Raw genomic sequence first — 142983 nt, 5'->3', positions numbered from 1 at the left:
ATCTTCTTCCTCATCTTCACTATTAGACCAAAAATCTCCGGTCTGGGTTCCAGAATTTGGATAACACATTAATTTATGAATCTGTTGGACCTGGGTCGAGGGCTGCATTTTATCTAAGAGCCCAGTCACCCTTTCTAATAACATTTTAAGTTGGTGATTTTCACTCCCAAGTTGAGCATTCCGGTTTCCTAAACATTCATTCTCACTCACAAGCTTATCAACTTGAGTTCTTAATTTTTCTCCTGTCTCCTTTTGAAAGGCTAGTGATGACTTCAACACCTCATTCTCCGATTTCAGGGTTGCATATTCTACAGCTGAAATCAGATTAGAAGCAGGGGTTTCCCTAGCTTCTTGTTGTGCACAAGATAAACAGGTGCCTAACACCGCACAAATCACACCTTTGCCTTTCCCCGCTCTGAGCTTCTGTGAAACCCGACACTCTTCAATACGTTTGTCCTGGTTCCGGTGGGGATAGGGTTAACTTTTCCTGGTATTCCATGCCATGTGAGCCACGCCCACCCTGAGCTGCCGGGGGAGGGGGCAGGAAGTTGCTGCTTAAAAGCGGGCTGGGGCGGCCCGGGTCCGGCCGGCGAGCGGCGAGCGGCGAGGGGAGCGGCGGTTCCGTAATCGCGTTTGTATATTCCCCTATCCGTGTTGTTGTTGTTGTTGTTTGCCTGTTCCCTTTGCTGTTCTATTAAACTGCCTTTGTCTCAACCCAAGAGTCTTGCCTTTTCTTACGATTCTTCCTGTGTTTGGAAGGCACGAGCGAGCGACACGTGGTTCTTTGTTGCCGTCTGAGGCTAAACCACGGCAGTCCTTTTTGGCGCCCAACGTGGGGCTCGAAGGGTTGAGATAACGACAGAATCCAACTAGAACGTGGAAAAAACGGTTTTGGTTTTTTTTTTGTATGCATTTATTTTATTAGGTAAGTAGTCACTGGTCATCATGTTGCTTGGTTTGTTCTCATGGCTGTGTTACATAAATTCCTATATGGCTTATGTACTCCCTGCGATGCTGTTTACCATGTCTGGAACAGGGATGAGGATTATCATTCTGCTATCCTGTGCGATATCTGTTTATGATATGATAACATCACTGTTCAGACGGCTATTTTGGGGTGTTTATGCGGTTTTGCTGTCCTGTCCGTACATTGGACACCGTCTCTCAGAATTTGTTAATAATTTCCCCAGCCCTTTTGCCTCCCTTTTCTCCTTCGGGTCAGGTATGACAGCTTTTGAGAATTTTGAATATCCTTGGGATACTCAAACTAGCGTGTTCGTAGTGCTATGTCTCCTGAATACGTTCCAGGTCTTGTTTAGGGTTAAGCGACTATTTAAGACTACCACCCGGAGATCTGCTCCGAGGCTGGATAGTCAGGGGTGGCATGGCATGTGGGAGAGCATGGGCAGGTACCTAGAGAACTACTCACCTCCAATGGTCTGGGACTTCACCCCTGAACAATTACAGGACCCTGATAAAGTGGTAGAATATTTGAAGGGAAAATGCTGTGGCTATTCTAGAGAGGCACAACTCACCGCGCTGTGCTGGGCCCTGGCCAGTATCTACCAGGCACTGCTCAGAATTATGCAGCACCCTCAAGGGGAAGAGATGGAAACCAGACCTGCGGCGGCCCCTGCGGCTGCTGCAGCCCCTGCTGCAGCCCCTGCGGCGGCCCCTGCGGCTGCTGCAATCCTTGCGACGGACACTGCGGCTACTGCAATCCTTGCGACGGACACTGCGGCTACTGCAATCCTTGCGACGGACACTGCGGCTACTGCAACCCCCGTGGTAGCCACTGCGGCTACTGCAACCCCCGTGGTAGCCACTGCCACTGAACCAGGGAACCAACCCCTGCCAGTATCAGTTGCCCCCATACAGAAGAAGAAGTACACAAAGAAATCAGTTCGCTTAGTAAGAGATGATGATGAACCAGGGCCATCACGAGAGCAGGAGGAAGAGGCAGAACCAGAGATAATTACTCGATCCCTATCCTTGAGTGAGCTGCGGGATATGCGAAAAGATTTTAGCCGACTTTCAGGCGAGCACATTGTCACCTGGCTGCTCCGGTGCTGGGATAATGGGGCCAGTAGCCTGGAATTAGAGGGTAGGGAGGCCAGGCAGCTGGGATCCCTGTCTAGGGAAGGCGGCATTGACAAGGCGATCGGGAAAAAGACCCAAGCCCTCAGCCTCTGGAAACGACTCCTGTTAGGCGTGAGGGAGAGGTACCCCTTCAGCGAGGATGTTGTATGTCAGCCAAGCAAGTGGACTACCATGGAAAGAGGTATCCAGTACCTGAGAGAATTAGCCGTGCGGGAGATGATTTATTATGACTTGGACAATGCAGACTTACCCATAGACCCTGATGAGGTGCGATGCACAAGGCCCATGTGGCGGAAGTTTGTACGGAGCGCACCATCGTCATATGCCAACTCCCTGGCAGTAATGGAATGGAAGGGTGAAGAGGGACCAACGGTGGATGAGGTAGCTGGCCGGCTCCGGCGATATGAAGAAAGTCTCTCTTCCCCCCTTGTCTCAGCTGTGGAGAAACTGTCGCGGAAGGTCCAGCAACTTGAAGAGAATATGTCCTACTCCCCACCTGCACGGGCCAGCATCTCAGCTATTAGAAGCAGGCATTTCCCCACTCAAGAGAGAGAGTACAGAGGGTACACACCACGAGGCACCCTGTGGTTCTACCTGCGGGACCACGGAGAGGACATGAGGAAGTGGGACGGACAACCTACTTCGATCCTGCGGACACGGGTACAGGAGTTGCAAGGAAGGACAACCACAAAAGGGGATCCCTCCAGGAAAAGTGCCGCCCCAGTTTCCAGTGGGCCATTCCCCAGACAAAGCAGAAGGCTTGATCTTGCTTCTGATCCTCTTGAAGGAACTTCCAAGTCATTTATGCAAGAAGTGAGTAATGGATACTATGACCAGTATTAGGGAGGCCCTGCCTCCGGCCAGGTGGAGGAAAGGGACAACCGGGTTTATTGGACGGTGTGGATTCGATGGCCTGGCACATCAGACCCACAGGAGTATAAGGCTCTAGTGGACACGGGTGCGCAGTGTACTTTAATACCATCAAGCTATAGAGGGGCAGAACCCATTTGTATTTCTGGGGTGACAGGGGGATCCCAAGAGTTGACTGTACTGGAGGCAGAAGTGAGCCTAACTGGGAATGAGTGGCAAAAGCATCCCATTGTGACTGGCCCAGAGGCTCCATGCATCCTTGGTATAGATTACCTCAGGAGAGGGTATTTTAAGGACCCAAAAGGGTACCGCTGGGCCTTTGGCATAGCTGCTTTGGAGACAGAGGAAGTTAAACAGTTGTCTGCCTTGCCTGGTCTCTCGGAGGATTCTTCTGTTGTGGGGTTGTTGAGGGTCAAAGAACAACAGGTGCCAATTGCTACCACAACGGTGCATCGGCGGCAGTATCGCACTAACCGAGACTCTCTGATTCCCATCCATGAGCTGATTCGTCAACTAGAGGTTCAAGGAGTGATCAGCAAGACTCGCTCACCCTTTAACAGTCCCATATGGCCGGTGCGAAAATCTAATGGAGAGTGGAGGCTAACTGTAGACTATCGTGGTCTGAATGAAGTCACGCCACCGCTGAGTGCTGCTGTGCCGGACATGCTAGAACTCCAGTACGAACTGGAGTCCAAGGCAGCCAAGTGGTATGCCACGATTGATATAGCGAATGCATTTTTCTCAATCCCTTTGGCAGCAGAGTGCAGGCCACAGTTTGCTTTCACTTGGAGGGGCATCCAATACACCTGGAATCGACTGCCCCAGGGGTGGAAACACAGCCCCACCATTTGCCATGGACTGATCCAGACTGCACTGGAACAGGGTGAAGCTCCAGAACATCTGCAGTACATTGATGACATCATTGTATGGGGAAACACAGCAGAAGAAGTTTTTGAGAAAGGGAGTAAAATAGTCCAAATCCTTCTGAACGCTGGTTTTGCTATAAAGCGAAGTAAGGTCAAGGGACCTGCGCAGGAGATCCAGTTTTTAGGAATAAAATGGCAAGATGGACGCCGTCAGATTCCAATGGATGTGATCAACAAAATAGCAGCTATGTCTCCACCAACTAGTAAAAAGGAAACACAGGCTTTCTTAGGTATTGTGGGTTTTTGGAGAATGCATATCCCAGATTACAGTCAAATTGTAAGCCCTCTGTATCAAGTAACCCGGAAGAAGAATGATTTTAAATGGGGTCCTGAGCAACGACAAGCTTTTGAACAAATCAAACAGGAAATAGTCCATGCAGTGGCCCTGGGGCCAGTCCGGGCAGGACAAGATGTTAAAAATGTGCTCTACACTGCAGCCGGGGAGAACGGCCCTACCTGGAGCCTCTGGCAGAAAGCACCAGGGGAGACTCGAGGTCGACCCCTAGGGTTTTGGAGTCGTGGATACAGAGGATCCGAAGCCCGCTACACTCCAACAGAAAAAGAGATATTGGCAGCATATGAAGGGGTTCGAGCTGCTTCAGAAGTGGTTGGTACAGAAGCACAGCTCCTCTTAGCACCTCGACTGCCGGTGCTGGGTTGGATGTTCAAAGAAAGGGTCCCCACCACACATCATGCAACCGATGCTACATGGAGTAAGTGGATTGCACTGATCACGCAGCGAACTCGAATGGGAAACCCCAGTCGCCCGGGAATTCTGGAAGTGATCATGGACTGGCCAGAAGGCAAGGATTTCGGAATGTCACCAGAGGAGGAGGTGACGCGTGCAGAAGAGGCCCCACCATATAATAAACTGCCAGAAAATGAGAAGAAATATGCCCTGTTCACTGATGGGTCCTGCCGTATTGTGGGAAAGCATCGAAAGTGGAAGGCTGCTGTGTGGAGTCCTACACGACGGGTTGCAGAAGCCAGTGAGGGACAGGGTGAATCGAGCCAGTTTGCAGAGGTGAAGGCTATTCAGCTGGCTTTGGACATTGCTGAGCGAGAAAAATGGCCAGTACTTTATCTCTACACTGATTCATGGATGGTGGCAAATGCTCTGTGGGGATGGTTACAGCAGTGGAAGCAGGGCAACTGGCAGCGCAGAGGCAAACCCATCTGGGCTGCTGACCTATGGCAAGATATTGCTGCCCGGATAGAGAATCTGGTTGTGAAAGTACGCCATGTAGATGCCCACGTACCAAAGAATCGGGCCACGGAGGAACATCAGAACAACCAGCAGGTGGATCGGGCCGCTAGGATTGAAGTGGCTCAGGTGGATCTGGACTGGCAACATAAGGGTGAACTATTCATAGCTCGGTGGGCCCATGACTCCTCAGGCCATCAAGGGAGAGATGCGACATATAGATGGGCTCGTGACCGAGGGGTGGACTTGACCATGGACACTATTGCACAGGTCATCCATGAATGTGAGACATGCGCTGCGATCAAACAAGCCAAGCGTTTGAAGCCTCTTTGGTATGGAGGGCGATGGCTGAAATACAAATATGGGGAGGCCTGGCAGATTGATTATATCACGCTGCCACAAACCCGTCAAGGCAAGCGCTATGTGCTCACAATGGTGGAAGCAACCACCGGGTGGCTGGAAACATACCCTGTGCCCCATGCCACTGCCCGGAACACTATCCTGGGCCTTGAAAAGCAAGTCCTGTGGCGACATGGTACCCCAGAGAGAATTGAGTCGGACAATGGGACTCATTTCCGAAACAGCCTCATAGACACCTGGGCCAAAGAGCATGGTATCGAGTGGGTGTATCACATCCCCTATCACGCCCCAGCCTCTGGGAAGATAGAATGATACAATGGACTGTTAAAAACTACACTGAGAGCAATGGGTGGTGGGACTTTCAAACACTGGGATACGCATTTAGCAAAAGCTACCTGGCTAGTTAACACCAGGGGATCTAACAATCGGGCTGGCCCTGCCCAATCAAAACTTCCACGTACTGTAGAAGGGGATAAAGTCCCCGTAGTGCACATGAAGAATATGCTAGGGAAGACAGTCTGGGTTAGTCCTGCCTCAGGCAAAGGCAAACCCACCCGTGGGATTGCTTTTGCCCAAGGACCTGGGTGCACTTGGTGGGTGATGCGGAAGGATGGGGAAGTCCGATGTGTACCTCATGGAGATCTGATTTTGGGCGAGAATAGCCAATGAATCAGATTGTGTGCTGTTAATTGCTAAGTAACACTGTCACTGTATGTCCTCATTGCTATCAGTTGTACTACAAGTAAGGCACAGGGGTGATGGGATAAGAACTGATCTCAGCAGCCGGCGCCCAGCAGTTTCCTCAAGATCTACATCTTCAGCCTACAGACTGCGTGCATGAGCCACACCAGGTGCACCAGTCACAAGCTCCGAAAAATACAGCATGCAACAGACCAGCACCACCCAGCATCTCACCTGCCCTGAGAGACTGTTCTAACAGATGGAGCCCAAAGCCGTGGATTAAAAGAACTCAACGGACACTTTGGAGGGATGACCCATAAACTAAGGGTATTATATGTGTGTATATATATATATATAACAGGGGAAAGTGGTGGCAATTCATTGGAACCTGCTGGGCATGGCATAGATGGTATGGAATAAGGGGTGGATAATGTCCTGGTTCCGGTGGGGATAGGGTTAACTTTTCCTGGTATTCCATGCCATGTGAGCCACGCCCACCCTGAGCTGCCGGGGGAGGGGGCAGGAAGTTGCTGCTTAAAAGCGGGCTGGGGCGGCCCGGGTCCGGCCGGCGAGCGGCGAGCGGAGCGGCGGTTCCGTAATCGCGTTTGTATATTCCCCTATCCGTGTTGTTGTTGTTGTTGTTGTTTGCCTGTTCCCTTTGCTGTTCTATTAAACTGCCTTTGTCTCAACCCAAGAGTCTTGCCTTTTCTTACGATTCTTCCTGTGTTTGGAAGGCACGAGCGAGCGACACGTGGTTCTTTGTTGCCGTCTGAGGCTAAACCACGGCAACGTTCCACCACTTTCTCTTCATCTAAGTCTTACCCAAAGGCGTCCCTATGGGGGGGAAGAGAGGCTCAGCCCGTCGACTGATCCCAGAAGTCAGTGATGTAATTCTTTATGATGGTGTCTTCCCTGGGTATCCCCCCTCTCTTGGGCTATTTTTATACTATTTGTTATCTTCAAGGTGGAGTTTGAGTGACTTTAGTCATACATACGTTTATCATGATTGGTGTAAATTTCTCTCGCTTCACAATTAAAGGTATAGTTTACGAGAAATTCAGGGCGCAGACTCAAGAAGGAGTGGTCGCACCTTGGAGGCGGGTAGCCTTCGGGATGGAGGTGTGTTTTGGTATTATAATGACATTATAATGAGCAAAGTTCGCACAAAGGACAGCATTTCATCAACATTTGACAATAAGTTGGCTCTGAGCATCTAGTGGGCAGCTAATTGGCAGCTTATCTGTTTCATGGTATCATCCCATTCCTGTATCCGCTATACATCATAAGGTAAAGCCACGGAAGAATTGCATCCCGTCCCGTACCTCATGTAGCTTATCAGGGAACCACAGATGTTGTGTCCTTCATGCCAGCTGCGGCTATTTTCTACCTCAGAAGCCTCTTGATTTTATACTTTTCCTTAATGTGTGAACAATGCTGTACTTTTGTATTTTTTAGCCAATTTAGTATTTATTCCACAGCACTCCTTCGGAGCAAAGATGGAAGGTGGTAGCTGAATGATAACACACTTTAAATGATGATGACAAAAGAACTTCTGTTGAAGGATAACAGTATCTGTATCAGGAAGATGGAACACGACCCATTCAGTACAGATTAGACAGTGATGGCCAATACCTGAGCTTGACTGAATCTCCTCAGGATAAGGCAGTTGGAACTTCAAAAAACAAATGAAGTCTCCCCAGTTCTGAGGCTTTGTGGGTACTTCCCTTACTCCTGATATAATGCAGAACAACCTCAAGAACACTCCAGTTAAAGATAAAGAACACCTATAGCACTCTGGGCAATTAAGTACATAGAGGAAAAAATACCTCTGCCAGGCCCTTTTTCCTCCTGCCTGTTATCTGTGATTCATTACGGAGAAGGGCTTAGGACGGCTTCTCAGAGCTGCCCACTGCTACACAGCTCCTTGGGAAAAGGAGAACTAACCCCCCCAACACGCTCAACAGGGTGAGGCAGCTGTAGCTAACAATCTGCCCACAACACTTTTAATATTGTCTATTGAAATGAGCGTAAGGTGGCAGTTACATACAGTTCTTGTACAAAGTACCAAGCTTGTAGGATGTACAATGTGCAGCCCCAGGAAATACAAAGCTCTTAAAGCAACGGCAATGTTCCTAATGTAACCCTACAAGTCAACCTCTGTGCAGTACGAAAATAAGAGACCTTGGAGAAAAAAACATGGAAAACAAGATGTTGCATTATTATTAAGATGTGTTCTGCTGCTTGGTCTGCACCGAACACACAAGCAACTGCCCTCAGTGTCATGTGAAACTCTGTTTTTAAAGATCTAATGAACCAAGAAAGACAGTAATTCCACTGGGCAAAAAGACAGCTTTGCAAAATCTGACCATGAAAACCCTACTACTGTTTCCATCTTCCAGCCATTCACTGACAAAAGACATGAGGCCTGCCACTCAGCCAAAACTTGCAAAGAATAGGCAAAAAAATGAAATAAAATACAGCGCATATAGAGAAAAGATATCTTAAAAAACTGCTGGAAAATTTACCTACCGATTTTAAAAGTGAATCATCTTCCAAAGTATTGTGATTGGATAAATTACGGTAAGAATTAGTATGATGCTCCAGTATGTCTATATTCTTAGTATAATTACACTAAGAATTCATGTAATGGTCCAGTAACATTATGTTACTATTTTGGGCTTAAAATAGTCAAACTGAAATATTTGACTTATAAAAAAGGTGGAATAAAATTGAAGTTCTTTCACTGTCCTCCACTCAAAGAAAACAGCTGCAGGTGAGTATACAGACCTGTATTCTGTTCCTTTTGGATCATGTAAACATGTCACACCTTCAACTCGCCTACTATGTTACGTACTGATTGCCACCAGGAAATGTGAGCAGGATTACTATAAACTTGTGTCTTACCAATAAAGGGGACATCAATTTCGAATCTATACATAGAGGAGTATGTGAACAACTACATGCAGAAAAGAACAGATTTAGTCTTTAATGGAAGAAAAACCTCCAACCCAACCAACCCCGAGAAAAAATATCTGCCTACTGAAGAAAACAGTCGCTATAATCAGTGACACGTCACCCTCCCAATCACGTAACATTTTTTACTACAACCACATTAAGTCCTATTGACTCAAGATTGGGTTAGGTGTATCACACCATCTTACCTGCAGTCCTTCTTGGTATGGAACAGCTGCCTGCAGAGCTTCAACAAGCTTATCTGCCCGTTCTTTCCTTGTTTTGCTTAAGGCATCCCAGGCAGAATTCAGCTGCAAGTAGGTGAAATTTACTCCAATGGAGAAAAGAATGTTACTGCTGCTGTATAATGTGCGTTCACTGATTATTCACTCATCAATAACACCAATAAACTAAGCATGAATAGTTCACACTAATTCCATGTTAAAACTCTTGTTCTCCTTATCACTGCATAGTTACTTTCCTTCAGAATGCACTCGATGTTCTCGATGACAAAAGCTATAAAATTCAATACTGATACTGAATAGTTTTCTTAACATACGGATTACAGTCAATATGGGAAATAGTATTAAATCATTTGGAACTGCATCCTTATCAAAAAGGTAGCTTAAAAGAAACATACACTGCTGAACACTGGAGAAATTGTCAGTACTCTGTAGCCATCCAAGCAGGATTGTCTCAGTCAAGATGTTGCACTTGGCATAAACGAGATACCTTTCAAATTTATTCCAGCATTCCTATTGCAAAAAGTAGCCATCTATTGCAGTAATCAGTGACTATTTCCACAAAAAACCTTTCTGTCTTTTACAGAACTTTTAACCCATAAATCAATACAATAAAATTGTCTATACGTTCTAAACTAATACGAGCCAAGATCCATTTACTTGAAAAGCAACCCTTATGTTATCATAAAAGCTTCAGGGGTATCTTGCATTTGCCGCAAAATGTCTATTTGCAAAATTTTTTGGGGGCAGGGAGGATATACCAATTTCAGCTGAACAAGCACCTGGCGTAGCAGATTCAAGCACCTGCATTTCCCATACCTCATCTATGCTCTTGTGGACAATAGGTTTGTCAGGCTCTCCACAAGCAGCTCCAAGGTCAGAGCCAAGGCTCAGAACTGTTGCTAGTTCCTCTTGTAGTCCATCAATTTCTTCTTTAGCAGCCTACAAAGAGAAAAAAAATCAATGCCGCTCACACTAACTTTAATAATCTATGTACAGCTTGTTTTCAAGATAGGACATGGCAGGATTCGGCCTGTGGTTTCTTTAAAGTCCCTTGGACTTACAATCTGACGCTTAAAACACAAGCATCCCTTTGCAGGGTCAGAGTGAAATCAACTGACACCAGTCTAAATTAGAACAATGGCTTATGATGTCACTTTACATGAGATGAAAAAAAATAAACAGGAAGTTTTCAATTAGATTTCTTTAATCAGAGTGTTTTCTTTTTCAGAGGTTGTCAGTCAACCCTCAAATCTTTAACTATCAGCATGAATAATTACAGGCTTAGAGCATAATACATAGAGCACGATACATGCGTACACCTTTCATTTAGATGTTACCTATTACTCAGGGAATCTCAAGTACGTATCACTTTCAGAAGTCTCAGTGACGTGCTTATTATATACGTGTTTATAAGCAGATATGCAAATATAAGGACAGGCACATGTTGCATGCTCATTGCAATTCAGAACTGGTACATGTTATTTACCACAGACTCTTGAGATATCACTATAGTAAATTCCTACACAATTATCCCTCTTGGTCTCTAAAAAAATAGCCTCCTGTGGTATTTCATAGTAATTCTGTCTTTTCTCCGCATACCGTAAATAAAATACTTTAAGTCAACAAAATACTTTCTACTGACCTCAGCATCTTCTTGCTGTTGCTTGACTACAGATGGGTCAACTCCAGGTCCCTCCAGTTCTCCAATGAGCTCCTGAGTATCTTTAATAGCAGCTGCAAGAGCCACGTGACTACACCACAACTTTGCGGCTAGTTTCATTACATCCAACAATTTGGCCTCCCTCTCCTCAGTCAAGGTCTGGATGTCTTCCCAAATGAGGACCATTTGGTCTAGTTTATCTTGAACAGCTAAACAACAGAGGAACTAGATTACTACCTTGGCAAACGATTCTTGGCCAAAAATCTCTCTACAGTTCTACAGCAGAAACATATGGGTATCTTTTAAAATTTAGACTGTAAAATTGTTTCTTTACAGGACGCTTCATAACCTTAAGTGGAAACAACCACCATAACCTTAAAAAATAAAACAAAGGTCATATCCACAATGAATTATTTTAAACAAATACTTTGCTTTTATACATCTTCTCCAGCTTCTCCAGGAGAACACAATCCCCAGATCAGTGGTCATCAGAAATGAAGATTTTTATATGCTGCAGCTTGCTGCATTTCCACTACGTGAAACTTTCCTCCATCTATTACCTTTAGCAGATATATCCTTATCGGCTCCTTCTGAGCGAGCAATCATTTCCTTCCCTCTCTGTTTAAGCGTCTCATACACCGGCTGAAGTTTTTCCAGATCCACTGACACGTTCTTATCTTCACTGATTTGCTCTTTAATCTTCTCAACCTCTGCTGAGATTGAAGGTGGCTGCCTCAGACGTTCAGCTGTGCCTTTCAGACTCTCAAGAGTCAAATCTGTCTTGTCATGAAACTGGTAGGGTGGTAAAGGACAGAAAGAAGTGGCAGAGAAATTAGGAAAAAAAAAACAACTGAAAAATGGCATTTGAAATTGTCTTGGAAAAATGTACTTTAAAATTAACATATTTAACATCTCTAGCCAACAGACGTATGTGCCACTTGCAATACTGCCCTTCGTGGTTCTTCCCCTCTCTCAATATCTACATTACAAAAATGACTTTGCAAAATGGTACTTCCTCTCAGATTGAAGAATTTTACTATGAAGTCCGGTTTCAGTCCTGAGACGTTCCATCTGAAGATACTATACATAGAGCAGAATCTACTTGCCTTTAGTCCTGTGTCATTCATACAGTAGGTTGTACCTTATTTTGGAGAGCCATGACTCGTTGGCTCTTTCATGAGCCATTTCATCATTTTAGCAAGCTGTTTACCTGAGTAGTAAATACATACTTCTTCATATCAGGACCAATACACTGGCATATAACCACTGGTTAAGATTCAATATGTATGGTCATTCAAAAAGACGTCTGTTAGTGCCCAGGTGATGCTTGTTACTGCAGTAAAGGAACGTTACTTTCTGCAACTAAAAGCACACAACAGCGTGTGTTATGTTGACCCACAGTTGACCGAGCCCAGGGAGGTGTCCAGAAACTCAATTACAGCTCTGTAACATGGTTCACCCTTTGGTATAGGTCCAAAGATAGCCTTTACTATATGCTTTTGGATCCCTAGAGACTCCTAAAAACATCTAACCACCGTGCCCCTTTCAATTTACAGAAATTAGTAAACCTTGGGTGCATTTAACGATCCCTCCGCGATCTACAAAAAGCACTCTTGACTACACTTGGGAAAGGTGCCAGAAAGAGCACAGCAAAACAAGATTGCCTGATGGGAACAAATAGCTACATCCTTTCTATGCAAAGGAATACAGGCAATGCGAATGTAATGACTTTTTCCCACCGCACAACCCACTTCAAATCAGACACTGTGACAAACGTTACGGACTCAGTGTTTTTGTTAGAAGTGCGAATATCATACGAGCCAGCAAAATGTGTTATGGAAGATAAGCAGCCTTCCCACCTTCCGGACTTCTGGAAAACTGATTGCAGCAACAAAACCTTACAAAAGTGGTAAAGACGGAAATTAAATTGGCACTATTCAGGTCTAATTTTAGGAGAGATATATATTAAATTTTAAAATTGTTGGTACATTCAGTGGGCTTCCTTGTACTCGTACTTCAATGAATGAGACGAGGTGTTTTAGAACTTAAAAGGAAGAAAATGCAAGTCATTACAACCTCTCATTCTGGCTCCATAGGTTGTGGGGTGCCTTTGATACGTAGTGCTGCCACATATTCCACTTGGATAGAAAAACCTTCCCCTGGGCTCAGCTCCAGCAACTGAGGCCCAGTTTTGTCCATCTTACCTACATGAGGCTTGTGCTCAGCCATCAGCCCACGCAGTTGCTATAACAAACAAAACGACTTATCAGTTTCTTATGCTTGCACCACCACATTACAGCTGTCCACACTTCCAACACATCCAGCTGGCGAGAAATGCCAAACACCCTTCATCCTAATGTCAAGCGCAAATACTATCAAACAAAGGTAGTTATTGCTCTGCCAGTGATGGCTCCCATTCCAACAGAGAGCTACCCAGGCTTTAAACACCACAATTAGAGACGCACTGGAAAGGTCCAGGCAATACCCTCGTAGGACGGATGATTGATTACAGGCAAAATACAAGATGCTAACTATGCATATGATCTTGGCAACAGACACTCCCCATATCTAGTACCTATAATGACAGAAATGGCAACAGTATTCCAGGCATGTGCATAACGCCACTGCATATATACTTTTCATGGTGGTATTTGTCACTTGCCTCAAACCCTTCCATTGAAGAACATCACAGAAAGAGGTACTGGCATTGCAAGAATATGAATTCAAATGATCCTTGCTTTAAGAAGAGGGAAGTAGCACAAGGAAGAGTCAGAGAAATCAGTGAAAAGGAGAAAAGGACAAGGAAGACCGATTAGGAGAGACTATCAACCTAGTTTAGCAGCCTCCTCTCTGGCCACAAGACCCCTCTGTCTTCACAACAGCGCTATTTCTTAATTGACACAAAGTTTAGCAAGTAATTAATAAGTAAATTAAATCTGATCTCAGCTGTCTACTCCCTCTCATCATCCACCCCCTAAGTAAGTCAAAACTGTGCATAAAACTTGTGGTAGTGAAAGGTCACAAGGTGCCTTCCAACTTGCCGAAGGATCTGGGTTTTGTTTACTTGCACCCGTAGATCTGACAAAAGGGAAAGGTTTCTTGTGGGAGTAGCCCGATCCTTCCCTCCACTTTTATTTATTTTCTCAGCTCATTCCTCCCTTTTCAGGAAAATCCCACTCTCTTGTCAGGCACTGTCCCTCCTGGTGCTGTGAACTCCACGCCTTTCTACCCTATAGCCCCTGTGCAGGAACATGAGAGGCACATGCTCTGTTCCGCTCAGCTCAGCTCAGACTTTGTTTAAGTTAATGAAGGCACAGAAAAGGGCCTGTGTCAGTCTCAGTGTAAATACATCCTCTTGTCTTCAACTAAGGTTCTTCCCTTAAAAAGACATCCTGTTACTGGCTCGCTTACTTGCTCCTCCCCAGAAGAGGAGAGGTTGAGAAGACTGAAAAGACGGTGACCATGACTCTCAGCAGCCCTCTGAGGGCAAAACAGCAATGAAAACACAAATCCCCCTGACTCTAGCTCTTGCCCAGAATGTAACTCCTTGTACACCTTGTAGCAAGAAAAATAATGTTGATTAGCGGAGAAGAGGCAAAGGTGAAACTAAGAGCAGCCTGAAATTTTTTAGAAAATGATTTTGTGTGGTTTATTTCTGTGCACAAATAGATGATTTGACACAAGGCCCACAGAGTGCACATTTCTGGGTCCAAACCTTACGCTAGTGCTCTGCCCACGGCTTAGTTCAAACCAAACTGACTGCGTGCTACTCACACAGAACCGACTCTATGAATTCCATGACTGGGAATAAAGACAGTCATCAGTAAATACATCAGAACAGAAAGGTAAGTGAATACAGGAAACGGTTTTCCATTCACATTCAGAACCTTTTTTTTTTTTTGAATAGAACAATAAATGATTTGATCTTGTCCACGATCTACCATTGGGTAAACAATTCCAGTAAACAAGTATTCCAGATCAGATTACGTGTTAAAATTGCCTGACATTAATCTTCCACTTAACAAACAAATCCCAGCTAATGGCATAGCTCAGAGAAAATGCAAAAATAGAAGCTCATCTGAAGGGCCTCTCACGCAAGCAGAATGACTGGGGGGACAATCCTGTAAGTAAAGCAAGCATGATTTGGCTCACAGGGACTAGTCAAGCTAGTTTGTAAAGCTCGTGTTATATAGCTAGTCTTAATAGAGCCTGTTTGTTCATTGTGGACATAATAGGAAGACAAATGAGTGAACCCACTGTTTACCAGTACATAATAGTGGCATATCTTCATTAACTGGTCACAGAGTAAAACTTTGAAGCCAGGGTTCATCCTATCTAACTGGAGTTGCTTAATTGAGGCAGCTAAAAACACCCCAAACCTAGTTACTCTGTGCTCAGCAGGGAGAGAGAGGTCTGTCCAGTAGCCACATGGGTTTGACCTCACTGCACAGTGCGAGCTGCACACTCAGCCTGGGGCCTCTGTGCAGAAGAGAGAGAGAGAAACCAAGAGGCCCAGGGAGCAGGAAGGAAGGGCGACGGGGAAAGTAGAGGGAGAGGAAGGATGACACAGAGAGAGAGGGACTTGGAGAGAAGAGAAAGGGCGGACAGGGAGCAGAGCACAGCAGGAGAGAGGAAGGGAGGTACAGGGAGGTGAAAAACAGGACCCAGAGGGAAAGGGGAAGGGCAGGGAGGAACAGGGAGGCAGAAGAGGGCTGACAGGAGCCCAAGGGCCCAGGACTCACCGCAGCTCCTGGCTCTGCAGATCTGTCCTGTCGGCCTGTGCCAGCCTCCCCTCAGCCGACACAAGATGGCCGCCGGGAGCCTCGTGCCGGGTCCACAACTCCCAGCGTGCCCCGGGGCGCCCCCTCCTGCCCTCTGACCCCGCGGGAACCCTGGCCGCCTCCCCGGGGCTGCCCTCGCCCAGGGCCAGGCCCTGGAGCACGGCTGGGGCCGGGAGGAGGAGGTCAGGGAGGGAGAGAAGGTTGGGAGAGGGTGGCGGGGTGCGGGGAGAGGGGTGGGAAGGGCCAGAGGGCCGGGGAGAGCAGGGGGGAGCTGGTCAGGGAGTGGGGGGAGGAGAAGTGCTGGTGAGGAGCGGGAAGAGATGGAGGGCAAGAGATGCTGGTTAAGCTGGCAGAGTAGCGCGGGGAGCCGCCTGACAGCAAAGGTGCCCGGTGGCCGCAGAGGAGCCCAGGGGAGCTGATTCTTTTGGAGGGCACCAGGGCAGCCTTCCTCCGCCCCTGGTTTTGGTGAGCGATGGAGCAGTGTAGAGCCGTCTCTCAGGCATGCAGGCCTCAGGAGGGCTTCCCAGTGCCCCAGTGAGAGATCCTGCTCCCAGGAAGCGCCTCCCATGGAGCAAAGGCCATATCCAGCCACCCAGTGCTGGGTTCGGCTGCCCCAAGGGGTGTCTCAAGGAGGACGGGGTCGTCCGTCTGATGGCTCTGACACACAAATGGTGAGCTGAAGCTCCGTGGCTGTGGCTGGCTGGGTCAAAGTCTCCGAGTTTAGTGACATTTGGTGAACTCCTGCACTAAGTATCGCATGACTCGAAACATCCCTGAAAAAATGGTGGAGGTTTGTCTGCGTGTTCTGAATGCTTCTGGATGCTAGACTGTGGCTAGGAGGGAAAGTGCTTAGTTATCTCTCAAAGGGAGACAAAAGAAGTGCCTAAGTAAGGGTCAGCGTAACTCTTCAGAGCTTTGGCTGTTTAAATGTTGAGCTGAACTTCCACAGAAACGGTAAAACGCTTGCACTTTTCTTCTCTTCTAGTTCCTGCGTGGGTACAGGGAAGAAGGCAGCAGACATACACATTAGCTAAACCCCCTTCTTATTGCCAGCCGTAAAGGCGCCTCTTGGCTGGGAGCCTGAGAAGGACCCCGTGTTACAATTCTTGCTCCTTTATGTGCCACCCTAAGGTGATTCACATATGCATTGTCACAGTCTAGGAAACCTATTGGCTTTGGCCATGAGGTCGCCTGTTACCGTTCACTTTGGAGGAGTTGTTGACGTGACCCGCTTTGCAAGCACGCTTCATTCATATTTAGTAGCTGAGTTTGCACTCTTTCGTTGCACCTTGGTGGCTTTCAGCTCGTTTCTGTCTGGTTTCTTGTAACAACAGACTCACTTGCATAGGTGAGCTCACTGCTGGTCAAGTTTTCTTGCACGTGTCTCAGAAGCCATCTTTACCGAGGAGCTTCTTCTTTGTAGCCCAATGTGCTGGTCAGCTTTTTCAGCAGGGCTAGTTCAGAGCCTACGCGGCAGGACACAGCTGCTGCCTGAAAAGTTTGCCTTCTATCCCACAGGAGCTTGATGGTGAAAGCGCCACTTCTAGCTTTGCGAGGGAGACAGGGAGGACCAAAGCTCCCTGAGCTTTGTTGGGCTGAGCTGGCCTTCGGGATAACTCGGCTCGTTCTTTTGCCACTTGCTTGGCTACTTTTTTCCAGCCAGTGATGGTTTACTGCCCACTGCTCCTCAACGGCCATCCGCTTGCAAAGGTAATTACGATTTGAGCTTTAGGACAGATGGTACAGTAGGTAGATACGGGATCAAAGTATAGGCTCAGTACAGGCAATGTCCAGCCTCCAACGCTGGGGCCAGTGGGGAGGCTGATACCCCTTCTCTGCACCCAGGAAGTTTCTGTGCTCCTCGGAGGGGCTGGGAGCATGATATGAATGCCCAGAGCTCTGCAGCACCATGTAGTGGGCACTGCTGTAGGGCCAGCTCAGACTGGGCTGTTCTTCTCATCTGCACCAGGGAGAAGGCAAAGGAGGTGTGGAGATCTGGGAGGGTTTGGACTGGGCTAGAAAGTTCCTGGGAGAGGAATACACCGGTGTTCAGCAATGCTGTGTGAATGTGCAGGGTGAGGACTCACGCCAGTGGGTTTGTTGTGCAGAGCCAGGTCTTGGGAAGGGAGCTGAGACACATGGGCACAGGAGAGAGCAGGCTGGTCCATGCCCTTGCTCACAGGGACAGACTGGGAAGGTGTCCCAGGGCATTTGTACCCCCCCAGCCTCCCACACCAACCATTTCCAGCTCTGGCTGCTATCCCCAGCTTATGGATGAGTTGTGCTCTGTAGCCATCTCCTTCCTCCTGCTGGGCCTGTCAGTTCTGGGCTCTCTCCCGATCCAGACCCCAGCAGACCCCAGAGCAGGGCTGTCTGAGAGCTCTGCGTGGAACGTGGTTGGGGCTGGGCAGGGGCTGGGTGCTTCAGGAGCCCTGCTAAAGCAGGAGGACTGTGGTGGGACAAGGGCCTGCTGTAGGGACCATGCTGGAGAGATGTTTCCCAGCCCTGGATGCACCCTGCCCTATGTGGTGTTGGCAGAGAGAGGCTGTGGGGCTGCATGTGGGGCAGCGGGGCAGGGCTGGCACAGGGGAAGTGGGGACTAATGGGATGCACCCAAGGGTGCTGGGTGAGCTGCCTGGTGTCATTGTAAAGCTGCTCTTATGGCCTTTGAAATGTCAGGGTGATGAGGGAAGGTTCTGACGACCAGGGAGGCAGACAGGGCAGCCGTTTTCAAGAAGGGCAGGAAGGGCAGCCTGGGAAAGTACAGCCTGGTGAGCCTCACCTCAGCCCCTGGGGAGGCGATGGAACAAATCTTCCTGCACGCCAGTCCCAAGCATACAAAGGGCAAGATTTGAAAGAGCCAGCATGCATTGAGCAAGCTGCCCAGCCAGCCTGATTGCCATACACAACAAGATAAATGGCCGCATCCACAAGTAGGAAGCAGGGAATTTTATGTACTTGTGCTTTAGCAAGGCCGTTGACACAGTCACCCCTCGTCTCCTTGCAGGCAAACCGGTGAGACCTGCACTGGAGAAATGGACCATAGCCGGGGTGGAAAGTTGGCTATGACAATCAGGCCAAAAATGCTGGTTCCTTGTGACGTCCCTCTGTTACCAACACCTGGCCTGCACAGTTTAACCACTTGATTCATAGTCTGGACAAGGGGACTCAGCACACTGATGGACAATGTCAAATTGAGGGGCCTGCCTGAGAAACCTCATGGAGTTGCCTCTGCACTGAGCACAGGGCTTGGACTAGATGACACCCACAGATCTCTCCTTCCCTAAGCAACTCAGCCAGCCAATGAATCATTCCGATGAGAGCGCTGGAAAGGCAGGAAAGGCAGACGGAGAAGAAGGGACAGAGACACAGGAGAAGAGAGATAAACTATGTGAATAAAAATAGAGCAGTTCCTCAGAATCCAAGTCAATAGTAAGAAATGTTTTTTGCTGAACAACCGTACCTGTCTCTCTCACACACAGACAGAACTTCCTGCAGACAATGGAAAGGAACTGTGGCTGGATGGTCTAAAAACTCCTTTGAGAAGTGCCTGTAACACAGGTGTGATGACATTTGGCTATTCGGAGCATTTCACTGAAGCTGGGCCCCTGCTTCCCTCCATCAGGCGAGAGCTCTTGAGCGTGCGACTCGCTCCTTGCAAACAGGAGTGACCTGGCCAGTCCTGGGCAGGGAGTGTTTTGGGATGCAGTGGGCTCCGTGTGGGACAGACGGGTGTCTTTTGTAACGGGCTGGGTCTGATTATAAGGGAAATGTTTAGAAAATGTCAACAAAATGAAACAAAAAAGAAAGTAAGAACAAGTTCTAAAGGAGAGAAAAGAGCTTACCCTTTTGGAATTACAATCCTTTTTGTTCTCATCCTCCTTCTTTGGTTTAGTTATGTTTTAATGTTGCAGACTTAGAGGGGCGATTTTGTGTGCTGTCTCCATTTGGAAGGGAAAGTGATTTTCAGATTTTCAGGTGGGATGCATTTAACGGGACACAAATGTCCTCAGCTGTAGGGACCCAGGTGCCTCTTGCCAGTGCAGAGGCCCTGAGACCCTCTGCCCAGCCTCCCTGTGCAGCTGCTGGGGGCTCTGGTGTCCCTCAGCTCTCATGTGCTGGCTGCCAGTCCCAGGCAAATGCATCAGGTAACTGGGGCATCGAGCAACTGAGGTCTGCCTGAGAAGCTGAGGAATTGTTTTCCACATTTAAAAAAATAAGAGCACATTTTCACCAGCCGAGATGATTGAATACGTTTCATAAAATGAAGATGTTTTCCCATGATGCCAAAAAGGGCATTTTCAGGAAGTGTATTAACCTCAGGACAAGAAATTAGCATTCTCTGGAGCACTGCGTTATACTTTTTATGAAACTGCATCACTTTGTACTTTTGTTTGCGTGTAATTAAGAAAAACCCTTCCGTGCCTGTGTGCAGCCAGTTCTCCAGGTGGGAAGTGGTGCCCAGGAGCTGTAACGTGCAACTACAGACTTCCGTGGGAAAAGGTTAGATTTTAACATTGTGATGTTAAAATCATGGCCAGGTGGCCATGGAGAGAAATGGCAGGGTTGGGGCGGTGAGGAGGAACTGTCTGTACGGTGTTTGCCATCAAGGAGACAGCTTTTCCTACATGTCCAGAGCTCCTTAGGAGGCACCCTGGATGAATATCAGCTGAAGAATGTTGGCAACACTTATTCTGTCAGCTGCCAAAAAAGAATGCAAAAACAAACCAAAAATCCCAAAAAGCCTTTTCCCTTTGGATACTCATTGAAATCTCCCTCTTTAAAGTCCTGAAACCTCTCCAACCAGCTGTACAAGACTTGAAGAATCTTATGGGGAAAGGCATGGTTCATCAGAGCTTTTTGCATTTTAACGACCATATGATGTATTTGGTGCTGACTCCCATGAACCTCAGTTACCGTGAGGAGAGTGAACAAACCACTTGAGAAGTTAAAGTCAGATGGCTCTGATGCTGAGTCAACCTCTGATGTGTTCCGTCAAGGAAAGGTCCATTTTAATGACATCAGAAGCACCCACACAAACCATACACCGGCTCCTTCCTAAAAGCTACACAGGCAGTGGGGAAATCACAGGCCATGTTCCTGCTCCTGCCCTACCAGGTACGCGGGCAGCAGTGACTTCACCAGCTCCTACACAACCCATGGGCCTCTTCCTGGCCTGTCAGCTGAGCGGTCACAGGTGACCTTGCAAGCACCTACACAAGATGGGGGCTTAGTCCTGGCCTACCAGCTTCTCAGGCACCTGGGACCTCAAAACACCCAACACAAGACATGTTTCTCCTGGGCTCCTCAGGCACCAGTGACATTGCAGAGACATCCGCAAGCCAGGTGACAGCTCCTGGCCTGTCGTCTGCGCAGGCACCAGTGACCTCACAGGCACCTACACGAGCTGTGCACCTGGGCCTGCCTTATCAGGCAAGAGTGACATCCCAAGGACAAGCCCGAGCCACGTGTCTCCTATCAGCTACACCAGCACCAGTGACCTCACCAGCCCCTACAGGAGCCCGGCCTTGCTCCTGGTCTATCAGCTACTCAGGCACCAGAGACCTGACCCCCACATCTCCCCCTGCTTGCTGTCTGCTCACCTCTGAGATACGACTCCTCACAAGCTCCTACACAGACCAGAAGCCTCCTCTTGGCCTGTTGGCTACTCAGGCAGCGGCTCCTCACAAGCACATACCAACCTATTTGCTGCGTGCTCGTCTTTTGGGGGGACCCAAGCCAGTACTGACCCCCCTCTCCGTCACTTGCTCAACCCTCCTAAAAGGGGGCCGTAGCCCCTGGGCATGTTCCAGCGTGTCCGTGCCCCACCACCTTTCGGGCACCCCTCCGCCCTCTTGAATTCCCCCCAGCCCACCCTGTCAGGGCTTGTTCTGCAGCCTGGTAAAGTGGCGGACCCCCACCGGGCCTTTTCCTTCTGCTTCCGTTCACATTTAAACTCTAATTCTTCACTACACTAAATCTTATTGAAGGGGGATTTACTCAATTCAAAATGACAATGCAAATTTTCAGTAATTCCAGATTTTCGATTCAAAATTATTAATTTAATTTCTATAGCTGTATGAATGTCGACCTATATCAAAACGTATATGCATATACAGAAATACATATATAAGTAGTGTATCTATTTATAAATGAATAAATAAATTCATTAATAGAATTATACACTTCCTTTCATAGATACATTCCTCTAGATGTATATATTGCCTACCAATCTTATAGTTTTATATCCAAGCACTTCCTGGGCCAAAGGAGGCAGGCAGCCAATCCCAGGGGCTGTGTTCGTCTAAAGAAGTTGTCATGGTCAGTGGCCCAGCTGAAGTGCCTCTGTACCAACGCACGCAGCCTGGGGAACAAAGAGGAGGAGCTGAGCACCCTTGTGCAGCTGGAATCCTCACGGCTGGGGTTTGCTACAGGCCACCCGAGCAAGAGGAGCCTTTTGACGAAGCGTTCTTACTTCACCTCCAGGAAGCACCACACTCAGAGGCTGAGATCTACTGGGGGACTCCAGTCACCCTGGCAGCTGCTGGAAGAGCATCCCATGAAGCTGTAAGCAGTGCAGGAGACTCATGGAGTGTGTTGACAAAGGGATTGAGAGCAGCCCTGCAGAGAAGGGCATGAGGATGCTGGGGCTGGAGTAACTGAACATGAGCTGGACACGTGCGCTGGCAGCCCAGAAAGCCAAGCGCATCCTGGGCTGCATGAGAAGAAGCGTGGCCAGCAGGTGGAGGGAGGGGATTCTCCTCCTCTGCGCTGCTGTGGTGAGACCCCAGCTGGGGAACAGCGTCCAGCTCAGGGGTGCCAAGCACAAGACAGATACAGATCTGTTAGCGTGCGTGTAGAGGAGGGCCACAAACATGCTGTGAAAGCTGGAACACCTCTCATGGAGAAAAGCTGAGAGAGTTGGGGTTGTTTAGCACAGAGAAGGGAAGGCTCCAAGGAGACTTTATTGCAGGAATCCAACATAAAAAGGAGGCTCATGGGACAGTCGAGGAGAGACTGTGTACCAAGGCCTGCAGTGACAGGACGAGGACCAGGGCTTTAAGGTGTGTCCCCAGGGTGTCCCCGTCCCACCCGACCTGCGCCTCCTCCCCCGGCAAGCCCAGCTCCGCCATGATGCCAGCGGGCACTGGGGCAACAACCACTCAAACTGGAAACCGGACCCACTTCCGGCGCAGGGGATGATGGGAGATGGAGTACGGGCCAGTGCGCACCAGCCATCCCAGTACGGGCCAGTGATCCCAGTATGGACCAGCATAGCCCGTACCCAGTGTGGTCCCAGTGCTCCCAGTGCGGTCCCAGTGCTCCCAGTATGATTCCCTGACTCCCCCCAGTACTCCCAGTGCGGTCCCAGTGCTCCCAGTATGACCCCCTGACTCCCCCCAGTGCTCCCAGTGCGGTCCCAGTGCTCCCAGTGTGACCCGCTGACTCCCCCCAGTGCGCCCAGTGCGGTCCCAGTGCTCCCAGTGTGACCCCCTGACTCCCCCCAGTGCTCCCAGTGCTGTACCAGTGCTCCCAGTATGACTCCCTGACTCCCCGCAGTGCTCCCACTGCACTCCCAGTGCTCCCAGTGTGACCCACTTACTCCCCCCAGTGCTCCCAGTGCACTCCCAGTGCTGCCAGTATGACCCCGTGACTCCTCCCAGTACTCCAAGTGCAGTCCCAGTGCTGCCAGTATGATTCCCTGACTCCTCCCAGTGCTCCCAGTGCGGTGCCAGTGCTCCCAGTATGACTTCCTTAATCACCCCAGTGCTCCCAGTGCGGTCCCAGTGCTCCCAGTATGACTCCCTGACTCCCCCCAGTGCTCCCAGTGTGACCCCCCTGACGCCCCCCAGTGCTCCCAGTGCACTCCCAGTGCTCCCAGTATGATTCCCTGACTCCCCCCAGTGCTCCCAGTGCAGTCCCACTGCTCCCAGTGTGACCCGCTGACTCCCCCCAGTGCGCCCAGTGCGGTCCCAGTGCTCCCAGTGTGACCCCCTGACTCCCCACAGTGCTCCCAGTGCTGTCCCAGTGCTCCCAGTATGACTCCCTGACTCCCCCCAGTGCTCCCAGTGCACTCCCAGTGCTCCCAGTATGATTCCCTGACTCCCCCCAGTGCTCCCAGTATGACTCCTGACGCACCCCAGTGCTCCCAGTGCACTCCCAGTGCTCCCAGTATGACTCCCCGACTCCCCCCAGTGCTCCAGTGGAGTCCCAGTGCTCCCAGTATGACTCCCTGACTCCCCCCAGTGCTCCCAGTGCTCACAGTATGACCCCTTGACTCCCCCCAGTGCTCCCAGTGTGGTCCCGGTGCTCCCAGTATGACTCCCTGAATCCCTGGTAACTCCCTGAGTTCTCAGGGCTCACTGAGAGGCTTTGACCTGGATTTGAAGGGGGGTGGGGATGGTCCTGGGCTTGCTGGGGAGCTGCCAGGGTGCAGTTGCTCAGCGCTCGTGGGCCAGTGTGCCAGTATTTCTGGGAGCCAGAAGGCACAGCACATCTCAAGGGTCACAACTACACACACGACTCCCTCTCTGAAATGCTGATACACCAGTGCACGCGGCGTGGGGAATAAGCAGGAAGAGCTGGGGATCTGTGCGCGATTGCAGGGCCATGATCTCATTGCAGTCACTGAGACGTGGTGGGACAGCTCGCGTGACTGGAATGCTGTCATGGGTGGCTACGTCCTTTTCCGGAAAGACAGGCCAGCGAGGCGTGGTGGTGGAGTTGCACTCCATGTGAGAGAGCATTTGGAATGCATCGGGCTCTCACTAGGGGCGGATGACGAGAGGGTTGAGAGCTTATGGGTGAGGATTAAGGGGCAGGCAAACATGAGGGACACTGTTGTGGGTGTTTATCACAGGCCACCTGATCAGGATGGGGAAGCTGATGAGGCTTTCTACAGACAGCTGAAGGTAGCCTCGCAATCGCAGGCCTTGGTTCTCATGGGGGACTTCGATCACCCCGATATCTGCTGGGCAGACCACGCAGCCAGGCACGCACAGTCCAGGAGGCTCCTCCAGTGCACTGATGATAACTTCTTGACACAGGTGGTGCAGGAACCAACAAGGAGAGGAGCACTCCTGGACCTGGTACTGACAAACACAGAGGGACTGGTGGGGGACATTAAGGTTGGGGGCACCCTAGGTTGTAGTGATCATGAAATGATGGAGTTCAGGATCATGGGTACTACGCACAAAACAACAAGAAGTAAAATTACAGCCTCGGATTTCAGGAGGGCTAACTTTGACCTCTTCAAGAAACTGCCTTTAGAGATCCCGTGGGCTAGGGCTCTGGAAGGCAAAGGGGCTCAAGAGAGCTGGTTGGTATTCAAAGACCACTTCCTCCAAGCTCAGGATCGGTGCATCCCTAAGAGAAAGAAATCAGCCAAGGGACACAGGAGACCCGCATGGTTGAGCAGGGAGCTTCTGAAAAAGCTCAAGCAGAAGAAGGAAGTCTACACTACGTGGAAGAAGGGACTGACCCCTTCGGAGGATTAGAGGAATGCTGCCAGAGCATGCAGGGATGAAACAAGGGAAGCCAAGGCCGCCTTGGAATTAAACCTGGCCAGGGATGTCAAGCTCAACAGGAAGGGCTTCTACAAGTATATTGGAAGCAAAAGGAAGAGCAGAGAAGTTGTGGGCCCACTGTTGAATGAGACAGGAGCCATGGGGACAGCGGATGCGGAGAAGGCGGAATTACTGAATGCCGCCTTTGCTTCGGTCTTTACTGCTCGGCCCAGCCCTCAGGAGTCCCAGGCGTTGCGGGAAGTAATGGGGAAAGAAGAACACTTCCCTTGGATTGAGGAGGATTGAGTGAGGGATCAATTAGATCAATCAGATATTCACAAGTCCATGGGCCCCGATGGGATGCCCCCGAGGGTGCTGAGGGAGCTGGTGGAAGTCATTGCTGGGCCGCTCTCCATTATCTTTGAAAGGTCCTGGAGAACAGGCGAGGTGCCTGAGGACTGGAGGAAAGCCAACGTCCCTCCAGTCTTCAAAAAAGGGCAAGAAGGAAAGCCGGGGAACTACAGGCTGATCAGCCTCACCTCCATCCCTGGAAAGATGATGGAACAGCTCGTTGTGGGCGTCATCTCAAGGCAGGTGGAGGAAAAGAAAGCTATCAGAAGTACTCAACATGGATTCACCAAGGGGAAATCATGTCTGACTAATCTGATAGCCTTCTATGATGGCGTGACTGGATGGATAGATGAGGGGAGGGCGGTAGATGTGGTCTACCTTGACTTAGGCAAGGCATTCGACATGGTCTCCCACAGCATCCTCATAGGGAAGCTTAGGAAGAGTGGGCTTGATGAATGGACAGTAAGGTGGATAGATAACTGGTTGAAAGACAGAGCTCAGAGGGTGGTGATTAGGGGCACAGAGTCTAGTTGGAGGTCAGTGAGGAGTGGTGTTCCCCAGGGGTTAGTGCTGGGTCCACTCCTCTTCAATATCTTCATCAATGACCTGGTCAAGGGGACAGAGTGCACCCTCAGCAAGTTTGCCGATGACACAAAGCTGGGGGGGGTGGCTGACACACCGGAAGGCTGTGCCGCCATCCAGAGAGACCTGGACAGGTTGGAGAGTTGGGCAGAGGGGAACCTTATGAAATTCAACCAGGGCAAGTGTAGGGTGCTGCACCTGGGGAGGACTAACCCCGTGCACCAGGACAGGTTGGGGCTGACCTGCTGGAGAGCAGCTCTGTGGAAAGAGACCTAGGAGTCCTGGTGGAAGCAGAAAGAGTCTTGCGGGAATGTCCAGAGTCTTTCTGCTGCAGAAACCCCGGTGACACTGAAACTAAATCCTTGTGGCGAGTATGCTTAACTGGTGGCGACCGAATCATGTTAAGCCACTGTGAAAAATAGTGAAGGTATTGTTGGCTTTCGCCATAATAACAGGGCTATAAATCTTTGACTTATAAGGATAACTAACCTTTAGTAAATTAGGAAACATGAGAAACCTCAAAGATAACAACTAACAGCAACTGTGAAGAAAAAAATCATGAAGAAAAATGTCCGAGAGAAACAAAAGAGAACTTCTCCAAAAGACTCCACAAGTGATTAACAGAAGGAAACAGATGCAGAGGAGAAGGGAGCTGATGATAATCGATCCTACCAGAAGGAAACACATGCATGGGAAAAGGGAGCTGATCCTACCAGAAGGAAACAGCTGCATGGGAAAGGGGAACTGAAGATCATCGATCCTCAGAAACAATTCAGAAGGAAACACACACATAGAAGAGAAAAAGGACTAATAATAATCAATCCTTATCAACAATTACTCTGTCTAAAAGAGGGAATACGTATGCAATATTGAATGTATATAAGACATGGTTGAAGTGTTAGCTGGTGTGCCTCTGACCTGAGTCATGCACCCAGCGCTGTGCTTTTGCTTTATTGGCTCTGTCCCTATAATAAAATAAGTGCCATTTCTGTTTAAGGGATCTGGCTATAGGGGGGTTAAGTGTGGGGTGCTTGGTGTGAGATGGCACTTGCTGACCTTTGCTTCCTCCCCTATAGCTGCCCCATCTTCCCCATGTGTTTGGGACCCTGGTTGCAGCCTCTCCAGCTCCATAGTCATAGAATCGGGTCATACGGAGGTTGGAAGCGTGTCCAGGGGAGCAAGGAGCTGTGAATCCTGTGTTGCGGCTGCCCGAGCTGGATGGCTTTCATGGGCGAGTACGGTGCTTGGATCGCCAGAGCTGTCACTTCAACATCCTTCAGCAGCACTAAAGCAGCTTTGAAGAAAACCACTAGCCAAGAACTCGCTGGGAAAGGCCAAGTCAGGAGAAAAGGAAAGGCTGATGGCAGGAAAGTGTGATATATATATACAGGGAGAAGTAAGTCAGAAAAAGTTGAGCTGCTTGAATGTCCAAGTTAAACAAGGGACAGGTATGAATGAAAATACCCTTTCAGCGGGGCTGTGGCACCTGGTGGGGGCCCATTCCTGCTGACCACCCCCGTGCTCCCTCCCCTCCCAGACAGGCACAGAGCAGGGCTGGAGAAACAACTTTTAATGGAAAAACACAAGAGAAAATACCCTAACAAAGCCACTCTAAGCCCCCCTCCCCTAAACGCATCCCTCCCCCCACCCTCCCCAAATAGACTCCCCCCCGCCCCCTCAAATACACACTGGTCCTCTAAACATATCCCTCCCCGTGCCCCCCAGGTACACTGCCCGCTACAACTTGTAATGGAAAAACAGGAGAGAAAAGGCCCTATCGAAGCTACTCTAAGCCCCCCACCCCTAAACACATCCCCCCATCTCTCAAAATGCATTACCCCACCTCCAAATGCACCACCCTCCCCCAAACACACCACCCCCCCAGATACAATCCCCTCCCTTAAATCTGCCCCTACCCCCCTCCCCTAAATACAACCCTCCCCCACCCCCCAAATGCACCCCCCCTGCCCCCCATCATCTCTGTCTCCTCACTGGGGGAGTCTCTTCCCCCCTGCCACCCCTGGGCAGCCTGGCAGAGCCCTGCGCTTGCTGGGTGATGGCGACGGGGGGCTCGGCCCCCGCTTTGTCCCCCGCTTCTCCGCCACGGTGGGCTGGGCCGGCGGTAGCTCCGTCCCCACGTCCCCCCACGGCTCCTGGGACTCCGTCCCATAGAGGGATTCTTCTAGGATGCGGATGGCCTCCAGGGTCTCCTCCACACTGTAGTACTCGAAAGGCACCTTCTGGGGCACTGCAAGGTGGCCGTCCTTGTCCCCGAGGGCTTGGCTGTGGGGGACAGCAGAGGCGCTGCTGGGGACATCTTTCTCCCAGGAGATGTCACTCTCGCAGGGGTTGTCTGTAGGTAGTTAGGGTCTGGCGGCCGGAAGATATCGCGCTGTACGGAAAGATAGAGCCCCTCCCACAATGGTGGTTAGTTGGTGATGTAAGCAGACGGAAGTGACGTTGTAAACTCGAGCTATATAAGGCTGTGTCACGTGCTAATAAACGCCATTTGCTGTCCACCACATTGGTGTCTGCGAGCTGATGGACCGAGCAGCCTGTGATTGGTCGCCGTGCCGTTCCTGAACCAGGTCGCCACGCCTACCCCAGGCAACAGCTTCCTCTACCAAAAGGGCTGCGGCTACTACCGCTTGAAGGCAGGTAGGCCAACCCCTACTTACGGGGTCCAGGAGTTTAGATAAGTATCCCACAGGTTTCTTTCTTCCTGCCCATTCTTGTGCTAATACCCCAAATGCGGTCCCTTCATCAACATTGATAAATAGATAAAATGGTTTCTTTACATCTGGCGGGCTCAAAACTGGGGCATTTACTAAATCAGTTTTTAGTGTTTCTAATTGTTTATCATCATCCTCTGACCATTTCAATAATCCATCCTTAGTTAATTTGGTATAGAGGAACTTCACCTTTTTGCTATAGTTCTCAATCCATTGCCTGCAATAGCCAAAGAGACCTAATAATTGCCTAACCTGTCTTTTAGTTCTAGGAGCCGGTAATGACAATATGCCATTCACCCTTTCGGGGTCTAATTTCTTAGTTCCCTTGCTTAATCTGTGTCCCAGATATTTTACTCCTTTCTCAACAAATTGTAGTTTTGATTTTGATACCTTCAATCCTTGTAAACTCAAAAAATTTAGTAACTTAATACTTTCCTGCCTCACTTTTTCTTCGCTATCACCAGCTAGGAGCAAATCATCCACATATTGGACCAGTGTGACTCCTTCACTTAACTCATACCCCTTCAGGATTTGTTCTAAGACTTGTCCGAACAAGTTCGGAGATTCGGTAAACCCTTGGGGCAATACCGTCCACCGTAATTTTTGTTTCCGATGGTTATCTGGGTCTTCCCATTCAAAAGCAAAGTAATCTCGGCAATCTTCTTTGAGAGGGCATGCCCAGAATGCATCCTTCAGATCTATTACACTATACCATTGATTATCGGGCCCTATTTGACTCAGGAGGGTGTGTGGACTCGCCACCACCGGGAATCTAGCTATTGTTCTCTGGTTAATTTCTCGTAAGTCATGTACTAACCTATATTTTCCATCCGGCTTTTTTTACAGGCAGGATGGGAGTATTAAAAGGAGACATACAGGGTTCTAGCAACCCCTTTTCAAGTAATCTTTGGATCTCAGGTTTCAAACCTAGCCTCCCTTCTCTAGGAAGGGGGTATTGTTTTATCCTGACTGGTATTTCTGGGTTCCTTATTGTTACTGAAAAGGGTTCAATATCTAACTTACCTACTGTTTCCGGGGTGTACCAGACTTCAGGATTTATTTTCTCTTCATCTATTACTCGTAAGGGACACAGTTTAATTTTTAGTGTTTCATTTTTCACTTCTAAGCCAATTCCTAATTCAATCATCAAATCTCGGCCCAATAAATTATAGTCTGCTTCAGGCATGAGTAGCAGGGACCCCACCCCTACCTTAGAACGGGTTTCAAAAAACACATCCTTTATTACGGGTACTCCAAAAGGTTCTCCTTTTGCTCCAATAACCTGTATAGTTGCCGAGGATATTTTACATCCTTGGGGCAATTTTTGAACGGTAGATCTTTCTGCTCCCGAGTCCACTAGGAACTCAATTTCTTGTTGCTGGGGACCCACTTTTAGTTTTGTCAAGGGCTCTGTTTTTTTTCTCGGGTTCCCAGCAAATAGAGCCCCTGACACCCCTAGTCTTCTTTGAACATTTTCTCATCCATCATTCTCTTTCTGCAGTCCTTTTTAACATGCCCTTTTCTTCCACAATAAAAACAAACCACAGTTCCCCATTCTCTCCCTCTTAAAGGTTTTCGGGTCTCCTGTCTTATCTGGCGAGCTTCAAACCCTTTTCCAGGGGTTGACGTCCTTTGCCCTTCTCTGACTGCAGCTACCAACATTCTGGCTTGTTTCTTATGTATTTCCTCCTCCCTGCGGACATACACTTTCTGGGCTTCCCTTAACAATTCATCCAAACCCCTATCCTGCCAATCCTCCATTTTCTCCAGCTTCTTTCTAATGTCCGTCCATGATTTAGCTACAAATTGGGTTTTTTCCTACCCCCCTGTTTCTTCTCTCTCAAGTGATATAGATTTACTGTAGTCTCTGACCTTATCCACAAGTGTGCATATTCACTCTCCTCCAGACTAAAGGGTTCCTTAGAATTAACATAAATATGTAAAGCCTGGCATATCCAATCTTCAAGGGACCCAAAAACGGGCCAATACAGGTGGTCACTTCTAATTTGTTTCCCACCCCAAACTTCCATACAATAATGTATCATTTTTGCTTTATCCTTACCCTGCCTAGAAGGGTAATCATCCCAATATTTAATCATTAATCCTAACGGACTGTCTGGCGGTATCTGGGGTAACCTAACCTTAGGCACCGACCCACCCATGGGATCAGAAGGCTTGCTTTTCTTCTGTCCCATCTTCCGGAGTGCCTTCACACACACACACAATCTTTTCCCCCTGTTCATGGCCCAGTCCCTCGCGGGAGATGGGAACCGCACTACTAAGGGGTCCGCACTTGCTTCGTCCTCAAGTGGACGTCTCACACAGGCACACTCCGGGATACCCAACCCCAACCGAACGGATCACCGGCCTATACTTACTCACTCCTGAGTCTTCGTTCGGGTCTTCGTGCACAAAGTTTATGGGGTTGCCGGCTTTTATTTGCTTGCTGCTGAATTTCGAGTTCATCGGTAGAGGTTTTGGGTGTAAAAACCCCCAACAGGGGCCGCTTACTCAGCGAGGCGCCCCCCCCGTGAGGTTTACAGCTGAATTGCCTCTATCCGAGTCACGGCACCAAATTTGTTATAGATTGTGGCCCAATAATTGGCAGGAACCAGTCCAATTAATCAAATTAGTTTATTAAGCAAGTGGCAGCAAGCAAAACAGCGCTGGGCGGCCGGGGAGTCTTTGCTCCGCCAACGGCGCACACCCACTTCCCGAAAGTAGCTGATTATATACTCTTCTGGTTCCCGTATATGTGTCAATCCTGGTATATTCTATGTCTGAGCGACGTGTTGCTAGGGGGTCGGTCTTGTCCTGCCTCCTGGTGGTTGTGAGGCTGAAGGCTCCTCATCTTTATCAGTGTCCTTGGGGAGACTCTTTTCAGTTTATCGCACAACTTAGCTCTTCCCTTTGAAGTGTTAAAGCACACCAGATGCCTGTGATTTAGGCCTTGAGGTGTCAAAGCGCACCAGATAGCACACTGGATGCCTGTGATTTGGGCCTTGAGGTATCAAAGTGCACCAGATAGCACACCGGATGCCTGTGATTTAAGTATGTGAAGAGTCAAAACATTGTAATTTTTCACCAGCCTTTAAGAAAGCCTGATTTGATTAACAAACATGATTTTATTTATTACACAGGGCACGGCAATATGAAGGCAGTCCCTCTTGTCCCCTTCCTCTGGCAGGTGTGGAAATAATGACTGAGGAAATCGAGGAAATGACTGAGAGAACAGCCAAGGAAAATGAGGAAATAGCTAAGAAAAATTATAAACTGTTAAATTTTCTGGGGTGGAGGAAGAATTCCACTCTTCCCCTGAACCGTCCCGTGTCTCGATCGTTAATTAAAAACGCCCTCCCACAAATCTGATCCAAGAGATGCAGGACCCGCTCTGAGATTTCCTGTGGCTTTGCCTCTGCAACTGTGGAGAGCACAGGAGTAAACAGGGTAGAAAATCTACCCCGGTACCACGAGCACGAGTGCTTGAGTTGCAAGGTAAAGCAGAGTGAAGTGAGAATGGAAGTGGAAGTCTGATGGAGATGGGAGATTTTCAGTAGACTACCGCGGCCTGAAGGAAGCCACACCACCACTGAGTGCTGCTGTGCCAGACCTGCTAGAAGTGCAACATGAACTGGAGTCAAAGGCAGCCAAATGGTATGCTCCAATTGACATCGCTAATGCATTTTTCTCTCTTCCTTTAGCAGCAGAGTGCAGGCCACAGTTTGCTTTCGCCTGGAGAGGCATCCAGTATGGACTGCCCCCGGGGTGGAAAGACAGCCCTGCTATTTGCCATGGGCTGATCCAGACTGCACTGGAGAAGGCTGGGGCTCCAGGACACCTGCAATACACAAGAAGGTTTCAAGAAAGGTCAGAAAATAACCAAGATCCTTCTGAAAGCGGGTTTTGCCATAAAAAGAGGTAAGGTCAAGGGACCTGCAGGACACATCCAGTTCTTGGGAATCAAGTGGCAAGATGGTCATCGCCAGACCCCAATGGATGTGATTAACAAAAGAACAGCTATGTCCCCACCTCCTAACAAAAAGGAAACACAAGCCATTTTAGGTGTTGTGGGTTTCTGGAGAATGCACATTCCAGCTTATAGTCAGATTGTGAAACCTCTCTATGAAGGGCCTGGAAAGAAAAGTGATTTTAGGCGGGGTCCTGAGCAACGACAGGCCTTTGAGCAAAGTAAAGAAGAGACCATGCATGCAGTAGCTCTTAGACCAGTCGGAACAGGACAGGACATTAAAAATGTTCTCTCCACTGCAGCAGGTGACAATGGACTTACCTGGAGCCTCTGGCAGAACGCACCAGGGGATACTTGAGGTGCATCCCTAGGATTCTGGAGTCGAGGCTATAAAGGCTCCAAGGCCAACTTCAACTGAGAAAGAAATCTTGGCAGCAATGTGAAGGAGTTGGAGCCGCTTCAGAGGTAATTGGTACCTGAGCACAGCTCCTCCTGGTGCCCCGATGGCTAGTGCTGGGCTGGATTTCCAAAGGCAAAGTTCCTTCTACTCATCACGCCCCCGATGCTACCTGGAGTAAGTGGGTTGCCTTAATCACACAGTGAGCTCGAATAGGAAACCCCAGTCATCCAGGAATTGTAGAAGTGATGATCACAAACTGGCATGGAGGCAAAGACTCCGAAATGCCACCTGAGGAGGTGGTAACCTGTGCTGAGGAAGCCCCGCCATATAACAAACTCTCACCTAATGAGAAACTCTATGCTCTGTTCACTGATGGATCTTGTCGTAGTGTAGGAAAACACTGAAGGTGGAAAGCTGCTGCATGGAGTCCTACACGACAGGTCGCAGAAGTGACTGAAGGACAAGGTGAATGGAGTCAATTTGCAGAGGTAAAAGCCATCCAGCTGGCCCTAGACGTTGCTGAATGGGAAAAGTGGCCAGTACTCTATCTCTATACTGACTCATGGATGGTGGCCATGGGGGTGGTTACAGCAGTGGAAGCAGAACAACTGGCAGCGCAAAGGTAAAACCATCTGGACTGCTGAATTATGGCAAGATATTGCTGATTGTCTGGGGAAACTAGTCATGAAAGTACGCCATGTAGATGCCCACGTACCCATGAGTCAACATCCATGAGGAACATCAAAACAATCAGCAAGTGGACCAAGCTGCTAAGATTTTCAAGACAGATTTGGACTGGGAACATAAAGGTGAACTGTTTTTAGCTCAGTGGGCCCATGACACTTCAGGACATCAAGGAAGAGATGCAACATATAAATGGACTTGTGACCAAGGGGTGGATTTAACCGTGGACGCTATTGCGCAGGTTATCCACAACTGTGAAACATGGGCCGAAATCAAGCAAGCTAAAAGGTTAAAACCTTTGTGGTATGGGGGACGATGGTTGAAATATAAATCTGGGGAGGCCTGGCAAATAGACTACATCACCCTCCCTCAAACCCATCAGGGTAAGCGTTATGTGCTTACAATGGTGGAAGGAAGCACTGGATGGCTGGAAACCTACGCCATACCCCATGCTACTGCCCGAAATACCATCCTAGGCCTCGAAAAGCAAGTCTTGTGGCGACATGGTGCTTCAGAAAGAATTGAGTCAGACAATGGGACTCACTTCAAAAACAGTCTTATAAGTAATGAGGCAAAAGAGCATGGTATTGAGTGGGTAGGTCATATCCCCTATCATGCATCACCTTCTGGGAAAGTTGTGCAATACAATGGGGCTGTTCAGCCTGGAGAAGAGGAGGCTGAGAGGGGATCTCATCAATGCTCATCAATACGTAAAGGGCAGATGGTAAGAGGATGGGGTCAGGCTATTTTCAGTGGTGCCTTGGGATGGGACAAGGGGCAACGGGCACAAACTGGAACACGGGAAATTCCATCTGAACATGAGGAAAAACTTCTTTACTGTGAGGGTGGCAGAGCCCTGGCACAGGCTGCCCAGAGAGGCTGTGGAGTCTCCTGCTCTGGAGAGATTCCAAACCTGCCTGGACATGATCCTGTCCAACCTGCTGTAGTTGAACCTGTTTTGGAAGGGGGGGTTGGACTAGGTGATCTCCAGAGGTTCCTTCCAACCCCTACCATTCGGTGATTCTGTGAGAGGAACAGGTGTAAATATCTTTTGCTTCCTGGTACAGAACAAGGTTATCAGAGTGGGGGAAAGGATGTAATTGTGAGAGGCCAGAAACTGTTGAGATGGCTGAAACTGTAGAGATGGCCAAAACTGTAGAGATGGCCATTGGCCAAAGTCCCCTAAGTGCACTCAAAACCCACTCCCTCAGGTGACCTGTGTTCTCCCACAGACATGGGGGATGTCTCTTCCTTCTCCTTCTCGCACCCCAGGTGCGAGTCACTTGAGCGTATTTGCAGTCCTCCTCACCAATCTTCCGTTACTGTCCCACATAGGATTTGTGTGAATACTATCTTGACGTATGGTGGTCATAGTGCCATCAGAAGAAAGGGAAGGGAAAGAAGACAAGGATGGCGAAGAAGTTAAAAAATGTTACAACCTTTGACAGTGGAAACATGTCATTTAGAGCTTATACAAACAGTTTTCCTTCAATGTAACATTCTTTCTAAAGATGAGGAGGGGACGGTTTGCTATGCCCACATCAGAGCTCACTGAGGTTTTAAAACAAAACCCCCAAACAAATGGGTGCTGGAAAAAAGAGTAATTAGACTCAAGAGCCTTGTTGTTTTCAGTTCTACTGAAAGCGCAGGTGTTTGTTTTTTCACTTGTGCTTGGCAGCGATTGAAAAGAAAAAAGAAAAAATCCTGGAAAGTTCCTTTGAAATGCCAGGTCAGCGAGACACAGCACCGTTTCTGCCTCTTCCCCTCTCCTGCTTTCTCTGAAACTTGTTTGTATCATTTTTCCAAATCCTTTGCTTTTGCTAGAGCTGAGACAACCAAAGATCCTGTTTTTGGGCCGGCCGAAAACAGATGAGGAAAAGAGATGCAGATGATGTGTGTCATGGTTTGGCCTCAGACAGCGACAGAACTGTTGGCTGGCGAGGTTTGATCCCTCCTCTGTCCTCTCCAGGGTGCCGCTTTGCTGATGTTGGGGAGCACTCCAGGTCTGCCTGACTCCAGGAGCCGGTCAAAGCCAGGCAGTGCAGGCAGGGCAACAGGTCTCTTGTCCTGCTGCGCTGGCAGGTACAGGGCTGCTGTTCTGGCACCCCCAGGCATCCCCAGCTATTTTCAGCTGAACCTTCTAGTCCCTCTGTCATGGCTTGGCCTCAGACGGCAACAAAGAACCACCTGCCACTCTCTCGAACTCCCCCCACCATGGGGAGGAATCGGAAGAAAAAGGCAAAGCTCATGGGTTGAGACAAAGGCAGTTTAACAGAACAGCAAAGGGAACAAGAAAACAACAACAGCAACGCGGACAGAGGAATGTACAAACACGATTATGGAACCAGCGCTCAACGACTGGACCCAGGGCGCCCCAGCCCGCTCCCAAGAGGCGACTTCCTGCCCCCTCCCCCGGCAGCTCCTGGCTACAGACCGGGCATGGCTCACTTGGGATGGAATACCTGTGTCCCTGCCGGAGCCTGGGGAGAATTAACCCTGTCCCCACCGGAACCAGGACGCCCTCTTTTCCCCTTTTATCCTGACGGTCTATTTTCCAGTCTTTTGCCCGGTAGGTTTTACCGGTGTGATCTCCCCAGTTTCACCCCAGGCCAACTAGTTTTCTGCATGACTCCTCAAGCTCTCTGTCTCTTAGGCTCTAGGTGAAGGCATTGATTAAAGATTTTAAGCCAGCGTAGAAAAGAGAGAGGATATTCCTTTCTCATCTCCTGTTCTGACAGCATCTGGTGAGCGACACACATTGTAAGAGTCCCATCACCAACTGTATCCCCAACCAGCGATGGGAGGAGAGGAGCAGGCGTAAACATCTTTTGGTTCCTGGTACAGAACACGGTTATCGGAGTGGGGGAAAGGATGTAATTGTGAGAGGTCAGTGTCCTGGTTCCGGCGGGGATAGGGTTAATTTTTCCTGGTATTCCATGCCATGTGAGCCATGGCCACCCTGAGCTGCCGGGGGAGGGGGCAGGAAGTCGCCACTTGGAGCGGGCTGGGGCGTCCCGGTCTGGTTGGTGAGCGGCGGGGAGCGGCGGTTCCGTAATCGTGTTCGTATATTCCCCTATCCGTGTTATTGTTGTTGTTTGCCTGTTTCCTTTGCTGTTCTGTTAAACTGCCTTTGTCTCAACCCAAGAGTCTTGCCTTTTCTTCTTATTCTTCCTGTATCGGGAAGGCCTGAGCGAGCGGCACGTGGTTCGTTGTTGCCGTCTGAGGCTAAACCACAACAGCCCTTTTTGGCGCCCAACGTGGGGCTCGAAGGGTTGAGATAACGACAGAATCCAACTAGAACGTGGAAAAACGGATTTTTTTTTTTGTATGCATTTATTTTATTAGGTAAATAGTCGCTGGTCACCATGTTGCTTGGTTTGTTCTCATGGCTGTGTTATATAAATTCCTATATGGCTTATGTACTCCCTGCAATGCTGTTTACTGTGTCTGGAAGAGGGATGAGGATTATCATTCTGCTGCCCTGTGCGATATCTGTTTATGATATGATAACATCACTTTTCAGACAGCTATTTTGGGGTGTTTATGTGGTTTTGCTGTCCTGTCCGTACATTGGACACCGTCTCTCAGAATTTATTAATAATTACACCCAGTCTGTGGGGGAAACAGGGGGGGGCACTTTCCCCAGCTCTTTTGCCTCCCTTTTCACCTTCGGGTCAGGTATGACAACTTTTGAGAATTTTGAATATCCTTGGGATACTCAAACCAGCGTGTTCCTAGTGTTATGTCTCCTGAATACGTTCCAGGTCTTGTTTAGGGTTAAGCGACTATTTAAGACTACCACCCGGAGATCTGCTCCGAGGTTGGATAGCCAGGGGTGGCACGGCATGTGGGAGAACATGGGCAGGTACCTAGAGAACTACTCACCTCCAATGGTCTGGGACTTCACCCCTGAACAATTACCTGATAAAGTGGTAGAATATTTGAAGGGAAAATGCTGTGGCTATTCTAGAGAGGCACAACTCACCGCATTGTGCTGGGTCCTGGGCAGTATCTACCAGGCACTGCTCAGAATTATGCAGCACCCTCAGGGGGAAGAGATGGAAACCAGACCAGCAGCCACTGTGGCTACTGCAACCCCTGCGACGGACACTGCGGCTACTGCAACCCCTGCGACGGACACTGCAGTTACTCCAACCCCTGTGGCAGCCACTGCAGTTACTCCAACCCCCATAGCAGCCACTGCCACTGAACCAGGGAACCAACCTGTGCCGGTATCAGTTGCCCCCATACAGAAGAAGAAGTACACGAAGAAATCAGTTCACTTAGTAAGAGATGATGATGAACCAGGGTCATCACGAGAGCAGGAGGAAGAGGCAGAACCAGAGATAATCACTCGATCCCTATCCTTGAGTGAGTTGCGGGATATGCGAAAAGATTTTGGTGATTTTGATTTTTGTGAAGCGAGGCGGGGAGCCAGCAAGACTGCCACCTTGGATTTCCGAAGGGCAGACTTTAGCCTGTTTAGGAGCATGGTTGAGAGTGTCCCTTGGGAGGCAGTTTTGAAGAGCAAAGGTGCCCAGGAAGGCTGGTCATACTTCAAGCAGGTACTCTTAGAAGCACAGGACAAGGCCATCCCCATGTCCCGAAAAACGAGCCGACGGGGAAGAAGGCCAGCCTGGCTAAATAGAGAATTTTGGCTGGGCCTCAGGAAAAAAAAGGAAGGTTTACATTCTCTGGAAAAGGGGCTTAGCAACTTATGAGGATTATCAAGATATAACAAAGCTATGCAGGGGGAAGATTAGAAGGGCCAAAGCTCAATCAGAACTCAGCTTGGCCACTGCAGTTAAAGACAATAAGAAGAGATTTTTCCAGTATATCAATAGAAAAAGGAAGACTAGGGAAAATATAGGTCCACTGATGAATGAGACGGGTGCCCTAGTGGTGGAAGACACAGAGAAGGCAGAGTTACTGAATGCCTTCTTTTCTTCGGTCTTCATTGATAAAGCCGTCCCTCACGAATCCCATACCCTGGAGGCAAGGGGGAAGGTCGGGAGAGAGGAAGACTTTCCCTAAGTTGAGGAGGACCGGGTCAGAGACCACTTGGCCAAGCTGGACATTCATAAGTCCATGGGCCCTGACGGAATGCACCCGCGAGTGCTGAGAGAGCTGGCAGATGTTATCGCTAGACCACTCTCCATTGTCTTTGCAAGGTCATGGGGAACAGGAGAGGTCCCTGAGGACTGGAGGAAGGCTGACATCACTCCATTCTTCAAAAAAGGCAAGAAGGAGGAGCCAGGGAACTACAGGCCGGTTAGTCTCACCTCTGTCCCTGGGAAGGTAATGGAGCGACTCATCCTGGATGTCATGTCCAAACACGTAGAGGAACAGGAAGTTATTGGAAGTGGTCAGCCTGGATTTACCAAGGGCAAATCATGCCTGACCAATCTGATAGCTTTCTATGATGTTATAACGGGTTGGCTGGATGAGGGGAGAGCCGTAGATGTCATCTACCTTGACCTTAGCAAGGCTTTTGACACTGTCTCCCATAACATCCTCATTAGGAAGCTGAGGAAGTAAGGGCTAGATGAGGTGACAGTGAGGTGGATCGAGAGCTGGCTGAGTGACAGAACTCAGAGGGTTGTGATCAGCGGCACAGAGTCTAGTTGGAGGCCTGTAACCAGTGGTGTCCCTCAGGGGTCAATACTCGGTCCAATTTTGTTCAGTATATTCATTAATGACCTAGATGAGGGGACAGAGTGTATCCTCAGCAAGCTTGCTGATGATACCAAACTGGGAGGGGTGGCTGACACTCCGGAGGGACGTGCTGCCATCCAGCGTGACCTGGACAGGCTGGAGAGCTGGGCAGAGAGGAACCTAATGAGGTTCAACAAAAGCAAGTGCAAGGTCCTCCACCTGGGAAGGAAGAATGCTAAGCACCAGTATAGGTTAGGGGCAGACATGCTGGGAAGCAGCTCTGAGGAGAAGGACCTGGGGGTCCTAGTAGACAGCAAATTATCCATGAGCCAGCAATGTGCCCTTGTCGCCAAGAAGGCCAATGGCATCCTGGGCTGCATAGGGAAGACTGTGGCCAGTAGGTCGAGGGAGGTCATTCTCCCCCTGTGCTCTGCACTGGTGAGGCCACAACTGGAGTACTGTGTCCAGTTTTGGGCTCCCCAGTTCAAGAGGGACAGGGAACTACTGGACCGAGTCCAGCAAAGGGCAACCAAGATGATTATGGGACTGGAGCATCTCCCTTATGAGGAAAGGCTGAAAGAGCTGGGACTCTTTAGCCTGGAGAAGAGAAGGTTGAGGGGGGACCTGATTAATGTTTACAAGTATCTAAAGGGTGGGTTTAAGGAGGACGGAGCCAGGCTCTTTTCAATGGTTCCCAGCAACAGGACAAGGGGCAATGGGCACAAGCTGGAACATAGGAAGTTCCGTTCAAATACACGGAAAAACTTCTTTACAGTGAGGGTGACAGAGCACTGGAACAGGCTGCCCAGGGAGGTTGTGGAGTCCCCTTCTCGGGAGATTTTCAAGACCCGCCTGGATGCAGCCCTGAGGGATGTGCTTTAGGCAATCCTGCTCTAGCAGGGGAGTTGGACTAGATGATCTCTAGAGGTCCCTTCCAACTCTGAAGATTCCGTGATTCCGTGATTCCGTGATTTTAGCCGACTTTCAGGTGAGCACATTATCACCTGGCTGCTCCGGTGCTGGGATAACGGGGCCAGTAGCCTGGAATTAGAGGGTAGGGAAGCCAGGCAGCTGGGATCCCTGTCTAGGGAAGGCGGCATTGACAAGGTAATTGGGAAAAAGACCCAAGCCCTCAGCCTCTGGAAACGACTCCTGTCAGGCGTGAGGGAGAGGTACCCCTTCAGTGAGGATGTTGTATGTCAGCCAAGCAAGTGGACTACCATGGAAAGAGGTATCCAGTACCTGAGAGAATTAGCCACGTGGGAGATGATTTATTATGACTTGGACAATGCAGACTTACCCATAGACCCTGATGAGGTGCAATGCACAAGGCCCATGTAGCGGAAGTTTGTACGGAGTGCACCATCGTCATATGCCAACTCACTGGCAGTAATGGAATGGAAAGGTGAAGAGGGACCAACGGTGGATGAGGTGGCTGGCCGGCTCCGGTGATATGAAGAAAGTCTCTCTTCCCCCCTTGTCTCAGCTGTGGAGAAACTGTCGCAGAAGGTCCAGCAACTTGAAGAGAATATGTCCTACTCCCCACCTGCACGGGCCAGCGTCTCAGCTATTAGAAGCAGGCATTTCCCCACTCAAGAGAGAGAGTACAGAGGGTACACACCACGAGGCACCCTGTGGTTCTACCTGCGTGACCACGGAGAGGACATGAGGAAGTCGGATGGACAACCTACTTTGATCCTGCGGACACAGGTACAGGAGTTGCAAGGAAGGACAACCACAAAAGGGGATCCCTCCAGGAAAAGTGCCACCCCAGTTTCCAGTGGGCCGTTCCCCAGACAGAGCAGAAGGCCTGATCTTGCTTCTGATCCTCTTGAGGGAACTTCCAAGTCATTTATGCAAGAAGTGAGTAATGGACACTATGACCAGTATTAGAGGGGCTCTGCCTCCGGCCAGGTGGAGGAAAGGGACAACCGGGTTTATTGGACGGTGTGGATTCGATGGCCTGGCACATCAGACCCACAGGAGTATAAGGCTCTAGTGGACACGGGTGCACAGTGTACTTTAATACCATCAAGCTATAGAGGGGCAGAACCCATTTGTGTTTCTGGGGTGACAGGGGGATCCCAAGAGTTGACTGTACTGGAGGCGGAAGTGAGCCTAACTGGGAATGAGTGGTAAAAGCATCCCATTGTGACTGGCCCAGAGGCTCCATGCATCCTTGGTATAGATTACCTCAGGAGAGGGTATTTTAAGGACCCAAAAGGGTACCAGTGGGCCTTTGGCATAGCTGCCTTGCAGACGGAGGAAGTTAAACAGTTGTCTACCTTGCCTGGTCTCTCAGAGGATTCTTCTGTTGTAGGGTTGTTGAGGGTCGAAGAACAACAGGTGCCGATTGCTACCACAACGGTGCATCAGCAGCAATATCGCACTAACCGAGACTCTCTGATTCCCATCCATAAGCTGATTCGTCAACTAGAGGCTCAAGGAGTGATCAGCAAGACTCGCTCACCCTTTAACAGTCCCATATGGCCGCTGCAAAAATCTAATGGAGAGTGGAGGCTAACTGTAGACTATCGTGGCCTGAATGAAGTCACGCCACCGCTGAGTGCTGCCGTGCCAGACATGCTAGAACTCCAGTACGAACTGGAGTCCAAGGCAGCCAAGTGGTATGCCACGATTGATATAGCGAATGCATTCTTCTCGATCCCTTTGGTAGCAGAGTGCAGGCCTCAGTTCGCTTTCACTTGGAGGGGCGTCCAATACACCTGGAATCGACTGCCCCAGGGGTGGAAACACAGCCCCACCATTTGCCATGGACTGATCCAGACTGCACTGGAACAGGGTGAAGCTCCAAAACATCTGCAGTACATTGATGACATCATTGTATGGGGAAACACAGCAGAAGAAGTTTTTGAGAAAGGGAGTAAAATAGTCCAAATCCTTCTGAAAGCTGGTTTTGCTATAAAACGAAGTAAGGTCAAGGCACCTGCGCAGGAGATCCAGTTTTTAGGAATAAAATGGCAAGACGGACGCCGTCAGATTCCAATGGATGTGATCAACAAAATAGCAGCTATGTCTCCACCAACTAGTAAAAAGGAAACACAAGCTTTCTTAGGCATTGTGGGTTTTTGGAGAATGCATATCCCAGATTACAGTCAAATTGTAAGCCCTCTGTATCAAGTAACCCGGAAGAAGAATGATTTTAAATGGGGTCCTGAGCAACGACAAGCTTTTGAACAAATCAAACAGGAAATAGTCCATGCAGTGGCCCTGGGGCCAGTCCGGGCAGGACAAGATGTTAAAAAATGTGCTCTACACCGCAGCCGGGGAGAACGGCCCTACCTGGAGCCTCTGGCAGAAAGCACCAGGGGAGACTCGAGGTCGACCCCTAGGGTTTTGGAGTTGGGGATCCAGAGGATCCGAAGCCCACTACACTCCAACAGAAAAAGAGATATTGGCAGCATATGAAGGGGTTCAAGCTGCTTCGGAAATAGTTGGTACAGAAGCACAGCTCCTCTCAGCACCTCGACTGCCGGTGCTGGGCTGAATGTTCAAAGAAAGGGTCCCCACCACACCTCATGCAACTGATGCTACATGGAGTAAGTGGATTGCACTGATCACGCAGCGAACTCGAATGGGAAACCCCAGTCGCCCAGGAATTCTGGAAGTGATCATGGACTGGCCAGAAGGCAAGGATTTCAGAATGTCACCGGAGGAGGAGGTGACGCGTGCAGAAGAGGCCCCACCATATAATAAACTGCCAGAAAATGAGAAGAAACATGCCCTGTTCACTGATGGGTCCTGCCGGATTGTGGGAAAGCATCGAAAGTGGAAGGCTGCTGTGTGGAGTCCTACACGACAAGTTGCAGAAGCCAGTGAAGGACAAGGTGAATCGAGCCAGTTTGCAGAGGTGAAAGCCATTCAGCTGGCTTTGGACATTGCTGAGTGAGAAAAATGGCCAGTACTTTTATCTCTACACTGACTCATGGATGGTGGCAAATGCTCTGTGGGGGTGGTTACAGCAGTGGAAGCAGGGCAACTGGCAGCGCAGAGGCAAACCCATCTGGGCTGCTGACCTATGGCAAGATATTGCTGCCCGGATAGAGAATCTGGTTGTGAAAGTACGCCACGTAGATGCCTATGTACCGAAGAATGGGGCCACGGAGGAACATCAGAACAACCAGCAGGTGGATTGGGCTGCTAGGATTGAAGTGGCTCAGGTGGATCTTGACTGGCAACATAAGGGTGAACTATTCATAGCTCGGTGGGCCCATGACTCCTCAGGCCATCAAGGGAGAGATGCGACATATAGATGGGCTCGTGACCGCGGGGTGGACTTGACCATGGACACTATTGCACAGGTCATCCATGAATGTGAGACATGCGCTGCGATCAAACAAGCCAAGCGTTTGAAGCCTCTTTGGTATGGAGGGCGATGGCTGAAATATAAATATGGGGAGGCCTGGCAGATTGATTATATCACACTGCCACAAACCCACCAAGGCAAGCGCCATGTGCTCACAATGGTGGAAGCAACCACCGGATGGCTGGAAACATACCCTGTGCCCCATGCCACTGCCCAGAACACTATCCTGGGCCTTGAAAAGCAAGTCCTGTGGCGACATGGTACCCCAGAGAGAATTGAGTTGGACAACGGGACTCATTTCCGAAACAGCCTCATAGACACCTGGGCCAAAGAGCATGGCATTGAGTGGGTACATCACATCCCCTGTCATGCACCAGCCTCTGGGAAGATGGAATGATACAATGGGCTGTTAAAAACTACCCTGAGAGCAATGGGTGGTGGGACTTTAAAACACTGGGATACACATTTAACAAAGGCTGCCTGGCTAGTTAACCCCAGGGGATCCACCAATCATGCGGGCCCTGCCCAATCAAAACTTCCACGTACTGTAGAAGGGGATAAAGTCCCTGTAGTGCATGTGAAGAACATGTTAGGGAAGACAGTCTGGGTCAGTCCTGCCTCAGGCAAAGGCAAACCCATCCGTGGGATTTCTTTTGCCTAAGGACCTGGGTGCACTTGGTGGGTGATGCGGAAGGATGGGGAAGTCCGATGTGTACCTCATGGGGATCTGATTTTGGGTGAGAATAGCCAATGAATCAAATTGTGTGTTGTTAAGTAACACTGCCACTGTATGTCCTCATTGCTATAACTGCTATCAGTTGTACTACGAGTAAGGCACAGGGGTGATGGGATAAGAACTGACCTCAGCAGCTGGCGCCCAGCAACTTCCTCAAGATCTACATCTTCAGCCCACGCACTGTGGGCATGAGCCACACCGGGTGCACCCGTCACAAGCTCCGACAATACAGCATGCAACAGGCCAGCACCACCCAGCATCTCACCTGCCCTGAGAGACTCTTCTAACACATGGAGCCCAAAGCTCCCTCAAAGATGAAAAGAACTCAACGGACGCTTTGGAGGGATGGCCCATAAACTAAGGGCATTATATCTGCATGAATATATATGTGTATATATATATATATATGGCAGGGGAAAGTGGTGGCAATTCATTGGAACCTGTAAGATCTGGGCCATACCATAGATGGTATGGACTAAGGGGTGGATAATGTCCTGGTTCTGGCCGGGATAGGGTTAATTTTTCCTGGTATTCCATGCCATGTGAGCCATGCCCACCCTGAGCTGCCGGGGGAGGGGGCAGGAAGTCGCCACTTGGAGCGGGCTGGGGTGGCCTGGGTCTGGTCAGGGAGCGGTGGTTCCATAATCCTGTTTGTATATTCCTCTATCCGTGTTATTGTTGGTGTTTCTGGTGTTCTTTCAGGCATATGGGCTGGTTCCTCCTCCTCCTCTAGGGAGGAATCTCGATGTTTGGGGGTGGATCCATGTGTCTGAAAAGGAACCCAGGCATCTGGGCACCCCATGCTCTTCTCTTGATTGTCCTCCCCCCCACCCCGCCCCTGGCAAATGGTCGGTGACCCTTCCCTGTTTCATCAGCTCCATCTCCCAACTTGTCATCACCTTCACCTTGAGCAGCATCTAACTGATGGCTGCTTCCATTTGGCTCCTCCTTTGCTCTCCTCACTCCCTCATCAACTAGAAGATGGGTTGAACCCCCAACCCTGAAGATGCCCATGGTGTCCCTAGGTGTGACATAGCCAAAGGTGGCACCTTGGGCTGCTTGGCCTATGCCCTTCTTCTCATGTTGACCTGCACCGTCTATGCTGTCAAAGCCCGGGGAGTCTCCGAGGCCTTCAGTGAAGCCAAACCCATCAGCTTCGCCATGTACACCACCTGCATCGTCTGGTTGGCCTTCAGCCCCACCTTCTTCACCACCCAGTCAGCCAAGAGGATGACGACATTTCGGGGGGATCTCAGGAGATGGAGGAGGTGGGATCTTGGGGGTATACAAGAGGTTGGGGAGACCCAGGAGGTTGGAAGTGAGTGTCTATGGGGGAAGCCAAGGGGCTTGGAGTGACAGAGGAGATCGGGGAGGTGGGAGGGAGATGGGTGACTGTGGGGGAACTCAAGAGTTTGGGGGAACCCACGACTTTGGGGGGGACCCAGGAGGTTGGGGACAGGAAGAAGATGGTGGTCTGGGGGTGGACCGGGAGTTGGGTGGACCCAGGGGTTTGGCAGGGACACAGGTGTTCCAGGAGTCGGGTTTTGGGGGGACCCAGGGGGTTGGGAACAGGGGTGTCTGGGGAGACCGAAGTGTTCAGGGGGGACCCAGAGGTTTGGGAGGACCCAGGAGATCGGTGAGTTGGATTGTGGCCCCTCCTGCACCATCCCCCCACTCCACCCCCGCCCCCCCCGCAATCTTCCAGCCTTCCACAAACCCTCATGCAAGGCCTCGTGTGAATCTCCGTGTGAATCTCTGTGCGAGCCCTTGTGCAAGCCCCCTCGTGCACTGCCCCACCCCCGAGTCCAACCCTCGACCCCTCCCCAAAACCCCAGCCACCCCCAGGGACCCTTGTGTGAATCCTTGGGGAAACCCTCGTGTGAATCCTCCTTCCGGACCCCTGCACACACACCCCGCCCCGCGCTCCCCCTCCCTCCAAATCCCCCCTCAACCCCCTCCTTCATCCCCCAAATCACCGCTCCCCCCCAGCCCCCTACAACAAGCCCTCGTGGAAATCCTTGTTGAAGGCCTCGTGCAAAAATGCCTTGCGCGACATCCATTCCCTTCCCCACCCCCAAATACCCCCTCAAACCCGTCCCCCACCCCCCAATCCCCCCACGAATCCTTGTGCAAGGCCTCGGTGCGAATCCTCCTGCCAGCCCCCTCCTGTACCACCACCCCAAATCCCCCCTCGACCCCTTTCCCAAGACCTCTAACCCCCAGCCCTGCAGGATCCCTCGTGCGAGCCCCCGTGCGAGGCCTTGCGCAAATACTACCGCGAGCCCCCTCGTGCGCCACCGCCCCCTCCCTCACCTCCCAAATCTCTCTCCCCTCCCCCACCCTTCCCCACTCCCTTATGAACCCTTTTGTGAACCCTCCTGCAAACTCTTGTGCAAACTTGTGGGAACGCTCAGGTACCATCATCCACCCCTCCCCCACCTCCAAATCTCTGCCAGCCCCTCCCCCACCTTCCAACCCCTCCCAACCCTCCTGCAAACCCTTGTGACAGCCCCCACCCCGCCCACCTCCCTCTCCCCTCCCCCCAACAGCCCCTCCCCCACTTCCCTACTTCCCCTCTCCCAACCCCCGCAGCCCCCTGTGAACCCTTGTGCGAATCAGCATGCAAGGCCTCGTGCAAACCCCCTCCCCCCTTCCCAAATCCCCCCTCAACCCCGTCCCCCACATCCTCCAACACCCCCAGCTCTCCCTAACACAAGCCCTTGGGGAACTTGTCCTTCAAACCCTCGGGCAAAACCCCCTTGCACGACATCCACCGCCTCCCCCGCCCCCAAATGCCCCCTCACGCCCCTACCCACCACCCCAGCCCTCCCTGTCAAACCTCACGCAAACCCTTGCGCAAGCCTCCTCCTTCGCCACCCCCTATATCCCCCTTGAACCCCCCCTTCACCCTCCAAATTGCCCTCAAACCCCTCCCCCATGCCCCTTCCCCCTACAGCACCCCATGAGCTGTCGTGCGAACCCTCGTGCAGGGCCTCGTGCGAATCCTTGTGCAAAGCCTCGTTCCAGCCCCCTCATGCGCCACCACCCACCTCCTGCCCCCCCCCTCCCAAAACGCCTCCCGTGAACCCTCGTGTGAGGCCTCGTGCAAAATCCCAACCCCACGCCATCATCCCCCTATGAGCCCTCGTGCAAGGTCTTGTGTGAGCCCCCTCCTGCCCCACCCCCCCCACCTACCCCCAACACACCCCAAATCCCCCCCCACTACCCACAACACCCCCAGACCCCTATGAACACTCATGCAAACCCTCGTGCAAAGTCCCCTTGTGTGACATCTACCTCCACTCCCCCAGCCCCTAAACCCCACCTCAGCCCCCTCCCCACCCCCAATCTTCCACCCCCCACAAGCCCTTGTGTGAACACTCACATACCATCATCTGCCCCCTCCCACACCCCCCAAATTCCCCCTCAAATCCCACCCCCAAGCCCCCCCGACCCCTATAAGCCCTTGTGCAAACACTCGTGTGAGCCCCCTCCCCTACCCCCTGACACCCCCAGCTCCCGGTGAACCCTGGTGCGAGGCCTTGTGCGAATCCTCCTGCAAAACCCCCTCATGGGCCACCATCCATCCCACTCCCCCCTCCCCCACGCCGTAAGTCCCCCCTCAACCCCCTCCCCAGCCCCTACAAACCCTCGTGCGAATCTTTGTGCGAGCCCCCTCCTGCCTCACCCCCAGCTCCCACACCCCTCCCCCACCCCCAAATCCACCCCACCCCACCCCAATCCCCTCTAAGCCCCTCCCCCAACCCCCCCAGTCCCCTAGGAACCGCCATGTGAGTCCTTGTGCGAGGCCTCGAGCAGAATCCCAATCCCACGCCACCAGTCCTGCTACGAACCCTAGTGCAGGGTCTCGTGTGAGCCCCCCCGTACCCCACGTCCTACCCCTCCCACCCCAAATCTCCCCTTCCACCCTCTCCCCCACCCCTGAAACACCCCCAGCCCTACAAACCCTACAAACTCTTGTGCGAGTCCATGTGCAAAATACCCTAAATGCCACCATCCCCCCTCCCCAGCCTCTGAACCCCCCCAAACCCTTGTGCAAACCCACCACCCACACCCCCCAAATTCCATCCAAAAACCTCCTCCAGCCCCCTGCAAACCCTCGTGAAAATCCTCCTGCGACCCCCTCATGTGCCAACCCCCAACCTCTGCCCCCACCCCCGAATCCACCGTGAACCCCCTGCCCCACCCCTTCAAACTCCTTGCAAAGCCTCATACAAATCCTCGTGCAAACGCTCATGTACCATCATCCACCCCCTCCCCCACCCCCCAAAATCCCCCTCAAATCCCTCCCTCACCCCCTCAACCCCCCCAGCCCCCTATGAACTCTTGTGCAAACACTCGTGTGAGACCCCTCCCTTACCCCCCAATCTTCCAGCTCCCCACAAAACCTTGTGCAAACCCTCGTGCGAACCCTTGTGCAAACACTCCTGGGAATGCTCCCCCAGCCTCTCAACCCGCCCAAACCTTCGTGTGAACTCACCACCCCCCTCACACGTGTCCCCCCTCAACCCCCTCCCCCACCCTCTACAAACACTTGTGTGAATCCTGCAAGGGCTTGTGTGAATCCTCATGCGAGCCCCCCTCACGCACTTCCCCCCCCTACTCACCCCCACCCCCTGCCCCCTCCCAACCCCCCAAACCCCTCCCCCACCCCATCAAGTGCCCCCTCAGCCCCCAACGCACCCTCGTGCAAACCTTTGTGCAATACCCACCACGCATCAACGCCCACCCCACCCTGTGCCCCTGATCCCCCGCCACCCACCTCCCCCGCCCCCTCATTTCCCCCCAGCCCCTGAAGAGCCCTCGAACAAACCCTGGTGTGAGGCCTTGTGCAAATCCTCGTGCCAAGTCCTGGGGTAAGAAAGGCAGGTATTGCTTTTGCAGAGGAGAAAAGCCGTTGCCATCAGAGGTGACACGATAAGGGAATGACTAAGACAAAGAGGCTCCAGCAAAGGCTTGTAGAACATCTCTTATCACACAGACAGAAGGACAAACTGATTCCTACTGGATTGGTGTCTAGAAGGGGAGTCAAACATTTAACCAGGGCTAATGACATTGAGCAATTTTTTTGTTACCAAAAAGGAAAGAAATAAACTAGTCAGATAATCCCTTTAGGTGTAGCATAAAGAGAAGAAAACAGAGGCAGGACACCCGGGAAGAATTTTAGGCGCCTCGGACAGACTGTGAACCCTGGAGTACTCAACCAATGGGAAACAGGGGAGGGAAAAATTCGGCCGGGATTAGGGAATAAAAAGGTGTGTTTCAAGAACTGGAAGTGTGCCTACTTGCTAGGTCACCCGCTCTTGCAAGAACGTGAATAAAAATGTGCTTCACAGAGGATGCTGCCTGAGCCTATTTATTTCATTCGGACCGGAACTTGTTTCTCACAATTTGGGGGCTCATCCGGGAGCAGAAGTCATCTTCTTGGGAGTCCCTGTCGCCGAAGGACGGGAAGACGCGTCCCGTTGATTTCAAGGGTCTCGTGGCTCGTTGGCAGGGATTCCGTGAGGAATCGACTAAGATCTCAAGACCCAGTTGGACAGCAGACTCTGTGAAGCACAGGGGGAGAAGGGATAGGTGCAGTAGGCACAGAGAGTACGACCAGGCAACTCCATGCACGGACCAAGGTAAGGAAAATCGGACTGTTAAAGTATTGCCTTGGTGGTCGGGACGTTCTAAGAGACTTGTGTGTGAGTGACTGAGACGTACTACGGTACGAAGCGAGTGTGGAGTCCGGATCCGCGGTTCTGTAGTCCCGCGAGGGGCGCAGCTGGAGAAGGACGAAGCGAAAGGAAGGGGTGTAAGAAAAGTCTGTGTTCAGAATGGGAAATAAGGATTCTAGGCCCAGGGATGAAAAAGGGGATACTAAGAAAGACCCCGGGAACGTTCCCCCAGACAGTCCTTTAGGGAAGAATGTTGAGGTTTCAGAATGATTCTTCTTGTACAAGGGATAAAGATAAAAAGAAAATGATTTGTTTTGTTCGGACTGCATCCCAGAGGGGCCAGGGGTGGCCGGAGGGGCCGTGGACATTCTGGGAAGGGTCTCAGGGTTGTCCTAGGGGTCCTGTGTCTGTCTTAGAGGATCCCAGAGGTGTCCCAGGGGGGACATGTTTGCATTTGCATTTGAATTTGTTTGGACCAAAGAACCCATAAGATCTCCTAGTGTATTTTGGCCCAAATTTGGATCTGATGAAGACTGGGTCTGTCAGACTTTAAACATGTATGTGAATAATAAGGAAGTAGAGGAAGGTGAATATGCTTTTTGCTGGGTCAAGATGAATAGATTCAGGATTCAGGAACGCCCAAATCCATTTTATATGTTCCCAGCCCAGACTGTCGGTGATGTTTCAATTGACAAAGAAATTGCATCCCCGAAGTGGGACCCCTTAGACTGTTACTTGGGGGCGAGGAAGAGGGGTGAATAACGGGACGAGGACTGCCCCAGCCACTCCTACCAGCAGCTCGAGGTTCACCGGTAGGGTGTTATCATTGTGGGATTTACAGAATCCCCTAATTTGTTTGGCAAGTGTTAGAACAAGTGCTTGAACAATTCAGCCCTCCATTGGGAGTAGCCCTGCTTCAGTGTGTGGATGATTACTGGTATGTGGGGAGGAAGAAGGCAGGGTAAAAGAAGCCACGAATGAGTTACTGAACTTTCCGGGACAGTAAGGTTTGATGGTCTCAAAAAAGAAAAAATAATAAAAAAATTGCAATACATGGAAACAGAAGTGAAGTACTTGGGACATCTAGTCAGTGAAGGGAGTCGAAAAAAAATAAATCCTGAGAGGATCAAAGGAATAGTAGACTTACCTCTGCCAAAGACCAAGAGGGAACTGAGAAAATTTTTGGGGCCGACTGGGTACTGTGAACTGTGGATAGAGGGGTGTGTTCAAAAGACTAAAGGAATATATTCCAAACTGTTAGCTGAAGAACCAAATGTATTGGTTTGGACAGAAGAGGAGGATTTAGTGTAAGATTTAAAACAGCCTAATCAGAGCTCCAGTTTTAGCCTTATCTTCTTTGGAGAAATCTTTTCAACTATTTGTTAACTGTAGACAAAGGGGCTGCGTTAGGAACTCAAGAGTGGGGGGGGATAAGCGGCAGCCAGTGGCCTATTTATCTAAACTCTTAGATCTGGTCTTCTGAGGGTGGCCAGGGGAATGATAGAAGGTAGCACCCCTCACCAAGTAAAAACCATTTTAGCCCAAACCACGGGAAAACGGCTAACCAATTCAAGAATACTGAAGTATGAAGGAATTTTAATTGAAAAGGATGATTTGATTTTAACTACCAGCCCTTGCCTTAACCCAGTGAGCTTTTTGTGAAAAAAAAAAAAAAAAATAGAGAGAGAGAGGCAAAGGATGAAGAACTTACACACGAATGATTTGACCTGACTTAAGGGAAGAACCCCTATCTGGGGGTCTTCATTTGTTCGTAGACGCTTCTTCAAGAGTGATAGAAGGAAAGAGGTGTCATGGACATGCGGTGATAAATGGAGTGAGTCAACTGTGGAATCTGGATAATGAGGTGAAGTCTCTGTGTTCAAAGAGCAATTCAGACTGGCTTTGCTATCTCTTGTGCAGCCCAGGGGAGTGAAGGCTTGGCTGGCTATCACAGGATACATAAATGACGGAGTAGTCTTGGGGAGCCAGGACAGCCCTGCTTTTCGTCAGCAGAGACAGTAAAATCAAGATAACAGAGACCTTGTGTAGCTCTTTGTTTCCTTGAGAGGCTGCCGTGTCTGGTAATTGACCTTTGCCTCGTTACCTGTGAAATGCATATTGAAGTTGACACCCCAGTATATGCTAATGAAGATTTTAGAGATCATGCTAAACATACATGGCTATAGCACTCATCTCTCCACCCAAATCATACTACACGTCACCTAGGGGAGGGAAACCTTGTAATTTTGGGGATAAAAGGATGGAGAAAATGACTGTTAAATTGGGAGAGAAGAAACTTGATACCTGACGGACCAGTCCATGTGCTGTGTTCTCTCCCTCCACCCCAGGCAGGGACGCCTTTCTGGGTAAGCGTTGCGCCTTTCACCCTCTGGGGAATGTTACCCCGGCTTGTTGTACTATCATTATTTTTGCTAGCAATATTAACCTTAAGTAATTAGCGCTATTGTAGTTAGCGAATTTATCAACGGCAATCTCGAATCTGTTCTGTCGCTCTCAATAAAATAACTAATTTCAATTATTTGTGAATCTGATTCAGTGAAAGTCCTTTGGTGGAACTCTGATAGTAAATCAGTGAAAGTCCTGGGACTCTGACAGACAAGTATCGAAACTACAGCCCTTTTAACGCGACACCAACAAGTAAAAGCATCTGAAAAATTACCTAGTGCATGGTCCGCTCAAACATGTGAGATGTATAGCTTAAACCAGGCACTTAAATTAACTGGAGAAAGGAGAAGAAACAATACATACAGACTCTTGTTATGCCCTTGGGGTAGTGCATACCTTTGGTAAAATTTAGGAAGAACAAGGACTAATAAACAGCAAAGGGAAAGAACTTTTACACGAAGAACGTACAAAGCAGGTGTTAGCTAATATATTAATACCAGGTGAAATAGCAGCTTTACATGTTAAAGGTCACCAGAGAGGCAATTCAATTACCGCAAGGGGAAACAGATTAGTGGACAAGGTGGCAAAAGAGGCGGCCTTGGGGCAGGAGAAGCACTGACAGAAGCAGGGGCAGTGGAGACGTGGTAAATGGATTCTGCCTGATGGAAGGGAAATGGTCAACCAACAATGAGAGAAATAGTGACGGTGCTACAACAGGGAAGCCATTGGGGAACGCATGCAACGTGCGAATGGTTTTGTGGAAGTACAGATGCTTTGGCATATAGACAGTGGCCAAACAAATTTGTGAGGGATGTATTATTTGTAAGAAAGCAAACAAGAAAGCCTTGAGAAAGCAGTCTTCAGGAGGAGGAGAGCCCGGCTTGAGACCGTTCCAAAGTATACAGGTAGACTTCACTGAACTGCCACCAACAGGCAGGCGAAAAGATCTTTTAGTCCTGGTGGAGCATCTTACTGGATGGGTGGAAGCCTACCCCTTGGTGTCAGCTACTGCAGCAGGGGTAATTAAGATAATACTAGAACAAATTATTCCCAGATACGGGTTAGTGGAGAATATAAACTCAGATCAGGGCAGTCATTTTACTTCTAAAATCCTTCAAGGAATTGCGGAAAGTTTAGGGATAGCGTGGGAATTTCATACCCCCTGGCATCCCCCATCATCAGGAAAAGTTGAGGACAAACCAGACCATTAAGAGACCATTGTTGAAACTGATTTTAGAAACCAAATTACCATGGACTAAATGTTTACCAATAGCATTGTTGAGGATCCAGACTTCTAGAAAAGATATAGGTCTCTCGCCCTATGAGATGCTTTTTGAACTACCTTATATGGGTAACAGAGAAGACTTGCCTACTTTTGAAACTAAAGATATGTTTCTTAAGAACTGTATACTGGGGTTGTCGTCTTCTTTCTCTCTCCTCAGAAATAAAGGACTTCTTGCTCAAACTCCACCCATTGGAATTTGCAGTCCATGCCTTTCGACCGGGAGATTGGGTCTTGATCCAATCCTGGAAGGAAACCAAGCTCCAACCAGAATGGGAAGGCCCATTCCAAGTGTTACTGACCACTGGGACTGCAGTGAGGACGGCCAACAGGGGTTGGACTCACTACGCTTGGCTAAAAGGACCAGTTGAACCCCCGCCAACAGATCCAGTGGGACAGTGGACTGTACATTCTACTGACAGCCCGCTGCGAGTAACCCTAAAGAGACAATAAGCCATGGGTTGGGGCAGGATGATCCAGTCGGGAGATATAAATCTGTGTACGGCATGAATTTTAAGAAGCATTTTGCGATGATGCTGGTCATAGGGGCAGCGTTGTGTTTCCCACTAGGAAGCTGGAGCGTACACCCAGATCACCTACGGAGTATACATCCAGATACCCCACAGACCATACGCTTTGATGCCTGACAAGTACTGGAGTGTGGGGATCTAGAGGCCCAAAGATAGTTGAGTGGCGAAAACAAGTACCCGTGCCCAGAAATTTGGAGGGTCGCAGAGAGATATCCTGAGACTGCACTTTGTGAACAATGGAGTGAAGTTGTGGTGGACCACCCAAATTGGAGGGTGGACCGTGGATGACGGGTGGATCAAGTGACCTAATATATGGAATAGGAGCAGATGCGTCTGGAAGGGATCCAAGGGGAAGGTTTAGAATAGATGTACTGGAAAATAGCAGTTAAGCAGAAGGGACAACTATGACTACTAAACTCCCAGTAATACAACAGTGGGAACCACCGAATGATCCAGCTTTGGTAACGGTTACTGAGATTAAAGGTCTTAGACAAACATTTGAGATTGAAAGAGGGTACGGTGAGACGAATGCTTGGGTAAAGTATACTGTTAATAGGGTGTAATATACTGTTAATAGTTTGAACCAAAGCAATTGCTCTGCTTGTGCCACAGGAAGGCCCCCAGCACAGATCGTCCCTTTTCCCTTAGGGTGGACGAAAGATTCCGTAGGGATGTGGTGTCTGATAGCATTATACCAAGAAAAGACCGCCTGGGGAAATGAGACTTGTCATTCACTTTCCTTACTGTTTCCTGCCTTGGAGTCTAGAGACGTTAAATTTTCCACAGCAGTTGGGAACCATCCAGTGTGCCTCTCACGGCAGGGCGTGAATGCTGCCAAACCTGCGGGGGGATTTACCCTGTGCACTGAAACTCTGAATGTGACCAAGGATGTAAGAGGAAACGGCTCAGCGTTACGAGTGCCTCGGGCGGATCTCTGGTGGTATTGTGGAGGGAGGACTTTGCGATCTGTGTTGCCGGCTAACTGGAAAGGTCCATGTGGAATGGTACAATTGGCAATACCATTCACCCTAGCATTTGAAAAAGGAACAGGATCCCTGAGCTCAGGCAATAGAGTAAAAAGAAGTTGAGGTGTATCCCTTGATGAACGGATCTAGAGAGAGATCCCATTGGAGTCCCTAGAGGGGTCCCAGATGAACACAAAGCAAGGAATCAGATAGGAGCAGGATTCGAATTTGTCTTTTTCTGGTGGGTAACTATAAACAGAAATGTAGATTGGATGAATTATATTTACTATAACCAACAGAATTTTATTAATTATACCAGGGATGCATTAAAAGGAATAGCTGAACAATTGGATGCAACCAGCCGAATGGCATGGGAAAATAGGATTGCCCTGGACATGGTCTTAGCGGGGAAGGGAGGGGTGTGTGTAATGTTAGGGAATCGGCGCTGTGCCTTCATCCCCAACAATCCAGCTCCAGATGGTACTATAACTAAAGCCCTTCCAGGGCCCACCAGTCTAGCTGATGAGTTAGCTGAGAACTCTGGAATAGACACCTCACGGACAGGTTGGCTGGATTCCTGGTTTGGGAAATGGAAAGTTATGGTGGTATCAATGTTGACTTCTCTTATAATAGTAGCAGGAGTTTTAGCGGCTGTAGGATGCTGTATCATTCCCTGTGTGCGAGGATTAGTTCAGTGATTGATTGCAACTGCCCTAACGAAACGAATGGAAGTAGACCCTCCCCCATAGCCGGGAAAAATGCTTCATCTAGAAGAAGAAGAAAATAAAAACTGTTGAGAAGAAGAATGTAACATCATGCTGTCGGCCCTAGAGGCCTCATGTGGAACCATACCCTAGAAACGCAAAAAGCAGTAAGATTATGAAAAAGGGAAGGGCGAAATTGTAAGAAAAGCAGGTCTTGTTTTTGCAGTGGGAAAAAGCCGTTTCCATCGGAGGTGACACGATAAGGGAACGACTAGACAAAGAGGCTCCAGCAAAGGCTTGTGGAACATCTCCTATCGCACGGACAGAAGGACAAACTGATTCCTACCGGATTAGTGACTAGAAGGGTGGTCAAACATTTAACCAGGGCTAGTGACATTGGGCAATTTTACCAAAAAGGAAAGAAATAAACTAGTCAGATAATCCCTCTAGGTGTAACATAAGGAGAAGTAAAGAGAGGGCAGGACATCCAGGAAGGATCTGAGGCGCTCCAGAGAGGCTGTGAACCCTGGAGTACCCAACCAACGGGAAATGGGAGGCTCTGAGCGCTCTGCGGGGGAGCAGGGCCTGTGGGCTGGGGGCGGCCCTCAGGAAGGGCCTGGCCGTGGGGGCAGGACCCCCGGGGGAGGGGCTGTCCGTGTGGGGAGGGGCGGTGCGGGGCGGCCGGTGTGTGGGCCTTGCACCGGGGAGAGGTGTCGTCCCGTGTTGTGGCTCCTGAGGGCCTGTGTTTTGGGGCACCTCCTGGGTGCTGACCTGTGAGGCGTTCGGGATGAGCAGCAGCTGCTGTGCCGGGGGAGCAGGGCTCATCCTGGCTCGAGGGACAGAGCAACCGCCCTAGAGGCCCCCATCTGGTGACCTCTGAGGGGTTCTGTGCTTTGGGGCTTTGGCTCTTCTGCCTCCTGCTGGCTGTCAGCTGGAGAAGGTGGAGCTCTCTGCAGAGATGCAGGGCGCTTGGTGTGGGCTTTTTTAATGTGGGGTTTTTGAAGCAGTAAATGCAAGGCCTGGTTGCTCAGGGCTCAGCCGTCTCCCATTGCACAGAGGTGTAAATCTGCTTGAAGCTGTCCCGTGGGCAGAATTCTGTTGTGGCTGCTCCGGCAACAGGGTTTTCCACGTTACCCTTTGGAAGCGTTTTCAAGCTCAGCCCAGCAGAGGTGTGAGAGGGCTTTGTGTTTCGGCTGCTGGTGGCCCATGGGAAGAGGTGGTTGTTGCTCCTCCTTTGGTGCAGGCCGTTGTGCCTTCTTCCTGCTGTGGGCAGGCTGCAGGATGGATGGAGGAGCCGTGGGACAAAGTCACCTTCCCTCTGGGGGCTGGGGTCGTTCTCTGGCATGGGCTGTAGCCAGCACAAAGCTCACTGCAGATGTTTGGTGCTGCGACACGTTCCTGGTGGGTGTATGAAGGAGGCTGTGCTGCTAATGCAGCGAGCAAGGGCTGGTGCTCATGAGAGTGGCCGGAGTGCAAAGCCTGTCCTTGTGTTTGGTGTGTGGGTGGGAGTTCAGACTGAAAGACAGAGTGATGTGACAAGTGTGGGGTGCTTGGTGTGAGATGGCACTCGCTGACCTCTGCTTCCTCCCCTCTAGCTGCCCCATCTTCCCCATGTGTTTGGGACCCTGGTTGCAGCCTCTCCAGCTCCATAGTCATAGAATCGGGTCATACGGAGGTTGGAAGCGTGTCCAGGGGAGCGAGGAGCTGTGAATCCTGCGTTGCGGCTGCCTGAGCTGGAAGGCTTTCATGGGCGAGTACAGTGCTTGGATCGCCAGAGCTGTCGCTTCAACATCCTTCAGCAGCACTAAAGCAGCTTTGAAGAAAACCACTAGCCAAGAATTCGCTGGGAAAGGCCAAGTCAGGAGAAAAGGAAAGGCTGATTGCAGGAGAGTGTGATGTGTATACAGGGAGAACTAAGTCAGAAAAAGTTGAGCTGCTTGAATGTCCAAGTTAAACAAGGGACAGGTATGAATGAAAATCCCCCTTCAGCGGGGCTGTGGCACCTGGTGGGGGCCCATTCCCGCTGACCACCCCTGTGCTCCGTCCCCTCCCAGACAGGCACAGAGCAGGACTGGAGAAACAACTTTTAATGGAAAAACACAAGAGAAAATGTCCTAACAAAGCCACTCTAAGCCCCCCTCCCCTAAACGCATCCCTCCCCCACCCTCCCCAAATACACTCCCCCCCACCCCCTCAAATACACGCTGGTCCTCTAAACACATGCCTCCCCGTGCCCCCCAGGTACACTGCCTGCTACAACTTGTAATGGAAAAACAGGAGAGAAAAGGCCCTATCGAAGCTACTCTAAGCCCCCCACCCCTAAACACATCCCCCCATCTCTCAAAATGCATTACCCTACCTCCAAATGCACCACCCTCCCCCAAACACACCACCCCCCCAGATACAATCCCCTCCCTTAAATCTGCCCCCCTCCCCTAAATACAACCCTCCCCCACCCCCCAAATGCACCCCCCCTCTGCCCCCCATCATCTCTGTATCCTCACTTGGGGGGGTCTCTTCCCCCCTGCCACCCCTGGGCAGCCTGGCTGAGCCCTGCGCTTGCTGGGTGGTGGTGATGGGGGGCTCGGCCCCTGCTTTGTCCCCCACTTCTCCGCCAAGGTGGGCTGGGCCGGCGGTAGCTCCATCCCCACGTCCCCCCATGGCTCCTGGGACTCCGTCCCATAGAGGGATTCTCCTAGGATGCGGATGGCCTCCAGGGTCTCCTCCACGCTGTAGTACTCGAAAGGCACCTTCTGGGGCACTGCAAGGTGGCCGTCCTTGTCCCCGAGGGCTTGGCTGTGGGGGACAGCAGAGGCGCTGCTGGGGACATCTTTCTCCCAGGAGATGTCACTCTCGGAGAGAAGAAATTGTGCTCTGGGGAGGTGTCGCTCTTGGAGGAGGTGTTGCGCTCTGCGGAGATGTCGCGCCCCAAGGAGGTGTCACTCTTTGGAGAGATGTTGTGCCCTGAGATGTCACTCTCAAAGGAGATGTTGCTCTTTGGGGAGATGTTGAACGCAGAGATGTTGCTCTTTGGGGAGATGTTGCTCTTTGGGGATAAACTGCGTTGTGGGGAGATGTTGCGCTCTGGGGAGATGTTGTGCCCCGAGGAGATGTCGCTCTTTGGAGAGATGTTGCGCCCTGAGGGAATTTCACTCTCAAAGGAGATGTCACCCTTTGGGGAGGTGTTGCCCTTTGGGGAGATGTTGAACGCTGAGATGATGTTGCTTTTTGGGGAGATGTCTCGCTCTGAGGAGGTGTCGCTTTCTGAGGAGATGTTGCTTTTTGGGTTGAGGGTGGTGTTCGAGGAGATGTTGCTGCCCAGGGATGTCTGCGTGGGAGAGGCCCTGCTGGAGCTGTTGGTCACTGAAGAGCATTCCTCGGTGTTTTCAAAGGCAGGGATGGAGGTTGGCAGCTGGGTGGGTGCTGGGGCCACCGCTCTCCCCTCTCTGCCGGCGCCACTGCGTTCCCCAGGTGTGGGGACACCGGTGTCAGGGTCCTGGCCGACCTGCACTACGTCTGGGGAGGAACCAAAGAGCCTGAGGGCGTCTTGCAGGAGCATCTCCTCGGTCACTTCAATGTTGGCATCCAGGTCGATAGGAGCTTCTTTGTGTGGGGCTGCAATGGGTCTGGAGGAGACGCAGATGCCCGTGGGGATGCAGCTGGCAGGGGGTGTCTGTGCAGGTATAGCCGTGCCGGAGCTGTTGGTGCCTGCAGGCTGTCCCTTGAGGTGCTGGCGTCCGGGGATGGAGGTGAGCAGCAGCGTGGGGGATGCGGGCACCGCTGTGCCCTGGTGGCCGTAGTCTGGGAGCTGCGTCATGTGGGGCAGTGGGTGTTGTCCCTGGGGGGTGCCAGGGGCTGCCCAGGCCGGGAGGGTCCCGCAGCCCCTGGAGCCCCACAGGGCAGCGCTTGGTGGAGCAGTGGCGCTGTGGTCGAGGGTGGCAGTGGCCGGCGCAGGCACATTGTTGACCGTCCAGTGGATGTGGACGAAGCGTGGGTCGACGCCGTAGCCACCGCATGGGGCCCTGTGCAGCCCTGTGTGGGTGGGAGGGAGCCGTGCTGGGCTGGGGGCACCCCCCGGGGCACCCTCCGATCCACCCCCCATGGCCATCAGGGTGCTGATGGTGTCAGGGTGGCAGAGGGGACAGGGGTGCCATACCTGGTGGTGGGGCCTGTGGGGCCTGTGGGGCTGCCCCCACTGGGGGTGCCCAGGCTGCAGGGAATGGCTGCTGCTGCCCGGGTAGTGGGAACAGGGTGGCTGCGCCTGGAAGAGAGACAGGAGGCATGGCTGGCGGTCACCTCCTACGATCTCCTCCCCAAGAGGTGGCCCCAAGTATTGGGGAAATTCTCAGGAACTGGGATTCACTGGGCAGGCGAGGGCAGGGACACTCAGCCGGGCTTGCTGAGCCCCCGTGCCAGAACTGCCGGGGGGGGGAACAGGGGAGGTGGGATGGTGAAGGTGACCATGGAGAGGGGAGGGGGAGGCTGAAGGTGCCTGGAGTTCTTGAACACCAATGGTGTTTTGGTGGCAGAGGGGACAGGGGTGCCATACCTGGTGGTGGGGCCTGTGGGGCCGCCCCTACTGGGGGTGCCCAGGCCGTGGGGAAGAGCAGCTGCTGCCCGGGCAGTGGGAACAGGGTGGCTGCGCCTGGAAGAGAGACAACAGCCATGGTCACCTCCTGCGCTCTTGGCCCCAAGAGCGTCCCTGGGCTGTGGGTCGGGTTCTGTCCCTGCCTTGGGGGTAGAAGGTTTGTGGGAGCACAAAAGTCTGAAGGCTCTGGGGCACTGGGCTGCGCGGGGGCCGCACAGTGGGAGCCACGGAGGTGGCAGCACCATGGTCGGTCCCGTCAGTCTCTCCGCTGCTAAGGACTCTTTGGCGTCTCCAGGATGGAATGTTGGGGCTCCCTGTGCTCTGCCCCCTCCCAACGGCCCCCCCAACAGCCCCCCCAGCTCCTGCTGGGGAGGGAAGGGGCTCGGGGGGGCTGAGGGCCTGCAGCCCCTACCAGCGGCTACCGGGGGCTGTGGGTGCAAGTGCCTTTGGCTGGAGCCTTGGTGCGTTCCCAGAGCTGGGGTGTCCTCGGGGTGAGTGGGGCTCAGTGGGACGATCCCACGGCTGAGGGGCTGCACTGGAGGTGCCGGTCTGTGCGGGGTGGGTGGCAGGGCAGGGGTGGAGGGGTCGCACCGTGCGCAAGGGAGAGGTTTGATGGTCCAGCCACGATGGTGCAGTGGGGGTCTGCGACCCATCGCCCAGCCAGGATGCCGGAACTGAGGCCATGAGTCTCTGAATCTCTAGGGGATGAGGAGACACCTCTGTGTCAGGAGCCCTTCTCCTTATGGCAGATTTCATCTTCCCAGACAGCATGTGGGAAGCCGCTGGTGCTGTGAGGAGCAGGGCTGGGCAATTCCTGCAGTTTGTGGGAGATGGGAACTTCTTGTCAGCAGCGCTCAGGGGCTATCGAGGAAAGATGCCCTCCGAGACATGGTAGTTGTGAGCGGAGAAGGACTCGTGGGAGACGGGAAGGTCTCGGCTGCAGACATCATGAAATGGTTGAGTTTCAAATTGTCAGAAAAAGGGTGGGCAGAGTTGCTCCCCTGGATTTTGGGAGGTGAATGCCCCGTTAAGAAGGTTGCTGGTGATCCCAAACTGGGAGGTGCTGTTGAGTGTGTTGAGGGCCAAGAGGCCTTGCAGAAGGCTCTAGATGGCTTGGAGCGTTGGGCAATCCTGAGCGGTGTGAAATTGAAGCAGTCCAAGTGCCGCGTTCTGCAGGTGGGAGGGAGGGAGTAACGGCGGCACCAGTGGGAATGGGGAGGGGGCGTCTGGGGAGCAGCCCTGCAGAAAGGGGTGTGGGGGTGGTGAGCAGCTCAGGAGGAGCCAGCAGTGTCTCCTGGCAGCAAGAGGGCAAGCGCATCGTGGGGGGCATCAAAGACAGTAAAAGCAGGCGGCCAAGGGAGGGGATTGTCCCGCTGTGTTCAGCGCTGGTGCGGCTTCACCTGGAGCACAGTGTGCGGTGCTGGGCAGCCCTGCAGTTAACTCGAGGTCAGCCCTGCAGTTTGGGTTCTGGTCTTTCTCTTCCCTTTTCCTCCTTCTCTGGCGCAGAGCAGCTCCCCACGGCCCCCGGGAGCTGCGGGCGGTGGCGGTGCAGCTGCTGCAGGGGACGGGAGTTTTGGGTGCAGGAGGGTGCTCGGGGCGGGGGGTTGGGAGGCCGGACGTGGAGCAGCAGCGGTGCCGGGAGCTGCGCCGGGCCCTGCCGAGGCCAAGGGGACTGCGCCTGCCCGGGGCCCGCAGGGGCTCCCCCCGCCCCGTCGGTGTCCCTGGGGCTGCTCTGGGGCAGGGGCTCAGCCCCCGATGCCGGGGGTGCCCTGACGGGGACCGGGGACCTCCCCCCGCACCTTCTGTGTGCCGGACCCGCAGAGGAGCGGCCGCTGCCCGAAGGCGCCCTTGGCTGCGTTGTCCCCGGGCTGTGGAGCTGGGAGGGGGAACGGGCAATAAAGAGCTGGGGTTTCCAGGGACTTTTGGCCCCTGCCGTCATTTCTTTGTTTATTTCTTTCCTTATTTCTCCCCCGGCTGGTGTCGGGGCTGCCCAAGGTGCAGGCCGAGGAGGGGAGGAGGGTCCCTGCCTGGCCGGCAGCTCCCCCCTGGCCGTTGTGGGGGTGATTTGGGGTGATTGGGCAGCGCAGGGAGGCAAAGCCGGGCTGCGGAGCCGCGGACGGGGGTGATTGTGCCGAGGCTTTGGGGGCTTTGCCCCGAGGCCTGTCCCCGCACGCTGGCCGGGGTCCAGCCGAAGGCCTGGCAGCCCTTGTGGTCGTGTGTGTCCATCCCCTCCCGCTCCCCAAGGTCTGTCCTTGTCCCAGGGGCTCCATGCTGCTTTCTGCGTGGGGCCGTGTCCGTGGGTCCGGCGGGGACCCGTCTGTCCTGGCTGCCCCTGGACAAAGGGACAGCGGAGTCCCCCCCTGCCACTGCCACCCCACTGGCTTTGACTCGGCCCTGGGGCGGGCTCGGTGCCTTTCGGGGTCCCATGTGGGGCTGTGGCACCTTATGGGGGCTGATTCCCGCTGTCCCCCGCACTCCCTCCCCTCCCAGACAGGCACGGAGCGGGGCTGGAGAAAAAACTTTTAATGGAAAAACACGAGAGAAAAGGTCCTATCGAAGCTACTCTAACCCCCCGTCCCTCAAACGCGCCCCCCTCCCCTAAACTCACCCCCCCATCTCTCAAAATACACTACACCCTCTTTAAATATACCTGCCTCCCCTAAACACACCCACCTCCCCAAACACACTGCCCGCTACAACTTTTAATGGAAAAACAGGAGAGAAAAGGCCCTATCGAAGCTACTCTAACCCCCCCTCCCCTAAACACCTCTCTCTCCCCAACCCCCCCAAACACACCACCCCCCCAGATACAGTCCCCTCCCTTAAATCTGCCCCCCCACTCCCCTCCCGTAAATACAACTCTCCCCCCACCCCCCAAATGCACCCCCCCTCTGTCCCCCATCATCTGCGTCTCCTCGCTGGGGGGCGTCTCTTCCCCCCCGCCACCCCTGTCCTGTCCGCCAGAGACCTGTGCTTCCTTGGTGGCAGCAACAGGGAGCTCGTCCCCCGCTTCATCCCCCGCTTCGTCCCCCGCTTCTCCGCCATGGTAGACTGGGCCGGCGGCAGCTCCATCCCCGTGTCCCCACATGACTCCTGGGACTTTGTCCTGCAGAAGATATCTTCTAGGACAACAACAGCCTTCCGGGTCACCTCCACGCCAAAGTACTTGACGGGCACCTCCTGGGGCACTGCAAGGTGGCTGGCCGTGTCCCCGAGGGCTTGGCTGTGGGGGACAGCAGAGGGGCTCCTGGGGACATCGCTCTCAAGGTGGCCGGCCGCGTCCCCAAGGGCTTGGCTGTGGGCGACTGCAGAGGAGGTGCTGGGGACGTCGCTCTCTGGCCCGTAGAGGAATTCTTCCAGGATGCGGGCACCCTCCAGGAGCTCCTCCATGCTGCAATCGAGCATCAGCAGCTCCTCGGGCAGCGAGAGGGAGTCGATGTCGCAGACCGGGGCAGCTTTTCCAGTGTCACCGGAGTCACAGTCCAAGAGGCTCATGGCCTTCTTGAGAGACTCTGCGTGGGGCACGGCAAGGTGGCCGGCCACGTCCCCGAGGGCTTGGCTGTGGGGGACAGCAGAGGGGCTGCTGGGGACGTTGCTCTCCCAGGAGATGTCGCTGCTCGAGGAGGTGTCACTCTTTAGGGAGATGATGTCATACTCTGTGATGTCCTGCTCTGAGTAAGGGATGTTCTTTGGGGAGAAGGTGAGCTCTGGGAAGATGTCACTCTCGGAGGAGATGTCGCTCCTGGGAGAGATGTTGCTCTTTGGGGAGCTGATGGTGCTCCAGGAGATGACGCTGCCAAGGGGTGTCTGTGCGGGGGAGGCCCTGCTGGAGCTGTTGATCTCTGAAGACCATTCCTTGGTGTTCTCGAAGGCAGGGATGGATGTTGGCAGCTGGGTGGGTGCTGGGGCCACCACTCTCCCCTCTCTGAGGGTGCCACCTGGGTCCCCAGGCGTGGTGATGCTGGTGTCAGGGTCCTGGGCGACCTCCACCGCGTCCAAGGTTGAACCAGAGAGCCTGAGGGACTCTTGGAGGAGCGTCTCCTCAGTCACATCAATGTTGGCACCCAGGCCGCCAGGAGCTTCTTTTTCGCGGACAGCAGTGGGTCTGGGGGGGACGCAGGTGCCCATGGTGACGCAGCTGGCAGGGGGTAGCCCCACGGGGGTGGCCGTGCCGGAGCTGTTGGTGCCTGCAGGCTGTCCCTTGAGGTGCTGGCGTCTGGGGATGGAGGTGAGCAGTAGCGTGGGTGCTGTGGGCACCGCTGTGCCCTGCTGGCCGTAGGCTGGGAGCTGTGTCACTTTGGGTGGTGGGTGTTGTCCCTGGGGGGTGCCAGGGGCTTCCCAGGCTGGGAGGGTCCCGCAGCCCCCGGGGCCCCACAGGGCAGCGCCTGGTGGAGCAGCGGCGCCGTGTCCAAGGATGGCAGTGGCTGGCGCAGGCCCAATCGTGGTGGTCCACTGGACGTGGAAGAAGCGTGGGTCGAAGCAGCAGCATCCGCATGGGGCCCTGTGCAGCCCTGTGTGGGTAGAATGGAGCTGTGCTGGGCCGGGGGCACCCCCCGGGGCACCTGCCGAACCGCCCCCCATGGCCATCAGGGTGCTGATGGTGTCAGGGTGGCAGAGGGGACAGGGGTGCCATACCTGGTGGTGGGACCTGTGGGACCTGTGGAGCCGCCCCCAGTGGGGGTGCCCAGGCTGCAGGGAATGGCTGCTGCTGCCCGGGCGGTGGGAACAGGGTGGCTGTGCCTGGAAGAGAGACAAGAGCCATGGTCACCTCCTGTGCTCTCGTCCCCGAGAGGTGGCCCCAAGTATTGGGGAAATTCTCAGGAACTGGGATTCACTGGGCAGGCGAGGGCAGGGACACTCAGCCGGGCTTGCTGAGCCCCCGTGCCAGAACTGCTGGGGGGGGAACAGGGGAGGTGGGATGGTGAAGGTGGCCATGGAGAGGGGAGGGGGAGGCTGAAGGTGCCCAGGGTTCTTGGGTGCCAAAAGGTGTCGGGGTGGCAGAGGGGACAGGGGTGCCATACCTGGTGGTGGGGCCTGTGGGGCCGCCCCCACTGGGGGTGCCCAGGCCGTGGGGAAGAGCAGCTGCTGCCCGGGCGGTGGGAACAGGGTGGCTGCACCTGGAAGAGAGACAGGAGCCATGGTCACCTCCTGCGCTCTTGGCCCCGACAGCGTCCCCAGGCTGTGGGTCGGGGTCTGTCCCTGCCTTGGGGGTAGAATGTTTGTGGGAGCACGAAAGCCTGAAGGCTCTGGGGCACCGGGGGGGCACGGGGGCCGCGCAGTGGGAGCCACCGAGGTGGCAGCGCCATGGTGGGTCCCCTCAGTCTCTCCGCTGCTAAGGACTCTTTGGCGTCTCCAGGATGGAATGTTGGGGCTCCCTGTGCTCCGCCCCCTCCCAACGGCCCCCCCAACAGCCCCCCCAGCTCCTGCTGGGGAGGGAAGGGGCTCGGGGGGGCTGGGTGTCCCCGGATCCCACCAGGGGCTCTGTGTGCAAGTGCTTTTTGCTTTCAACAGTATTTTTCAGGGGGCGAAAGGACCAAGTTGGTTCAGCCGAGCTTTGTGGGGTCGAAGCTGCACCCGCAGCCTCCTTGTGCCACACGGCAAATGCCTCTGTGACTGTCGCCTGTGCTGCGCTGCCTGGAGTGACGCAGAGACAGGAACAAGGACCTGGAGGGTGCGAGGGAAGGTCACGCAGCACCCCTCGGTGGCACGCTCCCCTGCCCAGCCCTCCCTCAAATCCTGCTCTCGGGTCTTTTAGTCTCCTCATTGGGAAACAAGCAGCTCTGGGTCCCCCTCGGAGGGGGCTGCACTTCCCCTGGGTGCGTGACACTGGGAGGAGACGGTACCCACCGCTGCATGCTGCTAGAAAAGGCCGGGATTCTGCACAACATCCAATGACGAGATGCTGGGTCTCTCTGTGTTCTGCAGGACCCTGGGGACTGGGTTAGTTCATCCCCTCCTGGCACTGGGGAGGATTTGGCTCTACCAAGGACACCCCGGTAGGAACACAGGCCTCTCGCTCCCGCTACATGAACAGCGCGTGGCGTGGGGGAGCCGGGACAACTGCCGTGAGCTGGAGGCCAGAGATCCCTCCTGGCCTGTATCCTGTTCATTAAACAGATTGCTCTCTGTTAGCGAGGCACCTCTGGCTGCAAGATCGTGTGAGACCATCTGCTGTGTAACTTGTGGCAGGGACCGATGCTGGGGGCATGAAGGCAACTTCTGAAAACGTAAAACTTTTATTTCATTTCAGAGCGCAGCTGAACAACCCTGTTCCTCGACACGCATCGTCCTAACGCCTCCTCTTGACCCGACGCCACGGGAAAGGGCCTCCTCAGCCCTATCTGTAGGAATTTGCCGTGTGTTTAGGCAGGAAGGTGAAGTTGGTAGCTACGGCTCCCAGCAGCAGCTCACTAGAAGAAAGAAAAGAACAAAAACGTTGTTTCAGTCGGGACATACAAACGACAAGACTCTCCTTGAAGAGTTAAGTTAAGCGCACTCTTTATTACAAACTTGGCTTTCTTATATATCTAATCTTTTGTTCACGCTCCGTTCACGCGTTCTTTCTACGCATTCAATTGGTTAGGTGACATAGCACAGGCGCTCGTATCTACAATACGATTGGTTATTGAAATCCTGTTCACATTGCTCAAAATCTGGCTTTCTCACAGCCTAACTCTCCTTGTTCTCTCAAGCAATCTTCTTCTTTCTCCTTTTTGTTACGTTGTCCTTATACGACGCAACTCGCGGCCTTCTTATGGGTACACTGCAATCTCTGTCTCTTCTGTGAAGGGGTCTACAGACCCGCTGTATCCCCCAACAACTCCCCCTTTTTGTATTTGTGCTACAAATGCCGCCCCCATCACCTGCTGCAGGGCCCTTTGCAGTAGGGAGATGAGACATGGCACCATCATTAGCACAACTACAACTATCAACAATATTATTAATCCTGCTTTGACTATCGAAACCAGCCATCCCGAGAGTCCCCAATTTTGCAAAAGGTGATCAAGAGAGAAGAACCCATCCTCTTCTTTTAACTTTTTCGTTTGTTCCATCAACTCCTGTACGCGTGCATGAATAGATCGAGAGTGGTCTGATAAATTCATGCAGCACATCCCATCAAAATCTTGGCAGCCATGACTTTGAGCCAGCAACAAAAAATCTATTGCAGCTCGACTCTGCAGTGTGGCATGTCTAACTGAGTCTACATCTAACAGTAAACTACTCAAAACTAGAGAAGTAGCATTAGATTGCTCAGCCAGCCAACATCCAAGCTTGTTAAGTGCAGCGAGCGCTTTAGCTGACGCCACCCCGGGGGCTAAAAATTATGCTGCGATTATTTCTCCAGGGTTCCAAAATGGTACATTGTCATCGCAGCTGTTTCTGAATGCGTGAGCACTTCGTTTTGGGCACCTATAGTGCTGCACAATCATAGATATATTTGGTGTTAGTAGGGTTAATCTTCCTAAACTACAGGGGCCCCCTTTAATATGAGAGGCGGTACCAGGCCATGCTCTGTCTCCGCAGATGAGAGATTCCTGCCGGCAAGCGAAGAGGGTGAGGAGTAGATGCAGAGACATTGGTTGATGTGGAGTTGCAGATCCTGTGTTACAGGTATCTAGTTACAGATCTGGTGACTGTGTTACAGGTCCTGTGCAGGTTACTGTGTTGCAGACAGGGTACCCAGCATCCCAGTTATCAACTACCTCACCCCCTTTTGTCAAGTGCTTCGGAAACTCCGGCGCAGGCCAGGCGTCTAAGGGCTGTCCCACCAGACAGGTTGAGAAGGGATTCTCCGGTGATGAGGCTGACAAACAAAGCGTGTCCTAGCCCGTTAAGTTAGCCAGGGTGACCCATACATTATTCTTTGATTGAGGTGGAATCCAAACCCTTGAGGAGAGTGCAGTAAATATGTTAAGGCAGATGGTGAGCAAGATAGCCGGACTCATCCTGCCGGTTCGCTTTGTTCCCCCGTCCCGGTTATCTTCAAATACAGGTGGACGTATCTTGCGGGCACCCACCGTGGTCCATGATCTGTGGAAACACAAGCATAACCCCTTCCCCACGTGATTAAGTCATGCAGGCCCAACCACTGTCCTGTCCTGAGGTCCCGCATCAGCACTTTTGCTCCAGGACCCACCCGTTCCTGGGTCACCAGAGAACCAAAGTGCCAAAGGAGGGGTGGCATCGCAGCAGGCGTATCATCAGCAAGCTGCAAAAAATTCAAGACATATACAGCTTTAGCTAATCGTGCTTCAGGGGTTTCCCCTAGCATTCCCCTTTTTGTTTGTGTAAAAGGCGTTTCAGGGTACCATGCGCACGCTCAACAACACTCTGACCCGTGGGTGAGTGGGGAATGCCTGTGACATGTGTCACGCCCCAGAGTTGTAAAAAACAAGCTCCTTTTTGCGATACGTAAGCAGGACCATTATCAGTTTTGATCTGTGGTGGGACACCTAAAACAGAAAATGCACGCTGCCAACGGCGTAGGGCGTCCTGAGCTGATTCTCCAGCGTAAGCAGTGGCAACGAGGGCAGAAGAAAAAGTATCAATTGATACATGGATATCCCTCAAACGGCTGAATTCAGTAATACGTGTGACATCAGTTTGCCAAAGCTGTAAAGCACGTAATCCTCGTGGATTGGTGCCATAAAATATAGGTACATGTTGATCTTGACAATCGGGGCAGGCTGCAATAATATTGCGAGCCTCAGCGTTACTAAGATTAAACTGACGTTTTAAAGCACAATATCCCTGATGATAAAAACTAGGCGATGCTATCACTGGCTGTTTAACATTGGGCACAAGTCCCAGGGCCACTGCAGACACTAAAGCATCAGCTTGTGCATTGCCTTCTACAATAAATCCTGGCAACTGGGTATGACTTTTAATATGCATCACGTAATATTCTTGCTGTCGCTTTTGTATTGTTATCTGTAACAGTTTCAATACACCAAACAGCAATTCATTGGTTACATTACCTAAAACAGCCTTATCTAAATGTTGTACCAGTCCAGCCACATCAGCCGAATCTGTCACAATGTTGACAGGGCTGGGGAAGTTCTGAAACACCGTGGTCATCGCCCGTAATTCTACGACTTGGGGCAAACCTTCTTGATGTTCGATCTTATGTTGCCATTGTGTTCCTTGTCTCCAGACAATGGCAGCTTTTCCAGTTTTTCCTGATCCATCTGTGAACACCGTGGGGCCCTCCACTGGGTTTCTGCGACTGAGATTTTTCTGTGCAAAGGCCATTTGGGTGCCCAATTTGATCAGCGGGTGTGAAGGTAAATGGTAGCTCACCTGCCCTGTATAATTGGTCATGGCTGCTCGTAGGGCAGTGCTATTAGCTAAGCACCGTTCAAAATAATCCCTCTGGACAGGGACTACAAGCTGTTCGGGGTCTCTTCCCATCAGTTCTGAACGTCGAGTTCTAATTTTTATAACAACTTGTGCTATTAGCTCAAATAGACCAGGGGCTGTTTTCTTCGTCTTGTTGGGCAAAAAAATCTATTTTAAAACATGTAAGGGATCATCCCATTGTTCACACCATTGAGCAATCATAGCAAATGGCACTAATTGATCTACTAACACAAAGGCCTGCACCGAAACCGCTAAGTCAAGTCTCCATACGTGTTTACTACTAAGAGCTTGTTCTATTTCAGCTACCACTTTTTTTGCTTCCTCAGTTAACATTTGTGGGGCTAAAATATTAGTGTCACCTTTTAATAGCTCAGAGAGAGGTTGTAATTTGGAAGATGGAATACCAACATAGGGCCGAATCCAATTAATCATTCCTGCTCATTTTTGTACATCATTCAACGTTTTTACTTCTATTTGTAGTTGGATAGGTTGTGGCATGACTGTCTGAACTAATACTTTCATTCCCAGGTATAACCACCGTCGTTGCCTTTGTACCTTTTCTGGGGCGATTATTAAGCCATATTCACACAATGATTCCCGTGTTTTCTGTTCCATTTTTTCTAACTCTTGCGGTGTTGCAGCCGCTAGCAGAATATCATCCATGTAATGGTGACAGTAATCAGATGGGAACAGGGCACGGATTGGACTCAACACTTTTGCTACAAACCATTGACAAATTGTAGGCGAGTTTTTCATACCTTGTGGCAACACTTTCCACTGGTATCTTTTGGTAGGCTCCATGTTATTCACAGACGGAACAGTAAATGCAAATTTTTCTTTGTCTTGTTCTGCCAGAGGGATGGTAAAAAACCAATCTTTTAAATCCATTACAACAATTTCCCACCCCATAGGTATCATAGCAGGCGAAGGTGATCTCGGTTGTAGTGCTCCCATTCTTGCCATGACATCATTAATCTTTCTCAAATCATGCAACAATCTCCATTTCCCCGATTTCTTTTTGATAACAAATACCGGGGTGTTCCAAGGGCTATGTGAGGCCTCTATGTGTCCTGCAACAAGTTGTTCCATTACCAGAGACTGCAGGCTGTTAATCTCCCTTGGCTAAGGGGCCGCTGATCAACCCACACTGGTTTTTCTGTTAGCCATTTTAGAGCTAAAGTGGGCTGAGAAACGCCCTGCAAGACAGTGGCCCCGACTAAAAATCCGTCGTTATGCGAACTCCCCGTTGGCCTAAGTAGTCCCTTCCCCAGAGGTTTAAAGGAGCTGAGGTCACATATGGCCGCACTGTAGCCCTTTGCCCTTCTGAGTTTACAGTCACCATCAGGTTAGTGGACATAGAACTATTGGCAACCCCTCCGAGTCCTGCCACTCCCAAGGCACTGGAGGTTAATGGCCAAGCAGCAGGCCACTCCCTTAAAGAAATGATCGTCACATCTGCTCCAGTGTCTCATAATCCAGCCACTCGGACCTTCTTAGGAGTGGCATCACTAAATTCAAGAACACAATGCATTTGTGGGCGTTGATCAGATACCGTCTGCACCCAATAGACTTGTGGCTTTCCCGTAGCGCCAAAACCGCCATTACCATGTGTAACGTTGTCCCTTTGTGGAACACAACTTTGAAATGGGACTAACTGAGCAAGTCGAGTTCCTTTCTCAATAGTCACAGGTGGTGTAGCTGTCGATACCATGGCACATATTTGTCCTGTGTAATCAGCATCAATCGCTCCAACATGTACCATGAGGCCTTGTAAGGTGGTACTAGATCTTCCTATTAGGAAGGCACTTAAACCTTTGCCAACTGGCCCCCAAGCGTCCAGGGGCACCTTGTGTACGATGGGGGTGGCTCCCCAGAGTCCACCACTTCAGTCCCTTCCTCACCCGTTATAGGACTGCCCTCCTCATCGTCTGACTCAGGTGGCAAAGATGGAAAACCCAGACTCGAGATGGGGTTAGTAGAAATAGGAGGAGAAGGCCATGCCTCTGTTTCCCCCAAGGCTGGAGCGGGGGGTGCGGAGGGACGCACCAGTCCTTCAGGGTGGATAACACCCATCCCTCTTTGAGTCTCTTTTACAGCTGCTATTTGGTCACGAGGCAACACGTACTTATATTGTTTCTCTTTTGTGTTCATCGGGAGCAGTCCCTTATTTTCTTTAACAGCAATCCCCCGCCCCTTCATATCACCAATGGGAGGTTTTAAGGCCAAGGGCTCAGGGGCTGCAGATGGCTGTTCACTTCCTTCCACTAAATCTTTCTGCTCCTTAAAGTTCTTTAATGTGTCTAACAAAAGTCACCACGTAGTTAACAGTTCAATGGCTGGTTTTGAGCCACGCATAGCTTTCTCAAATAATGTCTGCCCTGGGTTCGTCCATTGCGTTACACTAAATGCTGTAACCGACGTTACTTCTACTCCCTGTTCCTTTCCCCACAATAGCATTTTTCGCAAAGTCACTTCAGGGAGGATTACACCCTGCCGCTTCAACAGCAGCGTCCATGTGCAGAGTAGAGTCTGCTCTTCCTTAGTTAACTTCCCTCCCATGTCCCCAGTGGCTCACCTACTACAGGTGTCTTCTTAAATACGATCCGGATCCGTCAACAGCTCTGCCCGCTGTCTTCAGCTTCACTGGGCTCCGTCCCCACGACTATTTCCAGTCGTCTTCTTCCTCAGCATCACGTCGGGGTCACTAATTGTCATTTCAGTCGGGACGGACAAACGACAAGACTCTCCTTGAAGAGTTAAGTTAAGCGCACTCTTTATTACAAACTTGGCTTTCTTATATATCTAATCTTTTGTTCACGCTCCGTTCACGCGTTCTTTCTACGCATTCAATTGGTTAGGTGACATAGCACAGGCGCTCGTATCTACAATACGATTGGTTATTGAAATCCTGTTCACATTGCTCAACATCTGGCTTTCTCACAGCCTAACTCTCCTCGTTCTCTGAAGCAATCTCCTTCTTTCTCCTTTTTGTTACATTGTCCTTATATGACGCAACTCGCAGCCTTCTTATGGGTACACTGCAAACTCTGTCTCTTCTGTCAAGGGGTCTACGGACCCGCCGTATCCCCCAACAAAAACAAAGCAAAAAAAAAACAAGGAGAGGTTTGTGTTCAGTACAATAGAGCCACCGGTACCCTGTTGCGTCGCCCTGTGGCTCTACAGCAAAGGTGATGGCAGTCAGATGTGTCAAACCAAGCCTCTACCCTCCTGAAAATTTAGGGCTGCTGCACAAAACCGCCTCCGGTGCTGAGCTTTAACCTGCTCCTGTCATGATATAATGACAGCCTGCGGAGGCATAATTTAGCCCTGACCTGAAGACGTCTGTTTTAAGGTTTAAAACTCCTCCCAGCTAAACTTTATCCAACAGCAGCAATGAAAAAATCAACTTGTCTGGTATTAATTTGGGTTCCTCTCGTTAAGGAAGCCACGCAGGATCACAGCCCGGAGGGTCCATCTTTGCTTTATCCCAACTTCCCATATCCACTGCAAGGTTTAATTGGTTTCATGGCACCGGATCCCAACAGGGATTTAAAATGATCCGGTTGCTAACAGACCTGGTTGCTTTAACCCTGAACCCCAGCATTGGAGGGACGCAGCCTCCCGATAAGGACAATGCCCCTATTGCTGGGCAGTCACCCAGAATCGGTGCCAAAACGGGTTCTGAAGTTTGGTGACCTGAAGACCAGCCTCACCCCTGGCAATGCCATGCCGAGAGTCAGCAGGAGCCACTGAAAAGCTCCTCCCCACCTCTCGCCGTGCCTGTGCAGAGACAAAACCCTGCCAGTGCCAGAAGGCATTAAGGGCAGATGTGGCGGTGTGCTCTTCCCTTTTTTTATCCCCCCCCAGCTCCTGCTCAAGCCATGGCCATCAGCGGGAGTTGTGATGAGTCGCACTTGAACTGTGGGAAATGGCTGGCAACATAACCAAAACCCTGTCTGGAGTGGGAACCTGGGTATCTTGTTCCCATGAGAATATGACTCTAGGTCAATTCTCTTACTCCATAAACAGTGGACAGCCCAAGAGCCCTTTGAGCTCTCCTGCACGGCAGCGGCTGCACGACAGGGTCTCCTCTTGAGTGGGGACGCTCACTTAAGGTTCTTCTCCTCAAGGCCGAGAGATTCCTTGCCGCAACAGATTCTCAGTAAGTGACTAATAGCATGCTAAACTTTGAAATCTTAGCTAAGGGATCTAAGGATTGATTGCGCATATAGAATCCTTTAGACATAAACCGTTGACCAAGTCTGGGACTAGGATTGGATCCAGCCGCAGCCAGACTCCTCTCTGAGAAGGAGTTTAGAAAGCCAGGGGGTCCTTTCTGAACCTCGGGACTCAACGGGAGGGTCTCCCTGAGAGCTTGTCTGACCCCGGCCTCTATGCAGTAAATAATCAAGTGTGCCCTGGCATCGAATCTCGTAAAACACTCGCATTCACTGCTAACTTTGTTAAATCACTGTTTTATGTTAATAAACATTTCACTACTCTCTTACAAGTGAAGTTATTCACTCCGCCCGTGACAGCAGATCCTAAAATGATGTTAGCCACTTCCATTGGGATCAGATCTATCCTTCCTTAAGACTTCAGCTATTTCACCCTTTGGAACACACATTGTATTTTCAGTGCAGAGCCATTTTCTTTACAGTCAAGGAGGCTTACCTTATTTCCTGGAGGCTGCTTCAACACAGCATCACTACAACTTTCCGTAAGACATGTCAGAGAGAGAGTGGCCCAGCAGGGCACAGAACGGCACAGCAAGAGCCTGAATCTGCAGCCCAAAAGCAGAAATGGAGTGTGCTCAGAGAACCCTGCTCCTTGTTAGCGTCTCCTTCAAATGAGAGTTAAGGAATAAACCTAAATTGCTTTGAAATGTTGAGTTCTTACGGCTATAAATGTCTGTTACCCGGCACTGTAAAGACCGCAGGTTACAAAGCTTCGTGCAGCCTAATGCGGGCAGGTTCCGCTTGGAAAATGACATTTAAGAATTCGGATCCCACTCGATGTACTGGTAACGTGGTTTCAGGCAGCTGTTGCCAGCACTGACCAAAGGGATGAGGATTGGCAAAACCAGAGAAGGCCGTAGCCGTGCTCTATTTCTGCTAATCTCTGTTTCTGTGAGACGTGAAATCGCAGCTGGCTGCTCCAGCTCTCCTTTTAGCTGCCTTTGAGCTTGCAAAGTCATTTCAAGCCAGTGCCTGAGGACTCGTAGGAGTGGAGAAAACCAGTTTCCTGCACTGTGTTGTGTGAACTCAGAAATCGGGTAATGAAAAATGGGGAAAACGCTCAGCTCTCCTAACCTGGGGATGGGCACCGCTTCCTGCTTGGCATCTCAAGACTTGCAGCACCTCAAGACTTGCAGAAAAGGGACTCAAAAAAAACCCCACAGCCCCTTCCCTTCCAACTTCTGTCTGCTGCCAGGGAGACACAGCTCACCATTCCCTGCTCCTTGATCAGCTTATTTGCCTTCTCGCTGAGGTCTAGTGCCCATAAATGAACCGGGAGCTCTGGATCAGACTGGCAGGAGCAGATCGGGTAACAGGAGATAAGGCAAAAGACAAGCATCTATTGAAGGAGGGAAAATGCGCTTCAGAACGTCGTCTTACCTTCTTGTAGACCAGGTCAATGGGACACCCGACATTGATGTCCACAAAGTCCACTTCAGTTGTCTGGTTCGGGAGCTCTGCGCATTTGGTCATCGTGTCTGGAAACGCTCCGTCCGGCTGCCAGAGGGGGACAGGTTGCATGAATTCAAGCAGCAGCTTTTCTCCTCAGAAGCGAGTTATCATTTCTTTGGCTCTCAAGATGATAGCACCCACCCGCACCCCAAAAATTACCTTCGGTGTGATGCTGTTTGAGGAGAGCCCACTGGGAGGACTGGCCCTGAAGCAGGTTTGTGCACGCAGCCGTCTCTCCACAGGTGACGTCTGCCCCAAAGCGCTCGCATCGCCTTCGGAAAGGGAGGTGACCGCCCTGAAAGAGACAGCAGAGAGATGGTTTGTCAGGAGATTTGCTCTGTTCCAGATGTGGCAATGGCAAATTTGGACAAAAGGAGAGAATTATCCACCTACCGTGGTCAGCGGAGCCAAGTAGAGCTTGCCTTGGATTTCCAGCTGGAAAGCAAGAAGGATGGAGGAGCACTTTAGGAGAGCTGAAGCAGCAGTGGTTAAACAGAAGGATATTCCAGGTAGCAATTGTAGCACTTGCCTTGGCTAAATGTCAGTGGGAAACCCAGGAAATCACTGGTTTTTCTTCGAGAGCCCCAACTATTCCAAGAGAATGTATCACTTGGAGAAAAGAACCAGAAACTGGAACAGCTCCGTTCGTTTTCAGTGCTCGGCTTGGAGGAAAACTCAAAGCAGTTACAGATCTAGAGGGATGCAAGACTGGCTAAAGGATGAACGCGGAGAGGGGCCAGAACTGCTCCAAGCACCCATCGCTCCCCGGGTGATGTTGGGTGCCCCACGAAACGCTCCCAGGAAGCCGACTGCTGTAACGTGCCGCAGAAGGGCGGTGACGTACCCACTTGAGGGGACATTTTAGCACTAGCGCTTCAGGGAAGCTGAAGCTTTACTTGTCCCGCTCAGCTCATCCTGCTTCACCCTCTCCCAGGCAGCCAACGGAGCTGGTTTTGCCAGCGCAGCCCCCTGCTACGCGCTCCCTGCTGGGAGCCTGCCCTGGTGCGGCTCTCTCTTCAGTGTGCTTCCCTAGACTTCCAAATCAATGCAGGCCTGGAGGGATCACCGGGCTCCCAAATCCCCCACCCCAGAGCAGCGCAGAGCAGGGCCCCCGCACCCTACCTGCGTTACCCACGGGCACAGCCTGCTCTGCTCGTAGCGCCTGGGCTTCGTACACGGCCTGCTCTTCTTCTGCCTCCGGGCCCGCTTCCGCTCCACGGGCTCCTTCTCTGCTGCTCCTGCATCCTCTCGGCTTTCCCCGTCCTGACCGAGGTCCTCTGACTTCACCCATTTGGCGGGGGGCTCGCTCTGGCAGCTGCCGACCTCCTCGTCCTCCTTGACCTTCTCTTCCTCCTCCACCTCCTCCTCCTCGCCCCCGCCGCTGGGCTTGCCCCAGGCCCGCAGGTAGGCATGGAACTGCTCCTTGGAGGCGAGGAACCTACAGAAACATCACACCCCTGTCAACCCAGCCATGGGGGGAGCGGTGTGACAGGGCCATGGGGGACAGGGGGCTGCTGGGGGGACAGCGGGGCCGGGCATGTACTGGGGGGGCAGTGCAGAGGCTTGGCATGTACTGGGAGGGGGTTATGGGGGGGCCGTACACGTAGTGGGGGGTTATGGAGGGCCCTGGCCCCTACCAGGGGGGTTATGGAAGGGCCATACCTGTACCCGGGGGGTTATGGGGAGGTCTGCGCATGTACTGTGGGGGTTGGGGGGGGGCCTGGCACGTACCGAGGGGGGTTAGGAGGGGGCCCGGGCACGTACCGGGGGGCCGGCGGGGCAGGGCCGGGGCCGGGGCCGGGGCCGTCGTGGGCCCGCACTCACCGGGGGCCGCCGCCACCATGCTGCCGCACGCGGGGATGAGGGCAGGGGCCGGGCGGGCCACGTGACGGGGGCGCGTGCGCTGTGTGAGGGGTCGCAGCGCCGCTGAGGTCAGTGTCCGTCCGGCTGTGGGAGGCTCTGAGCGCTCTGCGGGGGAGCAGGGCCTGTGGGCTGGGGGCGGCCCTCAGGAAGGGCCTGGCCGTGGGGGCAGGACCCCCGGGGGAGGGGCTGTCCGTGTGGGGAGGGGCGGTGCGGGGCGGCTGGTGTGTGGGCCTTGCATCGGGGAGAGGTGTCGTCCCGTGTTGTGGCTCCTGAGGGCCTGTGTTTTGGGGCACCTCCTGGGTGCTGACCTGTGAGGCGTTCGGGATGAGCAGCAGCTGCTGTGCCGGGGGAGCAGGGCTCATCCTGGCTCGAGGGACAGAGCAACCCCCCTAGAGGCCCCCATCTGGTGACCTCTGAGGGGTTCTGTGCTTTGGGGCTTTGGCTCTTCTGCCTCCTGGTGGCTGTCAGCTGGAGAAGGTGGAGCTCTCTGCAGAGATGCAGGGCGCTTGGTGTGGGCTTTTTTAATGTGGGGTTTTTTGAAGCAGTAAATGCAAGGCCTGGTTGCTCAGGGCTCAGCCGTCTCCCATTGCACAGAGGTGTAAATCTGCTTGAAGCTGTCCCGTGGGCAGAATTCTGTTGTGGCTGCTCCAGCAACAGGGTTTTCCGCATTACCCCTTGGAAGGGTTTTCAAGCTCAGCCCAGCAGAGGTGTGAGAGGGCTTTGTGTTTCGGCTGCTGGTGGCCCATGGGAAGAGGTGGTTGTTGCTCCTCCTTTGGTGCAGGCCGTTGTGCCTTCTTCCTGCTGTGGGCAGGCTGCAGGATGGATGGAGGAGCCATGGGACAAAGTCACCTTCCCTCTGGGGGCTGGGGTCGTTCTCTGACATGGGCTGTAGCCAGCACAAAGCTCACTGCAGATGTTTGGTGCTGCCACACGTTCCTGGTGGGTGTATGAAGGAGGCTGTGCTGCTAATGCAGCGAGCAAGGGCTGGTGCTCATGAGAGTGGCCGGAGTGCAAAGCCTGTCCTTGTGTTTGGTGTGTGGGTGGGAGTTCAGACTGAAAGACAGAGTGATGTGACAAGTGTGGGGTGCTTGGTGTGAGATGGCACTCGCTGATTTCTGCTTCCTCCCCTCTAGCTGCCCCATCTTCCCCATGTGTTTGGGACCCTGGTTGCAGCCTCTCCAGCTCCATAGTCATAGAATCGGGTCATACGGAGGTTGGAAGCGTGTCCAGGGGAGCGAGGAGCTGTGAATCCTGCGTTGCGGCTGCCTGAGCTGGAAGGCTTTCATGGGCGAGTACAGTGCTTGGATTGCCAGAGCTGTCGCTTCAACATCCTTCAGCAGCACTAAAGCAGCTTTGAAGAAAACCACTAGCCAAGAATTCGCTGGGAAAGGCCAAGTCAGGAGAAAAGGAAAGGCTGATTGCAGGAGAGTGTGATGTGTATACAGGGAGAAGTAATTTCAGAAAAAGTTGAGCTGCTTGAATGTCCAAGTTAAACAAGGGACAGGTATGAATGAAAATCCCCCTTCAGCGGGGCTGTGGCACCTGGTGGGGGCCCATTCCCGCTGACCACCCCCGTGCTCCCTCCCCTCCCAGACAGGCACAGAGCGGGGCTGGAGAAAGAGCTTTTAATGGAAAAACACAAGAGAAAATACCCTAACAAAGCCACTCTAAGCCCCCCTCCCCTAAATGCATCCCTCCCCCCCGCCCCCCCAAATACACGCTGGTCCTCTAAACACATCCCTCCCCGTGCCCCCCAGGTACACTGCCCGCTACAACTTGTAATGGAAAAACAGGAGAGAAAAGGCCCTACCGAAGCTACTCTAAGCCCCCCACCCCTAAACACATCCCCCCCATCTCTCAAAATGCATTACCCCACCTCCAAATGCACCACCCTCCCCCAAACACACCACCCCCCGCAGATACAATCCCCTCCCTTAAATCTGCCCCCCTCCCCTAAATACAACCCTCCCCCACCCCTCAAATGCACCCCCCCTCTGCCCCCCATCATCTCTGTCTCCTCACTGGGGGGGTCTCTTCCCCCCTGCCACCCCTGGGCAGCCTGCCAGAGCCCTGCGCTTGCTGGGTGGTGGCGACGGGGGGCTCGGCCCCCGCTTTGTCCCCCGCTTCTCCACCACGGTGGGCTGGGCCGGCGGTAGCTCCGTCCCCACGTCCCCGCACGGCTCCTGGGACTCCGTCCCATAGAGGGATTCTTCTAGGATGCGGATGGCCTCCAGGGTCTCCTCCACGCTGTAGTACTCGAAAGGCACCTTCTGGGGCACTGCAAGGTGGCCGTCCTTGTCCCCGAGGGCTTGGCTGTGGGGGACAGCAGAGGCGCTGCTGGGGACATCTTTCTCCCAGGAGATGTCACTCTCGCAGGGGTTGTTGCTGCTCCAGAAGGTGTCACTCTTTCGGGAGATGATGCTGCGGTCTGAGCTGTTGTTTTCTGAGGAGATGTCACTTTTTGGGGAGAAATTGTGCTCTGGGGAGGTGTCGCTCTTGGAGGAGATGTTGCGCTCTGCAGAGATGTGGCACCCCAAGGAGGTGTCACTCTTTGGAGAGATGTTGTGCCCTGAGATGTCACTCTCAAAGGAGATGTTGCTCTTTTGGGAGGTGTTGTTCTTTGGGGAGTTGTTGAACGCAGAGATGTCGCTCTTTGGGGATAAACTGCGCTCTGGGGAGATGTCACTCTCGGAGGAGATGTTGCGCTCTGGGGAGATGTTGTGCCGCGAGGAGATGTCACTCTTTGGAGAGAGGTTGCGCCCTGAGGAGATTTCACTCTCAAAGGAGATGTTGCTCTCTGGGGAGATGTCACGCTCTAAGGAGATGTCGCTCTTTGGGGAGGTGTTGCTCTTTGGGGAGATGTTGAACGCTGAGACGATGTTGCTTTTTGGGGAGATGTCACGCTCTGAAGATGTGTCGCTTTCTGAGGAGATGTTGCTGCCCAGGGCTGTCTGCATGGGGGAGGCCCTGCTGGAGCTGTTGGTCACTGAAGAGCATTCCTTGGTGTTTTCAGAGGCAGGGATGGAGGTTGGGTGCTGGGGCCACCGCTCTCCCCTCTCTGCCGGCGCCACCGCGTTCCCCAGGTGTGGGGACACCGGTGTCAGGGTCCTGGCCAACCTGCACTGTGTCTGGGGAGGAACCAAAGAGCCTGAGGGCGTCTTGCAGGAGCATCTCCTCAGTCACTTCAATGTTGGCATCCAGGTCGATAGGAGCTTCTTTGTGTGGGGCTGCAATGGGTCTGGGAGGGACGCAGGTGCCCATGGGGATGTGGATGGCAGGGGGTGTCTGCGCAGGTATGGCCGTGCCGGAGCTGTTGGTGCCTTCAGGCTGTGCCTTGAGGTGCTGGCGTCCGGGGATGGAGGTGAGCAGCAGCATGGGGGCTGCGGGCACCGCTGTGCCCTGGTGGCCGTAGTCTGGGAGCTGCGTCATGTGGGGCAGTGGGTGTATTCCCTGGGGTGTACCAGGGGCTGCCCAGGCCGGGAGGGTCCCGCAGCCCCTGGAGCCCCACAGGGCAGCGCCTGGTGGAGCAGCGGCGCTGTAGCCGAGGGTGGTGGTGGCCGGCGCAGGCACGTTGTTGACTGTCCACTCAATGTGGAAGAAGCGTGGGTCGACGCCGTAGCCACCGCATGGGGCCCTGTGCAGCCCTGTGTGGGTGGGAGGGAGCCGTGCTGGGCCGTGGGCACCCCCCGGGGCACCCGCTGAGCCGCCCCCCATGACCATCAGGGTGCTGATGGTGTCAGGGTGGCAGAGGGGACAGGGTGCCATACCTGGTGGTGGGACCTGTGGGGCCTGTGGGGCTGCCCCCACTGGGGGTGCCCAGGCTGCAGGGAATGGCTGCTGCTGCCCGGGCGGTGGGAACAAGGTGGCTGCGCCTGGAAGAGAGACAGGAGCTATGGTCGGCGGTCACCTCATGTGCTCTCATCCCCGAGAGGTGGCCCCAAGTATTGGGGAAATTCTCAGGGACTGGGATTCACTGGGCAGGCGAGGGCAGGGACACTCAGCCGGGCTTGCTGAGCCCCCGTGCCAGAACTGCCGGGGGGGGGAACAGGGGAGGTGGGATGGTGAAGGTGACCATGGAGAGGGGAGGGGGAGGCTGAAGGTGCCCAGGGTTCTTGGGTGCCAAAAGGTGTCGGGGTGGCAGAGGGGACAGGGGTGCCATACCTGGTGGTGGGGCCTGTGGGGCCGCCCCCACTGGGGGTGCCCAGGCCGTGGGGAAGAGCAGCTGCTGCCCGGGCAGTGGGAACAGGGTGGCTGCGCCTGGAAGAGAGACAACAGCCATGGTCACCTCCTGCGCTCTTGGCCCCGACAGCGTCCCCGGGCTGCGGGTCGGGGTCTGTCCGTGCCATGGGGCTAGAAAGTTTGCGGGAGGACAAAAGGCTGAAGGCTCTGGGGGGCCAGGGGGGCGCGGGGGCCACACAGTGGGAGCCACTGAGGTGGCAGTACCATGGTCGGTCCCCTCAGTCTCTCGGCTGCTAAGGACTCTTTGGCGTCTCCAGGATGGAGTGTTGGGGCTCCCTGTGCTCTGCCCCCTCCCAACGGCCCCCCCAACAGCCCCCCCAGCTCCTGCTGGGGAGGGAAGGGGCTCGGGGGGGCTGAGGGCCTGCAGCCCCTACGGGCAGCTACCGGGGGCTGTGGGTGCAAGTGCCTTTGGCTGGAGCCTTGGTGCGTTCCCAGAGCTGGGGTGTCCTTGGGGTGAGTGGGGCTCGGTGGGACGGTCCCACAGCTGGGGGGCTGCACTGGAGGTGCCGGGCTGTGCGGGGTGGGTGGCAGGGCAGGGGTGGAGGGGTCGCACCGTACCCAAGGGAGAGGTTTGATGGTCCAGCCACGATGGTGCAGTGGGGGTCTGCGACACATCGCCCAGCCAGGATGCCGGCACTGAGGCCATGAGTCTCTGAATCTCTAGGGGATGAGGAGACACCTCTGTGTCAGGAGCCCGTCTCCTTATGGCAGATTTCATCTTCCCAGACAGCATGTGGGAAGCCCCTGGTGCTGTGAGGAGCAGGGCTGGGCAATTCCTGCAGTTTGTGGGAGATGGGAACTTCTTGTCGGCAGCGCTCGGGGAGCCATCGAGGAAAGATGCCCTGGGAGACATGGTGGTTGTGAGCGGAGAAGGACTCGTGGGAGACGGGAAGGTCTTGGCTGCAGACATCATGAAATGGTTGAGTTTCAAATTGTCAGAAAAAGGGTGGGCAGAGTTGCTCCCCTGGATTTTGGGAGCCGAATGCCCCATTAGGAAGGTTGCTGGTGATCCCAAACTGGGAGGTGCTGTTGAGTGTGTTGAGGGACAAGAGGCCTTGCAGAAGGCTCTAGATGGCTTGGAGCGTTGGGCAATCCTGAGCGGTGTGAAATTGAAGCAGTCCAAGTGCTGCGTTCTGCAGGTGGGAGGGAGGGAGTAACGGCGGCAGCAGTGGGAATGGGGAGGGTGCGTCTGGGGAGCAGCCCTGCAGAAAGGGGTGTGGGGGTGGTGAGCAGCTCAGGAGGAGCCAGCAGTGTCCCCTGGCACCAAGAGGGCAAGCGCATCGTGGGGGGCATCAAACACAGTAGAAGCAGCCGGCCAAGGGAGGGGATTGTCCCGCTGTGTTCAGCGCTGGTGCGGCTTCACCTGGAGCACTGTGTGCAGTGCTGGGCAGCCCTGCAGTTAACTCGAGGTCAGCCCTGCAGTTTGGGTTCTGGTCTTTCTCTTCCCTTTTCCTCCTTGTCTGGTGCAGAGCAGCTCCCCACGGCCCCCGAGAGCTGCGGGCGGTGGCGGTGCAGCTGCTGCAGGGGACGGGAGTTTTGGGTGCAGGAGGGTGCTCGGGGCGGGGGGTTGGGAGGCCGGACGCGGAGCAGCAGCGGTGCCGGGAGCTGCGCCGGGCCCTGCCGAGGCCAAGGGGACTGCGCTCGCCCGGGGCCTGCAGCGGCTCCCCCCGACACCGGGTGTGCCCCGACGGGGACCGGCGATGTCCCCCCGCACCTTCTACGCGCCGGACCCACAGAGGGACGGCCGCTGCCCGAAGGCGCCCTTGGCTGCGTTGTCCCCGGGCTGTGGAGCTGGGAGGGGGAACGGAGAATAAAGAGCTGGGGTTTCCAGGCACTTTTGGCCCCTGCCGTCATTTCTTTGTTTATTTCTTTCCTTATTTCCGCCCCCACTGCTGGTGTCGGGGCTGCCCAAGGCGCAGGCAGAGAAGGGGAGGAGGGTCCCTGCCTGGCCGGCAGCTCCCCCCTGGCCGTTGTGGGGGTGATTTGGGGTGATTGGGCAGTGCAGGGAGGCAAAGCCGGGCTGCGGAGCCAAGTACGGGGATCATTGTCCTGAGGCTTTGGGGGTTTTGCCCGAGACCTGTCCTCGCGGGAGGGGACGCTGGCCGGGGTCCAGCCGAAGGCCTGGCAGCCCTTGTGGTCGTGTGTGTCCGTCCCCTCCCGCTCCCCAAGGTCTGTCCTTGTCCCGGGGGCTCCGTGCTGCTTTCTGTGTGGGGCCGTGTCCGTGGGTCCGGCGGGGACCCGTCTGTCCTGGCTGCCCCTGGGGAAGAGGACAGGGGAGTCCCCCCCCACTACTGCCACCCCGCTGGTGGTGACTCGGCCCTGGGGGCAGCTCGGTGCCCTTCAGGGTCCTGTGTGTGGCTGTGGCACCTGGTGGGGACCGATTCCCGCTGTCCCCCACGCTCCCTCCCCTTCCAGACAGGCACGGAGCGGGGCTGGAGAAACAAATTTTAATGGAAAAACATGAGAGAAAAGGTCCTATCGAAGCTACTCTAACCCCCCGTCCCTCAAACGCGCCCCCCTCCCCTAAACTCACCCCCCCATCTCTCAAAATACACTACCCCCGCTTTAAATATACCTGCCTCCCCTAAACACACCCACCTCCCCAAACACACTGCCTGCTACAACTTTTAATGGAAAAACAGGAGAGAAAAGGCCCTATCGAAGCTACTCTAACCCCCCCTCCCCTAAACATGTCCCTCTCCCCATCCCCTCAAACACACCACCCACCCAGATCCAGTCCCCTCCCTTAAATCTACCCTCCCACCCCCCTTCCCTAAATACAACCCTCCCCCCACCCCCTAAATGCACCCCCCGTCTGCCCCCCATCATCTGCGTCTCCTCACTGGGGGGGGTCTCTTCTGTCTCTTCCCCCCTGCCGTCCCTGGCCTGTCCACCAGAGCCCTGTGCTTCCTGGGTGGAAGCGACGGGGAGTTCATCCCGAGCTTTGTCCCCCGCTTCTCCGCCATGGTGGACTGGGCTGGCGGAAGCTCCATCCCCGTGTCCCCACACAACTCCTGGGACTTTGTCCTGGAGAACATATCTTCCAGGACGATGACAGCCTTCTGGGTCACCTCCATGCCAATGTAGTTGACGGGCACCTCCTGGGGCACTGCAAGGTGGCTGGCCGTGCCCCCAAGGGCTTGGCTGTGTGGGACAGTAGAGCGGCTCCTGGGGACATCACTCTCAAGGTGGCCAGCCGCGTCCCCGAGTGCTTGGCTGTTGGGCACAGCAGAGGAGCTGCTGGGGACATCGCTCTCTGGCCCATAGAGGAATTCTTCCAGGATGCGGGCACCCTCCAGGAGCTCCTCCATGCTGCAATCGAGCATCAGCAGCTCCTCGGGCAGCGAGAGGGAGTCGACGTCGCAGAGGGGGGTGGCTTCACCGGTGCCACCGTGGTCACAGTCCAAGAGCCTCAGGGCCTCCTTGAGGGACACCTCATGGGGCACGGCAAGGTGGCCGGCCACGTCCCCGAGGGCTTAGCTGTGGGGGACAGCAGAGGGGCTGGTGGGGACGTTGCTCTCCCAGGAGATGTCGCTGCTCGAGGAGGTGTCACTCTTTAGGGAGATGATGTCATACTCTGTGATGTCCTGCTCTGAGTAAGTGATGTTCTTTGGGGAGAAGGTGAGCTCTGGGGAGATGTCGCTCTCGGAGATGTCGCTCCAGGGAGAGATGTTGCTCTTTGGGGAGCTGATGGTGCTCCAGGAGATGACGCTGCCAAGGGGTGTCTGCGCGGGGGAGGCCCTGCTGGAGCTGTTGATCTCTGAAGACCATTCCTTGGTGTTCTCGAAGGCAGGGATGGATGTTGGCAGCTGGGTGGGTGCTGGGGCCACCACTCTCCCCTCTCTGATGGTGCCACTGGGGTCCCCAGGTGTGGAGATGCTGGTGTTGGGGTCCTGGGAGACCTCCACCGCGTCCAAGGAGGAACCAAAGAGCCAGAGGGGCTCTTGGAGGATCATGTCCTCGATGACTTCAATGTTGGAATCCAGGTCACCAGGAGCTTCTTTGTGGGGAGCAGCAGCAGGTCTGGGGGGGACGCAGGCGCCCATGGGGACGAGGCTGGCAGGGGGTAGCCCCACGGGGGTGGCCATGCCAGATATTTTGGTGCCTGCAGGCTGTCCCTTGATGTGCTGGCGGCCAGGGATGGAGGTGAGCAGCAGTGGGGGAGCTGTGGGCACTGCTGTGCCCTGGTGGCCGTAGGCTGGGAGCTGCGTCATGTGGGGCAGTGGATGTTGTCCCTGGGGTGTACCAGGGGCTGCCCAGGCTGGGAGGGTCCCGCAGCCCCCGGGGCCCCACAGGGCAACGCCTGGTGGAGCAGCGGCGCCATGGCTGAGGGTGGTGGTGGCCGGCGCAGACGCGTTGGTGACGGTCCAGTCGAAGCAGCAGCATCCGCATGGGGCCCTGTGCAGCCCTGTGTGGGTAAGAGGGAGCCGTGCTGGGCCGGGGGCACTCTCCGGGGCACCCTCCGAGCCAGCCCCCATGGCCATCAGGGTGCTGATGGTGTCAGGGTGGCCGAGGGGACAGGGGTGCCATACCTGGTGGTGGGGGCTGTGGGGCCACCCCCACTAGGGGTGCCCAGGCCGTGGGGAAGAGCAGCTGCTGCCCGGGCAGTGGGAACAGGGTGGCTGCGCTGTTGCCTGGGGTAGGCGTGGCGACCTGGTTCAGGAACGGCGCGGCGACCAATCACAGGCCGCTCGGTCCATCGACTCGCAGACACCAATGTGGTGGACGGCAAATGGCGTTTATTAGCACGTGGCACAGCCTTATATAGCTCGAGTTTACAACGTCACTTCCGTCTGCTTACATCATCAACTAACCGCCATTGGGGGAGGGGCTCTATCTTTCCGTACAGCGTGATATCTTCCGGCCGCCAGACCCTAACTACCTACATTTCCCCCCTCCCTATGGATAACCAAACCAACTAAAATAGAAAAATAGAAAACTCGAATGAAAAACATAAGGCACAGTGAACAGGTGGAACTTAGGGGGTAACTGGTAATAACAGGGTGTAACTTGAGGTAACCGAGGATAATTGGCAGTAACACAATGTAAACACATTCTTAAAGCAGTTGTCGGCGTTCTACTAACAGAATGTTAACCTTCTCTAGCCGGCTTTTGACAAACGACACGAGCCTATTTAGTATACAGGGTCCAAAGATTAGTGCTATTATGATCATTACGATCGGTCCTATCAAGGTAGATATCAGGGTGGTTAACCATGGTGAATGGTTAAACCATGATTCGAACCAGTTTTGTTGTGCCTCTCGTTCCTTTTTCCGTTTTTCTAATCCCTCTCGTAATTTGGCCATAGTGTCTCTCGCTATTCCGGTGTGGTCCGCATACACACAGCACTCTTCTTTCAGCGCAGCGCACCCCCCCCCTTGTTGTAAAAACATCAGGTCTAATCCTCTTCGATTTTGTAACACGACTTCAGATAATGATCTAATCGATTGTTCTAATGCAGTTATTGATTGTTGAATTCTAGCCAAGTCCTCGTCTACTGCCACCCTCAAGGCATTAAATTCTTTACTCTGTTGCACCAAGGATGCTACTCCTGTACCTAGTCCCGCACCTCCTATGAGCATTAGAGTAGCTACCGTTATTGCTCTAAAGGGTTCCCGTTTTGACAGATGATGTTCTGGGGTGATGTGCGAGTCGTAGACAAAGTCGTCGGAATGGTAAAAGATCTTAGGGACTATAGATACCTGGACACAATACTCTGAGGATTCATTAAACTTTTCCAGTGACAGACAAGGTGTAACTCCAATAGTAGAACAAACCCACTTGGCATTTTGGGCCGGTATTAACCACTTTGCTGGGGTCTTAAGTTGTGTCTTATTAATACATAGGTGTTCTTTGTGCTTTGGGACTTTGCCTACACACACGCCACTTCCCACCACCTGTGTCAATGTAATGCCTTGCTTTTCTGTGTCCCATATGCACTGGGCCGGATTTGTACCATTTACCTGTATAGGTATGTCCCTTACCCCTACAGCCTCATAAAAAGGTGGCTTTAGTCCGTAACACAACCAACAATGTTCCGTAAGGTTAGGGTTAGTTTTGTTCAATACTCGGTAGCTAGCTTGCATCATTTTCCAGAGGGGCGCTACCGGTGTGGTAGTATATTTACCTGTTGATGTTTCCTGGTTGTTGGTCTTTTTAGTCATGTAATCTCGACTGGGGGTGGTCAGAACTACTTCATCAACAAATGCTTGGTTGGGGCCTACCGGCAGTGGATCGTTCGGGACAACCTCCTTTTTTATGAGGATTAAGCCACCCTCGTCCGTTCCTGGTTCTGCGTACCTTATTCCCCAAATTCTCCCAAGTAACCAACTATCCTCTTGGGGCTCAGTAACATTTAAGAAGAGGTATCGGCAATTTCCACGTCCTTGCCATGCCTGTGGTGGAATGCACCCATATGGACCCCACTGGACTTTTAGGTATCTGTCTCTACCGCTACCTGGTATCCAAGCAGGGGCTATGGTCTCACATCCCCAACGGCTACAATAGTATTGATTAGGGTAGTTACAATACCCCTTCCCAGGATTTGAGCTAGGACACATATAAAATCCTAGGTATTCCCAACATCGGTCTCTCGGGACAAGCTGGCACAGAGAGGCATTAAAACTGGGCGCACCTGATGTTATTTGGGTTGCGATAACTTGGTGATCCTCTAGTCGAAGGAAGGACCATTCAAATGGCTGGTGGTGAAGGTGACCTGATTGTACCTGTCCTATGGTGACAAGGTCTAAAATCAAAATCACACAAAGGCATCGCAGTTGTCGCTTGGTTTCTGCCAATGCGGGGCTCCCAGGCTTGGATAGGGCGCCTGCTGGCTTGTCAACTTCTTTTGCCACTGGGGTATACGGGTTACGGGGGTGTCCGATGATCCGGTCCTGTAAACAGAAACTCACAGTTTTCATTAATTACGTTAGTCTTATTCTGAAGGTCCGGTTTAACAGACTTAAGCGGACACCATTTAATTCTGCCGTCTTTTCTGACCGCAGCATACCCTTGGCCTGTCAGGACTAACTTCCACCCTTGTTCCCAGTCTCCCAGCTCATTTCTAACTATGACCGACGGGCCTTCTTCTAGTGCTCGAGTGGCCCAATGTTTTTGGGCGGGACTGTTCATCTCCTCTCCTCTGGGAAACTGGTTTAGTGCCAATAACGCAGTCGCTAGCAAGCGCGCCTGGTCTCCTGAGGGAACAGTGTTGGTAAAACCTTCTGTTTTTGCTAGTACCTCCAATTTAGATTTCAGAGTTTGGTTCGCTCGTTCTACTATGGCTTGTCCTGTGCTATTATACGGGATGCCACGTAATAGAGTAATACCCCATTTCAGAGCGAATGCTCGGACTGACTTAGATACAAAGTTCGGACCATTGTCTGTTTTGATTTGATTAGGGACGCCGAGCCACGCCATGGCTGTCAGCCAATGTTGGATGGTTGCTTTGGAGTCGGTCTTAAGGTGTTGTGTAGCTACGATCACCCCGCTATATGTGTCTACGGTTACCGCTAGCCACGCCCGAGGTTTCAGCAACTGACAGAGCGTAAAATCCGTCTGCCACACCTCGGAGGCTTTGAGACCTCTGGGGTTAATTCCACTGGACCACAGTGGTACTTTTTGGCAGTGGGGACACGTAGCTACTATGTGTTTCGCGTCAGTGGCTGAAATCCCACATCTCTTTGCTAGCGCTTTAGCTCCAATGTGGAGAGATTCGTGTAGTTGGCGGGCATCTCTTAGTGTCCATAATCCTTTAGCAGCGGCATCTGCTTTGTCGTTACCGGTTTGGAAAAACCCTTTAACTGGGGTGTGGCTGTTGATGTGGATGACCGATATGGTACCTTTTCGGGAAAAAAGCGCTTCTTCTAGCATTAGAGCTACTGTGGATGTTGACACACCGGGCCCTGACATGGCTAAGCAAAGCTTGGCCACGAACATTGAATCAGTTACTATATTGAGATGTTCCGTTGGAAACAGTCCGCACGCTAGTACTACGGCTGCCGCTTCCAGCTGTTGGACTGAAAGCGCACAATCGGTCATTTTAATGCAGTGCCATTCTCCTCCCGATTGCCATACTGCTGCCGCGGTTGTGGTCGCTGAGGATGCGTCTGTGAAGACCGTTGGTCCCGACTGGGGCTGGTCCATGATCTTCTGTGGAAGGTCGATATCGACAATTGCCAGCATTTGAGTCCAAGGGGGCCTTGTGGCATACTGGACTTCCCCACCAAATCCGATGAGGGCTATAGCTAGATACTCTGACATTGCCACTGATTGCGTTGGGAGCCGTTTGCGGAAGGGTAGGTATATTCTGGCAGGTTCAATGCCTAGATGTCTTAGGGCGAGTTTTCTGCCTTTCATGATGAGGTTACCAAGGCACTCGACTCCTGGGGAGAATGCACGTGACGGTTTTCCCAGGACTACCCATTGTATTGGTTGAGCTTTTTTGGGGGGGCCCTGGGCCAGTGCCCCTACTCCCCCCCCTTCCGTGAAATGCACGTACAGATCGAGTGGTACAGCCAGGTTCCATCTGGCGAGTGAGCTTGACGATACCTGACACTCAATAAAGTCAAGAGAAGTCAGTGCTTCCGGTGTTAGAGTTTTTGGTTCCCACGGGTGTTGTCCTTTTAAAAGATCGTATAGGGGGGCCATGGTTTCTGGAGGGATCAGGACGATATTGCGGAGCCATTGCAAGGACCCTACTAGCTGTTGTATGTCATGAAGCGTTTTGATGTTTCGACGGATTTTCATTTGGGGGGGGGTCACGTAGGAGCTTGTGATCCCCACTCCCAAAAAACTAACACATGGTCCTTTTTTAATTTTTGCGCTCGCGATCTCAAACCCGCTTGTTTTGAGAGTCTCTGAAACCATTAGCACCAGCTGGTCCACCTGGCTCCCTGATGGCGCGGCGATCAAAATATCATCCATATATTGAATGATAGTCGCAGTCGGGTCGCTGCGTCGGACCGGTGCCAACGCCTGATCCACTGTGATTTGACAGATAGTAGGTGAGTTAATCATTCCTTGCGGCAGCACTTTCCACTGGAAGCGTAGGTTGGGGCGTTGGCTATTTGGAAACATGACAGAAAAGGCAAACCGTTCCTTATCCTCCTCATGCAGAGGTATTGAAAAGAAACAGTCTTTAATATCGAGGACAGCGCAAGGTTGCCCTTCCGGTATCATAGAGTTCATGGGCAGCAGCGTTTGGACAGGGCCCATTGGTTGGATTCTTTTGTTTACTTCACGTAGGTCATGGAGGAGGCGAAACCCCTCACCGTTCCGCTTGGGTATTACAAAAACTGGGGTGTTCCATGGGCTAGTAGAAGGCTCTATGTGACCTCGTTGTAGCTCGCGATCGACTAGCTCGAGAAGAGCATCCATTCGAGGCTTCGACAGGGGCCACTGCTCGACCCACACTGGATCGGACGATTTCCACGTCAGTCTAATTGGTGGAAATGGGTGTACGGCAGTGGCCCTTAAGGTAAATTTGTCACCCTGGCATTTAATAGGGCTAGAGCGTCCCTTCCCAATAGTGGTGGGACTCCTGGCATGACATATGGGAAAAGGTTGATGGTTTTCTCCGGTCCCTTTTCAGTGTGAAGCGTAATTGCTATTAATTGGGCACTCTTCCGAGCTTGGGTTAATCCCCCAACTCCGCCCACCATGGGGGCGTCTTCCAATTTCCAACATGGGGGCCAGCTCGACTCGGGAAGAACTGTAACATCTGCTCCGGTGTCAATCAAAAAGGGGACCTTAACGGTGGTGCCATTGGGGATATTATAGAGAGAACAGATCCCCCACACCACCGGTGGGTTGTCACACTTTATTGCCAGGGCCACCCCAAGGTCTCGCCCCCAAGGGGTGGTCCTTGCTGTCCCTGAGATAAGGGCTGACTCAGTTGGACTATCGGTTGGGCCATAAAGCTGGTCGCTTCTCGAGGGAGCAACAGGTTCGAAAGCGCCTCGCCCCACCCAAGGTTGGTATGACTGGGCCGCGGGAGCTGTGTGGGAGAAGGCTGTGTGCGGCCCAGGTGCCCTCTCCCCATCCCGTTTCCCTGAATTTTAGTTCTGCATTCCTTAGCGAAATGTCCTTTCTTTCCACAAGACCAACACGGCCCTCTAGAGCGATTCTGGTGTGGGGGGAGCGCTGTTGGCGGGTCCCCCAACTGAGGGCAGTTTGCCACAACGTGGCCCGCTTGGCCACATTTAAAACATGCCATCAGATCAGTTATTGTGGTGCGAACAGCCACTTGAATCGGGGCTAAATGCTCTTCATTCACGACATGCTTAATCATGTCTGCGATAGTTGACCCCGGTGGTAGAGATCGTAAAATGTCTTTGGTTTTCGAATTACACTGCTAACGTAAGCAGTCTGCAACGACTGGGCCTTTCGCTTCCGCGGGCAGGGTCGAGGAGTCGACCGCTGCCTGAAGGCGGTCTACGAATTGCGTAAAGCTCTCACTTTCATTTTGTTTTATTGTGGACCATGGCGATGGCTTGGCGACAATTCTAGAGGCTACACGAATAGCTTCTCTGGCCGCACGAGTGGTTGTCATAACTTCATGGGCCCGCATGCCTTGAGCTTGCGCCTGGGGGGTAACCATTGTAGGGTCTGTACCCATTAGCCGCTGCAGGCTGGAGCCGTGTAGCGGGTGGTCCGCTCCGGTTATTTGGGCTAGTTGCTTCGTACAGTTGTCCTCCCATTCTTGTTTAAAAACAATCATCCCTGCTCCGTCAAAGATCAATCTACAAGCTTGTTTTATATCGAACGGGAGCATGTCGTCCCCCCCGAAAACTCCGTCTATGAGGGTGGAAACCATGGCAGAATTAAGCCCTTTGTCTGCGATTGCTTTAACAATCGCTTGTATATCCTTAGGATTTATTGGCGAGTGGACCCTTTGTCCCCCGTCCGCCACCCGGACCGGGAACGCTAGCGTGGCCGATGGGGCCCAATCGGCGCATGCGATCTTTATTTTTCTCCAATCCGTGAGGGGAATTTTTCCCCCTCGCCTTTTCTCTTCATTGCGAATTGGGATATTGTGGCTTTTGACTCTGTCTACCCCTATTTCCTCCTCCTCCAAACTTGAATCGATTGCGCGCCACTCGTTCCAGGTAGTGTCTGACCCGGAGTCAGAGCTCGACTGACTGCTCACTTCTGGGTTCCAGTGCTTTTTAGTTGGGCTCTGGCCCCGCCCACTTACCTTGCGGGCGGACCATTCCCTCCCCCTTAGCTCACCTCGTCTTCTGCCCGGCGGGGTGTTTGCCCTGTGAGGGCATTTGTGCAGATGACCGCTCTGATTGGTTTCCGCCCCTCGCTCATGCTCCCCTCCTCCCCCCGATCGCCCCCGCCGCTTGCCTCTTTCTCCTTCTCCCCCTTTGTTTGTTTGTGAGCACCTGTAGGTTTTAGCGCTTCCTCCCTGTTCCCGCCGGGGGCATCTTCGTCCCGCCTTTCCCTTCTTCGGCCGGGGCCGTCTTGGGGCGCATAGGGGGGTGGTCTCGCCCAGGGGTCCTCAGACTCTGATTTCCCTGCGGCACCCCTGGCCTCCTCGGCTAATTTGCCCCAGAAGGATTTTGTTTGATTTTGTCCCTCCGCGGGCGGGACGGGGTTCGGGGATTGGGGGGGCGTACCGCCCTCCCGCGAGTCCGTGGGCTCAGCAGGATTACCGTCGTCCTGGGGGCACGGAGTCTGTGTGGCTGCCCCGACTCCCAATTTCGGGGTAACCAACAAACAGTCCCTTGCCGCCCTCCAGGTATCCTGCTCCTGTATGGCCTTCTGCAAAGCCTGTACGACTTTTCCCCATGACTTAAGATTTTTCCCACAACCCGAAGACATCGTCTCCTCAGCTAACGTTTTAGTACATTTATCCCACACTTCTGGGTGGAAAATATCCACCGGCTGGTCAATGACCCCAATTTGTAAAAGCCTCGCAACTGCAAGGGTAAAATCTTTGAGCTTACAATCAATCCCCCACTGTTTATATACTTGGGATACGACCTTCACAAGGGCTTCCATCCTCCTTGTTGGTCCTGGTCTGGGAGCGTCCTCCCCTGACCTCCCCCGCCGGGCTGGTCCAGCCGCTCCGGCCACCGTTCACCCGAATCCAGGTGACGATTCCCGGGTTTCGGCACCACTTGTTGCCTGGGGTAGGCGTGGCGACCTGGTTCAGGAACGGCGCGGCGACCAATCACAGGCCGCTCGGTCCATCGACTCGCAGACACCAATGTGGTGGACGGCAAATGGCTGGTGGTGAAGGTGACCGGACGCCTCCACGCGGTTCCTGGGACCGACACAGCTCTGCTCCAGGGGCTTGCTGCGCTCAGCATGCTCGGTATCTCGGCCCATCTCCTGAGCTGACTCCGCTTGGCCCTCGTCGCAGCCTTGCCTGGTCTTATGGCACAAAGTAAGATGGGCTCCTGCGGCCAGCTCTGCCCAACTCCTTCGCCGGCTCGTCAAGGCTCCTACCTTGGCTCCGCAGGCTTCCTAGGACTAGGACTGACACAGCTCAGCTCCAGGGGCTGGCTGCGCTCAGCATGCTCGGCATCTCGGCCCGACTCATGAACTGAATCCACTCGGCCCTCGCAGCAGCCTTGCCTGGTCTTTTGACACAAAGTCAGACGGACTCTTGTGGCCAGCTCTGCCCAACTCCTTGGCCAGCTCATCTTGGCTCCTGGGACGGCTCATGGAGGCTCCTACGTTGGCTCCGCAGGGTTCCTAGGGCCAGCTCAGCTCCTGGCGCTATCTCCGCATCCTTCCTTGTCCCCGCTGAGCTCGACTCTTTGGTCCAGCTGTGCTCTGCTCTGCTCCTAGACCTGCATCAGCGTCACTCCTGTGACGGACTTGCCTGGCCGTTTGTGGCCAGCGCAGCTTGATATTTGGGCTCTGTTTGGCTCCGTTCCCGCGACCGCCTCAACTCGCCTCCTGGGACGTTGCCATAAGGCTCCTGGCCTGGCTCCGCATGGCTCCTAGGCCACACTCCACTCAGCTCCTTGGACCAACTCAAATTGCTTCCATGGGCCGCCTTGGCTTGCCTATTGGAGCCGGCTCAGCTTGACTACTTGGTCCAGTGCTGCTCTGCTCCTAGGCCTGCATCAGCTTCACTCCTGTGACGAACTTGCCTGGGTCTTTGTCACCAGTGCGGCTCGACCTAAGGCCTCTCTTTGGCTCACCTCTGGGACCGTCTCCACTCGGCTCATGGGAAACCTCTGTAAGGCTCCTGGCCTGGCTCCACATGCCTCCTAGGGAACTCTCAACTCAGCTCCGTGGACCAACTCAACGTGCTTCTATGTGTTGCCTCGGCTTGCCTTTTGGAACCAGGTCAGCTTGATTCCTTGGACTAACCTATCTTGACTCCTGGTGGCAGCACACCTCGGAACCTGAGGCCAGTGAAGCTCAACTTTGGGGCTGCCTCCCCTCGTTTCCTGGGACCAACGCAGCTCAGCTCTGGGGGCATGCTCGTCCCAGCATCTGTTGCATATCGGCCCGAATCCTTAGCTTACACAGCTCAGCCCTCGCCGCAGCCTTGCCTGGTCTTATGGCACAAAGTCAGATGGGCTCCTGCGGCCAGCTCTGCCCAACTCCTTGGCCAGCTCATCTTGGCTCCTGGGACGGCTCATGGAGGCTCCTACGTTGGCTCCGCAGGGTTCCTAGGGCCGGCTCAGCTCCTGGCGCTATCTCAGCCTCGTTCCGTGTGCCGGCTCGACACGGCTCCTTGGTACAGCTCTGCTTTGCTCCTGGGCCTGCATCAGCTTGGCTCCTCTGATGGACTCGCCTCGGCGTTTGTTGCCAGTGAGGCTCAACCTTGCCGCTGTATTTGGCTCACCTCCCGGGACAGCCTCAACTCAGCTCCTGGGATGCCTCCGGAAGGCTCCTGGCCTGGCTCTGCGTGGCTCCTAGGCCACACTCCATTCAGCTCCTTGGACCAACTCAACTTGCCCCCATGTGCCGCCTCAGCTTGCCTTTTGGAGCCCGCTCAGCTCGGCTCCTTGCACCAACGTACCTTGACTGCTGGCGGCAGCTCAGCTCGGATCCTGAACAGCAAAGCTCGATTTTTGGGGACGCCTCCACTCAGTTCTTGGGAACGACACAGCTCAGCTCCAGGGGCTGGCTGCGCTCAGCATGCTCGGCATCTCGGCCCGACTCATGAACTGAATCCACTCGGCCCTCGCCAGAGACTTGCCTGGTCTTTTGACACAAAGTCAGACGGACTCTTGTGGCCAGCTCTGCCCAACTCCTTGGCCAGCTCATCTTGGCTCCTGGGACGGCTCATGGAGGCTCCTACGTTGGCTCCGCAGGGTTCCTAGGGCCAGCTCAGCTCCTGGCGCTATCTCCGCATCCTTCCTTGTCCCCACTGAGCTCGACTCTTTGGTCCAGCTGTGCTCTGCTCTGCTCCTAGACCTGCATCAGCGTCACTCCTGTGACGGACTTGCCTGGCCGTTTGTGGCCAGCGCAGCTTGATATTTGGGCTCTGTTTGGCTCCGTTCCCGCGACCGCCTCAACTCGCCTCCTGGAACGTTGCCATAAGGCTCCTGGCCTGGCTCCGCATGGCTCCTAGGCCACACTCCACTCAGCTCCTTGGACCAACTCAACTTGACCCCATGTGCCGCCTCAGTTCAGCTTTGAAACCAGCTCAGATTGGCTCCTTGGACAAAAACACCATGACAACTGGTGGAAGCTCAGCTCCCATCCTGAGGACAGCCAAGCTTGACTTTTGGGGACGCCTCCACGCGGTTCCTGGGACCGACACAGCTCTGCTCCAGGGGCTTGCTGCGCTCAGCATGCTCGGTATCTCGGCCCATCTCCTGAGCTGACTCCGCTCAGCCCTCGCCGCAGCCTTGCCTGGTCTTATGGCACAAAGTCAGATGGGCTCCTGCGGCCAGCTCTGCCCAACTCCTTGGCCAGCTCATCTTGGCTCCTGGGACGGCTCATGGGCTCCTACGTTGGCTCCGCTGGGTTCCTAGGGCCGGCTCAGCTCCTGGCGCTATCTCAGCTTCGTTCCGTGTGCCGGCTCGACACGGCTCCTTGGTACAGCTCTGCTTTGCTCCTGGGCCTGCATCAGCTTGGCTCCTCTGATGGACTCGCCTCGGCGTTTGTTGCCAGTGAGGCTCAACCTTGCCGCTGTATTTGGCTCACCTCCCGGGACAGCCTCAACTCAGCTCCTGGGATGCCTCCGGAAGGCTCCTGGCCTGGCTCCGCATGGCTCCTAGGCCACACTCCATTCAGCTCCTTGGACCAACTCAACTTGCCCCCATGTGCCGCCTCAGCTTGCCTTTTGGAGCCCGCTCAGCTCGGCTCCTTGCACCAACGTACCTTGTCTGCTGGTGGCAGCTCAGCTCGGATCCTGAACGGCAAAGCTCGATTTTTGGGGACGCCTCCACTCAGTTCTTGGGAACGACACAGCTCAGCTCCAGGGGCTGGCTGCGCTCAGCATGCTCGGCATCTCGGCCCGACTCATGAACTGAATCCACTCGGCCCTCGCAGCAGCCTTGCCTGGTCTTTTGACACAAAGTCAGACGGACTCTTGTGGCCAGCTCTGCCCAACTCCTTGGCCAGCTCATCTTGGCTCCTGGGACGGCTCATGGAGGCTCCTACGTTGGCTCCGCAGGGTTCCTAGGGCCAGCTCAGCTCCTGGCGCTATCTCCGCATCCTTCCTTGTCCCCGCTGAGCTCGACTCTTTGGTCCAGCTGTGCTCTGCTCTGCTCCTAGACCTGCATCAGCGTCACTCCTGTGACGGACTTGCCTGGCCGTTTGTGGCCAGCGCAGCTTGATATTTGGGCTCTGTTTGGCTCCGTTCCCGCGACCGCCTCAACTCGCCTCCTGGGACGTTGCCATAAGGCTCCTGGCCTGGCTCCGCATGGCTCCTAGGCCACACTCCACTCAGCTCCTTGGACCAACTCAAATTGCTTCCATGGGCCGCCTTGGCTTGCCTATTGGAGCCGGCTCAGCTTGACTACTTGGTCCAGTGCTGCTCTGCTCCTAGGCCTGCATCAGCTTCACTCCTGTGACGAACTTGCCTGGGTCTTTGTCACCAGTGCGGCTCGACCTAAGGCCTCTCTTTGGCTCACCTCTGGGACCGTCTCCACTCGGCTCATGGGAAACCTCTGTAAGGCTCCTGGCCTGGCTCCACATGCCTCCTAGGGAACTCTCAACTCAGCTCCGTGGACCAACTCAACGTGCTTCTATGTGTTGCCTCGGCTTGCCTTTTGGAACCAGGTCAGCTTGATTCCTTGGACTAACCTATCTTGACTCCTGGTGGCAGCACACCTCGGAACCTGAGGCCAGTGAAGCTCAACTTTGGGGCTGCCTCCCCTCGTTTCCTGGGACCAACGCAGCTCAGCTCTGGGGGCATGCTCGTCCCAGCATCTGTTGCATATCGGCCCGAATCCTTAGCTTACACAGCTCAGCCCTCGCCGCAGCCTTGCCTGGTCTTATGGCACAAAGTCAGATGGGCTCCTGCGGCCAGCTCTGCCCAACTCCTTGGCCAGCTCATCTTGGCTCCTGGGACGGCTCATGGAGGCTCCTACGTTGGCTCCGCAGGGTTCCTAGGGCCGGCTCAGCTCCTGGCGCTATCTCAGCCTCGTTCCGTGTGCCGGCTCGACACGGCTCCTTGGTACAGCTCTGCTTTGCTCCTGGGCCTGCATCAGCTTGGCTCCTCTGATGGACTCGCCTCGGCGTTTGTTGCCAGTGAGGCTCAACCTTGCCGCTGTATTTGGCTCACCTCCCGGGACAGCCTCAACTCAGCTCCTGGGATGCCTCCGGAAGGCTCCTGGCCTGGCTCCGCATGGCTCCTAGGCCACACTCCATTCAGCTCCTTGGACCAACTCAACTTGCCCCCATGTGCCGCCTCAGCTTGCCTTTTGGAGCCCGCTCAGCTCGGCTCCTTGCACCAACGTACCTTGACTGCTGGCGGCAGCTCAGCTCGGATCCTGAACAGCAAAGCTCGATTTTTGGGGACGCCTCCACTCAGTTCTTGGGAACGACACAGCTCAGCTCCAGGGGCTGGCTGCGCTCAGCATGCTCGGCATCTCGGCCCGACTCATGAACTGAATCCACTCGGCCCTCGCCAGAGACTTGCCTGGTCTTTTGACACAAAGTCAGATGGACTCTTGTGGCCAGCTCTGCCCAACTCCTTGGCCAGCTCATCTTGGCTCCTGGGACGGCTCATGGAGGCTCCTACGTTGGCTCCGCAGGGTTCCTAGGGCCAGCTCAGCTCCTGGCGCTATCTCCGCATCCTTCCTTGTCCCCACTGAGCTCGACTCTTTGGTCCAGCTGTGCTCTGCTCTGCTCCTAGACCTGCATCAGCGTCACTCCTGTGACGGACTTGCCTGGCCGTTTGTGGCCAGCGCAGCTTGATATTTGGGCTCTGTTTGGCTCCGTTCCCGCGACCGCCTCACCTCGCCTCCTGGAACGTTGCCATAAGGCTCCTGGCCTGGCTCCGCATGGCTCCTAGGCCACACTCCACTCAGCTCCTTGGACCAACTCAACTTGACCCCATGTGCCGCCTCAGTTCAGCTTTGAAACCAGCTCAGATTGGCTCCTTGGACAAAAACACCATGACAACTGGTGGAAGCTCAGCTCCCATCCTGAGGACAGCCAAGCTTGACTTTTGGGGACGCCTCCACGCGGTTCCTGGGACCGACACAGCTCTGCTCCAGGGGCTTGCTGCGCTCAGCATGCTCGGTATCTCGGCCCATCTCCTGAGCTGACTCCGCTCGGCCCTCGTCGCAGCCTTGCCTGGTCTTATGGCACAAAGTCAGATGGGCTCCTGCGGCCAGCTCTGCCCAACTCCTTGGCCAGCTCATCTTGGCTCCTGGGACGGCTCATGGGCTCCTACGTTGGCTCCGCTGGGTTCCTAGGGCCGGCTCAGCTCCTGGCGCTATCTCAGCTTCGTTCCGTGTGCCGGCTCGACACGGCTCCTTGGTACAGCTCTGCTTTGCTCCTGGGCCTGCATCAGCTTGGCTCCTCTGATGGACTCGCCTCGGCGTTTGTTGCCAGTGAGGCTCAACCTTGCCGCTGTATTTGGCTCACCTCCCGGGACAGCCTCAACTCAGCTCCTGGGATGCCTCCGGAAGGCTCCTGGCCTGGCTCCGCGTGGCTCCTAGGCCACACTCCATTCAGCTCCTTGGACCAACTCAACTTGCCCCCATGTGCCGCCTCAGCTTGCCTTTTGGAGCCCGCTCAGCTCGGCTCCTTGCACCAACGTACCTTGACTGCTGGTGGCAGCTCAGCTCGGATCCTGAACGGCAAAGCTCGATTTTTGGGGACGCCTCCACTCAGTTCTTGGGAACGACACAGCTCAGCTCCAGGGGCTGGCTGCGCTCAGCATGCTCGGCATCTCGGCCCGACTCATGAACTGAATCCACTCGGCCCTCGCAGCAGCCTTGCCTGGTCTTTTGACACAAAGTCAGACGGACTCTTGTGGCCAGCTCTGCCCAACTCCTTGGCCAGCTCATCTTGGCTCCTGGGACGGCTCATGGAGGCTCCTACGTTGGCTCCGCAGGGTTCCTAGGGCCAGCTCAGCTCCTGGCGCTATCTCCGCATCCTTCCTTGTCCCTGCTGAGCTCGACTCTTTGGTCCAGCTGTGCTCTGCTCTGCTCCTAGACCTGCATCAGCGTCACTCCTGTGACGGACTTGCCTGGCCGTTTGTGGCCAGCGCAGCTTGATATTTGGGCTCTGTTTGGCTCCGTTCCCGCGACCGCCTCAACTCGCCTCCTGGGACGTTGCCATAAGGCTCCTGGCCTGGCTCCGCATGGCTCCTAGGCCACACTCCACTCAGCTCCTTGGACCAACTCAACTTGCCCCCATGTGCCGCCTCAGTTCAGCTTTGAAACCAGCTCAGATTGGCTCCTTGGACAAAAACACCATGACAACTGGTGGAAGCTCAGCTCCCATCCTGAGGACAGCCAAGCTTGACTTTTGGGGACGCCTCCACGCGGTTCCTGGGACTGACACAGCTCTGCTCCAGGGGCTTGCTGCGCTCAGCATGCTCGGTATCTCGGCCCATCTCCTGAGCTGACTCCGCTCGGCCCTCGTCGCAGCCTTGCCTGGTCTTATGGCACAAAGTCAGACGGGCTCCTGCGGCCAGCTCTGCCCAACTCCTTCGCCGGCTTGTCAAGGCTCCTACCTTGGCTCCGCAGGCTTCCTAGGACTAGGACTGACACAGCTCAGCTCCAGGGGCTGGCTGCCCTCAGCATGCTCGGCATCTCGGCCCGACTCATGAACTGAATCCACTCGGCCCTCGCAGCAGCCTTGCCTGGTCTTTTGACACAAAGTCAGATGGACTCTTGTGGCCAGCTCTGCCCAACTCCTTGGCCAGCTCATCTTGGCTCCTGGGACGGCTCATGGAGGCTCCTACGTTGGCTCCGCAGGGTTCCTAGGGCCGGCTCAGCTCCTGGCGCTATCTCAGCCTCGTTCCGTGTGCCGGCTCGACACGGCTCCTTGGTACAGCTCTGCTTTGCTCCTGGGCCTGCATCAGCTTGGCTCCTCTGATGGACTCGCCTCGGCGTTTGTTGCCAGTGAGGCTCAACCTTGCCGCTGTATTTGGCTCACCTCCCGGGACAGCCTCAACTCAGCTCCTGGGATGCCTCCGGAAGGCTCCTGGCCTGGCTCCGCATGGCTCCTAGGCCACACTCCATTCAGCTCCTTGGACCAACTCAACTTGCCCCCATGTGCCGCCTCAGCTTGCCTTTTGGAGCCCGCTCAGCTCGGCTCCTTGCACCAACGTACCTTGACTGCTGGTGGCAGCTCAGCTCGGATCCTGAACAGCAAAGCTCGATTTTTGGGGACGCCTCCACTCAGTTCTTGGGAACGACACAGCTCAGCTCCAGGGGCTGGCTGCGCTCAGCATGCTCGGCATCTCGGCCCGACTCATGAACCGAATCCACTCGGCCCTCGCAGCAGCCTTGCCTGGTCTTTTGACACAAAGTCAGACGGACTCTTGTGGCCAGCTCTGCCCAACTCCTTGGCCAGCTCATCTTGGCTCCTGGGACGGCTCATGGAGGCTCCTACGTTGGCTCCGCAGGGTTCCTAGGGCCAGCTCAGCTCCTGGCGCTATCTCCGCATCCTTCCTTGTCCCCACTGAGCTCGACTCTTTGGTCCAGCTGTGCTCTGCTCTGCTCCTAGACCTGCATCAGCGTCACTCCTGTGACGGACTTGCCTGGCCGTTTGTGGCCAGCGCAGCTTGATAGTTGGGCTCTGTTTGGCTCCGTTCCCGTGACCGCCTCAACTCGCCTCCTGGGACGTTGCCATAAGGCTCCTGGCCTGGCTCCGCATGGCTCCTAGGCCACACTCCACTCAGCTCCTTGGACCAACTCAACTTGACCCCATGTGCCGCCTCAGTTCAGCTTTGAAACCAGCTCAGATTGGCTCCTTGGACAAAAACACCATGACAACTGGTGGAAGCTCAGCTCCCATCCTGAGGACAGCCAAGCTTGACTTTTGGGGACGCCTCCACGCGGTTCCTGGGACCGACACAGCTCTGCTCCAGGGGCTTGCTGCGCTCAGCATGCTCGGTATCTCGGCCCATCTCCTGAGCTGACTCCGCTCAGCCCTCGTCGCAGCCTTGCCTGGTCTTATGGCACAAAGTCAGATGGGCTCCTGCGGCCAGCTCTGCCCAACTCCTTCGCCGGCTCGTCAAGGCTCCTACCTTGGCTCCGCAGGCTTCCTAGGACTAGGACTGACACAGCTCAGCTCCAGGGGCTGGCTGCCCTCAGCATGCTCGGCATCTCGGCCCGACTCATGAACTGAATCCACTCGGCCCTCGCAGCAGCCTTGCCTGGTCTTTTGACACAAAGTCAGATGGACTCTTGTGGCCAGCTCTGCCCAACTCCTTGGCCAGCTCATCTTGGCTCCTGGGACGGCTCATGGAGGCTCCTACGTTGGCTCCGCAGGGTTCCTAGGGCCAGCTCAGCTCCTGGCGCTATCTCCGCATCCTTCCTTGTCCCTGCTGAGCTCGACTCTTTGGTCCAGCTGTGCTCTGCTCTGCTCCTAGACCTGCATCAGCGTCACTCCTGTGACGGACTTGCCTGGCCGTTTGTGGCCAGCGCAGCTTGATATTTGGGCTCTGTTTGGCTCCGTTCCCGCGACCGCCTCAACTCGCCTCCTGGGACGTTGCCATAAGGCTCCTGGCCTGGCTCCGCATGGCTCCTAGGCCACACTCCACTCAGCTCCTTGGACCAACTGAAATTGCTTCCATGGGCTGCCTTGGCTTGACTATTGGAGCCGGCTCAGCTTGACAACTTGGTCCAGTGCTGCTCTGCTCCTAGGCCTGCATCAGCTTCACTCCTGTGACGAACTTGCCTGGGTCTTTGTCACCAGTGCGGCTCGACCTAAGGCCTCTCTTTGGCTCACCTCTGGGACCGTCTCCACTCGGCTCATGGGAAACCTCTGTAAGGCTCCTGGCCTGGCTCCACATGCCTCCTAGGGAACTCTCAACTCAGCTCCGTGGACCAACTCAACGTGCTTCTATGTGTTGCCTCGGCTTGCCTTTTGGAACCAGGTCAGCTTGATTCCTTGGACTAACCTATCTTGACTCCTGGTGGCAGCACACCTCGGAACCTGAGGCCAGTGAAGCTCAACTTTGGGGCTGCCTCCCCTCGTTTCCTGGGACCAACGCAGCTCAGCTCTGGGGGCATGCTCGTCCCAGCATCTGTTGCATATCGGCCCGAATCCTTAGCTTACACAGCTCAGCCCTCGCCGCAGCCTTGCCTGGTCTTATGGCACAAAGTCAGATGGGCTCCTGCGGCCAGCTCTGCCCAACTCCTTCGCCAGCTTGTCAAGGCTCCTACCTTGGCTCCGCAGGCTTCCTAGGACTAGGACTGACACAGCTCAGCTCCAGGGGCTGGCTGCCCTCAGCATGCTCGGCATCTCGGCCCGACTCATGAACTGAATCCACTCGGCCCTCGCAGCAGCCTTGCCTGGTCTTTTGACACAAAGTCAGATGGACTCTTGTGGCCAGCTCTGCCCAACTCCTTGGCCAGCTCATCTTGGCTCCTGGGACGGCTCATGGAGGCTCCTACGTTGGCTCCGCAGGGTTCCTAGGGCCGGCTCAGCTCCTGGCGCTATCTCAGCTTCGTTCCGTGTGCCGGCTCGACACGGCTCCTTGGTACAGCTCTGCTTTGCTCCTGGGCCTGCATCAGCTTGGCTCCTCTGATGGACTCACCTCGGCGTTTGTTGCCAGTGAGGCTCAACCTTGCCGCTGTATTTGGCTCACCTCCCGGGACAGCCTCAACTCAGCTCCTGGGATGCCTCCGGAAGGCTCCCGGCCTGGCTCCGCATGGCTCCTAGGCCACACTCCATTCAGCTCCTTGGACCAACTCAACTTGCCCCCATGTGCCGCCTCAGCTTGCCTTTTGGAGCCCGCTCAGCTCGGCTCCTTGCACCAACGTACCTTGACTGCTGGTGGCAGCTCAGCTCGGATCCTGAACAGCAAAGCTCGATTTTTGGGGACGCCTCCACTCAGTTCTTGGGAACGACACAGCTCAGCTCCAGGGGCTGGCTGCGCTCAGCATGCTCGGCATCTCGGCCCGACTCATGAACCGAATCCACTCGGCCCTCGCAGCAGCCTTGCCTGGTCTTTTGACACAAAGTCAGACGGACTCTTGTGGCCAGCTCTGCCCAACTCCTTGGCCAGCTCATCTTGGCTCCTGGGACGGCTCATGGAGGCTCCTACGTTGGCTCCGCAGGGTTCCTAGGGCCAGCTCAGCTCCTGGCGCTATCTCCGCATCCTTCCTTGTCCCCACTGAGCTCGACTCTTTGGTCCAGCTGTGCTCTGCTCTGCTCCTAGACCTGCATCAGCGTCACTCCTGTGACGGACTTGCCTGGCCGTTTGTGGCCAGCGCAGCTTGATAGTTGGGCTCTGTTTGGCTCCGTTCCCGCGACCGCCTCACCTCGCCTCCTGGAACGTTGCCATAAGGCTCCTGGCCTGGCTCCGCATGGCTCCTAGGCCACACTCCACTCAGCTCCTTGGACCAACTCAACTTGACCCCATGTGCCGCCTCAGTTCAGCTTTGAAACCAGCTCAGATTGGCTCCTTGGACAAAAACACCATGACAACTGGTGGAAGCTCAGCTCCCATCCTGAGGACAGCCAAGCTTGACTTTTGGGGACGCCTCCACGCGGTTCCTGGGACCGACACAGCTCTGCTCCAGGGGCTTGCTGCGCTCAGCATGCTCGGTATCTCGGCCCATCTCCTGAGCTGACTCCGCTCGGCCCTCGTCGCAGCCTTGCCTGGTCTTATGGCACAAAGTCAGACGGGCTCCTGCGGCCAGCTCTGCCCAACTCCTTCGCCAGCTTGTCAAGGCTCCTACCTTGGCTCCGCAGGCTTCCTAGGACTAGGACTGACACAGCTCAGCTCCAGGGGCTGGCTGCCCTCAGCATGCTCGGCATCTCGGCCCGACTCATGAACTGAATCCACTCGGCCCTCGCCAGAGACTTGCCTGGTCTTTTGACACAAAGTCAGATGGACTCTTGTGGCCAGCTCTGCCCAACTCCTTGGCCAGCTCATCTTGGCTCCTGGGTTGGCTCATGGAGGCTCCTACGTTGGCTCCGCAGGGTTCCTAGGGCCAGCTCAGCTCCTGGCGCTATCTCCGCATCCTTCCTTGTCCCCACTGAGCTCGACTCTTTGGTCCAGCTGTGCTCTGCTCCTAGACCTGCATCAGCGTCACTCCTGTGACGGACTTGCCTGGCCGTTTGTGGCCAGCGCAGCTTGATATTTGGGCTCTGTTTGGCTCCGTTCCCGCGACCGCCTCACCTCGGCTCCTGGAACGTTGCCATAAGGCTCCTGGCTTTGGGCGGTGAACCCATCTCCAGCCGTATGGCCATTTTTGTGCCTAGGCGCGGCGCCAATTGGGAAAGGGTGGTGTCGAGGCTGAAGGCAGCAGGAAAGCCCGCAGCCCCCAGGTCTGTGTGTCACGCAAGCTGTTCCCAAAGAGCTTTAGAACAAGGCATGTTTTTCCCTGCTGGCTCTTTGGGCGGGGGACCCATCTCCATCCATATGGCCATTTTTGTGCCTGGCGCGGTTATAAGTGGGAAAGGGTGGTTTTGAGGCTGAAGGCAGCAGGAAAGCCTCCAGGCCCCAGGTCTGTGGGGCTACGCAAGCGGTTCCCAAAGAGCTTTATGACAAGGCATAGTTTTCCCTGCTGGCTCTTTGGGCTGGGGACCCATCCCCAGCCATATGGCCATTTTTGTGCCTGGCGCAGCGCCAAGTGGGAAAGGGTGGTTTTGAGGCTGAAGGCAGCAGGAAAGCCTGCAGCCCCCAGGTCTGTGGGGCTACGCAAGCTGTTCCCAAAGAGCTTTATGACAAGGCATAGTTTTCCCTGCTGACTCTTTGGGCGTGGGACCCATCTCCAGCCATATGGCCATTTTTGTGCCTGGCGTGGCGCCAAGTGGGAAAGGGTGATTTTGAGGCTGAAGGCAGCAGGAAAGCCTGCAGCCCCCAGGTCTGTGGGGCTACGCAAGTGGCTTTCAAAGAGCTTTAGAACAAGGCATAGTTTTCCCTGCTGGCTCTATGGGCGGGGGACCCATCTCCAGCCATATGGCCATTTTTGTGCTTGGCGTGGCGCCAAGTGGGAAAGGGTGATTTTGAGGCTGAAGGCAGGAGGAAAGCCTGCAGCCCCCAGGTCTGTGGGGCCACGCAAGCGGTTCCCAAAGAGCTTTAGAACAAGGCATAATTTTCCCTTCTGGCTCTTTGGGCGTGGGACCCATCTCCAGCCATAGGCCATTTTTGTGCCTGGCGCGGCGCCAAGTGGGAAAGGGTGGTTTTGAGGCTGAAGGCAGCAGGAAAGCCTGCCGCCCGAGGTTTTCTTAATGACTTCTCTTAATGATGTCTCCACAGTGTGAAGTTTTGCAGGATGCGAAAAAGTAATAGACACAGTGAAGCTGAGTCTATTGGAAACTTCCATACCTTTCCCTCCCTCTAAAATCTTTGCTGTCCTGTAGTATCCACTGCCTGCAGTTGGGGTTGCAGGATCAGACAGAGTGGTATCAGATTTAGAAAAAAGAGACATCATTAAGAGGATTCACTCGCCTTATTTTTCACCGGTGTGGCCCGTAAAGAAACCAAAAAGGCAATGGCTTTTCACAGTAGATTACGGAAAATTAAACGCCAACACTGTACACCTCACCGCCGCAGTTCCAAATATCGCGGAAATTGTGACTATGATAAAAGGAGCTGCCCATCCTTGGAGGGTTGCCTTGGATGTTAAAGACATTATTTTTTTATGATTCCCCTCCTTGAGCAGGACAAAGTGCAGTTTGCATTCACATGGAAAGTAGTCCAATATACCTTTAACCGCTTTCTGCAAGGATACAAACATTCCCACACTATTGGTCATAATGCTTTAGCTAAAGTGCTATCAGAGATTTCTGTTTCACAGGGATGTACAGTATACCAATATATTGATGACATCTTAATAGGGGAGAGAACCAAGAAAGTGTAAAAGACATGATGGAAAACATCTGAAAAACATTATCTGATTTGGGATTGGAAATTCCAGGCTCAAAGTGTCAGCGACCAGCACAGGAAGTCAAATTCCTGGGGGTCTGGTGGATTAAGGGAGCTGCTTCCGTCCCTCAGGATACCCTGAAAAAATAGAGCATGGACAGAATCCATCCAGCGTGAAGGAGTTACAGCAAGGTCTGGGAACTTTAAGTTATTGGCGTAAACACATCCGTGGCTTTTCCATCATTGCTCGTCCCCTTCATAGCTTGCCAAAAAAGGGTAAATCCTGGGTGTGGACTGAACAACACACTAATGCTCTGCAATTACTAATAAAGGATCTAAGGTTATTCCAACAGCTTGGTCCTATACATCCAACTGACCCTTCCACGTAGAATGGGGGCTCAGTGAACATGGTTCCCATTGTAATTTATGGCAAAAGGGACCAGCAGGACCGGAGAGACCATTAGAATTTAGCTCCCACTCCTTCAATGATACTGAGAGCAGATATTCAGACCTGGAGAAGGGTTTACTGTCCCTGGTGCGAGTGTTGCAACGGACAGAGCAGATAAGAAGAGAACAAAGTGTGATCATTTGGGGACCTTTTCGCCTCCCAGATGTGGTCCGTAAAGGGACACCACCAGCTGGCATTGCCCAGAAACCTACAGTTCGAAAGTGGTATGCTTATTTAGAAGCCATTGATGCCTCCGCTTTTCCCCTGAGTGTGGGAGCTGGGAGGGAACACCCCATTGGTCAGTTTGGGTCACCTGACCTGCCCAGGCCTTCCCACGGCTGCCGGCCCTGCCCAGGGGAAACACGCCAGTCACCGCCCCTGCTGGCCACAGCAGGCAGCGTGGGCAAGAGGCTCTCCCTGAGCAGAGAGCTGGCTCTGCTGCGCCCCAGCCCAGGGCCGGTGGTTGCTTGCGTGCAGTCCTGAGGCACAGCTCCCTGTTGCAGTGGCCTCCCCAGCCCATCTGCCAGCTCCCCGGGCACTTGAGGGTGCAGCCCAGCAGGGCCCGGCAGGGACTTGGGCATCTGCCGTTTGCTGAAGTGTTGCCTGAGCTCCTCCTCTGCCAGCTGAGGCCAGCAGATCCTCTCGCCCCAAGGGAAGCTCTTCTCTGCTGGGGCCTTTTGCCCAGGTCTGCAGGGCCTGGCACGTCTGGAGGCTGGTCTGGCTGGGACCCTCATGCCCCAGGGGGACTGGCAGAACCGAGAGCAGCCTCAAGCGCTGCCATAGGCGAGTGAAGGCCGGGAGGGTTCTAAAAGGGTGCCAAACAAGTCCTGAACCTTGAGCGTCTCTCGAGCTTAACGACGAGAATTCTTCCCAGCAGCTCGTGCGGGGCTCTGTTTTGCAGCTGTGCTGAAAAGAGCCCGGAGAGCCCCGGGGGGCGCTAGTTCTTGCAGTGCTTGCGCGGCACCGAGGGCTTTTCTGCTTCTCAGACTTCAAGCCAGCGAGCGTGCTGGGGGTGCCCAAGAGGCTGGGAGGGGACAGAGCGGGGACATCTGAGGCCAACGGCCCAAAGGGATATCCCACAGCCTACCAGAGCGTGCTCAGCAAGGAAAGTGTGTGTGGGGGACGAAGGTTGGCGGGGGCTGCCCTTGCTCGGGACCTGGCTGGGCATCGCTGGCTTGATGGTCAGCAAGTGCTTTCTTTTGCATCCCTTGTTTTCCTTGGGCTTTCTTTTCCACTCTCCTTGTTTCTAACCCACCAGTTTTCTCCCTTTTCCCCTTCCGACGCTCCCCCTGCACCCCACTGCGCAGGAGCGAGGGAGCGGCTGTGTGGCGCTGAGCTGCCGGCCAGGCTTCAGCCACACCAGCCTGTGAGCAAAATTGTTCCCTAGCGAGGGGGAGAGGGCTCCCCCTTCCTCCTCCATCACGCTGCGGGCATCCCCTCTATCCCACTGGCATGCACGAGAGCCTCAGCACTCCGGCTGCTCTTGGAGCCGCGTCCAAAGCTTTTTGGGTGAGCTGAGGCATTTACGGTGCCCAGCGTGGAAGGGAATGCCTGGCATTGCCATGAGTTGGGGGGGGCTGAGGAAACTGCCCCACAAGCAGTGTGCCAGGAGGACGGCTGGCCGCAGGGGACAGCAAGCTGCAGGGGAGGGTGGCTGCGTAAGGACCTTAGGCCCTTGCTGGCCACCGAGCCCTGCCTACGTCTTGCCCTGGCTCTGAGCGCATGGCGCGGCTCCGAGGAGAGAGCCGAGCCTCAGCAGGACGTGGTCCTGGGCAACCTGCTCTAGGCGAGCCTGCCGGAGCAGATGTTGGAGCAGGCCAGCTCTGCACATCCCCCAGTTTCTTGTCGTTTAGACAAGGAGTCCATCACCCGATGTCCCCACCCCAGCTGGGAAAGGGAATGGGGAAAAAAACACGGAAACACGAGGGCTGAAAGAGAAACAGATTTAATAGAAAAAGTATTTCACACGAATAACACTAAAGATCCAGTCCTGATCCTGATCCCAACAGCAAGTCGACAAGGATTCCACTCAGCCCCTTCTCTCCACAGGAAGCTGAGCGCTGCCAGTGGGGGACAGCAAGTGTCGCACACCACATGGAAACAAGAGAGCTGAAAGAGAAACAGGTTTAATAGAAAAAGTAGTTCAGACAGGCTGAGAGAGTTGGCGTTGTTCACCCTGGAGAAGAGAATCACGGAGGAGACCTTATAGCAGTCTTCCAATCCATAAAGGGGGCCTACAGGAAGGATGGGGAGGCTCTCTTCATCAGGGAGTGTAATGATAGGACAAGGGAAAGGGATTGCCTGGGGTAACCTGTGAAAATGGGGTAGTGTGTAGTAGGAGGTGTCCCTGCCTATGGCAGGGGGTTTTAACTAGATGATCTTCACGGTTGCTTCCAACCTGAACCTTTCTATAAATTCTATAGGTGGGATTCTATAAATCCCACCCACAGGACCCAAAACCCCCTCAATATCCCTTATAGGGAACCCCAAAGGACCCATGGGAACCCCCCCCAAGTTGTTTTGAGCTCTACATGTCTTCCTATGCGGTCCTATCTTCTAGAATTGTGTCTTTTATGGAGCCTGCCAGTGGCGTTGCATTTTTTCTTATTGTATGGGATTGAAAATGCAAATGCTAAATGGGAAGACGATTAGGATTTTGTTGCAGTTCCTGCATTTCCAACAAAACTTCCAGTCCTGCTGTATTCGTGGCATTTTTACTGGCATTGGTGGAAAGAGGCGGTTTGCACTTTTAGGTTCCATTCAGCTTTCTGGCTGGCTTTGCAAAACTGACTTGTGCTCTGAGAAGATGTGGGCCTTGAACCTGGTAGCGTTGCTGCTTCAAACCGCTAGCTCTTGAGAGAGCTTCCGTTAAACACAAGTGTTTTTCATGTACCAAGCTTCCAACCCGAGGCTGGCAGGAATTTTTCTTTTCTAGCTGTGGTAGATGTTCTCTCCTGTGTGGAAATCCACAGAGCCCAGGGACCCCATGGCTCCACCCCACAGCAACATGGACCACGGGGACCCAGACCTCGGCCCCACAGAGGAGCTGTGGAGGGGCTCACGGCCAGTCCTGGCCCCCCCCATGTCTCTGATGTCATTATGGGGCACGTTACAGAGCCACCGGACAGGCAGGGGTTCCACTATGACGTTGGAGGGAGGGCAAGGACAAAGTGCTGTAAGCACCCCAGAGAGGAGCATCTCCCAGTGCCTCAGGCATCGAGGTGGGTGACAGCTTGGCTCGCACTGCATACTCCTCCTCACCCAGGGAGAGGGAGATGAGCGCTGTGGCTTGCACCGCCTTCCATGGGCTTTGCCCAGAAGGGAAGCTGGGCGATGGGCTCATCAGCGTGGACGGCATTGCATTCATTGCTCACAAGATGATCCTCTCTAGCTGCAGTCCATACTTCAGGTGAGTGCTTGAAGGAGGAGGGGATGGGGCCAAACAGTATTTCCTGCTCTGTGCCACACTGTGCCTTTGTGTATCTCCAGCACTTCCCTCGGCACTCCAACTCTCCTCCAGCAGTTCCTCCTAGTCCTGGTACCTCCCCAGACACCAAAATTCATCCACAAGCTCAGATCGAACAGAAGAGCTGGAAGTGGTGTCTGGCGAAGCCCCAGATACGGTGCAGGGCTGGGAGCGTGGCCAGCCTGGCTGGTCTGCTGCCAGGCGGGAGGTATTCCCTCCCCACACACCGTTCTCCCCACACACTGCTCTTCTCGTTGAAGCAAGGTGCCCGCTCGCCCTGTGGCTCCTTATTAAAACAACTGGCTAGTAAAACATTCCTTCATAAAACTCCACAGCCTCCCAGCATGGCTACTGCTAGTGCCCAAATTGGTGCCTGGGGAAGGAGGCACAGGGGATAATGGGGTCAGGGTTTCACACAGCAAGGCCGCTTTCTTCCCCAGCACTGCTTTGTTTTTTTCAGGGCTTTGTTTCCAGCAACTGGAGCAATGCTGAGAGGAAGGTCTATCAAATCCCTGGCACTTCCCCTGAAATGATGAGGCTCCTTATGGAATACGCCTACACCGGGACAGTGCCGGTCACGGATGACAACGTTGAAAGTTTGCTAATCGCGGCAGACCAGTTCAACATCCTGGACATCGTCAGACTGTGCTGCGAGTTCTTAAAATCCCAGCTTTGCTTGGAAAATTGCATTGGCATCTGGAGATTCACAGGCTACTACTACTGTCCTGACCTGCGAGAAGCAGCCCATGAGTTCATCCTGCATCACTTCGAGGAGGTGACCAGGGTGTCCACAGAGTTTCTGGCGCTCTCCTTCAATGAGCTGGAACGCCTGCTGGAGAAGGATGAGCTCCCTGTGAAAGAAGAGGCTGTGTTCGAGGCCGTTCTGAAATGGGTTGCCCATGACCTGCAGAGCAGGAGGCAGCATGTTGTAGTGTTGCTGGGCAAGGAAGGGTGGAAGTGTGGACAGAAGGGATTTGTTTTCTCTAAATAAACTCAGCGTTACTGACAGTTAAGACTTTGCTTAAAACTTTTGAACTCATACGTGCGCAATGGTATGAATTTGTAGTCCATGTTCCCTGTACTTACACGTCCCTCATGCAAATCTGCAAGTGCCATTTCTATCAGTTTCATAGGAACTAGATTTTCATCAGTGTCCCGGAAGGTCCTATTGACCAGCCCTTTGAAGAGCGGAAGTTTGCTTTCCTAAAATTCAGGGTCCTGACTTTACTCTCCCCCCTGACACCCAGACCCCTCAGGACTGTGAACTCCACCAGCGCCTGACCACCGCAGCCCAGGCTGCCTCCAATCTTGATGTCACCCATTAGCAGTTCATTTGCGTTGGTGCCCTTCAGGTCCAGTATGGCCGCTCTTCTGGTGGGGCTGTCTATTACCTGGCTTAAGAAGTTACTTCAAGGCACTCGGCTCTGGGAGTCTCCTGGATTGCCTACAGCTCGCTGTGATACTTTTTCCAGCAGCTGTCGGGGCGGCGGAAGTCCCCCAGCAGGACGAGAACTTGTGAGCGTGATGCCTGCTGCTGTAGCTGGAGCAAGAAGGCTTTGTCAATCGGCTCTCCTTGATCGAGTGGCCTGGAGTAGACAACCCCAAGGCTCCCTTTGTTGCCTGGCTCTCTAATTCTTACCCATAAGCTTTCAACCTGCTCTTGGCTATTCTTCAGAGACAGCTCTTCACACTCCCCCCGTTTCTGGAGGGCAGCCCCTCTGCCCCCCTTCCTCCCCTGTTGCTGGCCATGGGTAGTCACACTCCAGTCATGGGATTTGTCCCACCAGGTTTCAGGAATGGCAACTAGGTGTCAGCTTTCTAGCAGCACGGCAGCTTCCAGCTCCTCCTGTTTGTTGCCCGTGCTGGGTTGGGGGATTGTTGGGGGACTGGCTGGGGTGGGTTGACGGGGGAGTGTGCTGGGTAGATTTTGTTGGTAGATTTCCTGGGAGGTTTGCTGTGTAGGTTTCCTGGGTACGTGAACTGGGCGGGTTTTCTGGGTAGGTTGGCTCAGTAGTTGGCTCAGTAGTTGGCTGGGTACTTTTCTTGGGTAGGGTGGCCGGGTGGGCAAGTGGGTATGTTGTCTGGGTGGTTGGCTGGGCAGATGTGGTGGGTAGTTTTCTTGGCTGGGTGCTTTTCTTTGGTAGGTTGGCTGGGTGGTTGGCTAGGAAGTTGGCTAGGTAGTTTTCTTGGTCAGGCTGGTTGGGTGGGTGCTTGGCTGGGTATGTTGGCTAGGTAGTTTTCTTAGGGAGGTTGTCTGGGTGGTTGTCTGGTAGTTTTCGTGGGTAGGTTGGCTGGCTCGTCACATGGAAGAGCAGTAATGGGTAATAGTCTGTGGGCCGTACCAGGCTGGGAAGTTTCCGAGTGATGTCCTTTTCCCAGGCCCTAGGGAGGCAGCAGACTTCCCTAAGAGGAAGGTCTGTCTGGCATAGTGGACTCTTCATTCCCCTCAGAAGGGAGTCGCCTACAACTATAACACATTTTTTCTTCCTTGTCAAGGTGGTTGTGATATGGGGGGTAGGGCTTTCTGACCTCGGGAACGCCTCTGGTGAAGATGGACTGTCATCCCCATCATCACCCATTGACTGGCCTTGCACATCCAGAGCCTCCTACCAGTTGTACAGAGGCACCTGGGAAGGTAGGCTGGGCAAGGAGGGCGTTCTCCTGCCACCCTGGCTGTGGACTTGCCTCCACTGACTCCTTTCCTTGAAGCTACTCTCTTCAGCCCGGCAGGGGGACGTTGCAGGATCCCCTTGATCTTGTTTGTTATTTTTTTTCTGGTGCCTGTTTCTGTTTCAGGGAGGGCAGAGCATGATTCCACCAGTCTATCACTTTTGTGAACTCCCTGATCCTCCTTAACCTTTCTACTACCTCTCGTAGCTCACACTCCACACTCCAGTCATGGGATTCGTCCCACCAGGTTTCAGGAATGGCAACTAGGTGTCAGCTTTCCAGCAGCACGGTGGCTTCCAGCTCCTCCCGTTTGTTGCCCATGCTGCAGGCATTGGTGTCGAGGCACTTTAGCTGGTCTGTCAGCCATGTCACCTTCTTAGAGGAACACACCTTAATTCCTTTGAGCTATTCACTGGTGTTCCCCTCTTTTCTCCTCCCCTCTTGACTCCTTCCCTTCTGGCTCTCCCCCATTGCCTCAGGAGCCATTCCCTCATCTCTGGAAGACTTCAAGTGTCCTCCAGTGTTCCCAGCACGTGTCAGAGCAACAGGCTGAGGGCCTGCACTAGCACCCCAACCCTCTACCTTGGTGTGTTGTCCCACCGCTTGTCACGGACATGCCTGATATTGTCCCCCTCCCCTTTCAAGCCTAGTTTAAGGCTCTGTCAATGAGCTCTGCTCACTCGTGAGCAAAGACCCTCTTCCCCCTTTCAGAAAGGTGAATCCCATCTGACGCCAGCAAGCGTCGTACCGTGTAGGCCGCCCCATTCTCGAAAACCCCAAAATTGTGTGGGTGACATCAGCCATGGAGCCATGCTTTAATAGACTGTGTCCGTCTATTTCTTCCCATGTTGCTGCCCACAATGAGAAGGAGAGAGGAGAAAATACCCTGTGGTTCAGATTTCCTTACCAACTGTCCTGAGGTCCTGAAGTCTCGTTTGGTGGCCCTTGGACTATGCATTGCAGCACCTAGGAAGGTGGGCTGGGCAAGGAGGGGGTTCTCCATCCACCCTGGGCATGGACTTGCCTCCATTCACTCCTTTCCTTGAAGCTACTCTCATAGCCTGGCAGGGGGAGGTTGCAGGATCCCCTTGATCTTGTTGGTTTTTTTCTGGTGGCTGTTCCTGTTTCTGTCTCAGGGAGGGCAGAGCACGATTCCATCAGTCTGTCTCTTTGTTGGACTCCCTGATGCTCCTTAACCTTTCTACTACCTCCCGTAGCCCTGTCACCGAGCTGAGCAGATCGTCCACCTGGTCACACCTCACGCTGCTGTTCTCACTGCTGCCCTCCGTTACGAGGGAAATTCTCTGGCAAGTCCTGCAGCCCAAGACCCGCATGATTTCACTGGAGCTCTGTCTGGGTTGCCACATCCATTCCGGTGAGTGCAGACGACGTGGCTTTCTGCCAGGTGGATACGGTAGCTCTGCTCCTTCTGAGGCTGTGATGACCACCAATGGAGCTCACCTTTTGAGCTGGTAGAGTGATGATGCCCTGCCACGCAGACTGTGCCACACTCTGTTTGCAGCGCTCCTGGTCACTTCTAGTCCCCAGGCTGTTTTTTATCGGTGTGGGGTAGCCGCTGTGGCTCTGTCAATGCCCACACCTTGTCAGCGTCTTCCACCAGAGCTGCTGCCTCCTGGTGGGTCTCTCCACTGCCCTGGCTTTTCCCTGCCTCGGGAGACCTCCTGTGCATCAAGCTCTGCCGCTCCGCTGCGGATGGGGCCAGCGCACCTCGGCGACTGACTCCAGTCATTTAGCATTTTAGATTAGAGGAATATAATTTATCACAAGCAGATATGACGCATCCCCATGTGAACTGCATTCAGGACCTTCAGTGAAAACCTGTTTCTGTGTTGATGATACAGGTGCCCCCAAACCAGCATGGACAAGACAAATGTTTATTATTTGGAAGCATCATCCTCTATTCACAGAAACCATTTTGCCCTATGCACTTTTATACACTTTGCGCTTTTTATGGCTGAGTCATTTTAGTTAATAAAAAATGAACAGTTTTTAAAAAGTGACAAGTCTTTTTCAAGTTCTGTCTATTTTCTGGTGAAGTGTGATTCTCAAGTACTGTGTTAATTAAAAAGTAAGCCAAAAGGTTGCAGTTCAGAAAAATCACACAAAGTTTACTGTATAAAATTTCTATACTCATTGTATTGAAAATATTAGAATATGCAGTTATGTGAAATAGCTTACAACCAAGACTTACCAGAATCTCTTGTGACACAAATGTAAAATTTAAAAAATCTGGGGGGCTATTTTATCATATTTTTTCCTCTGTTTCTTAGGTATAAGCTTTATGACTGCTTTCAGGGTAAGTTGTTCCTATTGTAATACTGCTTGTAGTGCACGTTGCGTAGACAGACTTTCTTTTCCCAAACCTATATCCGTGCTTTATGGTTTTATGTGTCGATCAGCAATGGAATGTTTTATTCTTTGGAAGGACTTTACACACCGCAAGGAAGCGAATCATTACTATTCAGGCTGAGGTGGGCTGCTGACATGAGGGCATGTGAAGTATTCGCTGGTTCAGCGCAAAGTCCTCCCCCAGGCACACTGTCGCTGCCTTCAGCTTTATCCTGAACCTCACACCTTCGCTCAGAAAAGGAAGCTCGATTATTTCTACATGCTGCTGTAATTTGGGCAGGAATCTACGCAACTAAAACCGGACGCAGACAGAGCTGTGCCAGTCCTTTAAGATAGAAATGCAATTAGTATTCTCATTTCCAGTCAGCGTATGGTGTATTGCTCAACCTGAAGAGCTTGTGCTTTAAATAAAGTACTGTCTTCAGCGTCTTCAGCTATAACATCAATGAAATGCGTATGAAATTTTCAATTTAACCATTCTCAGTTGATTAATACTCAGTTAGTACTCTATGTTTTTCTCACCCAGACTGGAATTTCAGGAATGACTAACTGGACTCTAAAGAATATGTCCATTTCAATTAGTCTGAATGAACAGGGTGTTTTAAAATAGTGCCTCAAAACTGTGTTGTAAATTGGTTATTTTGTTAGAGAATTAATAAAATACCAAGCCTAAGCTCTTTGTATCTCACACCAACAGCACCTGACCTGCTCTGAATTTAGCTTAAACCAAATTAAACAAGATCTCAATTGCTGTTATTGCAAATGGACATCTGATGCCAAACCTCAAGGCGACATCTCTTCCCTGTAAGCTTGTCTTTTTTGTGGATACTGCTGTAACTATACGGCACAGTTTATCAAGAGTTGTGATAGAATGTCCATCTCAGGAATTTTAAGCTTGGGAGTGTGTGTTTGTCTCACTCTACATGTATAACAGTCCAGGGAAACAGTCCACAGCCTCATACAGGAAGACAAAATTGGTGGGTGTGACGGTTTCTTCTTATTTTATTATACTGGTATTTTAAAATAGAAATCCCAACTTTATAATACTGGAAAAAGCATACAAATGATAAACGAAGGCAATAGTTTACCGTTTTTCCTGACGCTTGGCTTCGTCGGCAATGCTGAACCAAGAGCATCATGGAAGTACCAGCCTGAGATTCATTCTTGAGCGTGTCTTGAACCACTGACTGTAGACTGCAGACGGAAACTTGCTGTGAGTACAGGATCCTATTTAATTCTTATTTGGTTAATGGTTAATAGCTATCTGGTGGCTCCAGAACTCACAACCTTTAACAGGCATCTAGGAAAAAAAAACTGTGCTGGCATTTACCTTGACTTGCTTACCAAGAAGCAGGCTGACCAGGGCCCGGATGAGGACCAGCGTGGCGGTAGGAGGAGAAGCCTTGCAGGGAAGGCTGGAATCTGAAGGAGGCAGAGGGTTTCTGTTTAACACCTGCTTTGTGTAAAAGGAAGCCAGTTTGGGTTAATCGGTTCCCTTCTTCACCAAGGAGCCATGCAGGCGGAGCTTACTGGAAGAAAGGTCCTTGTTCCTGCCGTGCTTCTTCCACTGCTCGTGGAAGAAACAGATGAATCCTCGTTGTTTTCCCTCTGTAAGATGGATGACATTTTAACTGTAAAAAGTTTTCCAGCGCTCTTTGGTGTGCCAAGTGCTGTTTGTGTTTCAGCTCTGCCAAAAAAGGTAAAGAGGCACAAAAGCAGGTAAAATGGACCAAAAATGTCGACAGGAGAAGGAGGGTTGAGATATGACTGGCAACTGTGTGTGTTTGTACTGCACATACAGCAGACCTGAGGACTCGTGGCACGTGCTTGCCCAGTGAGGCTGGTCTTGCTGGCGGACGCCGAGCAGCATTGCTCTGCCTGCAGGCAGAGTCGGAGCTGGGCTGGGTGCTCTCCCTCCTGCCCGTGGGACCCTCCTGCTCATCCTGGGCTGTACCCAAAGAGGACTCTGGTGCTGGGGTTTGCAGGAGAGCTTCTTAGAGCAGAGGCGAATCCTTACGGAACCTTACCCAGAAAAGGTTAGCGGGCATTTTAGATGAAATTCTACATGCTAACCGGAGGGAGCCAACTTAAAGACAAATAAAAATCTATTTTTCTTGAGGAGGTATTTGCGTGAAGAAAGGTTCCAAGCTCTTTTTGCCCACCACAAGGCACGAAGCAGCGTGTTTCCCACGAGATGGCACTATTGCCTTATGCACAGAAAAAGCAGGTTTTAGCCTCAACTGCAGTTTTAAAAGCAGCTTGCTAAAGTGAGGGTTGCAAACAAATGCATCAATTTTACAGATCCGAGCAGTTATCAAGAGATCTCAAATGGAGAACTAGCTTGCTGATTCGTCTGTTAAAGGTCGCTGCCTGATCAGGATGTGAAAAATCCTGACATATGGATGATGAGGTGAACATCACCATCAATCCATTATTGGAGAAACTGTTTTGGATTTGTGGTCTTTTTGGGTCAATTTTTTGATATCAATGTGGCTCTCTAAAGTAAGTGGTATTTACCTGGTCATATTCTGACTGGCCTTCTCAACGTGCTTTTACTTTAAAAAACCCACCAACAAACGCCAAACTAAAAATCAAGTTGAAAATTAACTACTTTTAACATTTGTCCATGATTTCTAGTTCTTATCTAGTTAAAAAAAAAAGTAATCTTGCAAAATTGTTGTATTTTGAGTAATTGTTCAGTTGCGATGGCCGGCTGGCCAGTTGCTCCACTATTCCCTTTCTCTATGACTGAAAGAGGTGTTTTCCTAATAAATTCTACAAAGTCTCTCAATCAAAAACATACTCCCTGCCTTTAGCTGCACCTTCTGTTGATTTTCTAATCAAAGACAGGGTCAATCGCATCGAACCACCAGGGTAGAGCTGGAAGGAGCCCTGCTGTCACAGCAAGTGCTTTGGATAATCACGTTCTTAATCTTACTAATTGCTGTTTTAAAAACCAGTTTCTTTTGTACCACGCTCTGTCTCTTATTGCAGTGTTGTCCCAGAATTTCACTCCTCTAATGCTTGGAAATTTCCTTCTGATTCCCGGCCCAAATTTATTCACTTCCAGGCTATATCACTTTGTTCTTTTGCCAGTAGCATTCTTTACCTTCACAAGCCCTTGTTCCCTCCTTTGTTCCTTGTAGTGTTGAATAAAATTGTGAAGAGCTTTTGAAAAAGGTTTAATATGCTTTAAGGGCTTTGCTGCAGAAGGGTCTCTGAATTTGTCTTCAGTTGCTAATGAACTTCCATCCTGACAAATGCCAGCAGGCTGAATGACTGCGTGGCTGATGTCCCTTCTGTAGCGGCTGGGTCTGTGTAAAGCAGAGCCTTAAAACCAGAACGTTCGATGGCAATAAACTGTGATGGGCCCAGTTATTATCACTGGGAGAAAAAATGTTTTGAAATGGGCCAAACACGGAGATTCTGTTATGGCAGTTGAGAAACCGAAAGCAAAGTTTTAGGTGAAAAATTGAGGCTCATAAATATATTACCCCCCCAAAGTATTACTGTAATATACGTAATACCATTTTTACAAAGTGTGTTTCTTTGTTTCCATATGTAATCACAACTCAATGAAGAAGTATCTGCTTCTTGAAAAGTCCTGTTAGCGTGTTGAGACGATAACAGTGCGCTGTTACATATAGAATTTTGCATTTATATCTGTAAAAGGATCCTCTGGAGTGCTATGTAATTACAAATTAATATGCATTCTTACAAATTGGCTGATTTTTTGTCTGTGTTTATGTTGTACAGAATACATAGATGACAATGCCCTGATTGCTAAGAACTCATCGGTAATTGTTAGAAGAATGCCTGTTGGAGGAGTTAAAGCTGCCGGCAAAACATCTGCCGTGTGAGTGTCCATAAAGCATTGAATTCTCTGTTAGGGGTTTCAACATGTGAGCTTTTTTAATGGATATTAGTTTATGGAGGCATTCCGATTGTATCTCTCTCGTTAAAGCTGCAGTAAATATTTGTCGTCGTGGGGCAGATGTTACTGTATCTGTCCCGAAGTAGGCTGACGTTTTTAGGCCTGCTGGGAGATGGGGTTCCAACTCCACCAGCGGTAACTTTTAAGAGGATCCTACTGGGTTTGTCCTTGGGGTTGGCTGTTCTGAGACCCAAGTTGTCGATCCTGTTTCCTCTCCATGGAGAGATCCCATATTATATGCGTTTGCTTTTATTGTTTTATAGGAACGATGGATAGCCATTGTAGTGTAAACCTATAATTTGTTTCTATCTCAGAGGAGATGCCTTCAGGCACTCCCTAGTAATTCTGGACACCGCAGCCTTGTGCTTATAAACATGGCCTTGCTTTGGGGGTGAATTTATATATTGAAATATGTGTGCTTAGTGCTGCCTTGTCAATGCATCCTCCGTTTATGGCTGGATGGCACCCTCCCCGGGTATTGTCATGCTGCCCCAAAATGAGAGGACAGATGATGCTGGCATCAAAGATCAAATAAACACCCGTACGTGGGGATAAGGACAGACCAGCACTGCTGTGCTAATTGGTTGAAAATTAACCAGGCAGGTGAGCTTTCTGTTCCTTCAGCTGGAAACATGGCAGAAACCGCTCATGGAGGGGCTGATGTTTGGAATGATGAAAGTGTGCTGTAACGGTGGAGAGGCCTTCAAACATGCGTTACGTGCCTTGTAGTATGCTCTTCAAGGTAAATGGATGAAGAAACCATTGTATGACCAAATAAATTGTGACCAAGTAGAAACGTGACTTTGGAGGGTTTTATTAGTTGCACGGAGCGTACCAAGAGGGAACAGTTTATGTATGCAAATAAATTCCCCTATTCACTAGATTATTTAGAACATAATGTCTTGATGTTCAGGTTTTGTGATCTGTTTTCACTGCTTTATGTTTGGTACGAGTGCTTTATTTTAAGTTCTGATCACCTTTATTTCTTCTTCTAGAAGCGGAACTGAGCCAGTGAGTGGAACATCAAAAGCAGTAAACAAGAAATTCTAAGGAAATTCTAAACAAATAGCCTTGTGTTAATTTTGCAAACATTAACTTCATATATTTTCCAGGAAAACACTGTATATATTGCAAATACAGTGTATTTAATTCAGCATAGTAAAGACTGAGTAATGCCATCGCTTGCGCAGTTCGAATGTGAATGTTGATATTTGTGCCTTGTAATGCATTGTATTTCATATTGAACACACTGGGCTATTTCCTGTATGACTTTGTGTTGAACAGGTAATATATGATGGTTTTTAGATCATGCCGGTTCAAGGTTTGCACACTGATGTACTACATCTGTCTGTCTATAGCTAGCAAATGTGTATGCTTGTATGGGTTGGTGTGGGGTTTTTGTTTCTTGCAACAAAAATTGTTTAGAGCGCATTTTTTTTCCATTTTCACATTAGCTTTCACTTAGCTTTTTTTTAAGTACTTTTTTGCCTAATGCTTTTTGAAAATGTTTTCAAAAACGACTGAGAAACCATTATTGCTAAACTTGGTACTGTTTCTTGCTTTTGACTCGGGGGGTCAAACAAATACTGAACCCAACATATCCCATACGTTTCGAGGACAGTTCCGATTCCTTTTCATGTCCTTAAATACTTGGGCATTTGTTCCTAAAAACTGTACAATTAAGTGATACTGTTTGAGCCAACGCAGTGGGTATCACCTGTCCCAGCAGGGCTGGGTGCTCTGTAGGAGCTGCCTTGGATCAAATGCCACCAGAAGTACAAGTTCCAGCCCTGCCCGTAGACTGCAGCGACCCTCTTGGTGTCACTGGGACCTGTTGATTGCTTTTCAGAATTGTAGCTGCGTTTCCTCTGGGGTTTTGCCTTTGGGCTTCTGTTCTGGCTCCTTATCTACTAACCTGTAAGAGCTGTTGTGTGGTGAGATGGTAAGGAATGGAGGATGGTGAGGGGTCGGTGGCTCAAAGGCCCAGAAGGTGCTGCCTGGAGCCTGGGCTAGCACTTGTACATGAGGACGGGCTGGGTTTTTCCTTGGCATGTCAGTACATCCAGACTTCTTCGGAAGGACGTGCTGCGCTTGCCCCAGCGTCCCAAAGACACTCTGCAGTGCTCTGGGCAAACCCACTTGTTAAACGACGGCATGGTTAGGAAGAACCGCTTAAGACAGGAGGGAAGTCTAATGTGTTGGGATTATTGACTTTGGGGGGTATGTATGTATTGAGCTGCCCCCGCTTTAAGGGGGCTTGTCCCTGTCCCCACCGTGCTCCCGTTGCCATGGCCCGTGTTCCAGCTGCAACTGCCGGTGCCTGGTGACGGGCACAACACAGCACTACTGCCCTGCTCCCCATGCAGCCCTTTTCCCCTGCTCCTGACGCCTCAAACAACAAACCCAGCCCTTCCCTTCTCCCGACACCTCCCTGCGTGTGCTGACATTTAGGAGTTATCATGAACGCCCTGACAGAGAGGACACTTGTGCAGCCAGAGGTATGGCCCCACTCCAGGGAGGGGGGCACCCCCACTGTCCGGGCAGGCTGGAGCAGGCACCGCGGGGATGGAGTGGGGTGGGCACACTGCTTTGGGGAGCTCGGGGGCCCGAGAGCTCGGCTCGCCCTCTCCCCCCACCCCTGCAAGGCCAGGGGCTGGGAGAAGCCTTTCTGGGCTGCTCATGCCCTGCTGGGATCGGGCCTCCCTGCACCAGGGGACACATCCCCCGGGGAGCCCAGGGTCCCTGGGCTGGTGCCGGAGGGATGCTCGCCAGGAGCAGCCAGGTGCTGCCTGCAGCCTGAGCTGGTGCCTCCGCTGCCCCTTTCCAGGCTGGAGCCCTGGGAGATGATCCCTGCCCGCGGAGCAGCACTGAGCCCAAAGGCTGCCTGCAAAGAGGAAGGAGCTTCTGGGCGCCTAGGCGGGCGCGGGGCCGGGGTCTGCGCGTGGGGGCTGGGGTCTGTGCCCGGGGTCCCCCTGCAGGGCAGGGAGCAGGGCCGCTCACCCCTGCCCACTCTGGTGCATTTGTGGGTAAAATCCCTGTCGCTTTTCTTAACTTCTGCCTGCAGTACATTTTTGGATCTGGGTGTTCTCAGGGTTGGCTGCTGCTTTCATTTCCCAAAGGTTAAGCCTTTCTTTAGTATACCACCACTTTGAATTTACATTGGGAAAAGGGGCAGCATTTTTCTTCAGGTTTGAAAATGCTGTCATTCTGCTGCTAAAATCTAAATGAGTGATCCAGGGAAATACTTGACTGGTAGTGGTCTAGGTCTGGATTTGGCACTTCGCTTGAATACCGTGTGAAACTCTGCGTTTCAAAATAGTCCTTGTAGTATAAAGCTTACTGTGTGGAGCGTTTAATTTTTCATCTTTATTTGAAGTAGAACTGCTTTTTCTTCACTAGAGTGGTGTGAGGCATTACACTAACCCTGGATCACTGCATCTGATCACTGGGGTTGGAGACAGTTTAACTGACCAAGTGACCCTAGCAGTTAATGTACTGCATTTATGTAAGCCACATTTATAGCATTTGATCTAATTCAGATGGGTTTTTATTTCTTTAAAAGCACTGTTTTTCTCGTTGTTCGCTAGCATGTGTATAAACACAAATCACATGTTCATAAATAAAGTTCCCATTCTTTTAGCCTTGTGTGTTCCCTGCCATGTCTGCATTTTATTTCTAAGTAGCATCTTACCACCAGCTAACAGAGGTGTCTCCAAAAAGCCACCAAAAAACAAAAGGAGGGAGGGCAGAAGCCTTGCATCGCTCTTTACGTGTCCTCTCTCTCAGTGTAAATCAGCGCAGCCTCAGGTGCTTCTAGTGTTGGAGAGACAATTAGCTTTAGTCTTAAATCTGCCTCAGGTCTTGGTCAAAAGTGTGGTGATTTTGTTTTGTTTTGTTTGAAATACACGAGTTTCTGGATGTATTTCAAAGCAGAACCTGGATCTTAGTGTGGTAGGAATAAATCACTGGAAAGCTTGCCAATTATTGTTGTACAGTAGAGCGGCAAACATAAAATTAGTTAAGACTTTTTGAAAAAGGATGCACAAAAGCTTATTCTTTGGCTATTTCTTCATTGTCTTGCTCTTAGGTTAGCTGTCATTGCCCGCTTGCAAATGTGTGCTGCCTCCTGCTGTTACTACAGCCAAAGCGAGGAAGGGGATCCTTTTAGTGTGGCTGTGCCAGTGACTGCAAGGATCTCTGTCGTGGTGAACACCTTCATTTCAGTAATTTGAGCAGCTTATTCTTTTTCTAGACAAAGTGGTGGGTTTATTGGCTGATGGTTTGGATTGCTGTTTTTATTTGGGCTTTGTGGGGTATGGCGAGCGTGGCATTTTTAACCTTCTTGAGCGGAGGGGCAGAGTTCCTGTTCCAGGGCCGATGTGCCGGTGCTTTATTCTGACAGGCAGCTGTACTCTGTTCCTAGAAGCGTAACCATGTGCTTTTATCAATGATGTGAAATTAACCATTAGTTTACAAACTACACTGAAGATAAGTTTCCCGCAGTGATGGGTCCTTCTCAAATAAATATTTTTTTAAAAACCTTTTCAGCTGAAAATTGCCAGCCGCCTTAAACCATTCGACTTTTAAGCAGTTGTGAGCATTTGACAAGGGTCCCTCTCTGAGATATTCGGGAGCAAGCAGCAGATCTCAAGCGGGTTTGATTCATTTAGTTTCTTCTCATTAACCACATGGGCACTCCTAAGCCCTCATAGTTTTGGACCTTGTTTCGGACAAAGACAAATTACACTGGGTTTGAAACGCCTCTTTCAGTGACGCCCAGAGGATATAGTGCTGCTCTCAGACTAGAGTAGAGGTTGACTATCGCTGTGTTTTGATTGTGGAACTTGAATGTGTGTTTCATTTTTCTTGAACAGATTGATGACTCTCCTGCACCTCTTTCTCTGGCCCAGCTTGTGAAGGTAAATATACATATATAATCTTGTCAAATACTTACCCCCCCTCCAAAAAAGAAAAAAAGTGTTTGCTTTGTATTTTTAAATCATGCTGTGGTCTATAGCTGGATAGCTGTTGTAATGTGAACAAAACCTTAATTTAATTTTTAATGATTTAAAGTATTTAATTAACTTTAAAATGCGTGTGTGTTTCGATACTATCCTGTAAAGGGTAGTTCCCAGTTTGGGCAGAGAGAAGGGGAGTACCTTATCAGCCTGAACGTAACGTTGCAGGATTACTCATCTTCAAGACACAAAAAAGAAGCCCTACAGACGTTGTTTACCATTTTTCACACGTCTCTTTAATTTTGCGTTGGAAACTAAAACATTTTTTACAGAAGAATGGAACTGGCTGCAAGTTATGGACATTTCGGGGGGCTTTGCCATAGCCAAAATAGAAGCATTTCTGTAACACGGACACTTGCACGGCTATTTCTGAATTGCCAGTCATTACAGTTACAGATCCATTCTTTGAATGCTGCACAACTTCATCAATTCTAGTATATCTACAGTGAACAACACAAACTAATTTGTTTGCACGCAGACTGTGTAAATTCTGAAAACGTACCTCATCGTTCATCGGAATATACCAATGTGTCTGTGTGGTGTATTAGCAGACGTGACCTTCTGAAACTGTTGTAATACTGTGTTTTGCTATGGAACTGCTTGCATTTTTTGCTCAACAATGTGTAACTTTGTCTGGAAAAGCACTAGTGATTGCACCTTGTGAAAAGGCGTAGTGCTAGCCAGCGAAAACACTAGTCTTTAAACTTACAAAGATTAGAGAAGGCAGGGCCTAATGCAGCGGAGTTAGTTCTTTCTTACGAAAATAAAGGCGGGAGTTCATTTCCAAGAAAGAGAAATCTTTTCCCGCCGATAACTTCTTCCCCCTCTCACTGGAGTGTGAGACGCATTTCCTAATGTGTATATTTAGGGGGTGGAATAAAGAAAAAAAGAAAGAGTTTGGAAGGCTCTTGTTACCCCATGGAAAGTTCACCCAAAAGTGACAAAAGATCACCCAGAAACCAGGCCAGCCAAGGAGGAAAAGGCCAAGAAAGACCATCCAAAAGAAACCAAGTCGAACAAGCCCTCCAGCAAAGAGCATAAGTCAAAAAACCTGATGAAAAAAGCAAACCTTCTGATGCAAAACCCGAAAAAAGAAAAAGAAAAGTAGATAAATTTTTTTATAAGGAACATTACTGTGTTTTGTCATTAAGACCATGGAGCTGTATAATAATGACATAACAGCCCCTGCTGAAGACGTCTGTTGACATAATGTGTCTGCAAAAGATGAGGATGCTGCAGAAAAAAATCCTAAAGAACCAAAAGACAAGGCTGTTACTAAGGCAAAAGAGGATACAGCAGCACCTCCTGCAGTTGACCAGCCTGATGCAAGCCAAAGTCAAAGCGGTCCTAGCGTTATTCGCAGCCACAGTCAAAGCCCTTCTGAGAGTCGGACTCGAAGCCGCAGCAGCAGTGCCAGCTCAGGAGAGAGTCAAGACAGCAAGAAAAAGAAAAGGAAAAAAGAGAAGAAAAAGCACAAGAAGCATAAGAAACACAAGCAGCGCAAGAAACACATTGGAAACGAAACAGAAATCGCAGAGAGCCAAAAACACAAACACAAGAAGAAAAAAATCGAAGAAGAGCGAAGAGAAGTGTCGTGGTTTAGCCTCAGACAGCAACAAAGAACCACGTGCCGCTCGCTCGGGCCTTCCCGATACAGGAAGAATCAGAAGAAAAAAAAAAAGCAAGACTCTTGGGTTGAGACAAAGGCAGTTTAACAGAACAGCAAAGGGAACAGGCAAACAACAATAACACGGATAGAGGAATATACGAACACGATTACGGAACCGCTGCTCCCCGCCGCTCACCGACCGGACCCGGGACGCCCCAGCCCGCTCCAAGCGGCGACTTCCTGCCCCCTCCCCCAGCAGCTCAAGGTGGGCATGGCTCACATGGCATGGAATACCAGGAAAAATTAACCCTATCCCCGCCGGAACCAGGACATTATCCACCCCTTATTCCATACCATCTATGCCATGCCCAGCAGGTTCCAATGAATTGCCACCACTTTCCCCTGTCATATATATACACACATATATATTCATGCAGATATAATGCCCTTAGTTTATGGGCCATCCCTCCAAAGTGTCCATTGAGTTCTTTTAATCCACGGCTTTGGGCTCCATCTGTTAGAACAGTCTCTCAGGGCAGGTGAGATGCTGGGTAGTGCTGGTCTGTTGCATGCTGTATTTTTCGGAGCTTGTGACTGGTGCACCCGGTGTGGCTCATGCTCACAGTCCGTGGGCTGAAGATGTAGATCTTGAGGAAGTTGCTGGGCGCCAGCTGCTGAGGTTAGTTCTTATCCCATCATCCCTGTGCCTTACTCGTAGTACAACTGATAGCAATTATAGCAATGAGGACATACAGTGACAGTGTTACTTAGCACTTAACAGCACCCAATCTGATTCATTGGCTATTCTCGCCCAAAATCAGATCCCCATGAGGTACACATCGGACTTCCCCATCCTTCCGCATCACCCACCAAGTGCACCCAGGTCCTTGGGCAAAAGAAATCCCACGGATGGGTTTGCCTTTGCCTGAGGCAGGACTAACCCAGACTGTCTTCCCTGGCATGTTCTTCATGTGCACTACGGGGACTTTATCCCCTTCTACAGTACGTGGAAGTTTGGATTGGGCAGGGCCAGCCCGATTGTTAGATCCCCTGGTGTTAACTAGCCAGGTAGCTTTTGCTAAATGTGTATCCCAATGTTTTAAAGTCCCACCACCCATTGCTCTCAGTGTAGTTTTTAACAGTCCATTGTATCGTTCTATCTTCCCAGAGGCTGGTGCGTGATAGGGGATGTGATATACCCACTCGATACCATGCTCTTTGGCCCAGGTGTCTCTGAGGCTGTTTCGGAAATGAGTCCCGTTGTCTGACTCAATTCTCTCTGGGGTACCATGTCGCCACAGGACTTGCTTTTCAAGGCCCAGGATAGTGTTCCGGGCAGTGGCATGGGGCACAGGGTATGTTTCCAGCCACCCGGTGGTTGCTTCCACCATTGTGAGCACATAGCGCTTGCCTTGGCGGGTTTCTGGCAGTGTGATATAATCAATCTGCCAGGCCTCCCCACATCTGTATGTCAGCCATCGCCCTCCATACCAAAGAGGCTTCAAATGCTCGGCTTGTTTGATCGCAGCGCATGTCTCACATTCATGGATGACCTGTGCAATAGTGTCCATGGTCAAGTCCACCCCTCGGTCACGAGCCCATCTATACGTCGCATCTCTCCCTTGATGGTCTGAGGAGTCATGGGCCCACAGAGCTATGAGTAGTTCACCCTTATGTTGCCAGTCCAGATCCACCTGAGCCATTTCAATCCTAGCGGCCTGATCCACCTGCTGGTTGTTCTGATGTTCCTCCGTGGCCCGATTCTTCGGTACGTGGGCATCTACATGGCGTACTTTCACAACCAGATTCTCTATCCAGGCAGCAATATCTTGCCATAGGTCAGCAGCCCAAATGGGTTTGCCTCTGCGCTGCCAGTTGCCCTGCTTCCACTGCTGTAACCACCCCCACAGAGCATTTGCCACACTATCCATGATAAAGTACTGGCCATTTTTCTTGCTCAGCAATGTCCAAAGCCAGCTGAATGGCTTTCACCTCTGCAAACTGGCTCGATTCACCCTGTCCCTCACTGGCTTCTGCAACTTGTCGTGTAGGACTCCACACAGCAGCCTTCCACTTTCCATGCTTTCCCACAATACGGCAAGACCCATCAGTGAACAGGGCATATTTCTTCTCATTTTCTGGCAGTTTATTATATGGTGGGGCCTCTTCTGCACGCGTCACCTCCTCCTCTGGTGACATTCCAAAATCCTTGCCTTCTGGCCTGTCCATGATCACTTCCAGAATTCCTCGGCGACTGGGGTTTCCCATTCGAGTTCGCTGCGTGATCAGTGCAACCCACTTACTCTATGTAGCATCAGTTGCGTGATGTGTGGTGGGGACCCTTTCTTTGAACATCCAACCCAGCACTGGCAGTTGAGGTGCTAAGAGGAGCTGTGCTTCTGTGCCAACTACTTCCGAAGCAGCTCGAACCCCTTCATAAGCTGCCAATATCTCTTTTTCTGTTGGAGTGTAGTGGGCTTCGGATCCTCTGTATCCCCGACTCCAAAACCCTAGGGGTCGACCTCGAGTCTCCCCTGGTGCTTTCTGCCAGAGGCTCCAGGTAGGGCCGTTCTCCCCGGCTGCGGTGTAGAGCACATTTTTTAACATCTTGTCCTGCCCGGACTGGCCCCAGGGCCACTGCATGGACTATTTCCTGTTTGATTTGTTCAAAAGCTTGTCGTTGCTCAGGACCCCATTTAAAATCATTCTTCTTCCGGGTTACTTGATACAGAGGGCTTACAATTTGACTGTAATCTGGGATATGCATTCTCCAAAAACCCACAATGCCTAAGAAAGCTTGTGTTTCCTTTTTACTAGTTGGTGGAGACATAGCTGCTATTTTGTTGATCACATCCATTGGAATCTGACGGCGTCCATCTTGCCATTTTATTCCTAAAAACTGGATCTCCTGCGCAGGTGCCTTGACCTTACTTCGTTTTATGGCAAAACCAGCTTTCAGAAGGATTTGGACTATTTTACTCCCTTTCTCAAAAACTTCTTCTGCTGTGTTTCCCCATACAATGATGTCATCAATGTACTGCAGATGTTCTGGAGCTTCACCCTGTTCCAGTGCAGTCTGGATCAGTCCATGGCAAATGGTGGGGCTGTGTTTCCACCCCTGGGGCAGTCAATTCCAGGTGTACTGGATGCCCCTCCAAGTGAAAGCAAACTGTGGCCTGCACTCTGCTGCCAAAGGGATTGAGAAGAATGCATTCGCTATATTAATCGTGGCATACCACTTGGCTGCCTTGGACACCAGTTCGTATTGGAGTTCTAGCATGTCCGGCACGGCAGCACTCAGCGGTGGCGTGACTTCATTCAGGCCACGGTAGTCTACAGTTAGCCTCCATTCTCCATTAGATTTTCGCACCGGCCATATGGGACTGTTAAAGGGTGAGCGAGTCTTGCTGATCACTCCTTGAACCTCTAGTTGACGAATCAGCTTATGGATGGGAATCAGAGAGTCTCGGTTAGTGCAATATTGCCGCCGATGCACCGTTGTGGTAGCAATTGGCACCTGTTGTTCTTCGACCCTCAACAACCCCACAACAGAAGAATCCTCCGAGAGACCAGGCAAGGTACACAACTGTTTAACTTCCTCTGTCTCCAAGGCAGCTATGCCAAAACCCCAGCGGTACCCCTTTGGGTCCTTAAAATACCCTCTCCTGAGGTAATCTATACCAAGGATGCATGGAGCCTCTGGGCCAGTCACAATGGGATGCTTTTGCCACTCATTCCCAGTTAGGCTCACTTCTGCCTCCAGTACAGTCAACTCTTGGGATCCCCCTGTGACCCCAGAAATACAAATGGGTTCTGCCCCTCTATAGCTTGATGGTATTAAAGTACACTGTGCACCCGTGTCCACTAGAGCCTTATACTCCTGTGGGTCTGATGCGCCCGGCCATCGAATCCACACCGTCCAATAAACCCGGTTGTCCCTTTCCTCCACCTGGCCGGAGGCAGAGCCCCTCTAATACTGGTCGTAGTATCCATTACTCACTTCTTGCAGAAATTACTTGGAAGTTCCTTCAAGAGGATCAGAAGCAAGATCAGGCCTTCTGCTCGGTCTGGGGAACTGCCCACTGGAAACTGGGGCGGCACTTTTCCTGGAGGGATCCCCTTTTGTGGTTGTTCTTCCTTGCAACTCCTGTACCCGTGTCCGCAGGATCAAAGTAGGTTGTCCATCCCACTTCCTCATGTCCTCTCCGTGGTCACGCAGGTAGAACCACAGGGTGCCTCGTGGTGTGTACCCTCTGTACTCTCTCTCTTGAGTGGGGAAATGCCTGCTTCTAATAGCTGAGACGCTGGCCCGTGCAGGTGGGGAGTAGGAGATATTCTCTTCAAGTTGCTGGACCTTCCGTGACAGTTTCTCCGCAGCTGAGACAAGGGGGGAAGAGAGACTTTCTTCATATCGCCGGAGCCGGCCAGCCACCTCATCCACTGTTGGTCCCTCTTCACCTTTCCATTCCATTACTGCCAGTGAGTTGGCATATGACGATGGTGCGCTCCGCACAAACTTCCGCCACATGGGCCTCGTGCATTGCACCTCATCAGGGTCTGTGGGTAAATCTGCATTGTCCAAGTCATAATAAATCATCTCCCGCACGGCTAATTCTCTCAGGTACTGGATACCTCTTTCCATGGTAGTCCACTTGCTTGGCTGACATACAACATCCTCACTGAAGGGGTACCTCTCCCTCACGCCTAACAGGAGTCGTTTCCAGAGGCTGAGGGCTTGGGTCTTTTTCCCAATTGCCTTGTCAATGCCGCCTTCCCTAGACAGGGATCCCAGCTGCCTGGCCTCCCTACCCTCTAATTCCAGGCTACTGGCCCCGTTATCCCAGCACCGGAGCAGCCAGGTGACAATGTGCTCGCCTGAAAGTCGGCTAAAATCTTTTCGCATATCCCACAACTCACTCAGGGATAGGGATCGAGTAATTACCTCTGGTTCTGCCTCTTCCTCCTGCTCTTGTGATGACCCTGGTTCATCATCATCTCTTACTAAGCGAACTGATTTCTTTGTGTACTTCTTCTTCTGTATGGGGGCAACTGATACCGGCATGGGTTAGTTCCCTGGTTCAGTGGCAGTGGCTGCTATGGGGGTTGGAGTAACTGCAGTGGCTGCCACAGGGGTTGCAGTAGCAGCAGTGTCTGTCGCAGGGGTTGCAGTAGCCGCAGTGTCCGTCGCAGGGGTTGCAGTAGCCGCAGTGTCCGTCGCAGGGGTTGCAGTAGCCGCAGTGGCTGCTGGTCTGGTTTCCATCTCTTCCCCCTGAGGGTGCTGCATAATTCTCAGCAGTGCCTGGTAGATACTGGCCAGGGCCCAGCACAATGCGGTGAGTTGTGCCTCTCTAGAATAGCCACAGCATTTTCCCTTCAAATATTCTACCACTTTATCAGGGTCCTGTAATTGTTCAGGGGTGAAGTCCCAGACCATTGGAGGTGAGTAGTTCTCTAGGTACCTGCCCATGCTCTCCCACATGCCATGCCACCCCTGACTATCCAGCCTCAGAGCAGATCTCTGGGTGGTAGTCTTAAATAGTCGCTTAACCCTAAACAAGACCTGGAACGTATTCAGGAGACATAACACTAGGAACACGCTGGTTTGAGTATCCCAAGGATATTCAAAATTCTCAAAAGCTGCCATACCTGACCCGAAGGAGAAAAGGGAGGCAAAAGAGCTGGGGAAAGTGTCCCCCCATTTCCCCTACAGACTGCATAAGAAACACAAGCAGCGCAAGAAACACATTGGAAACGAAACAGAAATCGCAGAGAGCCAAAAACACAAACACAAGAAGAAAAAAATCGAAGAAGAGCGAAGAGAAGTGTCGTGGTTTAGCCTCAGACGGCAACAAAGAACCATGTGCCGCTCGCTCAGGCCTTCCCGATACAGGAAGAATCAGAAGAAAAAAAAAAAGCAAGACTCTTGGGTTGAGACAAAGGCAGTTTAACAGAACAGCAAAGGGAACAACAAAACAATAACAATCACACGGACAGAGGCATGTACAAACATGATTATGGAACCGACGCTCCCCGCCACTCCCTGACCGGACCCGGGACGCCCCAGCCCGCTCCAAGCGGCGACTTCCTGCCCCCTCCCCCGGCAGCTCAGGGTGGGCATGGCTCACATGGCATGGATTACCAGGAAAAATTAACCCTATCCCCGCCGGAACCAGGACAAGAAGGATGACCAAAAAGTGAAATCTGTCACTACATGGAATGACAGCTAATGAAAAAATGACTGAATTCTTAAGTCTGTATCAAATTTTGTTAAAATGTAAACAAATTCAGACGTTGCAAATAATGGCATGGAGGAGACTGTGCTGCCCTTAAAATATTGCAGCTGGATTTTTACTTCAGAGCTTTATAGAAGTGAACATTTTGTACAGAATTGTGAGTTGTGACATGCAACGTGAAAGGTTTTGCTGGGGCATCTTAGTTTTAACAACCGTTCATTAGTTTGGGTGAAGTTTCAGGTACTGTGAACATTTTCATGGTTGAGTATGTTTTTTAATTGCCTGTCAGAAGCAGCTGTTATAACATTATAAAATATCAGCAGAATGAATTATAGAATACACAGAACCCTGTTACATCACTTTTTGATTACAATAAAATGTTTTCAGTAAACTGTCCAACGTGATGAGATTTCCAGTGATAGCAGGATATTAGCCGAGAAAAGACTAGTGACAGAAAAACGCCAGCAGTAAAAGCTTGCTGGTAGCTAACGTGTGAAAAATAACATAGCAACGCGTTTAGTTTTGAAAAGACTGGTAGGACTTTAAATTTTTTCAACTGATACAACGTGGGGAGGTATTGCCAAGAGGTGCACGTTGTTCACGTGCCAAGTGGACTTGATTTTATATTGTAAAAGGTAGCATACGGCCCCAAACATACAGCCAGTATTAACAGCTGGGACTATTTTAAAATAATGTTATGTATGAAGCTGTCACATTTCAACATTGTTCCAGTTTGTTTAGAAAGCTGCTGTCATTTGCCAGCAAACATTTACACACATGCTTTAAGATGTCCTGTAATCTGTATTTCCTCTCATAACTCTGCTGATCCCCAAGATGCTTGTGCTTTTTAAACAGAACCTTTAGTAGTAGTATTTTCACATGGTGGTGCCACGACACAGAACTAACCCATTAATAGTGGGGTTCAGCAGATGAGTTTGGCATAAGAAGAAAGCCCACTGGAAAGTCAGACTTCTGCTTTAAACTGCTTTGACCAGTGACAATCTAGAAGGCGTAAATTTAATTAAATGTAATTGCATGGAAGTAAAATTTTGGATGATTCTTTATGGCATAGCTCCATAAAACCAGGCAGAATCCCATATTTTTATATGACCTTGTGCCGAAAAAGCTGTAGTCAAAGCCTGCCAAGCTCAGGTAAACTCTCCTCTCTTTTCAGAGAGCTATAACAGCGTTACTGTGATTTTTCAGTCTCCTGCAAATTTAGTTTACTCTGCATAAGGAGTTTCTATGATTACTCTTTTCCAGGTTTTTTGAGCTGAAGAACACCTGGCATGCAGTTATGCTCAGACCTGAGTAGGTAATTTCTACTACATGCATGTTTAGAAGTCTCCTGACCGAATTTCTGAAGATTTTAGGCAGTGCCAACAGTAGTGTGAAGGGAGGTATCCAAACAGGGCGCTCTGGGTGAGGGTAAATGCTGGAACACATGCGGTGAAATACAGTTCACGTGGTGAAACCGCAGTGAAGGAAAGCATGCTTACAGAGCAAAATCAGTTTGGCTGTTGTTCAGACATAAGAAACAGATGTTGACTCAGTGACTAAATTTAGTATGTTCCTTCTGGAACAATACTGTTTGGTCATCTTCTAGAGGTTAAGTGTGGTCCGTTCCATGGAAATGATCACAGATCCCACGGTCTGTCTTCAGAGAACCCTTGGACCAAGATACCTCATCTCCCCTCTTCAGGTGGTGCGGAATGGGTCTGAACGGTTTGAACACACTGACACTTGGCAACTCTTAAGTTGGAAAAGCTCAGGCAGGGACGTAGGTGGTTTGAAAATCTAAGTGGAAATGACCAAACAGAAAGCTACCCCAAAGTGGGTGACAGACTCATAGGTTATCATCCACAGCTCTGAAAAAAAGAACTGTGTGAAGAAGACAAAGGCGTAAGGCACAGGATAATGTGGTGCATGGGTAGAGATAAAATCAAGAAAACTAGGACACAACATTAATTTTAGTTACAACCCCTAGTAATTGTTTTGCATTTTAAAAGTAGAGGCCAGGAAAGAAAAGCTTATATCCATTGCTTAACGAGAGAGAAGAAATAATGGTTGAAACAGTAGTAGCAAATACATTTTTCCTTAGTCTTCACCAGAAAAGGTTGATTGTAATCAGCTTCAGGGAAATTTAGGTCAGTAGACTACCAGGATCATGGGCTAGAGAAAAGAGTATGTTAAACAATGTTTCGGATACAACACTGCTTGACTAGTAAGGGTACGAGCCAAAGGGCCTTTTTTAAACTGAGGGAAGGTGTTACAGCTCCGACGACTGAAGACCAAACTTTGTACCTACCTTCAAAGGGGAAAAGAATTGGAGTGTGTTTACATATTTGTTGTAATATCACTCCAAATTTGGCCAATTACTTTATAGTGTATAAACACACAGGAGATAATAGGAGGAGGAACAGTCATGCTCAAACTGAAGAACAAGAGTCAGACCCGGCCCTGTCTCTGCAAACCCTGGCTGTGAGAGCACAGTGTGGGAACCTGAGCGCTGCTGCAGATGAGAACAACGTGTGTTTGCGTATTTATTGGAGTCCTCTGCACAAGAAGGACATGGACCTGTTGGAATGGGTCCAGAGGAGGGCCATGAAGATGCTCAGAGGGCTGGAGCGCCTCTGCTGTGAGGGCAGGATGAGAGAGCCGGGGTTGTTCCACCTGGAGAAGAGAAGGCGCCGGGGAGACCTTAGAGCTGCCTTCCAGTCCCTAAAGGGGGCCTACAGAAAAGGTGGGGAGAGACCCTTGGTCAGGCAGTGGAACCATAGGACAAGAGCCATCAGTGAACAAGGCATACTGTTTCTCATTATCTGAGAGTTCGTCATATGGTAGGGCTTCCTCAGCACGAAACACCACTTCCTCTAGGGGCATTCCGGAGTCTTTGCCTTCAGGCCAGTTTGTGATCACTTCTACAGTTCCTGGACGATTGGGGTTTCCTATTCGAGCTCACCTTGTGATTAAGGCAACCCACTTACTCCAGGCAGCATTGGGGGCATGATGAGAAGAAGGAACTTTGCCTTTGAACATCCAGCCCAGTAGTGGCCATCGGGGCACCAGGAGGAGCTGTGCTCAGGTACCAATTACCTCTGAAGCAGCTCCAACTCCTTCACATGCTGCCCGAATTTCTTTCTCAGTTGGAGTATGGCTGGCCTCAGAGCCTCTGTATCCTCAACCTCAGAATCCTAGGGGTTAACCTCGAGTCTCCCCTGGTGCCTCCCCTGGGGTCTAATTACTCTTTTTTCCAGCACCCATTTGTTTGGGGGTTTTGTTTTAAAACCTCAGTGAGCTATGATGTGGGAATAGCAAACCGTCCCCTCCTCATCTTTAGAAAGAATGTTACATTGAAGAAAACTGTTTGTATAAGCTCTAAATGACATGTTTCCACTGTCAAAGGTTGTAACACTTTTTAACTTCTTCGCCATCCTCGTCTTCTTTCCCTTCCCTTTCTTCTGATGGCACTATGACCACCATACCTCAACATAGTATTCACGCAAATCCTATGTGGGACAGTAACAGAAGATTGGTGAGGAGGACTGCAAATACGCTCAAGTGACTCGCACCTGGGGTGTGAGAAGGAGGAGGAGACATCCCTCATGTCTGTGGGAGAACACAGGTCACCTGAGGGAGTGGTTTTTGAGTGCACTTAGGGGACTTTGGCCAATGTGTTGTAGGGCCAAGTGGGCTATGTCCAGCCGCAGGTCGTACACCTACCCCACTCTTTGTTGACCGAGGGGGAGCCTGGGGGCTGTATTTGTGGTGTGTGTGTGTGTGTGTGTGTGTCCCGGTTTCCTCTAATTGGCTGCCTGCTTCAGTCAATCGCATGCCTTGCCCCGCCTCCCCTGAGGCCATTGGCTGTCCCAGGTCGCTGCCTCCCCTCCTGGGCTGGCGCTGCCAGGCGACCGGCTCCGCCTTCAGGGGTTGGACCCGCCCCAGGGCCTGTGGGCCCTGAGGAAAGGCCGTGGGGCACGGAAGACAGGCTGGGGCCCTCAACGTGAGGATTTCGGCCGAGGACAGGAGGCTTTGGGCACGCAAAGGGTGGGCTAGATGCACACAGTGATGCTTTGGACCCTGAAAACGAGGGGGACCGACCTCTTGGTTCCGGCCTGAGCAGGCTTTGGTGCCCAGGAGCTGCCCGCAAGACACCACCTCTCCTGTCCGGAGGGAGCAGCGTGAGGGGTGGAGCCCGAAGGCATGGGCCGAATGGGCTCCGTGGGCGTTTTGTGGACTTTTTATGGATGTCTTACAGGGGTGCTCCGTCGACTGAGGGAGTGCTGCCTTTGCATTCTGTCAAAAGGGTGGGAAGGGGAGCGGTGGCTCCTGAGGATGCACTGGGTGGTGTGGGACCTGGGCCTGACGTTCGTGGTGTGGAGTGAGGGCTGGAGAAAGGACTGCCGTGGTTTGACGCCGGCCGGTAACTGAGCACCAGACAGGCGCTCCCTCACTGTCCCCAGCGGGACGGGGGAGAGAATCGGAGGGGCGAAAAGTGAGACAGCTGGTGGGTTGAGGGAAAAACCCTTTAATGATTGGAACAACAGGATAGTAAGAGTAACAATAAATTGTGATGAATAAGAAAATAACACAAAGGGAGAACTAAACCCCGAGACAGACAAGCAATGCAAAGGAAAGCACTTGCTCACCACCAACCAACTGATGCCCAGCCAGTCCCCAAACAGCAGCTCCCTGCCAGCCTCCCCCCAGGTCTGTCACTGAGCACAACGTCATACGGCACGGAATGTCCCTTTGGTCAGCTGGGGTCAGCTGTCCCAGCTGTGTCCCCTCCCAATGCCCTATGCACCCCCAGCCTGCTCGCTGGTGGGGTGGGCTGAGAAGCAGAAAGGGCTTTGATGCTGCGTAAGCACTGCTCAGCTATCCTTGCGTGATCAACACTGTTTCCATCACGAATCCAAAACATCGCCCCATACGAGCTACTATGAAGAAAATTAACTCCATCCCAGCCAACACCCGCACAGCTCCGCAGAACAAGAGAGGATTTTGATGCCGGGAGAAATGACGACTCACCAGCTTTGCGGAGCTTGGATGCCTTTGTGTGCCCTGAGATGTCTCAGGAGGGGCAGGTTGGGCTAAAGCTTCTCTCCTCCTCCCCTCTGGGCTTTGTGGTCTAGGGGCGCAGCTGGGGCTTTGTTGCCAGGACAGCCTGGGTCCGTGGGTGCTGTCCTGCAGGCAGCAGCAGAGGCCAGGAGGGACGCTGTCTGCTCGGCCCACTCAGGGTGGTCCCCATGGGAAGGACACCATGGGAGGGGGCTTGTTATTCCAGCTTTATTAAAAACAAAGAATTATTCAAATCTACGGCCCTTTTCCAGAGGATTCTTTCACTTCTCCATGGCTCAGCCGAGCCAGCAGCACAACCACCGCAGGCTCCATCCTCGTGTTCTCACGCGTTTTGTCAGGTTGAAGACGGTCTGAGCTGCCAGGGAGCTGACCAAGCGCTCCCTGTCTCTCCTCAAGGGCAAGAGGGCTGCAAGAGAAGGAAGGCAAGCAGACATGAACCCCCACTGCCTGCATAGACCTCCTCCATCCAGACCATGCCAGTCCCACTCATCTCTTTCCCTGGCCAGGAGGAACAGGTGAGACAAACAGACCAGCTAGTAGCTGTTGCTGAGGAATGCCCCATGTGGCCCTGATGTGTTCCTCTTGCCCCTGAAGCAGTTCCCTGGAGCAGGGTTAGGCATGGCAGCACCCTGCCCAGGCTCTGTCCCCTGCCCCACCAGCCCAGCACTGCCTCTACTCACCGTTGCAGACATTCCACACCTTGGTCTGACTTAGGTTCCTCAGGTGCTGCACGGCAAGCCCTAGGCAGAGAATTCGTGTCAGAGCTCTGCTCCCCAGCACACGCCCGGCAGCATGGCCCCTGGCCCTGCCAGCTCGGGGCTGCACGCCCTCCTGCCCCTCAGCAGGGCTGAGCCCAGGGAATGGCAGCACCCAAGGGCAGTGGGACTGAGCAAGGCTCCCAGTGAGCCCACCTGTGTGGTGGGCCCTGCAGAGGGCAGCCAGGGCTCTGGCACCGCAGGGCTGCCCCTCACTGCCAGTGCAGCGGTGGGGACAGGGGCCTGGCTGCCAAAAGAGGGACCCCGGGGAACGTGGCTCACCGATGAACCTGACAGCTGCCTCTCGCAAGGTGGCCTGAACGTTGTGCAGATACTGCAGGCTCTGAAACAGATAGTCTTCTGCCCTGCTCCTGTCATGCACTAACTGGAGAGAGAACAAGGGAACGGGGCTGGCACAGACCCTCGGCAGCCATCTGGACCAGCCCCTCCTACCAGCACCCCCCTTCCCTCCCGGCGCTTCCCGTCTCCCAGCCAGGAGCCCTGTGGGGCTGAGGTCCAGAGGGAGCTGCAGGCAGAGGGGGCCCGAGGATGGAGAGACTCCTCTGTCCCACTGCCAGGACCCAGATGGGCCGGTGTCTCCTTCAGCACCCCGGGGGCAGGGAGGGGAGAGGGGCCTGGAGAAGAGCCCTTGGGGGCTCCGTGCTTGAGGGCAGGGAAGGAGAATGCAGCTGCAGGCCATGTGCTCCAGGAGGGAGCAGAGGCAGAGTTGCACAGCGCAGCCCACGGGCACCTGGAGCAGCCCTTGGCCACCCGGCCCTGGGGCTTGGGGCTTGTCCTCACCAAGGACTCTCCAATCAGGTGCGTCTGGTTTGTCTTGGCCAGGTGGCTGAGCTTCCTCCACCCCAGGAACTCGGCACAGGCATCCTCCTCCTCTTGGCCAGGCTCCGAGCCTCTCCCAGCCCCTTATGGGAAGAGGCAGCGGGGGACCGAGGCTGAACTGGGTTCAGTGCCCAGGGCAGGGACAAGGGGCAGCCACCACCTCGGGTGTCTCATGCTGCCGGCCAGCGGAAGAGAGATCTTCACGAGCTGCTGAGCTGCCGCCAGGGCTGGGGGCAAAGTGAAGGGCAAAGGAGCTGCGGGTCCTGGGCTGTAGGCAGGGAGGGCGGGAGTGCCAGAGACAGCGGGGCAGGACCGGGCCACCAGCACCTCCCACGGGCATCCCCCAGCAGGATGCTTGGCTGCCCAGCTGGGGCTGCCCCAGCTCCTTCATGGCCAGGCCCAGAGTGGGCAGAGCTTTGATGCGGGGATGCAGGGCCAGTCCGCTGCTGGACTGTGGTGTCAGCACGCCCTTCCCCGTGGCACTGGTCGCTGGTCACTGTACCTGTGCCACGCTCTCGATCTCGTCGCTCATGTGGAGGAAGAGTGGGAGCAGGACCCTCTGCACTCTCTTCTTCATCTTTTTCTTGTTTGTCCCCACCACGGCCTTCATCACGTCTTTGAAGAGGCTGATGGAGAGCTCCCGCACCTGGCTGGACTCCTGGCAGGGAGGAGCACAGGGGGACTTCATCAACAGCCGCTCCCTGCCCACGATGAGCAAGGGCATTAGCGTGGCTGATGTGAGGGGAGATGCTCTGAGCTCGGATCCCGAACACAGGAGCTGTGGGCCCGCTGTGCAGCTGAGGCTGCATGGCCCCAGAACCCTGAAAGGCCAGGCAAGAGGGGCGAGGAGGGCAGCCCTGCCAGATTGCTGCCCACCGGGCTGGGCTGAGGGGCAGCTGTCTGTGCAGAGCGCCCATCTGTAGGGCTGAGGTGCCCGCAGCAGCCTTACATCATCAAAGAGGGGTGGGAGCTTCTCCGCCAGCTGCACAGCAATGAGGCTGGCCTCCTCAGTCTTCACGTCACCCATCATGCTCCTGAGGAACACCAGGGCCTTCATCTTGGCATCAGCGTTGGCATCCTGCAGATTCTCCATGATGTCTGGCAGCAGGACCTGCATTTTTGTTGCCTATATGAAACACACAGTTTCCTTAGGATGAAGTGGTGAAGGGCCACCCTGGCAAAAATGCACTGGTTGCTAAGCACCAGCCTCCCGTGCTGCTTCCCAGCAGGTGTCACAGGAGTCACTGCAGCAGCCTCCTGGCCGGCACTGGCCACTGATGGCATGCAGGAAGAGCAGGAGGAAGGGAAGGGATTGCGGGAGAGCAGCATCCCCTTACACAGACATGCCCTTTACTGACCAGGCGGAAGGTGCAGAGGGACTGGTAAGCCTCTGTGCCTGGAGGGCTCCCCAGGCACCCACCAGCCCCCTCCGTAGCAGGGAGGGTGACTGGACCTGACACCCCACCTTCTGGCTCCCAGCCAAGGCCAAGCCACCGCATCACCCACTGCCCCAGGCCCCAGCTGCCAACGTGGCTCCGCTTGGCTACACCTTGCTCACCATCTTAGGTTTTTTTGAAAGCGTGATGAGGACACTGAGCACCAGCGAGAGCATCACTGAGCTTGGACGCCTCAGGTACCTCTGGGCTCTGTACAGGGCAGCAAACTCCTCGGCATCAATGTCAGTGTAGAGCAGCAGCTAAAACGAAGACAGTGGTTAGAGAGCAGCAGAGCCTGCGGGGCTCCCTCCGCCACGCTGGCACGAAGGCGGCGTGACCCGCCAGCGGTGGCAAACATCTCCTCTCCCCAGACCTGAAGCCCCCTCAGGCTGTGCAGAGGCCATGCCTCTGCCCCTGGCCCAGCGTCTGGCCTGGCTCTGGCTTCTGCCCCTTTCTCTGCCCCAGGTTTGTGGGCTGCAGAGCAGGGCGGGGGGAAGCAGAGCGCTGCCTGGGCAGGCGCAGGCTTTGTGTTTGTGCATCGGGGCCAAAAGGGCCCAGGGCAGCCCCAGAGTCTGGCTGGTGCTGGGCAAGGCCCTGCTGGCCCTAAGGGGCTGTGTCCGTCTGAATGGGGAGAGGTGGCCATTTGGAGGCAGACGGGAGGGGAGGGCTCCATGCCCATTTCCCTGGGGAGGCAGGCGCAGCCCTGAGGATGAGCATGGTCACTCACAGCCAAGGGATAGATGCAGGCGTCCTCCGTGGCACAGCTGAACACCTTGCGCACCCGCTGGTCCTGGAGCACGCTGAGCAGCTCCGTCAAGACGCTCCACAAAATCCAAGGCACGGAGATCATCACCTCCCACATGGCCAGGGCAGTGCTGCAGATCCAGAGCGCTGGGTCAGCAGGGCTGCCTCGGCCACCGCGCTGTGCCTGGGCCAGCCTCTCCGGGCCCTGGCTGTGCTGCAGCCCTGGCCCTTTCACTTGGGGTGTGCGGGGGCCCTGACTGGGCAGGCGGGAGGGGGCTGCGGTGGTGTTCCCCCTGGGGCTGGGAGGAGTGTGGTGGTGGGGCTCTGGCTTGGCCAGCTCTGGCTGCTGCAGGCCTGGTGACCCACTGGTTCTGGGAAACGTGGTGGGATGGAGGGCCCTGCTCCTCAGGGATGTCCTGCAATATTCCTTGGGTCTGGCAGCCAGAGAGTCCCCGCATCCGTCTCCCCACAGGGCACAAGCCCTCAAGGCTGTTGGGGCTAGTACCTGTCACAGGTTGGCGAGATCTTCAACAGGCTCCTGACCACTTCTCTGGGGCACCACTCGGTCATTCGGAGGAGAAGGGAGTCCAGGCTGTGCCGGGCTGGCTCCGTGCAGATGCACTCCACATTTTTGTGGATGTACCTCATGAACTTTGGCACCTAGAGAGGACACAGGGGAGGATGGTGCGGCCAGTGGAGTGCAGCCATTTCTCCAGCTGCGACTGAAAGTGCTGCTCTTCCCATCCCTCTCTGTTGCCTTGAAAAGGCTTCAGGTGCCCGAGAGAGCTGGCTTAGGGAAGGAGGGAAGAGCAAGGCCTGTCAGGGCTCACGGGCAGGGCAGTCCAGCCACAGGGCACTTACGTCCGTCAGCCAGTAGCCAGGGTCTAGCACGACCATGTCCAGGATGTTGCTG

At 52.7% G+C, this 142983-nt stretch overlaps 1 pseudogene; it reads left to right on the top strand.

Moving 5' to 3' along the window:
* The first annotated feature begins 45799 nt into the window (after positions 1–45799).
* On the top strand, positions 45800–112370 carry LOC128919038 (kelch-like protein 10; annotated as a pseudogene).
* The last annotated feature ends 30613 nt before the right edge of the window (positions 112371–142983 follow it).

Source organism: Rissa tridactyla, chromosome 18 (assembly GCF_028500815.1).
Source record: "Rissa tridactyla isolate bRisTri1 chromosome 18, bRisTri1.patW.cur.20221130, whole genome shotgun sequence".
Taxonomy (NCBI): Eukaryota; Metazoa; Chordata; class Aves; order Charadriiformes; family Laridae; genus Rissa; species Rissa tridactyla.
Note: the sequence above shows the minus strand (reverse complement) of the source record. Positions and strands in the feature narration are given on the sequence as shown.